This window comes from Salvelinus namaycush, chromosome 8 (assembly GCF_016432855.1).
Source record: "Salvelinus namaycush isolate Seneca chromosome 8, SaNama_1.0, whole genome shotgun sequence".
NCBI classification, from domain to species: Eukaryota; Metazoa; Chordata; class Actinopteri; order Salmoniformes; family Salmonidae; genus Salvelinus; species Salvelinus namaycush.
In genome coordinates, this window is record NC_052314.1 from 46,604,649 (window position 1) to 46,727,041 (window position 122,393).

General features: G+C 42.0%; 3 protein-coding genes and 1 long non-coding RNA gene across 4 annotated transcripts; all 4 read left to right on the forward strand.

Annotated features, from left to right (window-relative positions):
• Positions 1 to 726: 726 nt before the first annotated feature.
• On the forward strand, positions 727 to 1,668 carry LOC120051941 (cyclin-dependent kinase 5 activator 1-like). The gene has a single exon (XM_038998822.1). It carries the CDS (start codon positions 727 to 729, stop codon positions 1,666 to 1,668), a length of 942 nt encoding a protein of 313 aa, XP_038854750.1.
• A 4,344-nt stretch (positions 1,669 to 6,012) lies between these two features.
• LOC120052157 (vesicle-fusing ATPase-like) lies at positions 6,013 to 43,641 on the forward strand. The gene is made up of 21 exons (XM_038998990.1): positions 6,013 to 6,024; positions 24,741 to 24,826; positions 25,363 to 25,462; positions 25,667 to 25,706; positions 25,950 to 26,116; positions 26,349 to 26,456; positions 26,772 to 26,847; positions 32,807 to 32,962; positions 33,217 to 33,416; positions 33,805 to 33,970; positions 35,307 to 35,381; positions 35,749 to 35,936; positions 39,438 to 39,533; positions 39,698 to 39,854; positions 40,143 to 40,276; positions 40,677 to 40,743; positions 40,988 to 41,067; positions 41,235 to 41,369; positions 41,525 to 41,638; positions 41,884 to 41,939; positions 43,599 to 43,641. Exons 1-21 carry the CDS (start codon positions 6,013 to 6,015, stop codon positions 43,639 to 43,641), a joined length of 2,256 nt encoding a protein of 751 aa, XP_038854918.1.
• Positions 43,642 to 46,124: 2,483 nt separating this feature from the next.
• LOC120051942 lies at positions 46,125 to 87,202 on the forward strand. The gene is made up of 4 exons (XR_005477340.1): positions 46,125 to 46,400; positions 62,752 to 63,189; positions 85,526 to 85,655; positions 85,754 to 87,202. It is a non-coding gene; the product is annotated as an uncharacterized LOC120051942 (long non-coding RNA).
• A 5,928-nt stretch (positions 87,203 to 93,130) lies between these two features.
• LOC120052750 (thyroid hormone receptor alpha-like) lies at positions 93,131 to 117,579 on the forward strand. The gene is made up of 8 exons (XM_038999843.1): positions 93,131 to 93,756; positions 108,066 to 108,127; positions 109,033 to 109,154; positions 109,649 to 109,796; positions 109,949 to 110,154; positions 112,473 to 112,619; positions 113,392 to 113,650; positions 114,009 to 117,579. Exons 1-8 carry the CDS (start codon positions 93,701 to 93,703, stop codon positions 114,257 to 114,259), a joined length of 1,251 nt encoding a protein of 416 aa, XP_038855771.1. The 5' UTR covers positions 93,131 to 93,700; the 3' UTR covers positions 114,260 to 117,579.
• The last annotated feature ends 4,814 nt before the right edge of the window (positions 117,580 to 122,393 follow it).

The following is a 122,393-nucleotide window of genomic DNA, read 5'->3' on the forward strand; positions in this document are numbered from 1 at the left end:
GATGGATGCTTGCGCACATTTCTTTATCGTGCTTCTGTGGCCTTATCTCGCTCCTTATATAAAATTCATATTATCGATCTAATGTTTGGCCTGGTAAGATTAATTAGAATTTGCATTCGAAATTACAGATATTGGGCATAATCCATTTTATAAATGATATTAACATCACGATTGAAATGAATATTAAACAAATCCTTATATCAAAATTGTATAGTGAATGCTGCGAGATTTGGCCGTTATGAATTAACTGTCTAAGAGGTGTTATATAGCCTAAGGTCTATTCATTTATCTGTGACTAACCAAAAAAAACATGCAACATAGGCTATTTAATAAACGTGATAATTATTCATAGCCTAATTAACACACATATAAGGAACTGATTGATTCATTCAAACCAAGCTGTAAAGGAATTTGATCATAAAATACTTTACCCCAGCATTTTCCAAGATCCACATTTGTTGTTTTAATAACGATTGGAAATGCATTCAGAAATCAATGTACAGCTTATTTTCAATACAATTTTCACGCAAATACCAAATGTTTATCATGCACAAAAAGCTGTAGCATACTACTTTGTAATGCACTTTCTCTTCTGTTTATTGACAGGTGCCATTTCTCCTCTCAGAGAACAAGAATCTTTGGTTCTTCCCATTAAAAACACTTTTGTCAGATCCCCCAGAGAAGAGAACCAACTCTCCCTCCATAACTCTCTCCCCCAGAGGAACCATGGGTACCGTACTGTCCCTCTCCCCCAGCTACCGGAAAGCGGCCCTGTTCGAAGATGGCCCGGCCACTGTGGGCCACTACACGGCCGTCCAGAACAGCAAAAACTCCAAGGACACCAAGAGCCTCAAGCGCCAGTCCCTCATCAGTGTGTTGCCATGGAAACGCATTGTGGCGGTATCGGCCAAACGGAAAGGTTCCAAAAAGCTCCCACCAGACGACGGGCAGAAGGTCAGCACTGAGCACACCATCACCAACAGCCAGAAGCTGAAGAAGTCCCAGTCCTGCGCCAACTTGTCCTCTTTCACCACGCAGGAACCCACCATAGCTGCCACCATCCCCACCTCCAAGACCGTCTCCAACGTTGCTGCCACCGCTAAGAAGAACCTGTTGACTGGTTCCACGGGGGGCCAGGCAACGAACGCGGGAACGCCCAAGCGGGTGATCGTCCAGGCCTCCACCAGCGAGCTAATGCGTAGCCTGGGTGAGTTCCTGTGCCGGCGCTGCTACCGGCTGAAGCGTCTGTCGCCTACCGACCCGGTGCTGTGGCTGCGAAGCGTGGACCGCTCCCTCCTTCTCCAGGGCTGGCAGGACCAGGGCTTCATCACCCCAGCCAATGTGGTCTTCCTCTACATGCTGTGCCGCGATGTGGTCTCCTCCGAGGTCGCCAGCGAGCGGGAGCTGCAAGCCTCTCTGCTCACCTGCCTCTACCTGTCCTACTCCTACATGGGCAACGAGATCTCCTACCCGCTCAAGCCCTTCCTGGTTGAGGCTGAGAAGGAGGCCTTCTGGGACCGCTGCCTGGAAATCATCAACCGCATGAGTGGCAAGATGCTGCAGATCAACTCCGACCCACACTACTTCACCCAGGTGTTTGCCGACCTCAAAAACGAGAGCAAGAAGGAGGAAGAGAAGACAAGGTTGTTGATAGGCCTCGGCCGATAAGAGGAACCATGGGAGAACGGTAAAGGGAGGAACAGGGGAGAAGTGGGATGTGGATAGGGTCAGGGTGGCACGCACGACTACAGAAAAAACAGGACCGTTGTCTGGTATTCCCATCTTGAATTAGGAGGAAATTGGTTTAACTGGAGGCCCATAATGACCAATCAGGAGGCTCTGGTGTCATATATCATGTTAACAATAATTGGGCATTATAGTACTTACAGACAATCACACAGATACAATTACTGATAACCTTTATGTTGAGTGAACAGTAAAACACTGCCTTCAGGACATTTGATAACAGAGATGCAGCGTGGTCTAGGGCTGGACACATATTACATATTACTTCAATAGCAGCCAAACCTGACAAGATTACAATGATAGAAAATGATGACCCCTCATAAACCCAAAACAGGTAATCAAATGTCAATGACTTGAGTAAAAAGAAGAATGGCTGAGTAAAAGCCAGATACATTTTGTGTCCAGATTCAGAGTCAAGAGAATCACTTTAGGAACTTCAGAAGTTGTGAGGCCTCTGCATCCCTTTTCCCCCTCTCTAAGCTGCATTGGCATCCTCAATGACCCTAAATATTAACACAGACAGTGGAAACACCAGATAACTTCACTGTAGTAGTCTGCTCATGTACTGTACATACTTAGGGGGAGAAAATGAATAAACTATAAGAGAGTCATCAAAGCAACCAAAAGCAAAGCTAAAGAGAGGATCCGTGTGGATTCAACAAGGCAATGTGGGGGAACAAGAAACATGAGGATTCCACTACGCATGAGACGACGTCCCATGTCATCACGTGTCCACTCAGGACATCACGTCTTCACACGTCTTGATTTCCTAATCTACCCCCACAACATTGCACTTCTTCCCACAACAAGCATGTCTGGTTTTATTTCACCATTTACAGATAAGAGGGTAACGTTGCCAAACCTCATCACCCACCAAAGTCCTGATTTGTGTTTTGATATGGAGAGGAGGCTAGTCCTCGTCAAAGAAAGTGATATGGAATGCCAGTGGAACATACTGCTGAGTTGATTGACTTCCATTGCACTGAAACAACACTAGTCGAGAACTACAGGAGACTATTATTGTGGCACTTCATATGATGTGTCCACCTCCTTGGTTTCCATTGAGGACAGAACAAAATGGATTCTCCATTCAGTCATCTCCCTTAAAGAGACTCTTTCCTCCCCACTGATGGTTATTTATGTAACGACTTGTGTTGACATGCATGTGTGCTTCTATGGGTTCCTAGCATGCTGCTTTGTGTTCGGACACCACGACAAAGTCCTAAATGGCGCCTTATATCCTATGTAGTGCACTACATAGGGAATAGGATGCCATTTTAGACATACCCCACATGATTTTAGACAGAGCCAATGCTGCCCTTACCTTAAATAATTATGAAATCATGATTACTGATTAAGTCTTCGTTTTGATGAAACCCACCTCCTGCAAGGTTGTGCCATATCGTGCTGAAAATTATGATTTATAAAAACAACAAGGCAAGTCTTGGATCATCATGCAGAACAAGAAAGACTTCTTCATGCAATCGTCCTATACATTTCATTAGTTATTATTATATTATTGTGTATGTATGTTGGAGATGACAGAGCCAGTGACTTGTGTTCTACCAATGACTTGTGTTCTACCAATGGCAACATGTAACAAGAGAAATATGAATTATCTGTCCATTTCAGAATCTCCACTGACTTGGCTACGTAGCGCTCAATTGAAACTGCCATTGATATTATCAACAGTCTCAAACCTCATGAAAAATATGCACATGAAAATTAGATTGCAGAGCCTGCATACACGTTCTTCCTATATGATGTGTTTGGGATGGATTGAACAGTAGATAGCTGATGTATAACTTTCAGATAAAATTGGAATTAGAATTATCAAGACATTTTCTTTGCTGTTGAACCGAGTTGTGTGGTATGGGTTCAGTGCTTATTCTCATACAATACAGTCATTTACACTTCCATGTGCTTGAAATAGTTACTGAAAAGAAAAGAAAAAAATTCACTGAGGGTTTGCTGCTTCTAAATTGATGCTAGTAAATGAACATTTGAATATTGCTCTCTTTTCATTGCTATTAATGTTTATAGCTCCAACCACATTTGAATGTGTGTAATTATTATCTTTACAATTTCAGATAGTTACAGTAAATGGTAAAATATTGACATCTGGATATTTTGCGAACTCTATCTATAGGCCTTCCATGAAAATGCACATGTGTAAACTGGCCAATAATACTGATGAGTAGAAATGTAGTGGAAATGACAAGCAGTGAAACTTCTATACTTGGACTTATATATTGTGTAAAGCAACAGAGATAGTGACTGCCAGGTGGAGTTTCCACCATTTTGTTTTCACCTATTCAGTCCATTCAACTCAGCAAGGGCAAGTCGCAAAGAACAGAGGGAAGGAAACAAATGTTTGGAATGGATCCCCCAGACAGTTTGGAATGGAACACCCAGCCAGTTTGGAATGGAAAACTCAGCCTGTTTGGAATGGAACACAGCCTGGGACTCTATGAAACTTTATGGAGAGGGGTGAAATTCACCTTGCATCCTCTTCTCTTTGACTAAGTCATAACTATGTGCCATGTTTTCACTTGCAACACAAACAAGACAACACGTTTGTAAAATACAAAGTTAATGGGGTTATTAAATGTTTTCCCCTTTTCATTTGTGAATCATATGGTGTGCAACTTTGTTGAACAAATCATGTCAAAATAGTGTTATTAGAGTGAAGATGGGGCAATCTGTGACTAATGTATGTGGATGTGTGACTATGTAAGTGAGTGAGAAGAATTTGATCAACTGTTACATTTACTTTATATAAAAAATACATTTGCAAGTCTTTATTAAATGTTCTGTTTCATTGTGTCTGATCGTGTGAATGAATGTTGAACATTGAGGAAGTAAGAACTCCATCTTAGACAGATAGGCTTGGTGGAATTTTCACTGTATTGGAAACACCAATCCTGTCCCAGGGACCACACACTATAAAACTATATTGCAGACAGGCCAAATACTTTCCACCTCCTAGCCATATAAAGCATTGTATAAACAATATGAGGGGGGAAATCTTCCCTTCATCTGTAGGCCATGGAAGCCATCCCTGTAAAAATATAAAAATAACATAACTTCCCATGAGCCTGCACTACCCAGTCTAGCCACAACGAGGCAGTAGAGAGTTGTGGCCCATCATCAGGAATGCTGAGCAACCTGCAGCTTGGAGATCTGAGAGGATAGATACTGTATCTAAGTACCTTCATGGAAATAGCTTCACCTTTCCCTCTGATTGGCTGGGTGGAATGTTGGATAAGAGAGGATTAGGTTGCTTAACATGTCTGCCAAACTATAGCCATGTCTGCTGTGAGGCTGCTGTGGTAGCCTCTACTATCCATGGCAGGCTGACTTGAGCTGCGGAGAATCACAGATCTACAAATCACCTTGCCTTCGACTTACTATGTGATTAAGATTAGCAATTTTGCGCCTTGTCTCGCTCAAAGGGAACCCCCCTTAAAAATAGCGGGTGCGCATTGCCTTGCTCAAACGCTAATCTGCAGCGGGGTGGGCAACTGCAGTGCGGAATGGCCTTCTCTGAAGTGGTGGAGGGGTTAGGATGAGCTGTCCACGGTTGGTGGTGCTGACCGAGCAGCTAGCTGTTTGTAAGTGTGAGGGCCGCTGTCCCTGGTCCTGACTAATGTAGAGGCGGTGTCTGCAGTGCTGAAAGGAGCGCCTTCGCAAGATACCACACGCGCAGATACCAGCACAGTTTAGAATCTAGATTCTAGCTGCTTATTCACAATTGCCGATCACAATGTCAATCTATAAACTCCAATACCTACATTGTGTGCTTAATTGGTTAGCCCATATAATTTACTGGTAAATTAAGCTACATACAATGTGGCGTTTAGGTCATAGCTTGGTTTAACAAAATAATTGTATTGAGAATACTCAACATTTAACAGAGAATAGGCTACATGGATAAGAGTGTGTGAGAGTGGGAGGGGGGACACACATGGGATCAGGAGGGAGGCCATTCCATAAGATTGCCAGCCTATCCATCAATCGTGCAAGGTGAGGGACGTTCATTGCACGAGATCATTGACGAGGAAGAAGAAGAACGTTCATCGAGAGCTTCCTCTGAATTCGGCCAATCAAAATCGAATGCGTTGTACTCGTCAGTCGTGCAGTGTGTGTAGCGTTGGTTCCTCCTGCGTAGCTAGATAGGTAGGATACAGTCCTACTGTCAGTGCTTCCGACTGCCGTATGAATTACCATTCAGAGCTACACCTCTGAACATTACCAAACGCGAATATGGCGGCCCGGGTAAGATATTTTCTCGTTTGTTCAATATCTCCTTGTCAAAATATACATTTTATTTCATTGTAAATAGGGTACAATGCCGAGTGCGACGTATGGTTTACAGGCAAGAATTTAGCTGCAGCAACATCGTACCTGAATGTCAAATTCGACTTCGGCCTCATCTATTTCGATGCAGAATGTTTTTTACGCCCTGGCATTCAGTTTGACAGGCTCCCGCAAAATCTGTTTTTTACGGGTCGCAGAAACAATTTATCTGTCTTGTATAATCAGCCTACAGTCAGAGCTAGGAAGCTGTCGGCCTCTACAGCTAGCCACTGCATTAGCCGAGTGAATCGGTTAAACCTAATCCTGGATTTTACATGCCCTTTAGCCGACAGAATGCTTAAAAGGGCAATTGAAACCTTTATAGGATATCTGTGCAAAAAGTGCTTGTAATAATTTTGTGAAAAGCATATCCCAGCAGCGCACACATGCGTCCTTGTCCATAGCACGACCTCGACCTCGCGGGTGTCTTTTTATTAGGCTATATAGCCTATGGCAGTTTTGGGAGTCCAGAATATAATCTGTGCTTTCTTGTATTGGAAAGCTATTTTTGCGCTATCTAGATCATGGTTGGGCAACCCCCTTTTGTATGCCCATGGATCAATTTCCAAAAACAAATCTTTTTTGGGGAACTCAGTCAGGGTCAATTTACTGTTGAGAGTTAGAATGGTTGAACAAACAATTGCAGGAAATTAACTCTAAAACTAAAAAGGCCCCCAAAAAATCACTTATGGCCATTTCTTTGATGCCTAAATTTCATCAATGTTGTCCAGCCACAACCTATAGCAGGGGTAAGCAACCCTGTTCCTGGAGTGCCGCAGGTATATATGCTACGCTCAACTTGAACAGACAACACCTTTCTGCTGCATTATGTAGGTTAGCTATGCCCTGCCTGGCCTGCTGATAGAGACCGGTGCCACTGTGCTGCAAAATTGGTATTGGAAATACCGTATATCTCTGGATTATAATCACAGGATGGAGTACTATTTAGAGCTGGTCGACTGTCAAGTTATGCAACGCACCTTGGCATGTAGACCCATCACTAATGCTGATTGAAGCTCTTCTCCTGTCTCTCCCAGTTTTAAACCATTAAATATGGTGGAGATCTAAACTTGCCCATTGAATTTACATAGCTCCAGGCAAAATTGGAATATAGGTGGGGCATAATAGCATGAGATTTTCAAATCAAAGCCTATTCCATTGGTTGATGTTGTTGCACGCCTGCATTATTCAAACTTGTATCAGAAGACACTATTGGCAATACCCCTCTGTGGTTTGAGAATAAGGACTGAAAACTGAAACTGAAAACTGAAACAAGGATCACCTTTCCATTCTCAGTGGATTCTTTGTTGAAAGATAGGCCTATCTACAACAAGACAGCTTTGATTTGTCGGCAGGGTTTGCATCCAGCCAGGGTACCGTGGGCACACAGACACAACCAGAGGTGCAATTTGTGAAAGTCTGACTAGAGCTGTTGAGTTCTTTTTAAACATCTCCACCAGAGGTGTCTATCACAAATTCCAGGGCCCTATGCACTGCTGAGTTACATGACAAGGCATTTTTGCGTGAACCAAATATTTTCCCCTATAGTGCTCTAGTATAATGGCCCCAATGGAATTACAAGACAGTATTGAATATGCAATCTTTACACTATGAAAATAACCGAAATGTCATTCTTTAAGTATTCTACTCCTTCTTGCCATTAAGTGTCAAGGCAATGATTAGCTTTTGTACATAAGTGTACTGGATTCAGCAGTTCGTTTCAGGCGATAGACTTGTTTATTTGTTATATGTTATAATTTCAGTCAACAGACTTGTTTATTTGTTATCATTTCAGTCGACGTACTTGCATTACAGGCATTGAGATGCTTTGAAATCTATGCCTGAGCGAGAGGGAGAATGTGCATCTCTGTACCGAGCCAAGGTATCTGATGATACATTTTTAGTCATTCACAAGGTATGTGTCCACTGGCATTGGTCTCCCTCCTTCCCTCGCCCTTGCAGAGTGCACTGCATATTGTTGTTGGGCCTAGAGTGTCAGAGCTGCTGAGAGGGACATAGATGGTATCACAGACTGACAGCACACAGTGGACATTTTACAACAGAGGGAAATAGCCTACATGAATACCCCTTACTAAATTCCCTTACTAAGAGGAAAACATAGGAAAGGATGTGGATTCACTATGAACAGTAGACCTAGAGAACTCTCATGAGGACCGCCACAAGAATGGAAGACCCAGAGTTACCTCTGCTGCAGAGGATAAGTTCAATAGAGTTACCAGCCTCAGAAATTGCAGCCCAAATAAATGCTTCACAGAGTTAGAGTAACATACACACCTCAACATCAACTGTTCAGAGGAGATTACGTGAATCAGGACTTCATGGTCGAATTGCTGCAAAGAAACCACTAATAAAGGACACCAATAATAAGAAGAGACTTGCTTGGGCCAAGAAACACTAGCAATGGACATTAGACCGGTGGAAATCTGTCATCAGACCGTCTGATGAGTCCAAATTTGAGATTTTTGGTTACAACCGCCGTGTCTTTGTGAGACGCAGAGTAAGTGAATGGATGATCTCCGCATGTGTGGTTCCCACCGTGAAGCACGGAGGAGGAGGTATGATGGTGTGGGGGTGCTTTGCTGGTGACACTGTCAGTGATTTATTTAGAATTCAAGGCACACTTAATCGGCATGGCTAACCCAGCATTCTGCAGCGATATGCCATCCCATCTGGTTTGCGCTTAGTGGGATTATCACATGTTTTTCAACAGGACAATGACCCAACATACCTCCAGGCTGCGTAAGGGCTATTTGACCAAGAAGGAGAGTGATGGAGTGCTGCATCAGATGACCTGGCCTCCACAATCCCCCGACCTCAACCCAATTGAGATGGTTTGGGATGAGTTGGACCTCAGAGTGAAGGAAAAGCAGCCAACAAGTGCTCAGTATATGTGGGAACTCCTTCAAGACTGTTTGAAAAGTGTTCCTCATGAAGCAGGTTGAGAGAATGCCAAGAGTGTGCAAAGCTGTCATCAAGGCAAAGGGTGGCTACTTTGAAGAATCTAAAATCTATTTTGATTTGTTTAACACATTTTTGCTTACTACATCCTTCCATATGTATTATTATGTCGTTTTGATGTCTTCACTATTATTCTACAATGTAGAACATAGTAAAATAAAAGAATAACCCCTGAATGAGTAGGTGTGTCCAAACTTTTGACTGGTACTGTATGTGTGGTCATCTATGGCCTTGTAGTAATGTCTAAATGGGCATCTCTTATTGGGCCGTTGGTGTAGGAGAATCTACATCCTATGTTGACATCCGATCCTCTTTATTTGTGGGCCCTCTCCCATCTTAGTATTTTAATTGGAGAGTTAACATATTATGTTACGTTTATGTAACGTACAACTTGTAAATAAACAAACACAACAGCGCAGCGGAAAGATTACTCAGCAAAATCTGTGTTCTGTGCAAGATGGGATGGAATGGGGAGGTTTTCAACATGACAAGAATCAAGATTTAAGATTGTTGCAGGAGTGTGACAGGATATGAGAAAATTACAGATTGAATTAGATAGCATTCTCCCTCCTGTGAATCTCTACACATCCTCTACAACCGATAACCACCCCAAACTATGACTCCCACAAACTGCAACTAAACTACTAGCAGTGAACTAAACGACCTTACACAACCACTTTCTGTCCAAAACTGTCCCTGCCTCCAACAGTGCATACAGGTCTTCATAAGGATGTCATAATAATGTCATAACTGCACTGGTAGTATGGACTGGCACTATTAGAACATGACAGAGGAGACTGGTGGGCAGAGATATAGGAGGACGAGCTCATTGTAATGGTTGAAATGGAATTAATTGAAAGGTATCAAACACAGGGTTTCCATTCATACTGTTCCATTTATTCCATTCCAACCACCACTGGACCAGAACACATAGCCAGACCCAGACTGAAGTGTATTGAGACTGTGATGAAGCGCTGAGCGATTAACCAAGACTTAATTTATTTGGGATATTAAACAACTAATTGACCGACGTCGGTCCAATTACTTGAATTCCATTTAGTTCGGCCCAGCACACCATTTCTCTAGAGAGAAGTCAAATAGATCACGAGAGAAAGGACTGAAGGGAGTTTTCATTAACCTTTTACTGCAGTGGGCTAAATCAGGGTAACACAGAACACTTTCTTGGTAGTCTTAAATAAATCTACTCTGAAACAAAAGTATACACCTCACACACATGGTTATGGGCTTAAAAAAAGAAGGCACCTGTACCATGTCAGATATAGAGTTGAAATGTATTAAATTTTGTGTTTGTATCCCAATATTACACTTTATATACAGTACATCACAGAATACTGACTTATAGCAAAACTGTTTGACATAGAAACACTGGATTTTCAGCAGGTTAAAAAAAATTATGTTTATTAATTATGAAAAATAGGTAATTTCACTGCAGGAAAGGGATATGCAAATATTCAACCTAGTTCAGAGCAGAAACCTGGTAATTAACAACAATGACCATAATCAATTGTGCCTGTTTTTTCCGGCTTGGACAGAGATGGTCCGTGTTGGAGAGAATCAAAACCGTACTGTATCATGGGTAAATTGTGACTGACTGGTCTACAAATAATAAGTAGTTATTTTTGATGCAAGGTCTTTTGTAGATCAGTCAATCAGCAGTCACCTGCAATGTCGGCTGCAATGTTGTACAAGCCAATGGAAACACTTTTACGCCTGCTCTGTTACACCAGTGATCCACTATACGGATAGCCACACTAGTTTCACCCTCATGTCGGTGCTAGCAAGCTAGCAAGCAGGCAAGTTAGGTTTCAACAGCCAATCGGGGCTGGAAACTATAGTGAGCCTCGATTGGTCAACAGCAACGAGTACGCAAAAAAATTCAGCTTTTCCCAACTTTGGTCCCGCCCTGTTTATGCTCCCTCGCCATGCTTGTATCGCCCAACGGTTCCTGCCCACTTGGCTTCCCTATATTGAAAATTAATGGGGTTTCGTTGTTTCAACGCCCACAACGTGCTAGGTGGATTTCTGCCATTAGGTTTGAGGAAGATCGAGAGCTACCAGTACCTAGCTCGCCAATCAATTCTGAAAGTACACTACATGCATTTTTTCATGTGTTCCATCGCAGACTGTCATAAACATAAAACTCCCGGCTACTATCCAATAAAAGCCATATTGACATTATCCCACCCCTGGTAAGCCACTATTGGCTTAAAAAGCCAAACGTAACACAATATCTGCTAATTCATTTCCAGCAATATTGCCGATCTTTCTGTTTGGTGTGCACGTTTGTCTATCACTCGTTATGTAGCCAGTTAGCGATGCTAATGATAACCATCTTGTGAGTAGACAGACTTTCCCCAAAAACCTCCTCAATTAAATGTTAACTGCAAAGTAGTCCTACCTGACAGAACTACTGGATATCAGGATTATTTGTATCATTGGGTGGTGATTGTTTTGCAAACGCTGTGCTGCAGCAGTAGGTCTAACATCAGAAACATTGCTAGAGCTTCACATTCCTCTCTTGCTAGAAGGGAAGGGAAATTACACTAAAATTGAAGAAAAACATTCTGACCTAAAATATGTTCTTCTGATGTGATTTAACCATTGATATGGACATAAACATTTTTATTCTCTATGAGTAATTGTAATATTCAGAGTAAAAAATTTAAGAAAAATATCCAAAACCAGGACAAATAAGACAGAGAAAACAGAATTCAGGAAAATACCAAATATAACTTTTTGACCCCCCACTTAGAGTTGTTTATTAACCATTATTGTACCAGGTAAATCGACAGAAAACACATATCTTGTACACCAAGGAGTTGCAGGGTAGAGGAGAAGAATGTGCCTATTTGAAAGGTATAACAAAATTAGTAGCTCATGACATAAACTCAATTTTCAGGACCCTGTCTTTCAAAGACAATTCGTAAAAATCCAAATAACTTCACAGATCTTCAATGTAAAGGGTTTAAACACTGTTTTCCATGCTTGTTCAATGAACCATAAACAATTAATGAACATGCACCTGTGGAACGGTCGTTAAGACACTAACAGCTTACAGACAGGATCGGTACATCCGAACATCACACCTGCGAGACAGGCACAGGATGGCAACAACAACTGCCCGAGTTACACCAGGAACGCACAATCCCTCCATCAGTGCTCAGACTGTCCGCAATAGGCTGAGAGAGGCTGGACTGAGGGTCTGTAAGCCTGTTGTAAGGCAGGTCCTCACCAGACATCACCGGCAACAACGTCGCCAATGGGCACAAACCCACTGTCGCTGGACCAGACAGGACTGGCAAAAAGTGCTCTTCACTGACGACTCGCGGTTTTGTCTCACCAGGGCTGATGGTCGGATTCGCATTTATCATCGAATGAATGAGCGTTACACCGAGGCCTGTACTCTGGAGCGGGATCGATTTGGAAGTGGAGGGTCCGTCATGGTCTGGGGCGGTGTGTCACAGCATCATCGGACTGAGCTTGTTGTCATTGCAGGCAATCTTAAAGCTGTGCGTTACGGGGAAGACATCCTCCTTCCTTATGTGGTACCCTTCCTGCAGGCTCATCCTGACATGACCCTCCAGCATGACAATGCCACCAGCCATACTGCTCGTTCTGTGCGTGATTTCCTGCAAGACAGGAATGTCAGTGTTCTGCCATGGCCAGCGAAGAGACCGGATCTCAATCCCATTGAGCACGTCTGGGACCTGTTGAATCGGAGGGTGAGGGCTAGGGCCATTCCCCCCAGAAATGTCCGGGAACTTGCAGGTTCCTTGTTGGAAGAGTAGGGTAACATCTCACAGCAAGAACTGTCAAATATAATGCAGTCCATGAGGAGGAGATGCACTGCAGTACTTAATGCAGCTGGTGGCCACACCAGATACTGGCTGTTACTTTTGATTTTGACACCCCCCCTTTGTTCAGGACACATTATTCAATTTCTGTTAGTCACATGTCTGTGGAACTTTTTCTGTTTATGTCTCAGTTGTTGAATCTTGTTATGTTCATACAAATATTTACATGTTAAGTTTGCTGAAAATAAACGCAGTTGACAGTGAGAGGACGTTTCTTTTTTTGCTGAGTTTATTTCATTTTTGAAAAGTAGCTCTAACCCTGGATTAGATACACATGGACCACATGAGAGAGAAATGTAAACAACACAACGACGAGAGAGAGGGATAGAGACAGTTTATTAATTTATGCCTAATCTACTTTGAAGAACTAGTCTAATGATTTCGTCAGACAACTCTGCAGCACACTTAGGCAGGCTAGCCTAGCTAAATAGGATGAGTAAAGACAGTACAGTATGGGAAGCACAGAGATAACATTGTCTGGCTGGCTGGCAGGCAGGCTGCTACTGCCTAAGCAGAGATGAGATGATGACTTTAAGGAATACAAATAAGAATGTCATCAAATAAAATTAAGTAATATACACTACCGGTCAAAAGTTTTAGAACACCTACTCATTCAAGGGTTTTTCTTTATTTTATTTTTTACTATTTTCTACATTGTAGAATAATAGTGAAGACATCAACACTTAAAAATAACACACATGAAATCTTGTAGTAACCAAAAAAGTGTTAAACAAATCAAAATATATTTAATATTTGAGATTCTTCAAATAGCCACCCTTTGCATTGATGACAGCTTTGCACACAGTTGGCATTCTCTCAACCAGCTTTACCTGGAATGCTTTTCCAACAGTCTTGAAGGAGTTAGTTCCCACATATACTGAGCACTTGTTGGCTGCTTTTCCTTCACTCTGCGGTCCGAATCATCCCAAACTATCTCAATTGGGATGAGGTCGGGGGATTGTGGAGGCCAGGGCCCAATTCACAAAACCTCCTTAAGAAGGAATTTCTTCTTAACTGCCATTTTTTCCTTAACTGTAGACTTAAGAAGAAAGTTAAGCAAAGTTGCTATTCCTCAATTAAGTTATTGGAAATGTTCTTAAGGTTTTCCCTAAGTTTCTTCCTAAGATAAAAGTTAAGAAGAAATGGGATTCTTGAAAATAATGCTTTAGGATTTCTTCTTGGAAATATACTTAACTTTAGGACAGCTAAATCCTTGTTTTGAGACAAATGAATACTTTTATAATCATGAACGTTTTCTTGCGCCACAAACCCAGTTGGCTACCGGATATTTAAATACAGCAAGAATACAAATTAAACACGCATTATCTAGCTAGCTAGTAATTAACAATATATTACAATATTCTAGAAGTGTTAAATAGCTAGCGCTATCTCGGCAATTTGCAAAGAAGAACTTGGCTGATGTTGGCTATAATGTCTTTACACCTTAGCTAGCTAACGTAGCTAACTAAGTTAATGGTTGCGCAGTCCCTCTACCACCATCTCTATGATGGACAACACCTTCTCCTCCAGCTGGTCCACATGAATGGTCTCTCAGCTTCCTTCTTCTTAGAGGCCGACTTGATGTCGGACCACTTATTTTTTACGACGTCACTGTCCCTTGCCATACCCCCAACGGCAGAGACAGACTCAGCCACTCTCATCCATCCTTTCTTTTTGGTCTCTGCAGTGACCCCGCAGTTATCAAGTCTCCCCATCAGCAACCTTTTCCTGGTTGCTATTTCCTCAAGTTTTATATTAAGTCCGCAAGCTAGATCCCTGCAATGTCTCATTGAAGATCTAGATAACTTATCTGGACTCTCTGGAATAAAATCTAATTATGATAAGTGTACAATATTATGTATTGGATCTTTAAAAAATACAACTTTTACATTACCCTGCAGTTTAGCTTCATTAAATAGTGCCCACAAAACACCAGTCTCAATGTCAACAGTGAAGAGGCAACTCCGGGATGCTGGCCTTTGTAAGAGGTGCGTATCCTTTACCGTGGTGGGAGTCTGCCAATTACGCAAGGCTGAAATGCGGTCACTCTCCATCTCCACCCGCTCGAGGTGGAAATGCAGCACCTAGGAAGGAGACGGACTGTTGAAAGAACAGGCATTTCTCAGCCTTGGCGTACAGGTCATGCTCCAACAGTCGACCAAGCACCCTGCGCACCAGGGACACATGCTCGGCGCATGTAGCGGAGTATATCAGAATGTCATCAATATAGACCACTACACCCTGCCCGTGCAGGTCCCAGAAAATCTCGTCTACAAATGCTTGGAAGACTGATGGAGCATTCATAAACCCGTATGGCATGGTGAGGTACTCATGCCCTGAGGTCGTACTGAACGCGGTCTTCCACTCATCTCCCTCCTGGATACGCACCAGGTTGTAAGCACTCCTGAGATCAAGTTTGGTGAAGAAGCGGGGCGTGCATTGACTCAATCGCCGTGGCGATTAGAGGTAGCAGGTAACTGTACCACACAGTTATCTAATTAAGGCCTCGATAGTCAATACACGGGCACAAACCTCCCTCCTTTTTCTTCACAAAAATTGTACCCCTGACGCAGAGATTCGGAGACATATATTTCCACAGCCACCGTCTCCGCCTGTGACAGGGGATACACGTGACTCCTGGGAAGTGCGGCGTCTACCAGGAGATCTATCGCACAATCCCCCCGTCGATGGGGTGGTAATTGAGTCGCCTTCTTTTTGGAGAAGGCGAGAGCCAAATCGGCATACTCGGGGGGAATGCGCACGGTGGAGACCTGGTCTGGACTTTCCACCGTAGTAGCACCTATGGAAACCCCTAAGCACCTCCCCGAGCACTCTCGCGACCACCCCATGAGAGCCCTCCGTTGCCATGAAATAGTGGGGTTATGACAAGCTAACCAGGGTAGACCTAGCACCACTGGAAACGCAGGAGAGTCAATGAGAAAGAGACTGATTTTCTCCGTGTGACCCCCCTGCGTCACCATGCCTAGAGGAGCGGTGGTCTCCCTAATCAATCCTGACGCTAATGGTCGACAATCTAAGGCGTGAACTGGGAAGGGGATTCCTACAGGAACGATGGGGATCCCTAAACTAAAGGCTAATGATCTGTCTATAAAATTCCCAGCCGCGCCTGAATCGAAGAGCGCCTTATGCTGGGAATGCGGGGGAAATTCAGGAAACTTAACGAACAAAAACATTTGTGCAACAGAGGGCTCTGGGTGAGAATGGTGCCTTCTCACCTGAGGTGACGCCAGAGTGCCTGCTGCCTGCTGCCTCGACTCCCAGAGGAACCAACCCGGCACCGACCGGCAGTGTGACCTCTGCGGCCACAGATGGTGCACGAGACGGAACCTCTTCCGGTCTCCCTGAGCTCAGCACCTCCCAGCTCCATGGGCATTGGAGTGGTGGTGCTAGGGGATGGAACCGACAGACCCCGATCTGGACGTCCGCGGGTAGCCTAGCCAGCAGGTTATCCAGCCGAATGGACAGGTCCACCAGCTGGTCGAAAGTAAGGGTGGTGTCCTTGCAGGCCAACTCTCGAGGGACGTCCTTGCGCAAACTGCAGCGATAATGGTCGATCAGGGCCCTGTCGTTCCATCCCACTCCGGCGGCCAGGGTCTGAAAGTCCAAAGCGAACTCCTGTGCGCTTCTCGTCCCCTGCCGCAGGTGGAATAGACGTTCACCTGCAGCTCTACCCTCGGGCGGGTGGTCGAAGACTGCCCGGAAGCGGCGGGTGAACTCCTCGAAGTCATCCAACGCCGTATCTCCTTCTTCCCATACGGCGTTAGCCCACTCCAGAGCTCTCCCCAAGAGGCACGAAAAGAGGATGGACACCCTCTCCCTTCCCGAGGGAGCCGGGTAAACGGTGCTCAGGTATAAGCCCAGCTGTAACAGGAAACCCTGGCACCGTGCCGCCATCCCATCATACTCCCTGGGAAGGTCGAGACGCATCCCACTGGGACCGGATGCAGGAGGGACGAGTAGTGGTAACCCCGGTTGTGCTGGTGGGGGCGCTGGAGGAACTCTCTGTCTCTCCCAGCGGTCCATGGTAGGCACGACGCGGTCCATTGAGACGCCAAGATGTTGGATCATCGTCGCTTGCTCCTGGACGCGCTCCTCTATCCCCATATCAGGGGCACCTGCTCCTGCTGACTCCATTTAGTGGGTGTGGTATTCTGTAAGGGGTGCGTATCTGGTGTCAGGAAAGTCAGACGCAGGAGAGCAGAACTTGATAATAGCCGGAGCAGTTTAATAGTAAAACCAACAGCATAAGAAATACAAAGTATGGGCACAATAACCCGACGCGCACCAGTCAAACAAAATGTGCACAAGCACTTACAAAAAACAATACCACACAAAGACATGGGGGGGAACAGAGGGTTAAATACACAACACATAATGAGGGAAATGAGAACCAGGTGTGTGGGAAAACGAGACAAAACAAATGGAAAATGAAAAATGGATCTGCGATGGCTAGAAGACCGGCGACGTCGACCGCCGAACGCCGCCCGAACAAGGAGAGGCATCAACTTCTGCAGAAGTCGTGACAGCCTTCTAGGCAGAGTTGCAAAGAAAAAGCTGTATCTCAGACTGGCCAATAAAAGGAAAAGATTAAGATGGGCAAAAGAACACAGACACTGGAACGAGGAACTCTGCCTAGAAGGCCAGCATCCCGGAGTTGCCACTTCATTGTTGACATTGAGATTGGTGTTTTGCGGGTACTATTTAATGAAGCTGCCAGTTGAGGACTTGTGAGGTGTCTAGTTTGAGAAACAGACACTCTAGACACTCGAATTGACTTGTCCTCTTGCTCAGTTGTGCACCGGGACCTCCCACTCCTCTTTCTATTCTGATTAGAGCCAGTTTGCGCTGTTCTGTGAAGGGAGTAGTGCACAGCGTTGTACGAGATCTTCAGCGTCTTGGTAATTTCTCGCATGGAATAGCCTTCATTTCTCAAAACAGGAATTGACTGACGAGTTTCAGAAGAAAGTCCTTTGTTCCTGGCCATTTTGAGCCTGTAATCGAACCCACAAATGCTGATGCTCCAGATACTCAACTAGTCTAAGGAAGGCCAGTTTTATTGCTTCTTTAATCAGGACAACCGTTTTCAGCTGTGCAACATAATTGCAAAATAGTTTTCTAATGATCAATTAGCCTTATAAAGTGAGAAACTTGGATTAGCTAACACAACGTGCCATTGGAACACCGGAGTGATGGTTGCTGATAATGGGCTTCTGTACCCCTATGTAGATATTCCATAAAAAATATGCAGTTTCCAGCTACAATAGTAATTTACAACATTAACAATGTCTACACTGTATTTCTGATCAATTTTATGTTATTTTAATGGACAAAAAAATGTGCTTTTCTTTCAAAAACAAGGACATTTCGAAGTGATCCCAAACTTTTGAACGGTAGTGTACACAACTGAAATATTTTATTATTTCATAGTAATTTCCTATTTTGTTTACCCAATGTCTACCCAATGTGGACCTGACAGAGACAATGGAATATTTTAAATGTTTTGGCAATTTCCATTAAAAAGCTCTAAAATAATTTTTATGTCATTATTTCATAATGCATTTAATGTAAAACAAAAAAAGAAAACCGAAATTGTAAAACCTTGATAATTTTTTCCATAATCGAACCGAAACCAAACCTATCATGACTCAGGATATGACCCAGATGCAGACACTGGAGGCAGATAGTACAGTTATCAGATCGTTAATTAGAAACACGGGGCAGGCAAAGGGCAGGTCGAGGGCAGGCAGAGGTTCGTGATCAGGTCAGAGTCAGGCAGGCACAGGACGGCAGGCAGGCTCGGGGTAAGGGCAGGCAGAATGGTCTGAACCGGGGGATGATGGGAAGATGGGCGACACCTGGAGGGGGGTGGAGACAAGCACAAAGACAGGTGAAACAGATCAGGGTGTGACAAAACCGACCTCAAAAATCACTAATTGCTCAGCACTACCGTGATGAGACCAAGACCCGTTTAAATATGAAAAACATGAACCTGAGGAGAGTTTAATGACGAAAGCATTCTAGCTCTCCACAGGCCCTTATAAATAAATGGGTTGTCACGATCGTCGTAATAACACTCGGACCAAAGTGCAGCGTGAAATCGGTTTGACATATTTTATTTGAAGTGAACCGCACAAAAAACAATGAAGAATTAACAACACGTGAAGCTATGGAGTGCTCACAGGCAACTACACATAAACAAGATCCCACAAAACACAGTGGGGAAATGGCTGCCTAAATATGATCCCCAATCAGAGACAACGATAAACAGCTGCCTCTGATTGGGAACCATACCAGGCCAACATAGAAAAAAACAACCTAGATTACCCACCCTAGTCACACCCCGACCTAACCAACATAGAGAATAAAAAGGCTCTCTATGGTCAGGGCGTGACATGGGTAATTCATTTAGCTAGTTTAAGTAAACTAATTATCTCAGAATAGCAGTGTCAAACATCTCCCTCGCTGTTAGTCACATGTTCAGTAATACACAGCACTGTTGTATCTGACATATAAATTGGTCTCATTTAAATATTCAGTCTGCAGCCATGTTTTTTTAACCTCTGATATGTCACACAACAAAAACATTAGTCTCACTAATATTTCTATAGGCCTATGTTTTTATGATCTTATGCACCAGATATCTCTCTGCATATATTGAAAATGTTATAACAACATGGGTTGTGTGTCTTTATAGCTATATCTCCGCGATGCATCGTGCCTAAGAACAGCCCTTAGCCGTGGTATATTGGCCATATACCACAACCCCTCATGCCTTATTGCTTAATTATAGTCACATCTCTATATGTATATGCTATGTGCCTATATACATATATAAATGTGAATGAGTGTACAGTGTGTGTGGGTATCTGTGTAATCTGTAATCCCTGTTTTGGTGTAGCGCCTTCATCTGTGTGAGTGTTGAGCTGCAGCTATATTTAGAGAGAGTGCTACTCTATGTGCTGTGGGGGCATTGCAGTGGACAGGCTTGAACAGTTCAAACACTCTTTCCATCAGACACACAATTCACCTGATAGTTGAATGTGGTTATGCTTAGACTGCACAAAACAAGAAGATCTCAAAGTTGAGTTTAGGAATTCTCTCTGATTCTGAATAGGGTGATGATCAGGGTGTTTTCTCTAGGACAAGAGTGACCTTCAAATGTGTCCTCTTGCCCTGCTGTGATGCGTTCACTCACTAAGCAGTGATGTGTTCCTCTATCTCTGCTGGAGGTATCAAACAAAGAGCATGTGGCAGAATCAGCCAATGAGGACAAAGCAAAATATAACTCATGTGAATTTAATTGTATTGGAATGGAACCAGAAGGCATTGACATCCTTGATAGCGACATTAGCCAGATATGTGGAGAAATTGCCGGCTGGACAATTGCAAAAAATAATATAAAAAATAATAATCAAGTTACAATTATCTCTCATCTTTCACATTTAGCAGCTATATTGTGTCACTCAAATATAGGATGGGAAATTCCCTACTGCACAACGTAGCCAAATTGCACAGAAGAAATACAAGCACATGACCTTTTTGAATCTTCCTCTACAAAACATAACATACCCTGCAGGGCTATAACAGTGCAGTCACAGTATAGTCGCATTGTAGTCAAAGTGTTGTGTCTGCATGGTCTTTCCCTGCCATTAATCTCTCCAACTTTGATGTAATTACTTTCCAGTAGGGGAAGACAGCCAAGAACTAACTTAAAGTGATTTATCTGAAATAGAAAAAGGAATTGGCTTTCAAACCTGCCATATTAGCTCAATAATGTCTTTAGCTGCTTCTGAATTCATAACACATATCCCTGCGCTGACTCTAAATTCCCTTCAAAATCTGACCTATGGCCTTCTTGTTGACTCGGTTACAATGGTTTCATGTAAAGATTGGTGTTGGGAGAACTGATCCCAAATCAGTTTGTGAAATAGATTGTGTATGCACTTTTTCTGGTGCCATTATGAAAATAACTGAGTAGCACCCGCCATTTGTCTTCAGAACAGCCTCAATTCGTCGAAGGATGGACTCTACAAGGTGTCGAAAGTGTTCCACAGGGATGCTGGCCCATATTGACGCCAATGCTTCCCACAGTTGTGTCAAGTTGTCTTGATGTCCTTCGGGTGTTAGACCATTCTTGATACATACGGAAAACTGTTGAGCGTGACAAACCCAGCAGCGTCACAGTTCTTGACACAAACCGGAGTGCCTGGCACCTACTACCATACCCCGTTCAAGGGCACTTAAATATTTTGTCTTGCCCATTCACCCTTTGAATGGCACACATATACGCAATCCATGTCTCAATTGTCTCAATGTTTTAAAATAATTATTTAACCTTTCTCCTCCCCTTCATCTACACTGATTGGAGTGGATTTAACAGGTGACATCAATAAGTGATCCTAAGTTTCACCTGGATTCACCTGGTCAGTCTATGGCATGGAAAGAGCAGGTGTCCTTAATGTTTTCTATACTCAGTTTAATTATGTTTCTACTGTATACATCGTTAAGCCTACCCATAGGCAAACCTGATACACTAGAGGGCTAGAGGCAGAGGTGAATGGCTCCTCCTACTGGCTGCATCCATACATATTTATCTCCAGCACAGACATCTGAATGGATACCTCCCCCAGGACTCCAGCTGATGGAATATTGAAAAGGGATTCCTGAAATAAGGCAGGAGAAAAAGCCTGGAGTGTTCTGTCCTACGAGACCGCAGGGCTGGGTGGGGCATCAAGATTTAGGATTGTGTGTGTGTGTGTGTGTGTGCGTGTGCGTGTGTGTGTGTGTGTGTGTGTATTTATACAGCAATCAGAAGACAGATCACTGAACACCCTCTATTCTTAGTCCTGAATTGCGCATAGCACCACCAATGAGCCATTTGTAATATATGTTTTGAATACAATCTAGAGGGTTTGTGGGGCGTGACTACTTTGAATTCAAATGGTGTCTCATTAAATGCATTGAGTTCTGTTATGAATGAAGGTATTTATGTGAGGGGTTTTATTCTTTGTACATTTTCAAAACCATGCAATGTCTTGCTTGTTTGTGCATGCTACAGCTCCTATTACCATTTGAATCAGCCATACATGACAGTAACCCTGGGGTTCCATCCATTCACTACATAAGATCACCAAAAATACAAAAGATTTCTGCCTCATGAAAATTCATATTAGTTCTCACATTAAGACAATAAAGCATATATGGCTGACAAATGACAATACTACCAGATTTGGGGTATACTTTATAGTAGGCGCTTAACTTGCTAAAAATTCACATTTCAAAAACAAGACTCTAGCCACAGAACAATTTATTTGGGCAGTGTATATTCACTGATGTCAAAATGTGCCCATGTTTTGGTGTAGTTCACTAAAGTGAGTGAAATGATAATGACCCCAACTCTGCCCCGCTCTGCATGCGCTTGCCACTTGCCACTGTCAAAGTGGTATTCCTTCGATTGTGAATCAATGCACCCGATGCTGCTTCAGCTCTCTGACAGACAGTGGTCCTGGCTGTCTCAATTCTCTGTCTTATGTCCTCCTCTTCCCCTCCCTCTTTGCTTGCGTACGTTGGCCCCCAGGTCGTAATATTTTTCAAGGTATGTATGTAAGTCATTTCCTCATGTATGAACTCCCACGCCACCCGCTAAACGTCTAATAGCTTAATTGGACAGTCAGTCGGCTTTACTGAAAGTAGCTTTATCCGCCTCGTCAACTCCCAAGGTCTTACGGAGGCTTCCCCCCTGCTGCCACTGCCACTGCTCTCACCCCTGGTAGTAACTGTCTCAGGAGAAACTATATACATATAATACATATTTCATCTGCCATTGCAAATCCATTGACTGAGTTGCAATGCAGAGAGGGAATATATTTGATTGAGTGCACAAACAATTAATTATCATCCATTACTCCTCCACTGCAGTTTCACTAAGAATGCTTAGACCTACTCTTGGACCGGGGTCAAACAGAAAAGCTTTAGCCTATTTACTTTTCTTCTGGCTGAGCGAGCGCTGGCGGTATGGTAGATGAAGGGGTAGACTAGACTGCATGTGATGATTTTAGAAATGGGGCAGGGCAGTGTGCCAGCACTGCAGTGCAATACGCACCTCTCTATTACTTGCCACAACCCAAGCATTCCCCTTGCTCCCAAACATTACGACTCCCAACACCCGCTGCCCTTGCTCTTCACTCTCCGCTCCGCAGCCGCCACCGCTCAAATGTCAGACAAGCAAGCATACACGGCAAGCCTGTGTCTATGAGTGAGCAAAATCAGAGATGGCTATGGCATGCCATAGGGTACATTTACAACAACGTATATGATTGTATAAAATCTAACTGAAATGAATGGCGATTCGTCTCCTCCTTATGGCCCTCAAGACCCAAACTAAGACCACACCTTATGACACCCAGAGGAAAATACAACCTATATAGATCCAAACCAAACCAGTTGTTATTTTAGTCCCACTTGGCTCTGACATTAGAGAAGTAAGGCAGCGAGTGTTGGACTTGCGTGTTATTTCACTCATACATGGCCATATAACTGACAAGATGGTATTCAAAGATGCATCTTGAGAACATGAGTTGAAAATCTACAAAGACCATGGTGTCATCATAGACCATCAGCCCAGACCCAGACCTCTGGCACTGGCCCAGACCAAGACTGTTTTTAAATGGTCTAGACTAGTCTTGAGATGAGGAACCCAAGATCAACTCTCTATCTCCCCTGATTTGTCTTAAAAGCTGGAATGTATATTGCATCATCATCCAGATCTTTCTGTCTTGATCTGAAAAGTGTATTTGTCGTCATGACAAACATGCTCTTGCTTTTTCTCATCTTTTCTCTTTAACTAACAGTGTTTAGAAGTTTGTCCTGTGTACCAAAGGGAAGGCTAAGTACTGCATAGTTTCCTTGGTACATTATGACAGTTCACAGGCAGTCTGAAAGCCATGCTCTTGGCAGCAAACAAGCTGATGAGATTCAGTGCCCTGAGAATCTCTTCATCTTTTCACTCTGTAACCTTTTCACTCAGGGAATTGTGCAAACAGAGCTATGTAAGAGAATGCCAATGTGGTAAATCCGTGCAATAATCTGACATAAGAATGTAGAAACTTCTCAACAAGAATTGTGTTTAGATAAGTTACCACAACTGAGAAAGAAGTGTTCTTTTGTTCTTTTGCTTTTATATTTTGTGTTTTGAATTTGTCTTTGGGTTTCATTGTATTTTGTATGTCATTCATTCATTCATTCATAGTCTTGTAACGACTGGAATAGATCCAAACAAATAAACTAACTAGCTAGCTAGCTGTATCTGCTGTCTTTTGCTGCTCTCTTGCATTGTCTGTTTCAGGGCTGGTTTATATCTATATTTGACTATCTTGTGATGTTGGACAAACATTGATGTTGCCTATGAGTTGAATTATGTTGAATTATGTGACATATCTACAGTATACTGTTGCATTGCTACAAAGTTGAATGGTTCGTTATATACCCTCACACCATTGTGTGAACTACCAGAATTTAACTGGATGTTTCTTAATGATTTTTGATAACTTCCAAGAGGCCATCATGGGTGTGTAACCTAAGTTCCATGATGATGCTACTAAATGTAAAATGAGTTTTCTTGGAAAATGGAAAGGAAATGCTGCGTCACCGCTCAACTACTAGAGTAATATCTCCCCTTCAACTTATCTCCCTTCCTCTCTCTCTCTCTCTCTCTCTCTCTCTCTCTTTCTCTCACTCTCTCTCTCTCTCTCTCTCCTGCAGACGATGCAAGCAGCACGATGCCCGACAGATGACCTATCGTTGACAAACTGTGCTGTGGTGAGCGAGAAAGATCTGCAGTCTGGACAGTGAGTAATCATCCTATACAGTATAGCCCTCTGTAGTCTGGAAAATCACACTACATCAGGGTTCCCCAACTTGCAGTTTTCTGAGCTTTTTTAAATATATTTTTTCACTGTTGGACATAAAATACTGTAAAAACACCTGGAAATTAGGAAATCTGCTCCTAAGTATTCCAACACATAATAGAGAGACGTGAATGCATACAAAAATGTAAGCCACGTTTGAAATTATATTTTAGTCAAACATACAAATTGTTATGTTCCGGCCCCCCAACGATCCACTCAAGAAAAAAATCAGACCACGGCTGAATCTAGTTGATGATCCCTGTCATATAATTAGTGCACAGTTTTTGCTGTGAAGTAATGCCGTTTTCTGATTTCATACTACAAACTATACTCTAATAATCATTCTAAAAAATCATTAGCAGATTAGCTGTTATGTGAAAAAAAGCAGTTGTAAATATGATATTCTATTGAGGTCATTTTGTTGCCTGTATATATGGAACAGATGTCCATGAGTCTCTCTAACCCTCTCTCTACAGACATGTGACTGTGAAGACTACGCCAACTCACAAGTTTGTGTTCACCACAAAAACCCACCATGCCATAGTCCCTGGCACTATCGCTTTCAGTCTCCCACAGGTAAAAAAACAAACATTGTATATTATACTGAATTGTCAATGTATTGTACAGTAGACCCATATATCTATTTCTAATCTTAATGAATTTTTCCAAATGTTCTCACTAAAATTCTAATATTTTAAGCTTACATGCCCCTCTTCTCTCTGTGCTGTGGCTCCCTGCAATTATTGGCTTACTTATCTCTCTTCTTTCTTTCTGTCTCAGAGGAAATGGGCCGGTCTGTCCATTGGACAGGAGGTGGAAGGTAATTCACTCCATTTCATTAATGAGTCTGAGGAAAAGAAAACTATGACCATAGCGCAAAGATATTGCCTCATTTGCACTGCACCCTGCACAGTCCCTAATATACTGTACTTTCACATCTTGACCACAGCCCATAGCTCACCTTAACATACAGTACCTATTTAAGTTTTGGCAGTACAGTATTTCTGAGAGTAGCAATTATACGGTACTAGAAACATATCTGACATGAGTCCTCTCCCCTCAGTGGCCAACTACAACTTTGACAAGTCCCAGCAGTGCATCGGTGCCATGACTATAGAGATTGACTTCCTCCAGAAGAAGAGCACGGACACCAGCCCCTACGACTCAGACAAGATGGCCAGCGAGTTCATCCAGCAGTTCAACAACCAGGGCTTCTCTGTCACCCAGCAGGTCAGTCAGAACAACAAACACTACAGCCGGTCACAACTCTTCACACATTTCCTGCACACTTCCCTTCCCTGGAGTTACAAGGAAAAAGACTGATGGCTTACATCAATCAAATGATTTTAGATGTGGGTAGGAGTGTACACTTGGGAGAATTGGAATGCAACCTAACACAGCCTTCCTCTCTCCTCTCATCCTCTCTCTTCTCATCCTCCTACTCGTCCCTTCCTCCCTACAGATGGTGTTTAGTTTCTGCGACAAGCTCTTTGGGCTGGTGATCAAAGAGCTTGAGGCCATGGACGCCAGCATCCTCAAGGGGGAGCCAGCATCAGGCAAGAAGCAGAAGGTACCCAGAGTTAACATTGACCTACTGCTGTAACAACTCAACCCTTCATGATATGGGCCCCTGTCGGAATTACCTCCCTTCCTTTAAGTAATTAATGATTAGAAATGACTGGACAGGTGAACACCAAGTGGGGGCGCCCATGCTTTCATCTGCCTCTTCATTTCGAATGTGGTCTCTATTTGACAAGAGAACATGCTGCTAGAGTGCTGGTCGAAGTCCAAAGGGAACTCTGCAGATTTGTACGAGTTTATTTGGAACAGTTATTTGTAATAACCAGTAGTTGGTAATAATTCCAATAATTCCTGTTTCCCTTAGATTGACATTGGCCTGCTGGTGGGGAACAGCCAGGTGGTTTTCGAGAAAGCAGAGAGCTCCTCCCTCACATTAGTTGGTAAGTTGCAGAGGAATCCATAGATTATGTAGGAGCTACAGTACAAGTCAAATGTTTGGATACACCTACTCATTCAAGGCTTTTTCATAATTTTTTAACTATTTCTACATTAGTAGAATAATAGTGAAGACATCAAAACTATGAAATAATACATATGGAATCATGTCGTAACCAAAAAAGTGCTAAACAAATCAAAATGTATTTTATATTTGAGATTCTTCAATGTAGCCACCCAAATTTGAGTCCAAATTTGAGATTTTTGGTTCCCACCGTTGTGTCTTTGTGAGATGCAGAGTAGGTGAACGGATGATCTCCGCATGTGTGGTTCCCACCGTGAAGCACGGAGGAGGAGGTGTGGTGTGGGGGTACTTTGCTGGTGACACTGTCAGTGATTTATTTAGAATTCAAGGCACACTTAACCAGCATGGCTAACACAGCATTCTGCAGCGATACGCAATCCCATCTGGTTTGTGTTTAGAGGGACAATAATTTGTTTTTCAACAGGACAATGACCCAACACACCTCCAGGCTGTGTAAGGGCTATTTGACCAAGAAGGAGAGTGATGGAGTGCTGCATCAGATGACCTGGCCTCCACAATCACCTGACCTCAACCCAATTGAGATGGTATGGGATGAGTTGGACAGCAGAGTGAAGTAAAAATCCAACAAGTGCTCAGCATATGTGGGAACTCCTTCAAGACTGTTGGAAAAGCATTCCAGGTGAAGCTGGTTGAGAGAATGTCAAGAGTGTGCAAAGCTGTCTTCAAGGCAAAAGGTGGCTACTTTGAAGAATCTAAAATATTAAATATATTCTTTAACACTTTTTTGCTTACTACATGATTCCATGTGTTATTAGATTTGATGTCTTCACTATTATTCTACAATGTAGAACATAGTAAAACTAAAGAAAAACTCTTGAATGAGTAGGTGTGTCTAAACTTTTGACTGGTACTGTATATCTAACTATTACACAAGATGGCACCACAACAGGCACATCTTTTTGCACCGTTCAAATTCAAACAAACAGTGCACTCGGAAAGTATTCAGACCCCTTCCCCTTTTCCACATTTTGTTACTTTACAGCCTTATTCTAAAATTGATTAAATAATGTTTTCCCTCGGCAATCCACAAAAAAATACCCCATAATGACACAACAAAAACAGTTTTTTAGAAAATGTTCACATTTATTAGAAATAAAAAACAGAAATACCTTATTTACATGAGTATTCAGACCCTTTGCTATGAGACTTGAAATTGAACTCAGGTGCATCCTGTTTCCATTGATTATCCTTGAGATGTTTCTACAACTCGATTGGAGTCCACCTGTGGTAAATTCAATTGATTGGACATGATTTGGAAAGGCACAAACATGTCTATATAAGGTCTGACAGTTGACAGTGCATGTCAGAGCAAAAACCAAGCCATGAGGTCGAAGGAATTGTCCGTAAAGCTCAGAGACTGGATTGTGTCGAGGCACAGATCTGGAGAAGGGTACAAAAACATTTCTGCAGCATTGAAGGTCCCCAAGAGCAAAGTGGCCTCTGTCATTCTTAAATGGAAGAAGTTTGAAACCACCAAGACTCTTCCTAGAGCTGGCCTCCCAGCCAAACTGAGCTATCGGGGGAGAAAGACCTTGGTCAGGAAGGTGACCAAGAACCTGATGGTCACTCTGACAGAGCTCCAGAGTTGCTCTGTGGAGATGGGAGTACATTCCAGAAGGACAACTATCTCTGCAGCACTCCACCAATAAGGCCTTTATGGTAGAGTGGCCAGACGGTAGAGTGGCCACTCCTCAGTAAAAGGAACATGACAGCCGGCTTGGAGTTTGCCAAAAGGCACCCAAAGGACTCTCAGGCCATGAGAAACAAGATTCTCTGGTCTGATGAAGCCAAGATTGAACTCTTTGACTTGAATGCCAAGCATCACATCTGGAGGAAACCTGGCACCATCCCTACAGTGAACTGTGGTGTTGGCAGTATCATGCTGTGGGGATGTTTTTCAGCGGCAGGGACTGGGAGACTAATAAGGATCGAGGGAAAGGTTAACGGAGCAAAATACAGAAATCCTTGATGAAAACCTGCTTGATGAAAGAGTGCTCAGGGCCTCAGACTGGGGAGAAGGTTCACCTTCCAACAGGACAACGACCCAAATCACACAGCCAAGAAAATGCAGGAGTGGCTTCGGGTCAAGTCTTTGTGTAGCCCAGCCAGAGCCCGGACTTGAACCCATCAAACATCTCTGGAGAGACCTGAAAATAGCTGTGCAGCGACGCTCCCCATCAAACCTGACAGAGCTTGAGAGAATCTGCAGAGAAGATTGGGAGAAACTCCCCAAATACAGATGTGCCAAGCTTGCAGCGTCATACCCAAGAACACTCGAGGCTGTAATCGCTGCCAAAGGTGCTTCAACAAAGTACTGAGTAAATGGTCTGAAAATGTTATATTTCAGTTTCTTTGTCATTATGGGGTATTGTGTGTAGATTGATGAGGGAAAAAGCGATTTAATCAATTTTAGAATAAGGCTGTAATAAAAGGTGGGGTCTGAATACTTACTGAATGCACTGATAACACTCTGTGTCCATGGGATAGCCATGTCCATGGGAGAGCCATCTTCTGCATCATTAACTACCTTGAACTACATTGGACTATGTGCAAACTGGAAAAAGCTTATCCATTTATTGTAGTTGGGGACTTTAATAAAGGAAATCTGAGGAAACGCTACTGAAATTCGAGCAACACATTTGTGCTACACGCACAACACGGACCCTGGATCATTGCTACTCTCCCTTTCGGGATGGCTCAAGGCCCTCCCCCGCCCTCCCTTCGGCAAATCAGATCACGCCTCCATTCTGCTCCTCCCCACCTATAGGCAGGAACTTGAACAGGAAGCTCCCGTGGAAAGGACTGTTCAACGTTGGTCTGACGAATCGGAATCTATGCTTCAAGATTGTTTTGATCACGCAGACTGTGAAATGTTCTGGGTTGCCTCTGAGAATACTGTAGTATCAACGTATACACTGACGGGGTTCAACAGGAAGTGCATGGATGATGGTCTTCCCACTGTGACAATTAGAACTTATCCCAAAACTGTGGATAGATGGAAGTATTTGTGCAAAATTGAAAGCGCGAATCACCGCATTTAACCATGGCAAGATGACTTGGAACATGGACGTGTACAAACAGACCAACTACTACCTCCGTAAAGCAATCAAAGAGGCAAAACGATAGTACAGGTACAAAGTGGCGTCGCAATTCAACGGCTCAGACACGAGACAAATGTGTCAGGGACTCCAGACAATCACAGATTATGAAGGGAAAGCCATCCAGCTCGCGGACACTGAAACCTGACTCCCGGATGAGATAAACATCTTCGCCCATTTAGAGGAAAACAACATTGAGCTGCCGACGCGGGCTCCTCTGTACCCAAGAAAGTGAATGTAACTGAACTAAATTACTTTGAGAGGCTAGTTAAGGACCATATCACCGCCATCTTACCCAACACTCTAGAATCACTATAATTCTCATATCGCCGCAACAGATCCACGGACAACACAATCGCCATTGCACTGCACACTGCCCTATCCCACCTGGACAAGAGAAATACATATGTAAGAATGTTGTTCATCAACTACAACTCAGCCTTCAACACCATAGTGCCCTCCAAGCTCATCACTAAGCTCAGGGCCCTGGTTCTCCCTGTGCAACTGCGTCCTGGACGTCCTGAAGGGGTTGACCCCAAGTGGTGAAGGTAGGCAACAACACCTCTGCCACGCTGATCCTCAACTCGGGGTCCCCACAGGCGTGCATGCTCAGCCCCTCCTGTACTCATTGTTCATCCATTACTGCCTGGCCACGCACGTTTTCAACTCATCAAGTTTAATGATGACACAACATTGGTAGGCCTGATTACCAACAACGATGAGACAGCCTACAGGGAGAAGGTGAGCGCCCTCAACATCAAGAAAACGAAGGAGCTGATTGTGGATTACAGAAGACAGCAGAGAGAGCATGGCCCCATCCACACCAACAGGGTCGCAGTGGATAGGGTAAAAAGCTTTAAGTTTCTCACCGTGCTCATCACTGAAACCTGAATAGGTACATTCACACAGACATCGTGGTGATGAAGGTGCAACAGTGTCTCTTCAACCTCAGGATGCTGAAGAAATTAAGCTTTGCCCTTACAATTTTCTGTAGATGCACCATTGAGAGCATTCCTGTCAGGCAATATCACCGTCTAGAAGGGCAATTGCACTGTCCAGAGGGTGGTGGAATCTCCAGAGGGTGGTGTGGTCCGCCCAACGCATCGCCCCGGGGCACACTGCCTGCACACTGCCTCCAGGACATCTACAGCACCCGGTGTCACAGGAAGGCCAGCCACCCTAGCCACGGCCTGTTCACCCCGCTACCATCTAGAAGGCGGAGACAGTACAGGTGCATCAAATCTTGGACCGAGAGACTGAGAAACAGCTCCTATCTCTAGGCCATCAGACTGTTTAACAGTCACCAATAGCCTTAGTCACTGTTCTAGTCAACTACCACCCGGTATTCTACTCTGCACCTTAGAGACTGCTGCCCTATATACATACAGTAGATAGTCATTGGACACTGGTCACTTTAATAATGTTTACATACTGTTTTACCCACTTTATATGTATATACTGTGTTGTAGTCATGTCTCATCCTATATAACTACTGCTGTACACACTCTTTCTATTCAGATATATACACTACCTTTCAAAAGTTTGGGGTCACTTCGAAATGTCCTTGTTTTTTAAATAAAAGCACATTTTTTGTCCATTGAAATAACATCAAATTGATCAGAAATACAGTGTAGACATTGTTAATGTTGTAAATTACTATTGTAGCTGGAAACGGGTGATTTCTACATAAACGTAGAGGCCCATTATCAGCAACCATCACTCCTGTGTTCCAATGGCACATTGTGTTAGCTAATCCAAGTTTATCATTTTAAAAGGCTAATTGATCATTAGAAAACCCTTTTGCAATTATGTTAGCAAGGCTGAAAACTGTTGTTCTGATTAAAGAAGCAATAAAAATTGGCCTTCTATAGACTAATTGAGTATCTGGAGCATCAGCATTTGTGGGTTCGATTACAGGCTCAAAATGGCCAGTCTGAGATATTACTTTTTCTTTGCAACTCTGCCTCGAAGGCCAGCATCCCGGAGTTGCCTCTTCACTGTTGCTGTTGAGACTGGTGTTTTGCGGGTACTATTTCATGAAGCTGCCAGTTGAGGACTTGTGAGGCGTCTGTTTCTCTGCTCCAGATACTCAACTAGTCTAAAGAATGCCAGTTTTATTGCTTCTTTAATCAGGACAACAGTTTTCAGCTGTGCTAACAATTGCAAAAGGGTTTTCTAATGATCAATTAGCCTTTTAAAATTATAAACATGGATTAGCTAATGTAGATATTCCATAAAAAATCAGCCGTTTCCAGCTACAATAGCCATTTACAACATTAACAATGTCTACACTGTATTTGTGATCAATTTCATGTTATTTTACTGGACAAAAAAAAAAAAAACTTTCAAAAACAAGGACATTTCTAAGTGACCCCAAATATATTCCGGTCTCTGACATTGCTCGTTCTGATATTTCTTAATTTCTTTATTTTTCTGGATAATGTGTGTTGTTGATTTATTTTTTAAATTGTCATTGCTAGGTATTACTGCACTGTTGGAGCTATAAGCCACAAGAATTTACCTGCACCTGTTATAACGTCTGCAAATCTGTCTACGCAAGCAATGAACTTTGATTAGATTTTTTATTTGATTTGTCAAAATATACTTTGAGACCAAATTGACCAAGATTGATCAAATCCTGCAACCATTGGAAATTAACCATTCTTTATCCATTGTTACAGTTTTCATTGTAATATCTATTTGGGTAAGTTTTTAATGCATTTTAAATAACGTTGTATTTGATTCCTCTCTGCCCACTAGGCAAGGCCAAGACCAAAGAGCAGCGTCAGTCCATCATCAACCCGGACTGGAACTTTGAGCGCATGGGCATTGGTGGTCTGGACAAGGAGTTCTCTGACATCTTCCGCCGAGCCTTCGCCTCTCGTGTCTTCCCTCCTGACATCGTGGAACAGATGGGTAAGGCTCCCCACTCCGTAGTCTTAGTTAGATCATGCAGTACTACCTACAGTGCGGGCACAAAAAAGTTAAGGTTGAGCCGCGGTATTGGCAGAACAAATGCATGTGCAACATGGCGTCTCTCAGTGCCTCCTAGTGATAATTTGTCACAAACTAAATTGTCTGTGTACACAACTGGAGCATGCTGTGCTTTCAAAGATTCAGAGATTGTCTATCGACCAACGTTTCTCAGTCATTGTTCCATTGCGCCCAAGGTTGTAAGCACGTGAAGGGAATCCTTCTCTTCGGGCCTCCTGGTTGTGGTAAGACTCTGATGGCCAGGCAGATTGGCAAGATGCTCAACTCCCGCGAACCCAAGATCGTCAACGGCCCTGAGATCCTCAACAAGTTTGTGGGAGAGTCTGAGGCCAACATCCGCAAGCTCTTCGCAGACGCAGAAGAGGAGCAGAAGAGGGTGAGTGGCCAGCCGCCATCTTTTTTTTGATGACCACAAGTTATTAATCTAACTAAAATATCCATCCACGGCCTCCTGAGTGGCGCAGCTTTCTAAGGCACAGCATTGCAGTGTTTGAGGCGTCACTACAGACCGGGGTTCGATAGCCGGCTATGGCCCGGAAGACCCATGAGGGCGACACACAATTGACCCAGTGTCGTCTGGGTTAGGGGAGGGTTTGGCCGGTCAGGAAGGCCTTGTCCCATCGCGCTCTAGCGACTCCTTGTCCATCCACAATGAGAAAATCACAAACAAATGTTATACGTCCATGCATGACTGCATGACATGTCTCTCTCTCTTTTTCTCTTCATCCACTCTGCCTACTCTCCCCTCTCTTCTCTCGTCCTAGCTGGGTGCTAACAGTGGTCTGCACATAATCATCTTTGATGAGCTGGATGCCATCTGTAAGCAGAGAGGTACTGGGCAGGGCAGTACAGGAGTCCACGACACGGTGGTCAACCAGCTGCTGTCCAAGATAGACGGAGTAGAGCAGCTCAACAACATCCTGGTCATAGGTAGATAGTAGTACACTCTTCTATAACATACTGGTCATAGATAGTTAGTGGTACGCTGTCCTATAAATCAAATCAAAATCAAATTTTATTAGTCACATGTGCCAAATAAAACAGGTGTTGACCTTACAGTGAAATGCTTACTTACGAGCCCCTAAACAACAATGCAGTTTATAAAAAATATGAATAAGAAATAAAAGTAACAAGTAATTAAAGAGCAGCAGTAAAATAACAATAGCGAGACTATATACAGGGGGTGTACCGGTACAGAGTCAATGTGCGGGGGCACCGGTTAGTTGAGGTAAAATGTACATGTAGGTAGAGTTATTAAAGTGACTATTCATAGATGATAACAACAGAGAGTAGCAGCAGTATAAAAGGGGGGGGGGGGGCAATGCAAATAGTCTGGGTGGCCATTTGATTAGATGTTCAGGAGTCTTATGGCTTGGGGGTAGAAGCTGTTTAGAAGCCTCATGGATTAAAAATAATTGGTGCTTCGGTACCGCTTGCCATGTGGTAGCAGAGAGAACAGTCTATGACTAGGGTGGCTGGAGTCTTTGACCATTTTTAGGGCCTTCCTCTGACATCGCCTGGTATAGAGGTCCTGGATGGCAGGAAGCTTGGCCCCAGTGATGTACTGGGCCGTACGCACTACCCTCTGTAGTGCCTTGCGGTCACAGGCCGAGCAGTTGCCATACCAGGTAGTGATGCAACCAGTCAGCATGCTCTCGATGGTGCAGCTGTAGAACCTTTTGTGGATCTGAGGACCCATGCCAAATCTTTTCAGTCTCCTGAGGGGAAATAGATTTTGTCCGTGCCCTCTTCACGACTGTCTTGGTGTGTTTGGTGATGTGGACACCAAGGAACATGAAGTTCTCAACCTGCTCCACTACAGCCATGCAGTCATGAGTGAACAGGGAGTACAGGAGGGGACTGAGCACGCACCCCCGAGGGGCCCCTGTGTTGAGGATCAGCATGGCAGATGTGTTGTTACCTACCCTTACCACCTGGGTGGCTGCCCGCCAGGAAGTCCAGGATCCAGTTGCAGAGGGAGTAGTTTTTTCCCAGGGTCCTTAGCTTATTGATGAGCTTTGAGGGCACTATGGTGTATAACATACTGGTCATCGTAACACACATACTGGTCATAGTACGCTGTCCTATAATAGAATACTTGTTATAGTTGTTGAACTTTGCTGAACATCTAGATGTAATTTGAGGTATAGATACGAATCTCACCTTAAGCCTCACATAGCACCAGAAATGAATACATGACTCTGGTTTAACTAGTAACTCGATCTTTATATTTATATCCACCTTACTCTATTTCTTTTCCCCACAGGGATGACCAACAGGCCTGACCTGATAGATGATGCTCTGATGAGGCCTGGCAGGTTTGAGGTCAAGATGGAGATCGGTAATTATTTTTAATTGAACTTTTATTCAACTAGGCAAGTCAGTTTAGAACAAATTCTTATTTACAATGATGGCATACCCCGGCCAATCCCAGACGACGCTGGGCCAATTGTGCGCCACCCTATGGGACTCCCAATCACGGCCGGATGTGATGCAGCCAGGAATCGAACCAGGTACTGCCGTGATGCCTCTTGCACTGAGATGCAGTGTCTTCGACCACTGCGCCACTCGGGTGTGCCTTCTCCTTTATCCTGGGTTGTTCCTTTTCGTATGTTCCACCACCCTTTTTTGTATTATTGTTGTGACCTCTCTCCCTCCCTGAATGCATTTTTACCACTTTCATTCTTCCTTCCCTCCCTCCCTCTCAGGTCTTCCGGATGAGAAGGGGCGTGTTCAGATTCTCAACATTCACACTAATAAGATGCGTGACTTCGGCCTGCTGGCTCCTGATGTGGACGTGAAGGAGCTGGCTGCCGGGACCAAGAACTACAGTGGTGCTGAACTGGAGGGACTTGTCAGAGCTGCTCAATCAACAGCCATGAACCGCCACATTAAGGTTAGAGTCCAACCAATCAACAAACATGAACATCCATGATACGCTTAGACCAGTGGTTCCCAAACTTTTTATAGTCCTGTACCCCTTCAAACATTCAACCTCCAGCTGTGTATCCCCTCTAGCACCAGGGCCAGCGCACTATCAAATGTTGTTTTTTGCCTTCATTCTAAGCCTGCTACACACACACTATACATTTATTAAACATAAGAATGAGTGAGTTTTTGTCACAACCCGGCTCGTGGGAAGTGACAAAGAGCTCTTATAGGACCAGGGCACAAATAATAATATAATAATAATCAATAATTTTGCTCTTTTATTTAACCATCTTACATCTTATTTGTTCATCGAAAATTAGGAATAAGTCACCACAGGTTAATGAGAAGGGTGTGCTTGAAAGAATGCACATAACTGCAATGTTGGGTTGTATTGGAAACACTCAGTCTTAAATAATTTTCCACACTGTCACGCCCTGACCTTAGAGATCCTTTTAATTCTCTATTTGGTTAGGTCAGGGTGTGACTAGGGTGGGCAATCTATGTTTTCTATTTCTTTATTGGCCGGGTATGGTTCCCAATCAGAGGCAGCTGTCTATCGTTGTCTCTGATTGGGGATCATACTTAGGCAGCTTTTTCCACCTGTAGTTTGTGGGATCTTGTTTTTGGTTCTGTGCTGTTTAGCCCTACTAGACGTGATGTTTCGTTTTGTATTTGTTGTTTTTTTGGTGTTCATTTAATAAATTTAAATGTACGCCTACCATGCTGCACCTTGGTCTGATCCTTCCATCAACGAACGTAACACACACGCTGTCACGATCGTCTTCAAGGAAATGACCGGACCAAGGTGCAACGTGGTAAGGGTACATTCTTTTATTTTAAATGTCGCCAACAATAAACAACAAAAAGAACGTGAAGCTCTGTAAGGCTATACATGCCACTAACAAAGACAACAACCCACAAATGAGAAAAGGAAAAAAGGCTGCCTAAGTCTGATTCCCAATCAGAGACAACGATAGACAGCTGTCCCTGATTGAGAATCATACCCGGCCAAAAACAAAGAACCAGAAAGCATAGACTTTCCCACCCGAGTCACACACTGACCAAACAAACATAGAGAATAAAAGGATCTCTACAGTCAGGGCGTGACACACACAGTCTGAGCCTGTATTTAGTTTTCATGCTAGTGAGGGCCGAGAATCTACTCTCACATAGGTACGTGATTGCAAAGGGCATCAGTGTCTTAACAGCGCGATTTTCCAAGGCATGACACTCTGAGCACAGCCCAATCCAGAAATCTGGCAGTAGCTTCTGATTAAATTAAATTTTCACAGAACCGCTTGTTGCAATTTCTATGAGGCTCTCTTGTTCGGTAAGTGGACTGGAGGCAGGGCATGAAACGGATAATGAATCCAGTTGTTTGTGTCATCCGTTTCGGGAAAGTACCTGCGTAATTGCACACCCAACTCACTCAGGTGCTTCACTATATCACATTTGACATTGTCCATAAGCTTGAGTTCATTTGCACACAAAAATCATACAATGATGGAAAGACCTGTGTGCTGTCCTTGTTAATGCAGACAGAGAAGAGCTCCAACTTCTTAATCACAGCCTCAATTTTGTCCAACACATTGAATATAGTTGCAGAGAGTCCCTGTAATCCTAGATTCAGATCATTCAGGAGAGAAAAAACATCACTCAGATAGGCCAGTCGTATGAGAATCTCGTCATCATGCAAGCAGTCAGATAAGTGAAAATTATGGTCAGTAAAGAAAACTTTAAGCTTGTCTTTCAATTAAAAAAAACATGTCAACTTTTTCCCTTGATAACCAGCGCACTTCTGTATGTTGTAAAAGCGTTACATGGTTGCTGCCCATATCATTGCTTTGTCCAGAAAATACACAAGAGTTCAGGGGCCTTGCTTTAATAAAGTTAACCATTTTCACTGTAGTGTCCAAAACGTTTTTCAAGCTGTCAGGCATTCCCTTGGCAGCAAGAGACTCTCGGTGGATGCTGCAGTGTACCCAAATGGTATCGGGAGCAACTGCTTGCACACTCGTTACCACTCCACTATGTCTCCCATATACCAGGAGCTGTGCCAGACCCGCCAAGTCTGTTGACTCATCCAGCTGTAACGCATAGAATTCACTGGCTTGTATGCGAAGCAGTAATTGTTTCAAAACATCTCCTGCCATGTCACTGATGCATCGTGAAACAGTGTTGTTTGATGAAGGCATTGTCTGTATAGCTTTTGGCCTTTTCCCCCAGCATTGGACCAGCCATATCCGCGGCAGCAGGAAAAATTTGGTCCTCCACAATAGCATATGGCTTGCCTGTCCTAGCCACTCAGTAGCTCACCATATAAGACGCTTCTTGCCCCTTCTTATTAATGGTATCTGTTGCTTTTATACATGTCTTACTTCTAGAAATTCATCTGAATTCTCGCTCAAAAAACTCCTGTGGCTTATTTTTCAAATTGGCATGTTTTGTTTCTAAATGTCTGCACAAGAGTGAAGGTTTCATCGAGTTGTGAGATAGTACTTTTGCACATATAACACACTGTGGCTGAGGAAAGGCACTACTCCCAATATAAGTCAACCCCAAATCAATGTAGTTCATATTTGCGCCTCTTAGATGGTCCAACGTCCCTGTCTGTTGTTCGGTGCTTTCCCGGGTAAGGGGGCAGTAACTCTTCGGCTGTATCAGATTCACAACTGTCAGTGTCCATGCTAGCTGGGCTAACAACAAATGTAGAATTACTGATGCTAGCATTGGATGTGCTCGTGGAAGCAGAACAACTTGTGTCGTCGACAGGTGCAGGTATAGTACTGCTGGTAGTAGCAGAAATACCAGTAGCGCTGGTATGTGTCTCTATGGACGCGGGCCTTACGTTTTTTAACCATTTATCAATTTTCAAGCAAACGGAATGAGCAGCAGTTGCGTTTGGCTACATACGGACTGTTAGGGGAATTTCCCACGAGAGAGTAACGGTTAATGTGATTGGATGTTAATTATTTGACTAGGCTACCTGTATTTGACATTGTGTTGTTATTTCGCTGGACACTAGATGGTTTAATTTTATTTTTGGCAGTGAAACGAGGCTACTCAGTCAAGGGAAAAACCTCACCCAAATGTATAGCCCTGTTGGAAAATATAAATGGACTGTTTGAAAATGTATATATATATAAATATATATTTAATTTTTTTAATTATTTTTTAATTAAAAAAAAAAGTGAGTTACATTTTTATTTGGCGCGTACCACGCAATGCCATCGGGGTTTGCCAAATAAAAATGTAATTCACATTCTGGGAATCTGGGAATACCTGTCTGGGAATACCTGGCTTAGACTATCCAATTGACAGCTTTGAACACACATGACATGGTTAGACTCCACCCCTTAGCAATGTGCTTTTAGGGGCTTTTATTCATCTCTGCCATAACTGTCCTTTGTTAAGTCTACTGTATATCACAGTCAGATCAGACTGATATTTATTTATGTGGTTCCAGGCCACAGCCACAGTGGAGGTTGACACAGAGAGAGCCGAGAAGCTGCAGGTCACCAGAAGCGACTTCATGGGCTCCCTGAACAATGACATTAAACCAGTAAGTATCTCTCTACTATATGTATATTTACGAAGGACAGTAGACGAAGTGAATAGGGTGTTATTTGAGATTGACCCTTAGACTATCATTCCAATCCTAAAAAGTTCTGCCCACTCCCACTCCCCCTCCTCTTTATCCTCATCCTCCCCCTCTTCCTCCCCCAGGCATTTGGTTCCAACCAGGAGGACTACGCCAGCTACATCATGAATGGCATCATCAAGTGGGGCGACCCTGTGACCCGTGTGCTGGATGACGGGGAGCTGCTAGTGCAGCAAACCAAGAACAGCGACCGCACACCACTGGTGGCTGTGCTACTGGAGGGTAGGCCTGACCACACACACACACACACACACACACACACACACACACACACACACACACACACACACACACACACACACACACACACACACACACACACACACACACACACACACACACACACACACACACACACACACACACACACGTGTGAGCGAACACACATATACACATGCAAGTGAGCGTAGGCACATGCAGGTGGAGCTCACACACTTAAGCACACACACAGTTGAAAAACAGCCCCCCCTCTCTCTCTAACAGTCTTTATTTGTCCATCTGTCCTCTTAGGACCCCCTCACAGTGGAAAGACGGCCCTGGCTGCCCAAATCTCGGAGAGCTCAGAGTTCCCCTTCATCAAGATCTGTTCCCCGGACAAGATGATCGGTTTCTCCGAAAACTCCAAGTGCCTGGCTATCAAGAAGGTGGATGTGCACCATGAAAGAAAGATAGATACCTGCATACTGTTGAATGCTCCTGCAGTTTTATTAAGTGTTTTGACCTCAATGTCTTTGTAAGGCTGGCACCATGCCTATAGAAAGAGATGGCCACTGTGCCAGAATCTGGTCGAATGGTAGACTAGTTGTGGCACTGCTGACTCTGGACCACGCATTGCCCCATAGAGTTGGTTGTTCGATCCCTGGGTCCCTCTCTCTCTTTACTAGCTACTTCTCTCCAGTTTATCGGTCTCCCGCTTTTCCTATCTGATGTATTGATAACAACTAAGAGCAGAAGAAAGAGATTATTACCAATACTTACTGAATGGTATTATTATACAGTCTTTTTGTGTTATTTACTCTGTATCCCCTGCCTTCCTTCCCTCAGATCTTCGAGGATGCCTACAAGTCTCAGCTGAGCTGTGTGGTGGTGGATGACATTGAGCGTCTCCTAGGTGATTCTCTACCTCCTCATTCTTCTGAAACCTCATTCTCCTTTTAGTCTAGTGGACCTCCTAATTCCATCTCTAGTGGAGCAACAAACTCGTATCTCTTTTTAACGTTCTAATGACGCTGCAGATAAACAAAACACTGTATCTAAAGCCAAGACCCAGTCTTCAAACCTAAAGGAATCAGCAGCAACACTAGTGAGTCCTGTCTGAAGTACTGTTCTGATTTCTTTGTGCTCCACTCCTTTAGACTACGTCCCCATTGGACCTCGCTTCTCCAACATGGTTCTCCAGGCCCTGCTGGTGCTGCTGAAGAAGACTCCTCCTAAAGTGAGTGTTCACTGTTCAGTTCAACACTGGTATGGTTGCATTACTTAATGCAGGTGTTGAGTTATATTAATGTGTTTATTTACACCAGTCTGTGTGTCTATGCGTATAAGTGTGTGCATGTGCATGTACGTGTGTGTAACTCTGTCTGTGCTTTACTCTGCCTACAGGGCCGTAAGCTGTTGATCATTGGAACCACCAGTCGTAAGGAGGTGCTGCAGGAGATGGAGATGCTGGACGCCTTCAGTACCACCATCCACGTCCCCAACATCTCTACTGGAGAACACCTGGTGGAAGCCCTAGAGGTACGCACACACACACACACGCACACACACCCACACACACAAACAAACAAGTGAACACACACACAATATAAATATTGATGAAGAATTTTAGTAGCTAATGCTACTGTCTTGCTTGTGTGCCATTTGTTTACGCATTGACATTGTATCCTTTGTAGCTACTGGGAAGCTTCACGGACGCAGAGCGGGTCACCATCGGCCAGCACGTCAAGGGAAAGAGGGTCTGGATTGGCATCAAGAAGCTCCTGATGCTAATCGAAATGTCTCTGCAGGTCAGTGGCAATCAGCACTCCTCCTCCTCCTCATCTTCGTTCAGCTGCAGAACAGTCGACCGCAAGCGTCATCCAGTAGCTATGGTCGCTAGAAAGGTCTCATGCCTCAAGAAGTGGTGCAAACGGTTTTATACGGTAGAGCCTGCATAATGCCACATATTTGCACTGTCAAGGTGTGTCTTCTTCTTTTTCTTCTTCTGTAATGCACTGGTGTTAATCTTTGGTTTCCTGCTTCCTTCTTCCAGATGGATGTGGAGTACAGAGTCACTAAGTTCCTGCAGCTTCTTAGAGACGAGGGGGCGTGAGTACTCCCCAACCCCTCCCCCTTACCCACCCATGCAATCACCTTCACCCTGCCTGCATGCGACTCAATCACAGCCACCCAATCACTTCCTTTCTTTGACTTTATAACCCTGCCTTCCTCTCCTGCATATCCATTACTCCATTTCTATCTCTGTGAATTTTACAACAAGGATACACAATAACAGGCACATATCTAAGGCTAAAGTAAAAAAACACAATTTACTATATTACTTGTAGTATAATTAGTACAGTAGTAATACTAGTACATCAGTATTACTTATTTGACTGACACACTGACACAAATGGGATCCTATGAACATGAAACACTGTATCACGCTTGTTCACGTTCTTGAAGAGGGCTATGAATAAAGTTGTCATACCATCACTTTACTTGCCCACTGGCTGCCAATGCAGTCAGGGTATCAGTCGTTGACCGGTGTGATCTCATTTTGTCATCACCAGGTTGGATGACGCCAAGCACATCCGAATTTAAGCTGTCGCTGAGGGTAAGGCCATCAGTAGAAGCTACGAGGCTAGCTACGAGGCTAGCTACCCAGACATTTAACTAGCTTCCCTAGCTACCTCCTCTAGCTTTAGGGAATAGCTTCCCTCATTCGGCTTCATTACAAGGATACCAACGTTTTAGAGCTCTAGAAGGCCCTGCTGGCACTTCTGAGATCGTTCCTGTATCTATTTACATACCTATTTACGAGGAATACCCTCTGACCAGCTTGTGCTATGAGCAACCAAATTCTACATTTCAATGATCACATTATCAAACAATGACATATCAAGCATATACAGTTGCGGTCAAATATATCAGCTTATGGAAACTGATTTAACACTTGTCATTAAAGAAGCTGTTGTTTAGGTAAACTGACATCAGCTGTGAAGACATTTTATAACATATTTTATGTCATTATAATGACCGCGTTATGAGGTTGTTACTGAAGATTTATATGCATGACGTACCTGCCACTCCTGTGCCTCAATCATGTCGATGTAATAAAAACATTACATAAGACAACCTTATGATCATTCCCTCCCTATGTCATGACCTACCATGACATATTGTCCAGATTTAGTGGCTGATATGACCCTGCTATGATAGTCTCTGACAATGGACACCACTTATTCCATATCAGGGGTGCATAGCCTCAGTCCTCAAGCCCTTTGAACTACAGACTGACTTCTACCTGGGAATCTGTGAGATCAAGTACCAGGGAGAAACAAAAGCAGCAAGACTACTGAACCCTAGGGCCTGAGTTGTGGACCCCTGTCCTAGATTGCTGTTTTTCTAACAAATTGTTCTGAAGCATTTTTGCAAGATTTGACGAAAGCTAGCCGACAAGATGAAGAAGTCTTTGCTTTCCTTTGAATAGACATTCTACGCAATTACCGTATATTAGAAAGGTCATTAAAGTGCTAAAATTACTATAAAGATATAGTTCACCATTATGGTTCCCTTCTTCTTTTATAGCATATCCTGTTCAACATTTCTTTCTGCCTTTTTTGTTGTTGCGTACATGCTGTAGTACAGTAGGATGTGGTTTATGATACGTCAGGTGTTTAAGGCTGGGGACACTGGTAAATCATTGTCACCTAAAGGAGTCTGAATCAGTTTTATTCTCATCTCTCCACACGTCTGTCTCTCCAGAGAACGCACCGACCGCAATGACCGCAGCTACAAGTTCGATTAGAGCTGAAGGAGCGTCTGACCAAGAGACAAAAGGTGGAGAGGAGGACGTCCTCTGTTCGTCATCCATTCTCATCCAACCAATCCGAGAGGGAGAAGAAGTTGTCCCCTCTCACCCACGCATGTTTCAGCGGCAACTGTCGTCATCATCCATCCACCTGACACTATCGACATATCACATTACAGAAACCTATTGAAAATTGCACTGTTCCAATATGTTATCTGTATGAAACGCAATATGGATTGCAAAGTGCTGTCTTGTGCATTGTGCGTATATTTAGTCATGTATGTTTTAGCTTTCTGTATTTACAGTACTGTGTATCTGTCTTGCTATCTATATTTATTCAGACCAGTAGATATATCAGTCTTGAAAACATGATATATGTATTATATATACACATAGATTCATATGAAGCGCAAGTCATCAAAATATTTTGAATATTCCGATGATAACATACAGTATACAGTGTAGTGGAAGTGAGAAGTGTCGTTTTGGGTGTAACTTTATTTCCCTCCACCTTTATATTATTTATTTTCTGTACATAGTATATATTAAATACAGTATATCATTAATTATTTCAAATCATTCTATTGACTTTTATTGAGTAATATATATCAGTATCGTTGTTCATCTCAATACAAACTTGAAGATTGTGGATGAATAAGATGAATAAGCATTGCTTCTGTGTGTGCCTGTAAGAGTGAGTGTGTTTGTGTCTGTGTGTAAGTACAGAATGTGTGTGTAATTTAATCCAAATTTGACCAGTCTTTTGTTGTGATGCATTTGTTAATTTATTACTTTATTTATTACATGTGAACAGTACTTGTTGTCAAAGGCTCTTTTTATGTTCTGTCAATTGACCATGTGTGTCAACATACAGATGTATTATTGCAATAAATTATGTTTTTGGAAATTATTACAAATTAATAAAAAAATGTAAGCTTGAGTCAATAAGTATTCAACACTTTTATTATGGCAAACCTAAATAAGTTCAGTAGTATTTTTTTCTTCTTCTTACCAAGTTACATAATACGTTGGATAGAATCATCAGCATTTGTGGGTTTGAATACAGGCTCAAAATGGCCAGAAACAAATAACTTTCTTCTGAAACTCGTCAGTCTATTCTTGTTCTGAGAAATGAAGGCTATTCCATGTGAGAAATTGCCAAGAAACTGAAGATCTGGTACAACGCTGTGTACTACTCCCTTCATAGAACAGCGAAAATTGTCTCTAACCAGAATAGAAAGAGGAGTGGGAGGCCCCGGTGCACAAATGAGCAAGAGGACAAGTAAATTAGAGTGTCTAGTTTGAGAAACAGATGCCTCACAAGTCCTCAACTGGCAGCTTCATTGAATAGTACCTGCAAAACACCAGTCTTAACGTTAACAGTGAAGAGGCGACTACGGGATCCGTAACTGAGATTAAACAAATATTTGGATATTGTCAAAATTAAACAAACTACTGACACAAATAAACAAATAGTGGACCACAACACAAACTTTCACTGCATGGTTTAGCTTACACATGACCTTTAGGGACAAAGCGCTCATCTGGACAGGTGTACACTGTAAGGGCATGATTATATACCATTTTAAATCTTCCCCACTAATAAAGGTCCCTTTGGAAACACTGACCAACTTTTTTGTTTCCTACCCTGTCATACTATTGTTTATTTAAATGCAATGAAAAAACGTGATTTCCTGTGTTTTATATATATTTCCACAATTGTGAAAATTATGACAATACCCTTTTAGTGTAAGAGCTGTTTGAAAAGACCACCTGAAATTGCAGCCTGTTTTGGTGGGATGGCGTTTTGGCTCACCCTGGTGACATCGCCAGGCAATGAACTAGCTAATACACCAATAAGAAAGAGAGATCCAAATCTCTCTGCCAATAACAGCTAACTTTCAGTTTTCCCCTCCCACTCGGACCACTCGCAAGACAGTCCTAACAAAAGTCTTAATTGAAAAACTGCTCTTTGCTAAGAAGTTATTTTTGTTTCTTGTTGACCAGTTTAATATTTTTTTTTTACAGTAATGTACTTAATTGTTACCCAGAAATTATTTGATATTGAGATAAAAACGGCTGCATTGGACCTTTAAAAATTAAACATTTAGTGTCACTGTACATAATTCAACAAGCAGTTGTGCTCTATAGCAGGATTTCCCAAACTCTGTCCTGGTGCACATTTCATTTTTTGCCCAAGCGCTACACAGCTAATTAAAATAACCAACTCATCACCAAACGTTGATTATTTTAATCAGCTGTGTAGTGCTAGGGCAAAAAAACAAAACCTAGTTTGGGAAACTCTGATCTATAGGGTTGTGCGAGAGCTATAGTGTTGAACTGCAGCTTTGACATTGCCCTGTAGAGAGCAGTATACATTTTGATAAAACTCTCTTGGCTGCACACTGCACGCACCCATACTGTAAAGGGGAGGGGCCTATGTAGTATTGCTGTCTGTTACGTTTCCCGGCCGTAGCAGCGGAACGTGAACGGTGCTAAAATGTTCATAGTGGAAAACCAGAGAATTAAGAGCTCATTTACTCAGTTTCTGAAATAGTCTGCTCAACGCAGCGTGCTTACAGATGGTTGGTTAACGTTTGCCGTCTGATAAATTCTAAACTGCGTTGTGCGTTAAATTCCTGACCAGGAGATACGTACGACTACCACCGGTAGCCAGGGAAACTGGTTGGATTTGACACTTGTATCGGCCCGGGACTGCCACGGAGAAGGCACCTACTTTATTCGTCTGCGGCAAGGTGAGTTCTGCTGTCCTCTTGTCAACTCGAGCAGTAAAGCCCATACGAATGGTGTCCATTCATTACTATTTTCACATTTAGCAGCAAGGTCAGTCTATACAGTCAGACATAATCTGGGAATGCGAGGCAACACTTTGCTACAACAGTTTGGCCTCGTTTTGTAGCCATGTGAAAAGAGGCTTAATCACTTGGCAAGGCAATTTGCGTGGCTACTGTAACATTGTTTTGTCCGAGTAAATGATGATCTTGCCGTAATGAGAACATTAGTAGCCTACTTATTTTTGATACAGTTATTTTCAAATGAATGTGTTCCCAGTGAAATGTGTTTCTGCTTTGCGCGGTCAAAGTAAATTCCTTTGGAATGACATCCATAGCTTTGGTATTGGTATGTTGGTGTTTTATTATGATTCCCAATAGCTGGTGCAAAAGCAGCAGCTACTCTTCCTGGGGTCCACATGAAACATGACATAATACAGAACATTAATAGACAAGAACAGCTCAAGGACAGAACTACATAAATTTTTTTGCACGTTCACAACAGCCATTGGGGTTGTTGTGAACGTGAAAAGCCCTAGGTACTTATAGAAGGACAATGTTAGCCTACATGAACTTGCGTGCGTCCGTTCCCAAAAAAATTCAACATAGTCAATGTTAGTGTAGCAAAATGGAACACTCAAAGTGTGGATTTGATCAAGTTAATCTGTCACTATTTAGCTGCATCCTCCCACGTGTCATGAAGGCGAATATGGCTGCTGTAAAACATTTCAGTTATTAATTTGTGTCCATTATTAGCCCAACTAGAAGCCTACAATAGCCTACAAATAGGGCAAAGTGCAATTATAGCATACAGCCTAGGTTAGCCTAAAACTCTCTCTAGCCTACATTTATAAGTTAATTTAGCCTCATGTTGATTGGCCTATGGTTCCTTTCAGTGGAGGCTCCTCAGAGGATGAAGGGGAGGACCATCCTCCTCAGAGAATTTCATAAAAATATTGGAACATTTAAAAAGTTATTTTGAGATTAAACGACACCAAATATATTCACGTCACCAAATAATTGATTAAAACACACTGTTTTGAAATGAAGGTCTATAGTAGCCTCAGCAGCACGGAGGATGCTCATCGTCAACACTGCACCACCAATACATAGATTTAGCCCGATATGTCGCGCACAGCCGGACATGGCAGTTCATCATGCAGAGCAATGAAAGGAGAAAGAGAAAAAATTGTTTATACAATAGTGTGGGATTGTGGCACACAATTCGGAACGCCCCCCCCCCCCCCCCCCCCCCCCCCCAGCATCCCATTGGTTCCTGCATGAACGCCCCACCCCTCGAGCATGCCATCTTCATGCTTGTGTGACACTTTTGATATTCTGGATTTCCCCTGATTGTCTGTGTGTCAAAATGAAAATAAAAGTATTATCAGAGTTTTTCGGGAAGGAGGACACGGTCCTAGATAGCTACCTATCCTGCCTGCTGTGTAACGGAGTTCTAGATAGCTAGCTAACATAGTGTCTTTTGCTCCCGCCTGCCGAACATCTGTTCTCGCCGTCGTTAATAGAATTGTGGGTAAGCAGTGCCCAACAGGTGGAAAGACACTGTCTTCCGGTATCCTAGCCGGCTAGCTACCGTTGTCGCCTCCGCCTCTTCATCTTCTTCTGTGGGGTCTATCGGCAGTTGGCATCCAATGTTATGGTGTATTTCCGCCACCTACTGTACTAGAGTGCCCCCATCTCCCACCTGTGTACCGGAGGCCCTAGCTTAAAAATTGACCAATATAAGTATAAATTGCCCACATGCAGGAATGCAGGCCACAATTACACCCTTCTCATTTTATATGCATGGTATAGCCGCTGTAGACAGGGAACAAGGTGTAATAAACGGTAATGGCTTCATATATACTGTTGTGCCTATGTTATAAATAGTATTGGTTTCAAATCTATTTTTAAATTACAATTATTTTTGTTTCTCATAGTCATCCATTTGGGAGAGATTGACAGTTAAATCATCATATACAGTTGTGGCCAAAAGTTTTGAGAATGTCACATATAAATGTTCACAAAGTCTGCTGCCTCAGTTTGTATGATGGCAATTTGCATAACCTCCAGAATGTTATGAAGAGTGATCAGATGAATTGCAATTAATTGCAAAGTCCCTCTTTGCCATGCAAATGAACTGAATCCCCCAAAAACATTTCCACTGCATTTCAGCCCTGCCACAAAAGGACCAGCTGACATCATGTCAGTGATTCTCTCGTTAACACAGGTGTGAGTGTTGACGAGAACAAGGTTGGAGATCACTCTGTCATGCTGATTGAGTTTGAATAACAGACTGGAAGCTTCAAAAGGAGGGTGTTGCTTGAAATGATTGTTCTTCCTCTGTCAACTATGGTTACCTGCAAGGAAACACATGCCGTCATCATTGCTTTGCACAAAAAGGGCTTCACAGGCAAGGATATTGCTGCCAGTAAGATTGCACCTAAATCAACCATTTATCGGATCATCAAGTACTTCAAGGAGAGCTGTTCAATTGTTGTGAAGAAGGCTTCAGGGCGCCCAAGAAAGTCCAGCAAGCGCCAGGACCGTCTCCTAAAGTTGATTCAGCTGCGGGATCGGGGCACCACCAGTACAGAGCTTGCTCAGGAATGGTGGCAGTGAGGTGTGAGTGCATCTGCACGCACAGTGAGGCAAAGACTTTTGGAGGATGGCCTGGTGTCAAGAAGGGCAGCAAAGAAGCCACTTCTCTCCAGGAAAAACATCAGGGACAGACTGATATTCTGCAAAAGGTACAGGGATTGGACTGCTGAGGACTGGGGTAAAGTCATTTTCTCTGATGAATCCCCTTTCCGATATCTGGAAAAAGCTTGTCCGGAGAAGACAAGGTGAGCGCTACCATGAGTCCTGTGTCATGCCAACAGTAAAGCATACCGAGACCATTCATGTGTGGGGTTGCTTCTCAGCCAAGGGAGTGGGCTCACTCACAATTTTGCCTAAGAACACAGCCATGAATAAAGAATGGTACCAACACATCCTCCGAGAGCAACTTCTCCCAACCATCCAGGAACAGTTTGGTGACGAGCAATGCCTTTTCCAGCATGATGGAGCACCTTGCCATAAGGCAAAAGTGATAACTAAGTGGCTCGAGGAAAAAAACATCGATATTTTGGGTCCATGGCCAGGAAACTCCCCAGACCTTAATCCCACTGAGAACTTGTGGTCAATCCTCGAGGCGGGTGGACAAACAAAACCCACAAATTATGACAAACTCCAAGCATTGATAATGCAAGAATGGGCTGCCATCAGTCAGGATGTGGCCCAGAAGTTAATTGACAGCATGCCAGGGCGGATTGCAGAGGTCTTGGAAAAAGAAGGGTGAACACTGCAAATATTGACTCTTTGCATCAACTTCATGTAATTGTCAATAAAAGCCTTTGACACGTATGAAATGCTTGTAATTATACTTCAGTATTCCATAGTAACATCTAACAAAAATATCTAAAGACACTGAAGCAGCAAACTTTGTAATTTTATATTTGTGTCGTTCTCAAAACTTTTGGCCACGACTGTACACCAAACAGGGACATCGATCTATTTCAAATGTGTTACCATTGTGGATAGGATCTTATAAGTGCCCACATTTTTAGACCTTGACTTCCAGCCATGATTGCAAACACAAGCCTCTGCCAAAGTGCTAGTATGCTAGCTGTTCCTATAAACTTCCAATCATTGCGTTAATGCTAATTAGCATTTCCTTGTGAAACTACCTCTTATCCACAAGTTTATCTGACTCTGGGGAAATATATACAAGGCTTCATTGCCAAAATCCAGAACTATCCCTTTAAGGCTGGATTAGTAATAACTCCCAGAGGACTGGCATTGTTTTGAGGGAAAGCCAAGGCATGCAGGCAGACAGGAAAACCCCACATCCATGTTGTGATGGGACGGAGGACTTAACAAGCTCCACTCTGCTGGGCCTATCAGGGAGGGCCATCAGTCATGAGAAGGTGGCCACATGAGAAAGTGGCCTGTCTGCCCGGGGAAGACATTAAAAGACGCGTTCAGCCGCTCCACCACTAGCAGCCCTATGGAAGCTGAGGGCCAATTCTTTACCTCTCTTTCTCCCCTGAAGGATACACTTGATCACTCCTCCTCATGGAGTTAAAATAGAAGGGCTGGTGAAAGAAGCATGGTGAAAATAAACTCCAATTAGCTCATGCTTACACAGATCCAATGCTTTCCAGCTTCTCATGTACAGGGTGAAGACAGAGACAATTGATCCCAAATCTGTTTTGCATGGAGAAAAATTGGAGTGGAAGAAATCTCATGATTGGGTAAACCCTGTTTTCCCCTCTCTGCTCGGCTTGCCCTGCTTATATAGATTCAAGCCAGGTCATCAGAGTTAAAGGAGTAGTTCACTGTTGATGGGTTTGGATTTCTGAACTTGAAATGTTATTAATCATTAGTTATAATAGAGACCTGATGGGTGCCATAGCCGAGGGGCTACACCAGAGGTTAATGGTTATCTGTAAGGGGAAGGTATATGGTGGGTGCAATTAAGCTTGGAATGTACTGAGTGTAGGGAAAGCGATCACATATGGCAGGCATTGATAAGGGGAGAGAGCCATGGATTAGTGATGAAGGGGGTCAAGGTTAGGTCACGTTAAGGGAGAAAGAAAAGTTTATTGCCCGTATCACTTAGTTTCCTGCCTAGCAATAAAGATACAATGTTTAGCGAGAAGGAGGAGACTCCACCCAAAGGGGGGTACAAATACCAGCTCCCTTGTAAACATGTTTTTGTCTGTTCAGCTGTTTGATCTTTTGGGAAGAATAAACTTGGTTTAAGCTTTCATAGTGTCCGTCGAGTTCTTACTCTGATAATTAGAACCTAACATGCTGACCACACCGCTCGCGTCACATGTGTGAGCGTTGCAAAATCACTTTAAAAATACACGTTATTCAATTATTGCACCCACACTGCTCGTGCGCCAACGAGCGTATGCATTGCCAAGCACTAAAATAGAAGTCAGTTCTATTTCGGACGCTGAACGCGGTGCAAGTCCTGCCTCTCCCATCTCCTTATTGGTTTATAGAAGCAGATACCCACGTGCCATCTCCTCATTGGTTATACCCACGTGGGTGATTGAAAGATGAACTGAGTTTGGTCGGTCGTCATGGTAACTATGTAAGTTAGATGCCAATCGCTATATAAAGTCCAAATAAGAAAAAGCCTGGGAGGAGAGATGACTAGAAACGATTTGGTTTTATGTGTGGATTAATTGTCGGAGTAGAGGATCTTCAGGTATAATAACAACTCAACGTTTATATCCCAGGACAAATTAGCTAGCAACAGCAAGCTAGCTAAATAGGACAAATTAGCTAGCAACTGCAAGCTAGCTAGCTAAATTTCCATAAATGTTTAATGCTTTTTGACCTTTTCGACCAAATTAATATAATTGGTTCAGAGTTTGTTTTAATATTTCAACCTGCGTGTCGTGATCGCGTTTGGGGGGGACAAAATCAATTTGCGCACGATGGTGCACGTGCGCGGCCGGTTTGGATACGGTGTAACACTATTTTACGACTTGATGTTAGATGGTTCCTCACCCTGAAAGTAGTCTATGGGCCAGGGGAAATTGTAATCCATAGTTCGGTTCTCTTTAAACAGCCATTACAAACTTCAAATAAGTTTTGCCACCTCTAGCTAAAAATCAATGGAAGTGATGGAGGCATGTAAGCATGTCCAAATTACCTGAAATCAACTCTATATTTGGTTTGATGTTACTTAAAGCTGCAATATGTAACTTTTTGTGCGACTCGACCAAATTCACATTGAAATGCGAGTTATAGATCTGTCATTCTTATTGAAAGCTAGTCCTAAGAAGCTGTAGGTCTGTTCTGTGAGCACTATTTCTGTTTTTGTGTCTTTTACTTTTGGTTTTGTACAACAGCTTCAAACAGCTGAAAATACAGTATTTGTGGTTTTTGAAAAGACATTTCACATCGGTTTAGATGGTACAATGATTATCTACACTATACATTGCTTGTTTTGTCACAAATTGAAATTAGGAAAACTATTCAAATTTGAGCAAAACCAGGAAATGGCAGAGCGATTTCTGCATATTGCACCTTTAAAAGTGTCCATAAAAAATGTAAAATCATGCTCACATGCCCCCATTCCATAGATCTTTAGCTAGTGTGGCTAAATATAAGCTGAAGTTTGTAAAGGCTGTGTAAAGAGTACTGAACCATGGATTAGTTTCTCCTGGCCCATGGACTACTTTCAGGGTGAGGAACCATCTAACAACAAGTTTGTAAAATGTTGTTTATTTATTTTAAATAGCTGTTCAATCACCTGATTTCAATTTAGTATTTTTTTTTTGTGAGCTCAATGCACCGTTTCTCTAGAGAGAAATCCTATTAAGCACGAGAGACACAATCAAGAACACAAATCACAAATCAAGAACGAACTGTGGGATGTTGTAGTTTTCAATAGGCAAATAGTCAACCTAGTTCAGCGTAGAACATTTGGTAATTAACTACAATGACCAGAATCCTATGCTCCTATTTTTCCCGGCACTGCACACAGGCCGCATGAGAGAGGAATGTACACAACACAGCGATGAGAGGGATAGAGACAGTTCGGGAAGTATAGCTCTAATACCCAATTGATAGTTGTAGCAGACTTGAAAGTATGCCTTAGAACTACTAAAATAGTGATTTCGGCAGACAGCTCTGCAGCATGGGCAGATGTGGCAACCTAGGGCTGGGCGGTATACTGTATTTTACGATATACCGGTATTGATTCACGGACCGGTTTGGGTTTTTAGTTTACCTTCTATAACGGTATTTGAATGTTTGGTTTGTTAAAGGTGATACGCTGTGTGTAACACCCATTTCTATAGCTTACTTCGCTACTTGAGTCATCTCTCTCCGCGCTCTCTCTCTCCATGCCGCTTTCCACACAGACCTAAATCAAAGCTGAATACGAGAAGCAAGAATATGTTAGCTTCATGATATAACATTCAATGTAGCCAAAGATTATAGGGTCCACTAGGAAACATTTGTCAACACTTTCGTTCCTACCTTGTCACAATAAGGGCTCCTGAGTGGTGCAGTGGTCTGAGGCTCTGCATCTCAGTGCAAAAGGAGTCACTACAGTCCCTGGTTCGAATCCAGGCTGTACCACATCCGGCTGTGATTGGGAGTCCCATAGGGTGGCGCACAATTGGCCCAGCATTGTCCGGGTTTGGCCGGGGTAGGCCGTCATTGTAAATAAGAATTTGTTCTTAACTGACTTGCCTAGTTAAATAAAGATTAAATAATAACTCCTCCCTGGCATTTGTCATGTCAAACACTGTATTCAAAGTGCCCACTATTATATTCTAAGTATGGAATTAGAATAATAGTTTTATTTCCATGATTCCAACAGTTCACCCAGGTGTTTTGCTCGAAATCAGAAGTAAAATCGTAATTGCAACGTTTGGTAAAAAATAAGGCCTAGGTTGTTTGCCCAATTTGTGCAGCCCTATGTGGCAGTGTGGAAATGATCTCAAATGAGTGCAGGAAATGCAGAAATGGATGAAAATGCAAAAACATTTTTTGGGTTGAATTGAACAGTATAAAACAATCAGAATGGAGAAAGACCATTCTTAGACCAAGACTTAGAATGTGTTTCCTCCCTAGGGTCCGCACTACTCATAAAGCAAATGTTATTTTGAACGTTTATTATTTAAAAACATAAATACTGTCATACCGTCCAATTGTTTTGAAATACCATTATGATATTTTGACCATATCGCACCCAGCCATATGGCAACTTACTCACTCCCATGTTATCTCCATAGGGCCAAGTCTGTGTACATATGCCGTAGCTTAATTTGACCCAGTTTTTCACAGCAGGAAAATACTCCTGCAGCAGGAGGACATTTTAAATATTTTGTGGATTATAATTCATGTGCATTTTTTGTATGGGTTGTATGCGTCAGTCTCACCATGTGAGTTTTCTTATGTGCGTGATGTCAGAATTCGCTATTAATGTATTGTTACGCAACAGGAGAGTTAACCCGTGCTGCCCTCAATCCATGACACAATGCCTGCTAATTATCTACAGGTTATGTTTCAACTTGTCATTTTTATATGATTTTTGAAAAACCGTTTGAAATTAGGTGCATTCCACCTCAGTAATTCACATAGAAGTAGCACATTTCACTGTGGCAGACAATTTACGTTTGCGGCATGCTATGCAAATTTAACATGAGGAATATCTAGATAAGCCGGACAAACTTCTCTCTTCGATGCGAACTCAAGCACTCCCCCAGTGTTTCCTCCAGTCAGAACAGCACCTGGCCAAACTTTTTCCCCCGGATGCATTTTCCGGCTGGCGCCTGCGTTGTCTTTTACATTTTTTATTTATTTATAATTATTTATTACAAAAAACACAAATTAAGAGGTAACATTAAAGTATTAGAACATGAAGGACAAACAATACAGCATCAAGACACTATCAAACATATATCAGTCTTTCCGCAACAGAACCATCCTTATGTGTGAGAGTGCGTGTGCATGATAGTGATATACAATATATGTCATAGTTTCCTTTTTCATGATCACAATCTTGTGAAACCCGAACCCTCCAAGATCCCCCCACAGTTCCCCAATAGCTGTCCATCAACCATTCGAGACCCCTCCCACAGTCCCCCCCCCCCCCGGAAAAAAACAACAACAATTATTTCCATTCCCCACCCCCAAGAACTCCCCAATGCACCAACAACCAAGAGAAGGAACTAAAGAGAAAAAAGGAAGATGGAAGAAAACAGCAAACAACAATGCAAAGAAATACATTTGAAACAAAGGACATCAAGGACAACTGAACTCATAACAGCAATGCCTACTTTATATGTTTGTGTGCATGTCTGGCACTATTACATGTATGTGTGTGTTCTTGTATGTGTTTATTTGAATGAGAGTGTGTGTATATGCATGTGTACAAACACCTGCACGGCATCAGCCTCAGGCAAACCGGCATTAGTTGTAAAAACACTGCCACTGTGTCATTCAAATGTACTTTTTATTATGTTTTATTTGTACTTTTTTAAATCTTTTGACCATCCTTCTCTCTCTCACACAGCAACTCCACTCCCACTTGTCTCCAATTCCACATTCCAACCCTCAGCTTCCCTCAGCCCATCCCATCTATCTCTGCTGGCCACCCACTTCGTGTTTCTGCGCAACACATATCTTTCAACTATGCTATGATGTTTAACGTACAATTTCAATCTATCTAATCGAATAGAATCTACAGATTGCGTGTTGAAGATAAATACTTTTACTAAGAGTATTAGTATATTAGCAATTGATTGACCCGGTCTCTCCAGATCTCCTAACAGAACTATTTCTAGGGTCAATTTTAGATCAATGCTATGCATTTTCAGCCATTCCTGAACCTGAGACCAGAAACAGGCTACCTGAGGGCAATACCAAAATAAATGGTCTATTGATTCCTCACAACAAAATCTGCAGAACTTCGAGGATTTTATGCCCCAAATATTCAACATTTTGTTGGTGGCAAGAATTCTATATAATAATTTTATCTGAAAAGCGTGAAGTCTTGAATCTTGCGTTGTTTTATATATCAACTCATACACCCTGTACCATGGAATCGGTACATCAAAAATGTCTTCCTAACTATTTTGCAATCTGTATGGCACAGTTGTCAACATCCTGGTCCTCAAAGGAAACTGGTATACTTTCCTATTTATGCTATTTTTTATTCCTCCGCCAGTTTTATATTGGGCAGACAGACCAGTACCCTACCTCCTCCCGCTGCCACCCGCCTCCTCCATTTTTGGGGTAATGCTGTAATCAATTGGTTGTACTCTTGGATTGAGCAGACCTTCCCATACAATTCTGATATCTCCATGAAGGACATCACTCTACCATTCCAATTTACAATATCATTTAAGAACAAAATACCCTTTTCAAACATCTTTCCCATAAATACAGGTATTTTATCAACCAGCACATTTGAGTTCAGCCATAATATTTGTTGTACTATTTGTTCTATCTTTTCAGGGGGATGAAATTGAAATTGTAGCCAGCTCTGCAATGCTTGTTTGAGAAAGACAGATACTTTGAAAAAAGTATCATTTTCAATTAATTGAAAATGAGACATGTCAATCTGCACAAAAGCAAAAAGGCAATTTTTAAACAATGGATGAGCTTTTCTTATTAATCTACTTGAGAACCATTTAGGGTTCAAATAAAACTTTTGAATGAGTGAAGCTTTTAGAGAGAGGTTTAGTGCTTTTATATTTAATAATCTCAACCTACCCAATTCATATTCATTATATAGATAGGCTCATTTTATTTTGTCTGGTTTAGCGTCCCAGATAAAGCGAAATATTTTTTGCTCATATGATTTGAAAAACAAATCATCAGGAGTAGGCAACCCCATAAGTAAGTGAGTAAATTGAGATATGACTAAGGAGTTAATCAGGGCAATTTTTCCATAAATAGACAGGTATTTACCTCTCCATGGTTGCAGGATCTTGTCTATTTTTACAATTTTTCTATTGAAATTCATTGTGGAGAGCTTATTTATATCTTTTGTGATATGAATACCGAGTATGTCTACTTCACCATCAGCCCATTTTATAGGTAAGCTGCAAGGTAATGTAAAAGTTGTATTTTTTAAGGATCCAATACGTAATATTGTACACTTATCATAATTAGGTTTTAGTCCAGAGAGTACAGAAAAGTTATCTAGATCTTTAATGAGACATTGCAGGGATCTAGCTTGCGGACTTAACATAAAACTTACATGGGTACATGGACACCTTTGTTTTTAAGCCTTGGATTTCTAATCCTCTAATGTTGTTATTGGATCTCATTTTAATAGCTAGCATTTCGATGGCCATAACGAATAGATATGGTGACAGCGGACACCCTTGTTTAACTCCTCTTGACAATTCAAAACTCTCTGAGAAGTAGCCGTTATTTACTATTTTACACCTGGGGTTGCTATACATTATTTTTACCCATTTTATAAGAGAATTACTGAAATTGAAAAAATCCAGGCATTTATAAATAAAATCCAGTCTTACTTTATCAAATGCTTTTTCAAAATCCGCTATAAATACCATTCCTGGCTTCTTATATGTTTCATGATTTTCTATTATTTCTAGTAGTTGTCGTATATTATCTCCAATGTATCGTCCATGTAAAAAACCTGTCTGATCAGGATGAACAATACCTGGTAGAACCCTTTAAATTCTGAGTGCTATGCATTTTGCTAGTATTTTTGCATCACAACATTGAAGTGTAAGGGGCCTCCTTTTTTTAGATAGACCGGGTCTTTTATATTTGCCATCTGGGTCTTGTTTTAATAATAGAGAAATCAGACCTTCCTTCTGAGTACCTGACAGACTACCATTTCTATAGGAGTAGTTCAAATCTAACAATGGAGCTTTTAGTATATAAAAAAATACTTGATATACCTCTACCGGTATGCCATCAAGCCCTGGGGTTTTTCCAGACTGAAAGGATTTAATAGCCTCAAAAAGTTCTTCCTCTGTAATTTGGCCTTCGCACGGATCTTTCTGTACCTTTTGTTAATTTTAAATTTGTTATATTATTTGGAAATTTGTCTTCATTGTTGTTTTCCTTACAAATAATTACTGTGTGCATTCTTATTAAAGTGCCTTATTAGCTGATCATAATACAGTTTGTATATCATGTTATGTAATTTTCTATTGTAGCCCACCATATTTATGTATGGAGCATAATGTCTTCCCTTATAACCGTCGACACGCGAGGTACTGATTTCATAATGGTTTATACTCAATTGTGCTTATGTAGTTAAATGTTTCTATTAGTTCTGTAGAACAATGCCATATGGTGTAAAATAAGTATTAGCTTGTGTTGTATCCTTTTGAAGCTGCCCTGGCCTTATCATGACTATTGGATTGGCCTGTGTATCAATTTAGTATGTTTAGCGTAGCTCTGCTCTGCGCCCTTGTGGAGCCTTTGTGGAGCCCTTGCGGAGCTCTTCAGTTATTATGTTACTTCATTGTATTATTGCTATATCCTGATTTTATTATAATGACTAATAAATCCTCTTTATTCTTTACTTTCAAAAACCACACAAACACAGTATTGAATAAAACTTGCCAACAATTGGAACTCGACATCTTTCATCCCAGATATTTAATGACAGTTTTGCATGCTAGCAACATACTGTTTTGAGCGGGATGAGGGAGACGAGAGGCTAAATATGATGGCTTGTGTTGGCTCACTCTTTACTCAGTTAGCGCTAGGACTAATGTAGCCTACATTTTCCGATTTGAATGAGAATTGTGTTATGCTGTTGCTACTTCTGTGAATGTCTGAACATTGCATCCAAAAATAAGCTGACTCTCATTGAGGACATAACGTTGTAAAGACTGTTTGTGCAAAATGTTTCTGTGGAAAAAGGTGGCCAGCTCAAATGCTGGCTGTTGTGTCAATCGTAACTAGACTTTCTAATGACTGCAGGGACCACTGTAGAATGATCACACCTGTGTGTTCGTATGCATCTTTTTTAACCTTCAGTACACTACATGTTTGCATTTTCTGTTTGGCAGGAAAATTCCCAAAACTACAGGATGATCAAATTTAAGATACGGCATCTGTAGCTATGCCTCTGTTCTCCACAGGGCTTGGTACAGCTGAGCCTGGCTGTCACTGCGCTAGAGGGCTCAGTGGTGTAGCTTCATGGCTCTTCTCTCCTCTTGTGGAGGATTAGTGGGCCCATCTGTCCCAAATGGCTGACTTAGTATAGGCCTCCTCCTGAAGCTGTTCCCACACAGGCCCTCGGCTCTCTCTGCCTTGCTGCTGTCACAGTGATGTAACTCTGAGATGCACATATGCATCAGGCAGCACACACACACAAATTATTTTTGATGTCATGTTTGGGTCATTTTAATGTTGATTTTTATTTTCTGGTTACGTTTTCTGAAGCCGAGCTTAACAAACAAGACATAATCATCAATCATCACAAATGATTTCTGTGTAGCCTAGTACAGGTATCCCCCCCCCCCCCCCCCCTCAAAAAATATTCAAATTTTCAAACAGTCCATTTATATTTTCCATCTGGGCTATACATTTGGGTGAGGTATTTTTCTCGTCTGAGTAGCCTCTTCACTGCCAAAAATAAAATTAAACCATCTCGTGTTCAGCGAAATAACAACACAATGTCAAATACAGGTAGCCTAGTCAAATAATTACCATCCAATCACATTAACCGTTACTCTCTCGCGGGATTTCCATAAACGGTCTGTATGTAGCCAAATGTAGCTGCTGCTCATTCCGTTTGCTCGAAAATTTATAAATGATTTTAAAAAGTAAGGCCCGCGTCCATAGACACATACCAGCTCTACTGGTAGTACTGCTACTACCAGCAGTACTATACCTGCACCTGTCAACGACACAAGTTGTTCTGCTTCCACGAGCACATCCAATGCTAGCATCAGTAATTCTACATTTTTTGTTAGCCCAGCCTGCATGGACACTGACAGTTGTGAATCTGATACAGCCGAATAGCTACTGCCCCCTTACCCAGGAAAGCACCGAACAGCAGACAGGGACGTTGGACCATCGAAGAGGCGCAAATATGAACACATTGATTTGGGGTTCACTTATATTGGGAGTAGTGCCTTTCCTCAGCCACAGTGTGTTATATGTGCAAAAGTACTATCTCACAACTCGATGAAACCTTCACTCTTGCGCAGACATTTAGAAACAAAACATGGCAATTTGAGAAATAAGCTACGGGAGTTTTTTGAGCGAGAATTAAGATGACTTTCTAGTAGTAAGACATGTATAAAAGCAACAGATACCATTAAGAAGGGGAAAGAAGCATCTTATATGGTGAGCTACCAAGTGGCTAGGACAGGCAAGGCACATGCTATTGTGGAGGACTTAATTCTTCCTGCTGCCACGGATATGGCGGGGACAATGCTGGGGGAAAATGACAAAAAAACTATACAGATGATGCCTTCATCAAACAACACTGTTTCACGACGCATCAGTGACATGGCAGGAGATGTTGAAACAATTACTGCTTCGCATACAAGCCAGTGAATTCTATGGGTTACAGCTGGATGGCACAGCTCCTGGTATATGTCCGTTACGTTTATGGGGGGTCAATTAAGGAAGACATCCTCTTCTGCAAACCACTGGAAACCAGGACAACAGGAGATGATATACTGGACAGCTTTGTGACATCAAATGGACTTTGGTGGTCAAGATTAGAGGTTGACCGATTAATCGGAATGGACGATTTAATAAGGGCTGATTTCAAGTTTTCATAACAATCGGTAATCTGCATTTTTGGACACCGATTATGGCCGATTACATTGCACTCCACGAGGAGACTGCGTGGCAGGCTGACTACCTGTTATGCGAGTGCAGCAAGGAGCCAAGGTAAGGTGCTAGCTAGCATTAAACTTATCTCATAAAAAACAATTAATCTTAACATAATCACTAGTTAACTACACATGGTTGATGATATTACTAGTTTATCTAGCTTGTCCTGCGTTGCATATAATCGATGCGGTGCCTGTTAATTTATCATTGAATCACAGGCTACTTCGCCTTAACGGGGGATTTAACAAGCGCATTCGCCAAAAAAGCACTGTCATTGCACCAATGTGTACCTAACCATAAACATCAACGCCTTTCTTAAAATCAATACACAAGTATATATTTTTAAACCTGCATATTTAGTTAATATTGCCTGCTAACATGAATTTATTTTAACTAGGGAAATTGTGTCACTTCTCTTGTGTTCTGTGCAACAGAGTGAGGTTATATGCAGCAGTTTGGGCCGCCTGGCTCGTTGCGAACTGCGTGGAGACCATTTGTTCCTTTCAAAGACAGCCAACTTTGCCAAACGGGGGATGATTTAACAAAAGCGCATTTGCGAAAAAAGCACAATCGTTGCACGAATGTACCTAACCATAAACATCAATGCCTTTCTTAAAATCAATACACAGAAGTATATATTTTTAAACCTGCATATTTAGTTAAAAGAAATTCATGTTAGCAGGCAATATTATCTAGGGAAATTGTGTCACTTCTCTTGCGCTCATTGCACGCAGAGTCAGGTTATATGCAACAGTTTGGGCCGCCTGGCTCGTTGCAAACTAATTTGCCAGAATTCTACATAATTATGACATAACATTGAAGGTTGTGCAATGTAACAGCAATATTTACTCAGACTGCATCCAATTTGCTATCACAGTGCCATCTGTTTTGTCACCAAAGCCCCATATACTACCCACCACTGCGACCTGTATGCTCTTGTTGGCTGGCCCTTGCTTCATATTCGTCACCAGACCCAAGCATAACGATGGTCATTATGGCCAAACAGTTCTATTTTTTTTTCATCAGACCAGAGGACATTTCTCTAAAAAGTACAATCTTTGTTCCCATGTGCAGTTCCAAACGCAGTCTGGCTTTTTAATGGTGGTATTGGAGCAGTGGCTTCTTCCTTGCTGAGCGGCCTTTCAGGTTATGTCAATATAGGACTCGTTTTACTGTGGATATAGATACTTTTGTACTTTGGTTTCCTTCAGCATCTTCACAAGGTCCTTTGCTGTTGTTCTGGGATTGATTTGCACTTTTCGCACCAAAGTACTTTCATCTCTAGGAGACCGAACGCATCTCCTTCCTGAGCGGTATGATGGCTGCGTGGTCCCATGGTGTTTATACTTGCGTACTGTTGTTTGTACAGATGAACGTGGTACCTTCAGGTACACCTCCAATTGACTCAAATTATGTCAATTAGCCTATCAGAAGATTCTAAAGCAATGCCGTCATTTTCTGGAATTTTCAAATCTGTTTAAAGGCACTTGACTGTGTATGTAAACTTCTGACCCACTGGAATTGTGATACAGTAAATTACAAGTGAAATAATCTGTCTGTAAACAATTGTTGGTAAAAGTACTTGTGTCATGCACAAAGTAGATGTCCTAACCGACTTGCCAAAACTATAGTTTGTTAACAAGAAATTTGTGGAGTGGTTGAAAAACGAATTTCAATGACTCCAACCTAAGTGTATGTAAACTTCCGACTTCAACTGTGTGTCGTGTGGGTGAATATGTGTGTTCTTTTGAGCAACAACTATTCATTTATCGGATTTCAAACCAGCGGCTGCTAGAGCAGACAGGGATTGGATGATAAATGCTAGGCTTAATCTGTCTTCCGGAAACCAGTCCTCTGATAGTCTACCCTGTGAGTTTGAAGGTGTTTCGTACTCAATCGGCTTCTCTGTGTTTATGTCAAACCCTTCTGATCTGTGTGTGTCTAACAGGTGAGGCAGACTGATCCACTGGAGAGCACCTTTTCGGGAGGTAGACAAGGACAGAGAGGTGGTGCACGTCTCAGAGGCTTTGAGACCCAGGGCTAGCCGAGCTAGTGGGTTGCTGCCAAAAACCAACATGGAGAGAGCCTGAAAACAGTTTGCCTGTGTGGCAGCATCACATCTTCAGACCCAGGAAAATGGCACGTCTGGGAGGCAGTCAAAACCAGAAAGCTGCATGCTTGGGGGTCAGTCACTTACATTAAACAGCACAGTGGCAGGCCTGAATGGTTTGGGGAACTTAAGAGTAGCGCGCTGCATTAGGGGCTGAGATGGACTAATAAGGGAGCCTGGGTTGCATCATCGGTCAATAATAGCTCGCCACGAGGAAAGGGCTGTAAGAAGAACAGTAAGACCCAGCAGAGCGAGGGTGATCAGAACAATCCACAGGTGAGTTCTCTGGTTCCTTCCCACTTGGCCCTTTCTCTCTGCCTTATGATGCAGTGGGTGAAACAACAGGACTAGTAAGAATGGGGCCTGGTTGGATAGCTCAGAGCTTCAGTTCTTTTATATTCGTATCTGCACATGGAATTTGAGGAGTAAGGGCAAGGTTATCTCAAGGCTTATGGTATAGAGTTAGGGTGCTCTTGAGTCAAGGAGTTTCTCAAAACGCGGTCGACTAACTTATTTCCCAACATGAGTAACCTGTGTAAATCAGTCCACTGCCTCTTGTGTGTTGTCTGGCTGTGCCGCTAATCCACTGGAAGCTCCGTGTACCTCTGACCCTTTGATTGGCTAATCCTCCTTGACCGGCCAGGTGGCGTGAGGGTTTCTGGGAGAGTGAATCAAAGTGGAGGAGGGAGCTAGACTGTCCGAGATCGAAGTGACTGATCCAACTGAACAGGGCCCGTGTTCAAAAAGCATCTCTTAGTAGGAGTGCTGATGGCGGATCAGATCCTCCTTTTCCATATAATCCTATTCATTATGGTCTCTAAAAGGTTCAACTGATCCTAGATCAGCACTCTATGAATACTCGACCTGGTCCTTTGTTCGAGCCCTTTTCTGTATGCCTTTTAACATGACTGTGCTAGTGCACTCCGGATTGTTTGTCTGTGGGGCTATGGCTATATCCCACTGCTGACACCAATCTGGCACATTTGGTGTGGACACACCTCGGAGTTGATGTTTGACTGTTGTGCGTCATAGTCTAAGACTAGGATCAGAAACCAGAACCCCAGGCCGACCAATCAGAGAGGCTCCTGCCATGGAGAGTTCACCTTACGGAACTTGTGGAAAGCTATGTGTTTGTGTGCGTGCTAGCATGCGTGCGTCTGTGTGTGCTCGCATCTGTGTGCGCGTTTGTGTCCGTCTGTCTGTGTGCATGTGTTAGGGCCGGGACTATACCAGTATTATGATACTTGTTAGTATCATGGCAAGGAAACATAACACAAAGCGGATGTAACTTTTTTTGGAAAACATCCCTAATGTTGGAAACAAACATGTTGTCATCCAGAGTCACATGTATTTATTTTACAGGCAGCAGGTTTTTGAAGGACCAAAGAGTTTGGTCTGCTTCGTGTTTACATTTTCTGGCATGGATTTTTTTTTGTTACACTGGTATCGTCAAAGTGTCTGTGTCTGTCTCTGTGTCTGTGTGTGTGTGTCTGTGCCTGCTGAAGCTCAGCGTGTGTCCAGACTACAGAGTGCAAACTGAGTTAAAGGTAGATGCTTTCATCATACAGATCAATATGTTACCAGTCAGAGACGACAAGCAGGTCGGCTGGAGAATCAATGACGCTTGCCTATAGCCCTACAACTAGTGTTGTCACGATACCACAATTTTGACTTGGATACCGACACCAGGTTTAGTATCGCACTATTCAATACCAAAATGATACCACACAAAAAAAAAGAAGGTTCATTAGCCAAAGTCACAGAATGGCACTTGATCCAGACAAACTCAGCTACTGCTCTTTCATTCCATTTGAAAATGTTTCTGTCAATTATTGAGACAGCCATGTATGCATTAATTGAATCAATTATACAATAAATGTTACTTTTAGTTTTACCAATCTAACTACAAAACAGCATAATGCTAATCATTTATTTGAATGGTAAGATTCTGTTGATAAACGGAGTAAATCAAAAGGTAGCCTAGGTCTATTCACAATACTTTACAGTACAGGTCAGTGCTGTCGTGTCTTTATAGTTCATATTATTCAATAGCAGCAGCATGCATTCTTTTTTTTATTGAGCTTGTTTTAGCTGATTTCAAGGGGCTACAGATGACAAACAATCCCTTCCATTTAGGACTTATTTTATTGGAAACTTTAAAGAGAAGGAAAGTTGGCCTACAATTAACTACCGGAATCTTCATGCATTGTAATGTGTTCTAGCCTGTATGGACATTGTTTTGTGAAAACAGTAATGAAACGTTTCTACATTTCTACATGCCGTGTTGCATTATTCAAGTGTGTCAACTTCTGTGCAGCATGCATGGGGACTGGGGAGAAAATGCAGCCCATACAGCTCTGGCAATGAATGAGTAAGTGGATCAAGCTTTGCTCTTCGCGCTCTAAATGGGCTGTGCTGATAGACTTGATCCTCTCAATCGCTTGAGACATATTTGACAAGTACCGAATATAACAGCCCAGTCTCTATTGGGTAGAGTTGGGTCGGGTGTTCTGGGGAAGGAATGTGACAGCCTGCCTGGGCCAGATGGAGATTGTTGTGGGGGGCCTTGTGGCTCGTGAAAAGAGGGCATGGTCTTCAACCCCTTAACATCCCGTCTCCTACCCTACCCAGGCTCCCTCCCTGTACATTAGATACACTGAGTGTTTTTTTGGGTGGATGGAGGGAGTGATGGAGGGCGAGGCATCATGGAGGCACCAGCGAGGTGTAGACTGCTCCCAGATGGCCAGGCCTGCATCGGGGTTTGAGAGCTTAACATTCTCAACACTTCATAAATCCCACCTAGGGCCTACTGCTCTACTGCTCTACTGCTGCTGCTGGGGAGTTCCAGGCCAAACACACTCCGGAACCCTGCGGAACATTCCGCCCACCACACCACTGCTCTGGAATAATACTGACTGGTCTAGCCCTGGTCGTGGCCGCGGTCACGAGCACTGGATTGTTCCACAGATAGACCTACAGTATAGTTAATGTAAACCTTCATGCTCCATTACAACATTTGGCCTGTAGTCAGTCAGATTCCTGATTTAAAGGAACAGTTCACGCCAAAATGAATGTTTATTGTTGACGTTGTTGCTGAGGCCCTGAAAGGGGTGAAATGTTCGAGATGAGTTCATGGCATGACCCATGTCATCTGTTGTGTAGATGAGGCTGTATATCTTATGTCATAATTCCCACCACTGCGACCTGTATGCTCTCGTTGGCTGGCCCTCGCTACGTATTCGTCGCCAAACCCACTGGCTCCAGGTCATCTGTAAGTCTTTGCTAGGTAAAGCCCCGCCTTATCTCAGCTCACTGGTCACCATAAGCAGCACCCACCCATAGTACGTCCTGCAGCAGGTATATTTCACTGGTCATCCCCAAAGCCAACACCTCATTTGGCCGCCTTTCCTTCCTGTTCTCTGCTGCCAATGACTGGAACAAATTGCAATAATCACTGAAGCTGGAGACTTATCTCCCTCACTAATTTTAAGCATCAGCTGTCAGAGCAGCGTACCGATCACTATACCTGTACACAGCCCATCTGTAAATCGCACACCCAACTACCTCATCCCCATATTGTTATTTTTTTGTTGTTGCTGTTTTGCACCCCAGTATTTCTACTTGCACATCAGCATCTGCACATCTATCACTCCAGTGTTAATACTAAATTGTAATTATTTCGCTACTATGGCCTATTTATTGCCTTACCTCCCTAATCTTACTACATTTGCACACACTGTACATAGATTTTTCTATTGTGTTATTGACTGTACATTTGCTTATCCCATGTGTAACTCTGTTGTTGTTGTTTTTGTCACACTGCTATGCTTTAACTTGGCCAGGTCACTGTTGTAAATGAGAACTTGTTCTCAACTGGACTACCTGGTTAACCTTTCTGGCGCAGGCGTTCCGCTAGCGACCCATCTCGACAACATCTAGTGAAATTGCAGAGCGCCAAATTCAAAATAGATAAATAGTCATAATAAACATTCACAAAAAATACAAGTGTTATACATCGGCTTAAAGATGAACTTCTTGTTAATCCAGCCGCTTTGTCAGATTTCAAAAAGGCTTTACGGCGAAAGCATACCATGTGATTATCTGAGGACAGCGCCCCGCTTACAAAAGCATACAAACATTTTACAACCAAGTACAGGAATTACAGAAGTCAGAAATAGCGATTTAAAATTAATCACTTACCTTTGAAGATCTTCATATGGTTGCAGTCACAAGAGTCCCAGCTACACAATAAATGTTGGTTTTGTTCGATAAAGTCCCTCCTTATATCCCAAAAGCTCAGTTTTGTTGGCGCGTTTTGTTCAGTAATCCACTGGCTCAAAGGCGGTCAAAACATGCAGACGAATACATCCTAATAGTACCGGTAAAGTTCGTAGAAACATGTCAAACGATGTTTATAATTAATTCTCAGGTTGTCAATTGTCTAAATAATCGATAATATTTGAACCGGACAATAGCGTATTCAATAGAAAGGAAAAACAACGAAGGGCGTGCACTCGGTCATGCGCGCAAACCAGCACTGCATGATTCTACAGTCCACTAAGAGAAAGTTCTCCTTCTTCATTTTTCAGAAAACAAACCTGAAACAATGTCTAAAGACTGTTGACATCTAGTGGAAGCCATAGGAACTGCAATCTGGGTCCTAACCCATTAGATACTCTATAGGCATTCAATTGAAAATACCCACATCAAAAAAATCCCACTTCTTGGATGGATTTTCCTCAGGTTTTCGCCTGCCATATCAGTTCTGTTATACACACAGACATTATTTTAACAGTTTTGGAAACTTTAGAGTGTTTTCTATCCAAATCTACCAATTATATGCATATACATTACTTTGGGCACGCTTCTCATCCAGACGTCGAAATACTGCCCCCAAGCCGTTAAATAAAGGGGGAAAAAATATAAGAAATTAAATGGTGCCTATCTTTCCCATTTATTTGGGATTGAGGATTATAGCTGGATATACACAACAGATGGTGTGGAACTCATCTCGACGTTTGAGATCTTAAAAAGTCTGAAAGATCTTTGATTCTGTAGTGAACTATCCCTTTACGGAGCCATAAAGTCCAGCAAATGTTAGCCTCACGTGTCAGGCTTCAAGGCTCTGTCGACTTGTCAGACAGACTGATGGATGCATGGCGAACAAGAATTTACACCCACACACTATATAAAGTCAGAAACCAGCATGTACAGTATATCAAGTCTGAGAACAGCCCATATTTTAATAGCAGGCCTGGTCTGCCTAGCACCAGCCAACCGGTCTAGCTTCTATTCCCTGAAAGCCTCAGTTTCATACCCATCACACATGATAAACTTCAGCTTCAAGTTAGGAAATCTGCCATTGATGTCCATTTGTTGACGTGTATTTCACAATTTTAATGACATGCAGAACCCCCCAACACATACAAAATTGGCAATGCCTTTCCTGAAGTCGGAATCGGTTGGGGTGAAACTGCCACTTCGGTTTGCGACATTACTACAACAAAGATATTACTTTAAGCTAAACAACCAACACTGTTGTACATCATTGCACGTACAATAGAACAGCTCCCGAGTGGCGCAGCATTCTAAGGCACTGCATCTCAGTGCTAGAAGCGTCACTACAGGCTCTGTTTCGATTCCAGGCTGTATCACAACCGGCCGTGATTGGGAGTCCCATAGGGCGGCGCACAATTGGCCAAGCGTTGTCAGGGTTAGGATTTGGCCGGGGTAGGCCGTCATTATAAATAAGAATTTGTTCTTAACTGACTTGCCTAGTTAAATTTAAGGTAAAAAAAACAAACAATAGAACAGCAGCATATTTACTACAATCTTTTTTTATTATGTCGCTGGATGCTCGTCTCCTTTTCATAAAAATTACAAAAACAATAACCAATGCGACCAGTGACGCTTTTTTACCTTTCGTAAATGCCCCTAGTAATGTCTCAGCTTTATAATAAAGTTGGATTGATTGATAAAGATCAGTGCTGTAAACTACTCAAGTAAAAATACTTTAAAGTACTACTTAAGTAGTTTTTTGGGGTATCTGTACTTTACTTCACAATTTATATTTTTGACTACTTTTACTTTTACTTCACTCCATTCCGAAAGAAAATTATGTACTTTTTACTCCGTACATTTTCCCTGACACCCAAAAAATACTCGTTACATTTTGAAGGCTTAGCAGGACAGGAATGGTCCAATTCACGCACTTATCAGGAGAACATCCCTGGTCATCCTACTGCTTCTGATCTGGTGGACTCACGAGTTGTGTTGAGTGTGTTGAGTGTTGGAGTGTCTCCCTGGCTATCAGTAAATTAAGAAAATCGGCCATATGGTTTGCTTAATATAAGGAATTTGAAATGATGTATGCTTTTACTTTTGATACTTAAGTATGAAAAGTAAATGTAATTGCTAAAATATACTTAAGTACATGTAAAACCAAATACTTTTAGTCAAGTAGTATTTTACAGGGTGACTTTCATTTTCTATTAAGGTATCGTTACTTTTACTCAAGTATGATAATTGGGTACTTTTTCCACCACTGATAAAGATACAGAGGCCTATCTACTAACCTGTCCTTATTTTCTACCAGTATTTATTAGTGAGAATTAATATATTGTCTGTTCTCTGTAAGGATGACCCACTGATTGCAGCTTGTTACCGTTCCGACACAGTGACAGCGGGAGGCGTGATGCCGGCCTGTATTCTGGGGCTTCAACTTTAACCCATTTGGAATGCCTCAACCTTAATAAACAAACACAACAAGTTGTTGAGTACTCCCCTACAAACACAAACACACACACACACACATTACACCTCTGCCTATCTGTGCGGATGAGATGTGGAAGACCGAGAAAGTGAAGTAGAGAATCTTAGACATGGTTAGGCTCACATGTTAACACTTTAGAACTGGACTGTGGGGGTTGGTTGTTAGAGGTGTGTATGGGTCAAGTTTGACTGAGTGTTGTGTTTTTTCCGAGACCTGAGAGAGAGAGAGCAAGATTTTTTTTTTTTTTTCACCGTTAGTGTTTCCGCACATCTTGCATGTTAGCTCCGAGGTTTGGTGTGCTTTCTGCTTCCCCCCACAAACCTATCCCCATATTCCTGCCATTATTGCCTTTGCAATCACCGTGTACACTCAGGGTCTTTCATGTCCATTGATTGTGTAGGGGGGCTCGGTTTTACAGGGGCCCTATAACAGACCAGTGCTGCCTCGCATTTTGAAGTACAATGTTTGCGGTCATGCAAGATTATGTCTATAAGGAAACCAGAGACCCTCCACCACACCACAACCCCTGCCCTTCCTCTCCCAGTCACCTCCCCCTGGAGAACAATACATGTATCTACTGTAGACACTGCCTGCATCCCAAATGGCACCCAATTTCCTATATAGTGCACTACTATAGTGCTCTATGGGCCTTGATCAAAAGTAGTGCACTATAAAGGGAATAGGGTGCCATTTGGGACGCAACTTCATCTGTATGCTCTGTAGCATTCATTATAGTAAAAACAGTATATTAGCATTCATTACAGTAACAACCGTATCTGTTGTGATTCACAGCACGTTCAACAGTCAAGCTTCCTTTTTCACGAGAGGGGGGGAGTGAGAGGTTTTATTTCCCTTCTCAGCAGCACCATTGATCTCTATCTCTTGTTGGTGTATATGGAATGTTCTAATGTTTTATGGTGTACTATGAACACTGGAATGGAAATTCAGTCAGCCTCACTGCAAAGGGAACTGTGTGTGTGTGTGTGTGTGTGTGTGTGTGTGTGTGCGTGTCTGAGTATAGCACTCTCGCATTGTGCTCCTACTCTTACCTGAGTGCTTTGTCACACTCTCTCCCTCTCACTCACACACACACAGACAGACACTCCGGTTGCAGCTTTCAATTTTTTTCATGTAACCTTTATTTAACTAGGCAAGTCAGTTAAAAACAAATTCTTATTTACAATGACAACCCACTGTTCCCAGGTAGGCCAACTGGGGCAGAACGACATTTTTACCTTGTCAGCTCGGGGATTCGATCCAGCAACCTTTCGATTACTGGCCCAACGTTCTAACCACTAGGCTACTTGCCGCCCCAGCTAGGGGAAGAGGATTCCCTGTGCTGTGTGTTTGGGTGGTGACGCAGCCAGGTAGGGGTTTTGGGCATGCCCTATTCATAAAAGCTGCCAGGCATGCAGGCTGAGTGGACTGACTAGCCGCCGAACCAACCCATTGGTTGCTCTGTGATGAGTATGCTCATCAGCATTAACACTAGACTTCCCACTTGTGGCTCAACAAACGCACACATGCAAGTGCATGCGGGTATGCACACACAACACACACACAATCACACACATGCACACTTCTTAACTGGAAGCAAGTGTGTACCTGTGAGGGCAGCAGAAGCACCTGGTAGTAGTAGCTAGGGTTGCAAAGGGTCAGAAACTTTCTGGTAAATTTCCGTAATTTTTCCAGAAATTTTCCATGGGAAGTTAAGCCCTGGAATTTGGGGAATTTTGCTTAAATTCATCAAAAAAGTTAGCTTATAACAGTGAACCTTTTTTGTGGGATACACATAAGGCAGGCAATTCTAGGTATTGTGGCAAACCTCTGCATGCACAGTGCATTCTTCCATCACATGTATAGCTGATTCTCAAGATCTTGCACACTAATGAGATCCTATTGAGCCCACACTACTATACTGTCTGAGCCAAGGACTACATGCTTTCTGGTAAGTTTTGATTACAATACTGGGTGAAGTGAATATATTTTACATGACATGATTTTTTGTTAACTAGTAAATAGTAGCCTACAACAGTGTGTTTAAATCATTTCTAACTTGTTAACAATTTCTGCTAGTTAGTTTTTGCTACCATGTGGGTTTTCGCTTGCTTGAGCCTGCTAACTGAGGAGTGTTAATTCACCTGTTTCCGTACATGTTTCATTTTAAAACATTTATCTTACAAAGGAGTTGTTTAATCTAACTGCTTAACTATTTATTTGTACATGGAATTGTATTAGTTTTTTTTTTTTTTTTTTTTTTTACAAATGTTTTTCTAATTGTGCCACAGGCACTATCTGATGTGTGGGGACATTTCACTGCAGCTAATGTAGAAGGAAAAGCTGTGTACATTTGCAAATACTGTGCCAAATCATATGTGAAGAATGCAACAAAGATGCAGAATCATCTGGCCAAGTGCATAAAGTTCCCTCAGCGCTCACAACAAGCAACCTCTGACAAAAGTCCATCTACTTCTATTCGAGGAGAAAATGATGAATCAGACACCTTATCGATAGCAACAGCTCATGGTCCTCCTGTCATCATGTTTGACAGTCTCCTGGAGTGATAGGAGTCTCCAAGAAATGGCCATATCACAGTCTGCCGATATGGACAGCCCCATCAAGAGGATCCTCCTGGATGATGTATTTTGGGAGAGAGTGGTAAGCAGCCTGAAACTCCTGAAACCTATAGCAGTAGCCATTGCACGGATTGAGGGAGACAGTGTCATCCTGTCTGGTGTTCAGACTCTGCTTGCAGATGTAAGAGAAGAAATCTGTACTGCCCTGCCCACTTCACTGTTGCTCCAATCAGAGGAAACTGCAGTTCTGAAATACATCAAAAAGTGTGAAGACTTCTGCCTGAAGCCCATACATGCCGCAGTATACATGTTGGACACCAAGTATGTTGGAAAGAGCATCCTGTCTGGTGCAGAGATCAACAAGGCCTATAGTGTTATCACTACCAGGTCTCGCCACCTTGGCCTGGATGAGGGCAAGGTTCTTGGCAGTCTGGCGAAGTACACTTCCAAGCAAGGGCTTTGGGATGGAGATGCAATATGGCAGTCGTGCCAACATATCTCATCAGCCACCTGGTGGAAGGGACTTTGTGGATCTGAGGCTCTTTCCCCTGTTGCCTCCATCATCCTCCAAATATAGCTGGTGCTTAACCTGTCTGGCTCTGGCGTTCCGCTAGCGGAACTCCTCCCACATTCCACTGAAAAGGCAGAGCGCGAAATTCAAAAGATATTTTTTAGAAATATTTAACTTTCACACATTAACAAGTCCAATACAGCAAATGAAAGATACACATCTTGTGAATCCAGTCAACATGTCCGATTTTTAAAATGTTTTACAGCGAAAACACCACATATTTATGTTAGCTCACCACCAAATACAAAAAAGGACAGACATTTTTCACAGCACAGGTAGCATGCACAAAGCCAACCTAACTAACCAAGAACCAACCAAACTAACCAAGAAACAACTTCATCAGATGACAGTCTTATAACATGTTATACAATAAATCTATGTTTTGTTCGAAAAATGTGCATATTTGAGGTATAAATCAGTTTTACATTGCAGCTACCATCACAGCTACCGTCAGAAATAGAACCGAAGCAGCCAGAGTAATTACAGACACCAACGTCAAATACCTAAATACTCATCATAAAACATTTCTGAAAAATCGATGGTGTACAGCAAATTAAAGACAAACATCTTGTGAATCCAGCCAATATTTCCGATTTTAAGTGTTTTACAGCGAAAACACAATATAGCATTATATTAGCTTACTACAATAGCCTACCACACTACCGCATTCATTCATCAAGGCACGTTAGCGATAGCAATAGGCACGTTAGCGATAGGGAATAAACCAGCAAAAGATATTAATTTTCACTAACCTTCATAAACCTTCATCAGATGACAGTCCTATAACATCAGGTTATACATACACTTATGTTTTGTTCGAAAATGTGCATATTTAGAGCTGAAATCAGTGGTTATACATTGTGCTAACGTAGCATATTTTTCCCAGAATGTGCAGATATTTTTATGACACCAACTATTCTGACCAAATAACTATTCATAAACGTTACTAGAAAATACATGTTGTATAGGAAATGATAGATACACTACTTCTTAATGCAATCGCCGTGTTAGAATTCTAAAAATAACTTCATTACGACATCCAGCTTAGGTATAGCGAGAGAGTGCCCAAACTCTGGGCGCAAACGACTATTTCACATGTTCGACAGATATATGAAATAGCATCATAAAATGGGTCCTACTTTTGATGATCTTTCATCAGAATGTTGTACAAGGGGTCCTTTGTCGGGAACAATCGTTGTTTGGATTTAGAATGTCCTCTTCTCCAGTCAATTAGCACGGAAAGCTAGCAAAGTGGCGCTAAGCTCTCCTTCCTGAACAAAGGCACACAACGCAACACGCCTAACGTCCCGAATAAATTTCAATAATCTAATAAAACTATATTGAAAAAACATACTTTACGATGATATTGTCAAATAAAATCAAAGCCGGAGATATTAGTCGTCCATAACGACAGCTTATCAGAAGGCAAATCCAGGTCCCTTCACGCGCTCTCCAGAAAACAGGAAACTGGTATGACGCACACGTCATGCCGAGAGCTATTATTCGACACCAGATCAAGTTACACACTCCATTTCTTCTCTCACTGCTTGTCGACATCTAGTGGAAGACGTATGAAGTGCATGTATTCTAATAAATATCAAGGACATTAACCTCTAATTCCTCCCAAACCCGGATCCGGGAGCACCCCCATCAGTAAAAAAGCTGACTAGCATAGCCTAGCATAGCGTCACAAGTAAATACTAGCATCTAAATATCATTAAATCACAAGTCCAAGACACCAGATGAAAGATACACATCTTGTGAATCCAGCCATCATTTCTGATTTTTAAAATGTTTTACAGGGAAGACACAATATGTAAATCTATTAGCTAACCACGTTAGCAAAAGACACCACTTTTCTTACTCCACCATTTTTTTACTGCATCAGTAGCTATCACAAATTCGACCAAATAAAGATATAAATAGCCACTAACCAAGAAACAACTTCATCAGATGACAGTCTGATAACATATTTATTGTATAGCATATGTTTGTTAGAAAATTTTTCATATTTCAGGTATAAATCATAGTTTACCATTGCAGCCACCATCACAACTCTCACCAAAGCGACTAGAATAACTACAGAGACCATCGTGTATTACCTATTTACTCATCATAAAACATTTCTTAAAAATACACAGCGTACAGCAAATGAAAGACACAGATCTTGTGAATCCAGCCAATATTTCAGATTTTCGAAGTGTTTTACAGCGAAAACACAATATAGCGTTATATTAGCTTACCACAATAGCAAACATCACAACAGCATTGATTCAAGCCAAAAATAGCGATAACGTATAAACCACCAAAATATATTAATTTTTTCACTAACCTTCTCAGAATTCTTCAGATGACAGTCCTATAACATCATATTACACAATGCATATAGAGTTTGTTCGAAAATGTGCATATTTAGCGGCACAAATCGTGGTTATACAATGTGATTAGTGGCCAAAACTTCAAGTAATCTGTCCGGCGCCATCTTGGAGAGGCACCTATTCTAATCGAAAACTATTCATAAACTTGACTAAAAAATACAAGTTGGACAGCAAATGAAAGACAAATTAGTTCTTAATGCAATCGCTGTTACATTTTTAAAATTAACGTTACTTCAGCATACAGCGTGCGCTAAAGCGAGACCGCACCGAAATTCATGGCGGAATTATTATTTGACATTTGTCAACATAAATACGAATTAACAACATAAAGATTGCTTACTATTTGCCGAGCTTCCATCAGAATCTTGGGCAAGGTGTCCTTTCTCCAGAACAATCGTCTTTTGGTTGAAAGATGTCCTCTTCTCATGTGGAAATAGCAGCTAACGATAGCCACCCACTGGAGAGGTGTCCAACTCGTGAAAGCGCATCACAAAGAAATCCAGGAAAATCGCAATAAACTGATATAAACTGCTATAAGTCGGTTTAAATTAACTACTTTATGATGTCTTTAACAACTATAACGAATAAAAACATGACCGGAGATACAGAACTGCTAAAACGAAAGCTTTGCAGGAGGCCATTGTGATGTCCCTGCTGCGCCAGGCGCCCCGTTGAAAAGAACGGTACTTCCGTTCCACGGTCTTATATAGGGCCCCAGATTGCGCAATCCACTCCATTCAAATTCTCCCCGCTTACTGACATCTAGAGGAAGGCGTATGCAGTGCATGTAGCCCGATGGCTTACATGGGGACTTATAAACTGACCTCAGAACAGGGACCTCGATTTCTGAAATCTCACTCCCTGACAGGAAATGTGCTGCAGAATGAGTTCTGTTTCACTCAGAGAAATAATTCAAACGGTTTTAGAAACTAGAGAGTGTTTTCTATCCAATAGTAATAATAATATGCATATTGTACGAGCAAGAATTGAGTACGAGGCCGTTTAAATTGGGCACGATTTTCCCCCAAAGTGAAAACAGCGCCCTCTGTCCTCAACGGGTTAAGCAACAGACTTCCCACCATGAGCAGAGTGTGGCTGCACCACATAAAGCTTTACATTACCACCCCCCCCCCCCCCCCCCCCCCCTCTAATATTGCTCAACATATGGAACATGACTGCCTTCTAGCTATAGAGAAGAAAGAGATGCATGAAAAAAAAATACGATGAAAGTAGAACTTCATCTTTTGTAGAGTGTTGATGAGATATGACAGTGGTTCCATGCCCTCTACCCTCCCTTGATCCTCGCTTAGGAGGCCATGGATCTGGCGCTTTTACAATAAAGATCCCTTCCTTTCCTTCTGCTTCTCGTCCACCCCGCCGCCTCATTCTCCTCCTCATCTCATTTAACATTTACATTTTAGTCATAAGACAGACGCTCTTATCCAGAGCGACTTATCTCCCTTTCTTTTCCTTTCCCCACCGGGGACCAAAGCCTCCGCATTTGTTTTAGATGGTTTTGTACAAAGAGATCTTATCCGAGCTGAGCAACCAGTAACCGTTAATAGGATAACGTATATAATTTAGTCAGCTCACATCCATGACTTCACTTGTACATATCCATTTGACTTGTTTGGAGATGAAATATTGCAATTATTGATTGCCACCTGCAGAAATCAGTGATTCAGACAGCTTTTTGGGCACATTCTTACAAATCTGTGACTAATCTTTATATCTGCACAGCTGGCTCATTTGGTTGTGTATTCTACATCACTATGAAGATTTTAAGATATTATTGGGTATACAAAAATTATATTTCATACAGGTATGGTAATGTGAAATTTATCTAAGACCCTAAGAGTAAAAAAAAATATGATTTTTTTACTTTTATTTAACTAGGCAAGTCATTTAAGAACAAATTCTCATTTACAATGACAGCCTACGCCGGCGCAACCCTAACCAGGACGACGCTGGGCCAATTGTACGCCGCACCTACGGGACGCACCTATGATACAGCCCGGGATCGAACCAGGTTCTGTAGTGATGCCACTAGCACTGGGATGGAGTGCCTTAGACCGCTGCGCCACTCAGGAGACCAAAAGTTGTTTGGTGGCCATATTGAAAAAAGGCTTATGTGAGGCTTAATACAGTTGAAGTCGGGAGTTGACATACATACACCTTAGCCAAATACATTTAAACTCCGTTTTTCACAATTCCTAACATTTAATCCTAGTAAAAATCCATTGTCTTAGGTCAGTAAAGGATCACCATTTTATTTTAAGAATGTTAAATGTCAGAATAATAGTAGAGAGAATGATTTATTTCAGCTTTCATCACTTTCTCAGTGGGTCAGAAGTTTACATAGTATTTGGTAGCATTGACTTTAAATTGTTTAACTTGGGTCAAACGTTTCGGGTAGCCTTCCACAAGCTTCCTACAATAAGTTGGGTGAATTTTGGCCCATTCCTCCTGACAGAGCTGGTGTAACTGAGTCAGGTTTGTAGGCCTCGTTGCTCGCAAAGGCTTTTTCAGTTCTGCCCACAAATGTTCTATGGGATTGAGGTCAGGGCTTTGTGATGGCCACTCCAATATCTTAACTTTGTTGTCCTTAAGCCATTTTGCCACAACTTTGGAAGAATGCTTGGGGTCATTGTCCAATTGGAAGACTCGTTTGCGTCCAAGCTTTAACTTCCTGACTGATGTCTTGAGATATTGCTTCAATATATCCACATAATTCTTCTCCCTCATGAAGCCATCTAGTTTGTGAAGTGCACTAGTCCTTCCTGCAGCAATGCACCCCCACAACATGATGCTGCCACCCCCGTGCTTCACGGTTGGGATGGTGTTCTTCAGCTTGCAAGGCTCCCCCTTTTTCCTCCAAACATAACGATGGTCATTATGGCCGAACAGTTCTATTTTTGTTTCATCAGACCAGAGGACATTTCTCCAAAAAGTACGATCTTTGTCCCCATGTGCAGTTGCAAACCGTAGTCTGGCTTTTTTATGGTGGTTTTGGAGCAGTGGCTTCTTCCTTGCTGAGCGGACTTTCAGGTTATGTCAATATAGGACTCGTTTTACTGTGGATATAGATACTTTTGTACCTGTTTCCTCCAGCATCTTCACAAGGTCCTTTGCTGTTGTTCTGGGATTGATTTGCACTTTTCGCACCAAAGTACTTTCATCTCTAGGAGACCGAACGTGTGTCCTTCCTGATTGGTATGATGGCTGCGTGGTCACATGGTGTTTATGCTTGCGTACTATTGTTTGTACAGATGAACGTGGTACCTTCAGGCATTTGGAAATTGCTTCCAAGGATGAACCAGACTTGTGGAGGTCTACAATTTTTTCTCTGAGGTCATGGCTGAGTTCTTTTGATTTTCCCATGATGCCAAGCAAAGAGGCACTGAGTTTGAAGGTAGGCCTTGAAATACATCCACAGGTACACCTCCAATTGACTCAAATTATGTCAATTAGCCTATCAGAAGCTTCTAAAGCAATGCCATAATTTTCTGGAATTTGTGTCTGTAAACTTCTGACCCACTGGAATTGTGATACAGTGAATTTTAAGTGAAATAATCTGTCTGTAAATAATTGTTTGTAAAATTACTTGTGTCATGCACAAAGTAGATGTCCTAACCGACTTGCCAAACTATAGTTTGTTAACAAGAAATTTGTGGAGTGGTTGAAAACAAGTTTTAATGACTCCAACCTAAGTGTATGTAAACTTCTGACTTCAACTGTACGTGAATCTTGTGATGGCCCTGTATCTATAAATCTTTTTAAAACCCTGTTCTAGCTGTGTGTGTGAAATGTGGTACAATCCAAAAACATATCTGCCCCACTACATAGAATTCTGTGGCTAAGCTTCAAGCATTCTAATGTTAATAGTACCATATGGCCTATTTTTAAACACTAGTTGTAGCTGGTGCTTGCAAAGTTGGTTATATTATATATAATTTGAAAGTTAATTTCATGACCTTTCAGAACCACTTGTCAAACAAAGATTAACGTATCGGGGTTTCCTTTTTTTAAGCGATTTATACAGGCAATTCTTTATGTTAGCTAGAGGTCAAAGGTCAAGGTTCTGTTGACTTGAACATTCCAGCAATGTTGAATTGCTAGCTGTGAATGTAAGCTTGCCATTGATATATTAGAGGGTATACAGTGCATTTGGAAAGTATTCAAACAGATTTCTCAAAATGTTTGCACATGTATAAAAAAAATGATCACAAATACCTTATTTAGACCTTTTACTATGAGACTTGAAATTGAGCTCAGGTGCATCCTATTTCCATTGATCATCCTTGAGATGTACCTACAACTTTATTGGTGTGGTAAACTCAATTGATTTGGAAAGGCACAAACCTGTCTAAATAAGGTCCCACAGTTGACAGTGCATGTCAGAGCAAAAACCAAGCCATGAGGTTGAAGGAATTGACCGTAGAGCTCCGAGACAGGATTGTGGCGAGGCACAGATCTGGAGAAGGGTACCAAAAAATGTCTGCAGCATTGAAGGTCCCCAAGAATAGTGGCCTCCATCATTCTTAAATGGAAGAAGTTTGGAACCGCCAAGACTCTTCCTATAGAGCTGTCCCCCTGGCCAAACGGAGCAATTGGGAGAGAAGGGCCTTGGTCAGGGAAGTGACCAAGAACCCAATGGTCATTCTGACTGAGCTCCAAGTTCCTCTGTGGAGATGGGAGAACCTTCCAGAAGGACAACTATCTCTGCAGCACTCCACCAATCAGACCCTTATGATAAAGTGGCCAGACAGAAGCCACTGCTCAGTAAAAGGCACATGACAGCCTACTTGGAGTTTGCCAAAAGGCACCTGAAGGACTCTCAGGTCATGAGAAACAAGATTCTCTGGTCTGTTGAAACTAATATTGAACTCTTTGGCCTGAATAGCATGTAAAAATATATATTACAAACTGATTTGTTTATTATTTTTTAGGACATGGAAAACTTGGAAAATTACCCTTTTTTGTGTGTATTTGTGGTACAATGCATAATGTCTAATCAAATAATAATTATGAAATAGATAAGTACATATCCTAATCTCAGTGATCCAAGAGGAAATTTCTTGAAAAATGACACTTGAGAATGTTTGGGTCAAATGTCAGTTTCGCTAGAATGATCCATGCGTATTAGAGCGAGGTTTAGGTGCCCTGTTCAAAGACCATTCCATTAAGCAATAACCAAAGAGAGGGAGCGCTACACGGTAAGACAGAGTACAATATTGGAGTGAGAGGAATATAGAGCTACTCAATCAAGAGACAGACCAATGCTATATATAGAGGGAGAGAGCTGTAGAGTAAGACACACAGAGAGAATGCAATTAAGCAGGAGAGAAAACAAAAAAATTATTAATCAAGTCAGATCAGCAGCCAGAAAATGTATGAAAATTGTGCCTCAGTAATACTTAGTAGGCTGATTCCCTGCCTAATTCTCTGCAATAAATCCCAGCATAGTAATTGAGAGGAGCAAGAAATGTGCACAGAAGAGAGACATGTAAAGGCTAGGGATTATTGAAATAAAAAAATTGAGATAAACAAACAATAGCCAGAAAGGCTATTGTAGGAAAATAAGTGGTAGTGAAAGGAGAGTGCAAAAAGAGAGAATAACGGAGATATTGACGAGAAAGGGGAAAGAAGGAGTGAAGGTATAAGACGACATGGGGCAGTTATCCAGTATAGCTGAAGTCCTCCATAGTCCATTGGCTTTGTGCAGCTAGCCTAGACGACAGCTATCTGTTATGCTAATGCTAGTAGACCTACACACAGCCAACGCAGGCTAGCAAGCTAGCTGAAAAAGAAATTTCTGGGTCATTCTACAGAAGTGGTTCAAATTACAAATTTGTATCCTATTTTTCCTAAACATTCAGCGACCATGTGTTACAACGTACAGTATGTCAGATAGACATCAAATACTCACACACTTTGTATTGCATATTTTAATTGAATTCCTTACTAGGCAGTAAATTTGACACTACTCAAACATAGTGAAAAAGTTGCAATAAAGGGAGAACCACTAACCCTAACCACACTATTGATTATTTTGATAGTTATAAAGTCAGTCTCGTCTGTAACTGAACATTTCAAGATGATAGGAAAAAATGGTATGTCACAGAATGAAGAGTACTGCAATAGTTTTCTGTGGGTTGAGTTTATTTGATTCCTGCCCACAGCTGGCAGCACCCAAGTAATCATCAATTCGGAGCGCAGCTGCATGCAACCAGATATTAATACCCATGGTCAATTTGGTTAGACACTTGATATCCCTATGGGGCTAGTTAGGGACAATCAGTATTACACCATGTACATAGGACAAGGTCAATAGCTCAATTTCTATAACTTAACTCAAACCAACTCTTAAGTTTAGAAATTCATATAAAATATATAGAAAGAATTTAATGAGGCAACTAAAAGATGTGCAACATGAAAATATCGTCCCATTTACAGGCTAGCTAACATTACCTAGTGTGGCAGGCTAGATAACGTTTTAGCTAGTGCTAGCTACCTCATTACAACTTAGTTAGGTCGTAACTCATACAAGTGTATTGTCCAGATACTGCTGGTTATGTAACATTATCATTTGATAATACTAGTGGGGTAGGCTAGCTAGCAACAGGATAGCTAATGTTGGCTAGATTTATTTTTTACATTACCTAGTGTGGCAGGCTAGCTAACGTTTTAGCTAATGTTAGCGTAGCTAATGCTAGCTACCTCATTACAACTTAGTTAGGTCGTAACTCAACCAGCAGTATCTGGGCAATACACTTGTATATATAACATTATCATTTGATAATACTAGTGAGGTAGGCTAGCTAGCTACAGGATAGCTAATGTTGGCTAGATTTATTTTTAAAACTTTTATTTAACTAGGCAAGTCAGTTAAGAACAAATTATTATTTTCAATAACGGCCTATGAACAGTGGGTTAACTGCCTTGTTCAGGGGCAGAATTACCGATTTTTTTTTTACGGGGATTTGATCTTGCAACCTTCCGGTTACTAGTCCAACACTCTAACCACTAAGCTATCTGCCGCCCCTACCTGTCGCCGTTAGATAGCTAATGTTAGTGCGTTGACTTTTCAACTGTGCCTTATTTTGAAATCTGAGCATATGCACCTGCAATTCTACATCACAAGCATTGTAACTGCAGTAGCTTCATCTGGGTGATACATAAGTTTCCTGCCACCGCACTGTGAATCACGGCAGATTGAAGCTTGTGATTGGTTTAGTAAGGGTTCAGGACCAAGGCGATTGGAAGCACGTTTGCAAAGAAATGCCCCTCGCGATGAGAGTGTAGTCGGCAGCCATGGCAGACTAGTGTCGTGTCTGTGACTATCAGTAAATGTGAAGACTCTTATTTTATCAAATCAATTCTCTCTTTATTATTACGTGATTAAACTAATCATGTTAACTTTAACTAGGAAGTCGGGCACCACAGGAAAATGTTTAGAGTCTCTCTTTCCCGAATCGACTCTTCAGGTATTTTCATATCTTATCGAGTACAGTCTTGTATTAAGGTATTATTATTATTATTACCTCATCAGTTCTCATTACTGAGCAAACCCTTGGATATCTACACGAACCCTAGCCTAACTCATGAATCAACGATATACAAATTGGCGTAATTATTTATTTCCTAACCAGCTAATCAAATCACAGAAATAAATAAATAAACAATATAGTTATTGGCTACTAACACAATGCATTGATAAGTCCCTAGTGGGCTAAACCGGTATAAGGGATTGGTAGACAATGGCAAGGGGTGGGGACAGATAAAAAGCGGGAAAGACCAAATGGATTTACTACACACAGTTGATAATTATATTAATTGAAATGCTAATCCTTTGCATATGAACGGCCACTCATTCAAAAATAATAGCAACGTATATATTTACGCTCATATGTCTTTGTTGTCTTCTCTGTTGGAATCGCCGGTCCGTCTGCTTGTCAGTTCATCAGAGAGTCAGTTCATCAGAGAGTCTCTGGTTAACTTCCCCAGAAGTCACAATGTCTTCCGTAGTTTCCGCTTTCTCAGCGGCTCTGTATAGTGCCTGTTGTAATGGTTACGCCCGGCGTACAGATGGTAATTGCATAGGACAGATGCTTCCGCGGTTGTCGGTATTCTCATACAAGACTTATGTAATTTCCAGCTGCAAACTAGTAATTCTACGTCTAGGATTTGCTCTTATTCTGTAGTGATCGATAGTCTAGTCTCAGAGTTGAGCCGTGTAGCCAACACTACACGCTGTCTGGTCTCCTGGCCTATAGAGTTGTAGTTCTTAACCATTTCACATGTAGCATCAGCTGCATGTTTTCTAGTCTTCTTAACCATTCGTGACGTCCGGCTTACCGTGTGTCTCTTTGGCATGAATTGTAAATTTCATCACGGGTGGTTTTATACTCTGGAGTAGAAAAGGGCAGTTCCATGATGCCTGATGTACTGTCTGGCTCACGGGGGTGTGCCCATTGACTAGTTAAACTTTATATGAAAATCCATACCCTCGTTTAGAAGGTTAACATCACATTACATATTTTCACAAATAGTTTCATATTTACTCATTCATTTTATCCAACGTCTAGATGTAAATCTGATAATTGAAAAGTGTACACAAACAGAGATACAGTAATGTGGGTCTCCTGTCTTTCATGAGGTCACCAAATGAAACAACTTCGTCATGACTGTCCCTTAGGTGTCCACGGACCACTCCCACATTGTCAAAAATATGAATTATTCAAACTTTTGATGTCCAAGGGTCTCTCTGTGTTCCACAGTTTACATTCCAACCTCGAGCACTACAGAGCATAAGAGGCAGCGTATTGTATGACCGTCATAAAACAGCAGACTACCCAAGCGGACCCACTGTAACATGATCCTTGAGATCATCACAGGATGGTTATGACACTTGGCAGGCATGTTTGTTCTATGTTGAACTAAGTTTATGAACAACATTTTCAAAAGAGCAGCATGGCAACTTGTAGCGCTGTTTTGTACAAAACAATTTGCTGTCACTCTTGTCGCAGAATGATTCCTTTTGTCAGCATGTGATACTAGTGATTTAATCCACCACTTGCATGAGCTCTGATCCATAAGCTACATTATTCACCTAAGTTGGTCATAAGCAATTTAGCACTAGGTTTATTAGGCTGTAACATTGATAAGGCAGCATTCATCAGGAATTTCTGTAGGAGGATCTTATTTGTCTAACTATGAACAGGATTTTGCCCAAACAGATTTTTTACCCAAATGTATAACTGATTTTAGTGGGGGACAATACATTAAAATATAATTTGGGTTGGATGTAAGTACAGATTTATGTCATGTCTTCAAGAGATTGTATTATCTGTTTTAATTTAATTGGGATTTCACAATAGCTGATGTACAATACCAGTCAAAAGTTTGGACACACCTACTCATTCAAGGGTTTTTCTTTAGCTTTACAATTTTTGTATTTATTGTAGAATAATAGTGAAGACATCAAAACTGTGAAATAACACATATGGAATCATGTAGTAACCATTAAAGTGTTAAACAAATCAAAATATATTTGAGCTTCTTCAAAATAGCCACCCTTTGCCTTGACAGCTTTGCACATTCTTGGCACTCTCTCAACCAGCTTCATGAGGAATGCTTTTCCAACCGTCTTGAAAGAGTTGCCACTTATGCTGAGCACTTGTTGGCTGCTTTTCCTTCACTCTGCGGTCCAACTCATCCCAAAAATCTCAAATTTGGACTCATCAGACCAAAGGACAGATTTCCACAGGTCTAATGTCCATTGCTCTTGTTTCTTGGCCCAATCAAGCCTCTTCTTCATATTGGTGTCCTTTAGTAGTGGTTTCTTTGCAGCAATTCGACCATGAAGGCCTGATTCACGCAGTCTCCTCTGAACATTTGCTGTTGAGATGTGTCTGTTACTTGAACTTTGAATCATTTATTTGGGCTGCAATCTGAGGTGCAGTTAACTCTCATTCACTTATCCTCTGCAGCAGAGGTAACTCTGGGTTTTCCTTTCCTGTGGCAGAAAATTGCAGAAAATGAGCTTCAAAACTGAAATGAAATGTTCAGTTAGCAGTCGAACATACAACACACAGTAGAGAACACAAGCATGGGGACCCTTGCATTTTTTGTCCCAATTCACTTTCATAACCTAGCAAGGTGGAAGCAGCCTGATCGCTCTGTTTACCATTCTATCATGATATCTGAAGTGAAATAGAAAGGTGAATGCATTGATTAGGTTAGTTCCACCATGCTAATCATAACCACCATTTATAATGTAATCAGTGCTCTGTGTTTGTGTGTTACCAACCAGTATCTTTGATGAAGGGCCAGGAGTTGATCTACACTGCCATGCTCATCAATGGGGCGCTGGCAAAGACCTTACCTCCAGCCTCACCTCTTGCCCGCTCACCAACGGTCGTCGACGGGGGGACCAGATTTTGGTAGGTTTAGTCTGAACTGTTCAAACTGTTTGTTTGTCAGATATCACCTATCCTAACTGCCATGGGTAATAGAAAAGTGACTGTGTATGTGTTCACAGATGCATCTATGGAGCCAGCACTTGGAGACTTGCAAGATGATGTGATAACGTCCAGACTGACAGGCGGTCTTGATACTGATGTCTCTAAATGGAGAGTCCTGGCACCCGGCATAAACATTTTACTAGACACAACTTACTTGTATTGTCTTTTTGGATTTTTGAGCTACCCAAGTTCCCAACAGCATTTGGCAATTACACTGCTACAGTTAGGCCCTAATGCTTAGGCTACACACGAATGCCAGATAAAAATAATGAAAGAAAAACCTCAATGTAGCCTATATGAATTGCACAAGACTTATACATTTATGGATTTTTAATTGTTTTATTTTTATTCAACCCGCCTGACACCCACCTGTCCTTCATCCACACAATATTTCATGACCTTAAACCCGCCCGCCCGCAGGTATTATAAATCAACAGGCGTCCAAATTGACCGTGAGAAAAAATAATCCCATTGGAAAAAAAGTTATTTTTATTCACTGATGGAAATACCAGTCGATGGAAATACATTTGACTGTCAAACTTATCGGTCTATAGGTCCATTTGCATAATTTTGTGGAATTAGATTGGCGCCTGTGTATTTTCATTAGTCTTCATGTATCTTATTTATCACACATGCATAACATACAGAGAGAGCCTATTTTGAGCAGAATATAACCTCAGACAGCGCTAGAGATGCTGCTGCAGCTCCTCAGCTCATTGCTGCTAGAGTGAAACGTGTTTTATAAGCCCAGTCATTGTGCAACAATTCTAAATAAAAACACATTTTAATTTCTCAATTGGTAATTGAAGCACACCTCCCATTTGCCATCTAATTGCATAGGCAACGGTAGGCAGGCTATCAGCGTGTCTCCCACCACTTTGCAATGTGAGCTGGAGGCAGTAGGCTATGCATTTTGAAAACATATACTTAATTGTTTGAAACCTGAACGTTTTACTTCATATTATGAGGCATGTCTTACCTTGCTTCAGTGTATCGGCAAAATCCGACCATAGAAACATGGAGGCAATTATTTTTTAAAGACTTCATATCTATACCATTGAAACCAGCATTTCTCTCCTGTTCTTTTTTCCATTGTCCAGAAGCCAAAGGCACAATCCTAGTCATATTAGCAACCCATCATAGTTGTTGCATCTTTAGATTCCCCCTCTTTCTACGTTTCTAACGGAGAAACTCATCTCTGTCACATATGGAACCGCTCGCATCAGGTGAGCTGTTTAGAATGGTGTTTTCCCGCAAATTGCATTTTGCCAAATGTTCGAAAATTGCGTTTTATTCGCTGCTTCATTACAGAAGTTACATGTTCTGTTAAGATTAATTACCATCATCTAAATGTCATTCTGAGCACCGTCGGAGGACGCCCTAATGGGTTACCCACGCAACGAATATGGGTTCGGTAAATTTCTCAAATTAATGGTCAATTAAAATCTTTCTGGTCACATAGTCCGGCGCCAGACAACCCTGGTGTGTGTGTGTGTGTGTGTGTGTGTGTGTGTGTGTGTGTGTGTGTGTGTGTGTGTGTGTGTGTGTGTGTGTGTGTGTGTGTGTGTGTGTGTGTGTGTGTGTGTGTGTGTGTGTGTGTGTGTGTGTGTGTGTGTGTGTGTGTGTGTGTCTCCCAGTATACAGTTGAAGTCGGAAGTTTACATACACCTTAGCAAATACATTTAAACTCAGTTTTTCACAATTCCTGACATTTAATCCTAGTAACAATTCCCTGTCTTAGGTCAGTTAGGATCACCACTTTATTTTAAGAATGTGAAATGTCAGAATAATAGTAGAGTGATTTATTTCAGCTTTTATTTCTTTCATCACATTCCCAGTGGGTCAGAAGTTTACATACACTCGATTAGTATTTGGTAGCATTGCCTTTAAATTGTTTAACTTGGGTCAAACGTTTCGGGTAGCCTCCACAAGCGTCCCACAATAAGTTGGGTGAATTTTGGCCCATTCCTCCTGACAGAGCTGGTGTAACTGAGTCAGGTTTGTAGGCCTCATTGCTCGCAAAGGCTTTTTCAGTTCTGCCCACAAATTTTCTATGGGATTGAGGTCAGGGCTTTGTGATGGCCACTCCAATACCTTGACTTTGTTGTCCTTAAGCCATTTTGCCACAACTTTGGAAGTATGCTTGGGGTAATTGTCCAATTGGAAGACCCATTTGCGTCCAAGCTTTAACTTCCTGACTGATGTCTTGATATGTTGCTTCAATATATCCACATAATTTTCCTGCCTCATGAAGCCATCGATTTTGAAGTGCACCAGTCTCTCCTGCAGCAATGCACCCCCACAACATGATGCTGCCACCCCCGTGCTTCCCGGTTGGGATGGTGTTCTTCGGCTTTCAAGCCTCCCCCTTTTTCCTCCAAACATAACGATGGTCATTATGGCCAAAAGGTTTTATTTTTGTTTCATCAGACCAGAGGACATTTCTCCAAAAAGTACGATCTTTGTCCCTATGTGCAGTTGCAAACCGTAGTCTGGCTTTTTTATGGGAGTTTTGGAGCAGTGGCTTCTTCCTTGTTGAGCGGCCTTTTATGTTGTCGATATAGGACTTGTTTTACTGTGTATATAGATACTTCTGTACCTGTTTCCTCCAGCATCTTCACAAGGTCCTTTGCTGTTCTGGGATTGATTTGCACTTTTCGCACCGAAGTACGTTCATCTCTAGGAGACCGAACGCGTCTCCTTCCTGAGCGGTATGATGGCTGTGTGGTCCCATGGTGTTTATACTATTGTCTGTACAGATGAACGTGGTACCTTCAGGCGTTTGGAAATTGCTCCCAAGGATGAACCAGACTTGTGGAGGTCTACAATTTTTTTTCTGAGGTCTTGGCTGATTTTCTTTTGATTTTCCCATGATGTCAAGCAAAGAGGAACTGAGTTTGAAGGTAGGCCTTGAAATACATCCACAGGTACACCTCCAATTGACTCAAATGTTGTCAATTAGCCTATCAGAAGTTCTAAAGCCATGACATCTTTTTCTGGAATTTTCCAAGCTGTTTAAAGGCACAGTCAACTTAGTGTCTGTAAACTTCTGACCCACTGGAATTGTGATACAGTAAATTATAAGTGAAACAATTGTTGGAAAAATTACTTGTCATGCACAAAGTAGATGTCCTAACCGACTTGCCAAACTATAGTTTGTTAACAAGAAATTTGTGGATTGGTTGAAAAATGAAAATGAGTTTTAATGACTGAGACTTCAACTGTATGTGTGTCCGTGTGTGTGTCCGTGTCCCAGTAGTGCTTTACATCATGTGCTATAGAGCGTGAACAAGGTCTGACCTGAAATCACACGCGCCATCTAGCAACAGAAGTCAAATCAAAATCATCAAATCAAATTTTATTTGTCACATACACATGGTTAGCAGATGTTAATGCGAGTGTTGCGAAATGCTTGTGCTTCTAGTTCCGACAAGGCAGTAATAACCAACGAGTAATCTAACCTAACAATTTCACAACAGCTACCTTATACACACAAGTGTAAAGGGATGAAGAATATGTACATAAGATATATGAATGAGTGATGGTACAGAACGGCATAGGCAAGATGCAGTAGATGGTATCGAGTACAGTATATACATATGAGATGAGTAATGTAGGGTATGTAAACATTATATTAAGTGGCATTGTTTAAAGTGGCTAGTGATAAATGTATTACATAAAGATGGCAAGATGCAGTAGATGGTATAGAGTACAGTATATACATATGAGATGCGTAATGTAGGGTATGTAAACATTATATTAAGTGGCATTGTTTAAAGTGGCTAGTGATACATTTTTTACATGTATGGCAGCAGCCACTCAATGTTAGTGGTGGCTGTTTAACAGTCGGATGGCCTTGAGATAGAAGCTGTTTTTCAGTCTCTCGGTCCCTGCTTTGATGCACCTGTACTGACCTCGCCTTCTGGATGATAGCAGGGTGAACAGGCAGTGGCTCGGGTGGTTGTTGTACTTGATGATCTTTATGCCCTTCCTGTGACATCGGGTGGTGTAGGTGTCCTGGAGTGCAGGTAGTTTGCCCCCGGTGATGCGTTGTGCAGACCTCACTACCCTCTGGAGAGCCTTACGGTTGTGGGCGGGGCAGTTGCCGTACCAGGCGGTTATACAGCCCGACAGGATGCTCTCGATTGTGCATCTGTAAAAGTTTGTGAGTGCTTTTGGTGACAAGCCGAATTTCTTCAGCCTCCTGAGGTTGAAGAGGCGCTGCTGCGCCGCCTTCACCACGCTGTCTATGTGGGTGGACCAATTCAGTTTGTGCGTGATGTGTACGCCGAGGAACTTAAAACTTTCTACCCTCTCCAGTGCAACAGAAGTGAAGTGATTACTGCGGGAAACAGTCGGTTTTCTCTCTCTATGTTTAATGGAACTGTGCAGGCTGTCCTGACTAGTACTCGCATTGCAACAATGATACAGTAGATATTTACTCTATTCTATGTATTTATATATATATATGTTTTGTCTAGTATACTGTGTACTCTATGAACCTGTCTTGCCACACCCCTTTTTCCATACAGATGCTTCATCTATTTCAAAGCATTGATTAAATTAGGTATAGGTCACTAAACATTAGCTTCAGTGTTTGACTAATGCATTGATCAGCAATGGATCCATTGTATGTTGAGTCGACGTGGGATGTTGCACTATTCCTTCATTCTACCCCTTGATCCTAGATGACACAAGTCTGATTGTGACTGTGTATGCAGTTTACACACACAACAAAAGCAGGACACGCACTTAACATAGATTAAAGGGGCAATCTGGAATATTTACTGCTGCTCAATGGTCATTTCAGTTAAAGATACAAACCCATTGATTCTTGAAGAATATAACTTATAACAGCTTCATGAGCTTAGTTCAACTGTTTTACCTTATCATAACCCAAAATATAAGCAAATTGTACTCTTTTTTTTTTGTCATTTCAATTTGTGGTGAAACAATGTATAGTTTTGAAATATTTGTATTATCATATTGATCTCATGGGCTATCAGTCCATCTATGAATGTAAACCAAGTGGAGGGACTGCTGTTGGGCTGCAACACAAACTCGGAATTGTGGCCTTTTGCAGACAAGTATTATAAATCCAGAATTAGCCATGGGCTAGCCACTCACAAAAGCTCAAAGGATAGGTTTCCTAGACAAATGGTCTGTTTCTAGAACATTCTCATACACACACAATCTGCACTGTGTCACCAGCTTTTAGTCACACCTCCTGGTAGCTGAGTTATACTGAACAAAAATATCAATACAAACTGGGTGGTTCAAGCCCTGAATGCTGAATAGCTGAAAGCCGTGGTATATTTTTATTTTTTGAATTTTTTTATTTCTCCTTTTTATTTAACCAGGTAGGCCAGTTGAGAACAAGTTCTCATTTACAACTGCGACCTGGCCAAGATAAAGCAAAGCAGTGCGACACAAACAACACGGAGTTACACATGGAATAAACAAGCGTACAGTCAATAACACAATAGAAAGAAAAAATCTATATACAGTGTGTGCAAATGGCGTGAGGAGGTAAGGCAATAAATAGGCCATAGTAGCGAAGTAGTTACAATATAGCAAATTAACACTGGAGTGATAGATGAGCAGATGATGATGTGCAAGTAGAAATAATGGTGTGCAGAAAAGTAAATAAAAACAATATGGGGATGAGGTAGGTAGATTTGGTGGGCTTTTTACAGATGGGCTATGTACAGCTGCAGCGATCGGTTAGCTGCTCAGATAGCTGATGTTTAAAGTTAATGAGGGAAATATATAAGTCTCCAGCTTCAGCAATTTTTGCAATTCGTTCCAGTCATTGGCAGCAGAGAACTGGAAGGAAAGGCGGCCAAAGGACATGTTGGCTTTGGGGATGGCCAGTGACATTTACCTGCTGGAGCGCGTGCTATGGGTGGATGTTGTTATCGTGACCAGTGAGCTGAGATAAGGCGGAGCTTTACCTAGCATCGACTTATAGATGACCTGGAGCCAGTGGGTCTGGTGACGAATATGTAGCGTGGGCCAGCCAACGAGAGCATACAGGTCGCAGTGGTGGGTGTTTATAAGGGGCTTTCGTAACAAAACGGATGCCACTGTGATAGACTGCATCCAGTTTGCTGAGTAGACTATTGGAAGCTATTTTGCAAATGACATCGCCGAAGTCGAGGATCGGTAGGATAGTCAGTTTTACGAGGGTATGTTTGGTGGCATGAGTGAAGGAGGCTTTGTTGCAAAATAGGAAGCCGATTCTAGATGTAATTTTGGATTGGAGATGTTTAATATGAGTCTGGAAGGAGAGTTTACAGTCTAGCCAGACAACTAGGTATTTGTAGTTGTCCACCGCTAATCGGGCGGGCGGGTGTGGGCAGCGAACGGTTGAAAAGCATGCATTTGGTTTTACTAGAGTTTAAGAGCAGTTGGAGACCACTGATGGAGTGTTGTATATCAGACCTTATACCATAGGTATGACAAAACATTTATTTTTATTGGTCTAATTACATTTGGTAATCAGTTTATAATAGCAATGAGGCACCTCGGGCGTTTGTGATATACAGCTAAGGGCGGTGTCCTAGTACTCCGCGTTGCATCGTGCTTAAGAACAGCCCTTAGCCGTGGTATATTGGCCATATACCACACCCCCTCGGGCCTTATTGCTTAAACACAAAATGCAACAATTTCAACGATTTTACTGAGTTACAGTTCAAAAAAGGAAATCAGTCAATTGAAATAAATTCATTAGGCCCTAATCTATGGATGTCATGACTGTGCAGGGGTGCAGCCATGGGTGGCCTGAGAGGGCATAGGCCCACCCACTGGGGAGCCAGGCCCAGCCAGTCGGAATGAGTTTTTCCCCACAAAAGGGCTTTATTAGAGACAGAAATACTCCCCAGTTTCATCAGCTGTCTGGGTGGCTGGTCTCAGAGGATCACACAGGTAAAGAAGCCGGATGTGGAGGTCCTGGGCTGGAGTGGATACACATGGTATGTGGTTGTGAGGCCGGATGGACGTACAGCCAAATTCTCTAAAACAACCTTGGGAGGCAGCTTATGGTAGAGAAATTAACATTAAATTCTCTGTCAACAGCTCTGGGGGACATTCCTACAGTCAGCATTCCAATTGCACGTTCCCTCAACTTGAGACCTCTGGCATTGTGTTGTGTGACAAAACTGCACATTTTAGTCGCCTTTTTTTATCCCCAGCCAGCACAAGGTGCACCTGTGTAAGAAGGATCATGCTGTTTAATCAGCTTAATATACCGCACCTGTCAGGTGGATGGATTATCATGGCAAATGAGAAATGTTCACTAACAGGGATGTAAACAAAACATTTTTTACAAAAATGTGAGAGAAATAAGCTTTTTGTGAGTTTGGAAAAATTCTGGGATCTTTTATTTCAGCTCATGAAACATGGCCCCAACTCTTTACATGTTGTGTTTATATTTTTGTTCAGTATATTTAACTACAGTGGACAACAACAACAAAACTGTCATGAATTATTTATTGCTCTCCAAAACATTTAAATGCCATAATACTTTCAGTTGAATGATTTCAGTAAAATTGATCAACAGCTATTAATATACCTTTTAGATATAACAGCTATTATAAATTCATAAAGGTTACCAGTGGTCTCATAATGCATTTATGTCTTACTATATGTTGTATATTTTATGTATCTGTTCATCTCTGCTAATCTTCAACATGGTTCAAACATTTTCTAATTTCTCTGTTTGTCCCCTCACAGGTTCCAGAGGGGTCTCCTTTTCTCAGCACATCACGTGCAGCAAGCCTCTAGAACTGGGGGTGGGCCTGCCCCACTGATGTTCCACACAACCATCTCCAGGGAACGGGTCACCGCTGCCATCCTTCGATGGCCGTCGTTTGACGGAGAAAACTGCGAATGCTGAGCAGGCTAGTGAGGTTGGGGCCCGCCCTCAGTCTCCGCTCATTGGCCGCTGGATGGAATTGAGGTGAATGGAGCCCATTTCCAACGTCGAGGACCCCAACTCATCAGAGGGAGATGAGAAACGGTCAGTCCATGTTCCTCCCAGTTCCCTGGTGTGTACGAAGGGGATTTCTGTGTGTGGGTTTGTAACAACAACGTCGTAACATTTCAGATACACAATACAGCACTTAGTTCATCCCAAAATATTTTTTAACGCTGCCTCTGAGGATTGCATAACAGTGTGTCATATGTAGAGAGGAAGAGAGAGAAGTTATATAAAGTAATTTAATATATAAATCTGGAGATTCAGATTTATATATCCAGTTACACACACACACACACACACACACACACACACACACACACTGGCTTGGACGCTCACACACACTCCATAGATCTACAGTAAACACAATGTAAAAATGAGGGGAGGAATGTAGAGGGAGTTATAGAGAAGCACTGCCTTCTGCCCAACACGTGCCCTCACATGCGTAGCGCCTTCCTTCTCATTAAATGTGCAGATGCTGAATTTATCCAGTAAATTGGAGTCACATTTTTAAATGAGCACAGACCGCGGTAGAGAAATACACACATTATATTTAAAATCTGTTTGTGTCGAATGTACTGTATTTTATATGTTAATGAAGGGATGTATGGATTATATGCCTATACTACAGAGGATGTGGTGGAGGTGTATGGTGTGTGAGTATGTTTGTTTGTTTATGTGTGCATGCGTTCATGTGTGTGTGTCCACTGTGCAGGGATTAACATAACAGAGTGTAGGATTAGGGGGGGTCAGATGGAACGGCAGGAAAGCAGAGGACAACTCAGGACACATCAATATGTGACGCCAGCAGGGGATTGTCTCTGGTGTGTCGCTATTTATGTTTCGATGTGTGGGTGTGTGCATCTGTGTGCATGTCGCTGTGTGTGTGTGTGTGCGGAGGATGTCTGTGCACATGCATGTGTCCTTGTGTGAGCTGCCTCATGCATGCAAGTCACTCAGCTCTTTGGTCTCACACACACACACGGAGCCCTGGGGCAATCACAGTGATGCCGCTACTGTGTGTGCCCATGTGTGTGTGCGCATTAGGATTAACTCTAGAGAGCAGCGTCTGAACATTCTCAGGGAAGTTTGGCGCCCACCACATCATTTCACTTACCAGCTTTAATTTAAAAAGGAGTGTGAAAAAGGAAGCATTTATGAATACAAATATATTCAGGGGCCTTGCTTATCCACTCTGAAGATCAACAGCGGAACCAAAGAGTCCTCAAGCTGTTTCAAATTCAAACCTTTATTATTCATTAACTTCAGGTACAAGTGGATATTGATATTAACTTAATGCATTGATCAATATTCTCTTTCAGTATCACTTTAGATCAGGGCTCTCCAACTCTGTTCCTGAAGAGCTACTCTCCTGTATGTTTTCGCTCCAACCTCAATTGTAAATAACCTGATTAAGTTTATCAACCCGCTAATTATTATAATCATATGCACTAGATTAGGGTTGGAGCGAAAATCTGCAGGACGGTAGCTCTCCAGGAACAGGGTTGAAGAGCCCTGCTTTAGATAATTGTTAAGAATATTCAATAATACATTATCTAGTGAAGTGAAGTGAAGTAAAAATAATTTAATTTCTCAGTACTCGCCTTCCTTGACTGATCTTACGTGTCCTGTAAAATGGGGTCAGTGTTTAACTTGATGCACACGACGTGTGTACACATACAGCATGTCCCCAGAGATGACTGTAGATAAGATTTAACAACATTTCTCTCTATTTCTGTTGTTCCCCAACCTGATCTCAGAGCATTTCATATTATTCTGTACTTAAATCCGACATACTCCATTTAGTATAATGTGGTATGTATTAATTTGTGGAAGTCCATCACCCATTTCGTATGATATGTTACGAATTACAATTCGTATTGTACTGTACATTATGTTACGAATTTGCAAAACGTACAATATGTTACAAATTTGAAAAACATGTTATATGTTACGAATTCTAGCTAGGTGGCTAACTTTAGCTAGGCTAGGGCTTAGGGTTGTGTTTAGGCTAACCCTTATGTTAAAGGGTTAAGGTTAGCGGAAGGGTTAGCTAATGTGCTACTTAGCTTCAAAGTAGCTAAGACAGCATCTTAAATTGTCTGATAAGATTCAAACTTGCAACCTTTGGGTTGCTAGACGTTCGCGTTATACGCCCGACCAACCACCCTACTTTAGTTTTGGCCTTCAGTAACCATCTGTCTTATGTAACAATGCCAAGTGTAACATATCATACCAAATGGGGTACACGGATTTACTTACAGAATAATATGAAATGCTCTGAGACCAGGTTGTGTTCCCATCAGACTCAAACACTATGTTCTGTCCTGCAACAACAAGCCTGTTTATTATTCACAAGCTTTTTCCTGCATGTGACATCCTAGCACCGTGTGTGTGCGCTTACATGCGTACACGTGTGTGCGTAGTTATTGACGATTGTTTGGCCTGATGGGCTGGTCAGTGACTGAGAGAATATTGTAATGTTTACGCATGTTAGTTTATTAGGTGGTTAACATAGTTTACTTTGTTATCACAAAGCACAGTACTTCTAATCACGGCCAGATAGTGACAATAGCTACTAGTCATATCAGTGATGCCAGTGTGTGACATCACAGCCTTGATTACTGAAAGCTATGCAGTCCAAGAGCCCAGCCAAGTTAATAGGCAGACACACACACCTGACTTCTGAGTGAATAGGCAGCTCAGGAACAGGACCAGATACATAAGACCTCCTGAGGCAAAGAGGATCTGTGAAATGAAACCAGCTAGCAGACCATAAATCCAATCTCAATGTAATGAAAGGTTCAGTAAAGAAAATTCTGTTTTGCCAGTCAGTCGGTGGTCAAGACTTGTCAAACATCAACTTCTTCAGACTAGGATCCTTTTTTCTGAATTTCCGCCTGACTGACGTGCCCAAAGTAAACTGCCTGTTACTCAGGCCCAGAAGCCAGGATATGCATATCATTGGTACCATTGGATAGAAAACACTTTGAAGTTTGTAGAAATGTTAAAATAATTTATGAGACTATAACACAATTGATATGGTAGGAGAAAATCCAAAGAAAAACCAACCTGAATCTTTGTTTTTGAGATCCCATGCTCTTACAATGGAAAGCGATGGGGCATATGCAATTCCAGCTCCCAGATTGCAATTCCTATGGCTTCCACTAGATATCAACAGTCTTTGTTCAAGGTTTCAGGCTTGTTTCCTCCCAAACTAGGAAGAATTTAGAGTTTTAGTACTGGGAGTCAGTTGGAAATCAGTCTGTGCGCACGTGACGAAGAGGACGCGCACCTGCTAATTTTGCTTTCCTATTGAACATACTTCTTTCCATATTAAATATTATAGTTTAATTACATTTTAGGGTACCTGAGGATTAAATGGAAACGTATTTTGACTTGTTTTAACAAAGTTTAGCGGTAGCTCTTTGGATTCCTTTCTCTGCATGTTGAACAAGTGGATTACTCAAATCGATGGCGCCAACTAAACTGACTTTTTGGGATATAAAGAAGGATTTTATTTAACAAAATGACCATGCATGTTGTAACCTTCGGATTGCAGGTTTGCAACCTGGTAACCTTTTGGATTGCAAATCAGAGGAAGATTTTCAAAAAGTAAGAGAATATTTAATCACTATTTGTGATTTTATGAAGCCTATGCTGGTTGAAAAATATTTTGATGTGGGGTGCCGTCCTCAAACATCGCATGGCATGCTTTCGCTGTAATGCCTATTGTAAATCGGACAATGCAGTTAGATTAACAAGAATTTAAGCTTTTATCCGATATAAGATACTTGTAGGTACCTAAATGTTTAATATCCATAATTGTTGTGATTATTTATTTGAATTGCGCGCCCTCCAATTTCACCGGAAGTTGTCAAAAGGCCTTATTTAGCCTTGACTAGATACACTGCATACAAAGGTATCTAAGCAACTGTAATGCCTTTAACATGATATCCTGTTCCCTGGTGTGGTTTATACAGTGGGGAGAACAAGTATTTGATACACTGCCGATTTTGCAGGTTTTTCTACTTACAAAGCATGTAGAGGTCTGTAATTGTTATCATAGGTACACTTCAACTGTGAGAGACGAAATCTAAAACAAAAATCCAGAAAATCACATTGTATGATTTTTAAGTAATTAATTTGCATTTTATTGCATGACCTAAGTATTTGATCATCTACCAACCAGTAAGAATTCCGGCTCTCACAGACCTGTTAGTTTTTCTTTAAGAAGCCCTCCTGTTCTCCACTCATTACCTGTATTAACTGCACCTGTTTGAACTCGTTACCTGTATAAAAGACACCTGTCCACACACTCAATCAAACAGACTCCAACCTCTCCACAATGGCCAAGACCAGAGAGCTGTGTAAGGACATCAGGGGTAAAATTGTAGACCTGCACAAGGCTGGGATGGGCTACAGGACAATAGGCAAGCAGCTTGGTGAGAAGGCAACAACTGTTGGCGCAATTATTAGAAAATGGAAGAAGTTCAAGATGACGGTCAATCACCCTCGGTCTGGGGCTCCATGCAAGATCTCACCTCGTGGGACATCAATGATCATGAGGAAGGTGAGGGATCAGCCCAGAACTACACGGCAGGACCTGGTCAATGACCTGAAGAGAGCTGGGACCACAGTCTCAAAGAAAACCATTAGTAACACACTACGCCGTCATGGATTAAAATCCTGCAGTGCACGCAAGGTCCCCCTGCTCAAGCCAGCGCATGTCCAGGCCTGTCTGAAGTTTGCCAATGACCATCTGGATGATCCAGAGGAGGAATGGGAGAAGGTCATGTGGTCTGATGAGACAAAAATAGAGCTTTTTGGTCTAAACTCCACTCGCCGTGTTTGGAGGAAGAAGAAGGATGAGTACAACCCCAAGAACACCATCCCAACCGTGAAGCATGGAGGTGGAAACATCATTCTTTGGGGATGCTTTTCTGCAAAGGGGACAGGACGACTGCACCATATTGAGGGGAGGATGGATGGGGCCAACAACCTCCTTCCCTCAGTAAGAGCATTGAAGATGGGTCGTGGCTGGGTCTTCCAGCATGACAACGACCCGAAACACACAGCCAGGGCAACTAAGGAGTGGCTCCGTAAGAAGCATCTGAAGGTCCTGGAGTGGCCTAGTCAGTCTCCAGACCTGAACCCAATAGAAAATCTTTGGAGGGAGCTGAAAGTCCGTATTGCCCAGCGACAACCCCGAAACCTGAAGGATCTGGAGAAGGTCTGTATGGAGGAGTGGGCCAAAATCCCTGCTGCAGTGTGTGCAAACCTGGTCAAGAACTACAGGAAACGTATGATCTCTGTAATTGCAAACAAAGGTTTCTGTACCAAATATTAAGTTCTGCTTTTCTGATGTATCAAATACTTATGTCATGCAATAAAATGCAAATTAATTACTTAAAAATCATACAATGTGATTTTCTGGATTTTTGTTTTAGATTTCGTCTCTCACAGTTGAAGTGTACCTATGATAAAAATTACAGACCTCTACATGCTTTGTAAGTAGGAAAACCTGCAAAATCGGCAGTGTATCAAATACTTGTTCTCCCCACTGTATATACTTTTGGTCATGTTGTGTATGTGGACACCTGCTCTCTGAACATCTTATTCCAAAATCATGGGCATTAATATGGAATTGGTCCCCCATTTGCTGCTATAACAGCCTCCACTCTTCTGGGAAGGCTTTCCACTAGATGTTGGAACATTGCTGCAGAGAGTTGCTTCCATTCAGCCACAAGAGCATTAGTGAGGTCGGGCACTGATGTTGGGCGATTAGGCCTGGTTCGCAGTCGGCGTTCCATTTCATCCCAAAGGTATTCCATGGGGTTGAGGTCAGGGCTCTGTGCAGGCCAATCAAGATTTTCCACACCGATCTCGACAAACCATTTCTGTATGGACCTCGCTTTGTGCACGGGGGCATTGTCATGCTGAAACAGGAAATGGCCTTCCCCAAACTGTTGCCACAAAGTTGGAAGCACAGAATCGTCTAGAATGTCATTGTATGCTGTAGTGTGAAGATTTCCCTTCACTGGAACTAAGGAACCTAGCCCGAACCATGGAAAACCGCCCCAGACCATTATTCCTCCTCCACCAAACTTTACAGTTGGCACTATGCATTTTGGCAAGTAGCGTTCTCCTGGCCAAACCCAGATTCGTCCAGATGGTGAAGCGTGATTCATCACTCCAGAGAACGTGTTTCCAATCGTGGCGAGCTTTACACCACTCCAACGGAAGCTTGTCATTGCGCATGGTGATCTTAGGCTTGTGAGCGGCTGCTCGGCAACACATTTCATGAAGCTCCTGACAAACAGTTATTGTGCTGACGTTGCTTCCAGAGGCAGTTTGGGCCTCTGTAGTGATTTTTATAACCAAGGACAGACGATTTTTATGTGCTTCAGCACTCTGTAAGCTTGTGTGGCCAACCACTTCGCGGTTGAGCCGTTGTTGCTCCTAGACGTTTCCACTTCACAATAACGGCACTAACAGGGCAGACATTTGATGAACTGACTTGTTGGAAAGCAGGCATCCTATGACTATGCCAAGTTGAAATTCACTGAGCTCTTCAGTAAAGCCATTCTACTACCAATGTTTGTCTATGGAGCAACGGGTGTGGCTGAAATAGCCAAATCCACTAATTTGAAGGGGTGTCCACATACTTTTGTATGTACAGTCCATTCGGAAAGTATTCAGAGTATTCAGATTCACCCAACGGTGAAGCATGGTGGTGGCAGCATCATGCTATGGGGATGTTTTTCAACAGCAGGGACTGGGAGACTAGTCAGGATCAAGGAAAAGATGAACGGCGCAAAGTACAGAGATATCCTTGATGAAAACCTGCTCCAGAGTGCTCAGGACCTCAGACCGGGGCGAAGGTTCACCTTCCAAAAGGACAACTACCCTAAGCACACAGCCAAAACAACACAGGAGTGGCTTCGGGACAAGTCAATGTCCTTGAGTTGCCAAGCCAGAGCCCAGACCCAATCTCTCATCTCTGGAGAGATTTGAAAATAGCTATGCAGCAACACTCCATATCCAACCGGAAAGAGCTTGAGAGGATCTGCAGACAAGAATGGGAGAAACTCCCTAAATACAGGTGTGACAAGCTTGTAGCGTCATACCCAAGAATACACAAAGTTTTTAATCTCTGCCAAAGGTGCTTCAACAAAGTACGGCGTAAAGGGTCTGAATACTTATGTAAATATGATATTTCAGTTTTTATTCTTAATAAATCTGCATAATTTCAACAAAAAAAAAAGTGTTTGCTCTGTCATTGTGGGTATTGTGTGTAGATTGATGGAATAAAAACAATTTAAGGCTGTAATATAACAAAATGTTGAAAAAGTCAAGGTGTCTGAATACTTTACGAATACACTGTATAGTGTGTACTGTATATACAGTGCCTAAAAGTATTCACACCCCTGTACTTTTTCCACATTTTGTTATAATAATAATTTGTTATAATAAGCCTGAATAAAAAAAATACCCCATGATGGAAAAGTGGACTTACGTTTTTCAAAATGTTTACAAATTAATAAAATATCAAAAGCTGAAATGTCAAGTGTTCAAACCCCTTTGTTATGGCAAGCCTAAATAAGTACAGGAGTAAAGGTGTTAATGTGCTTAACAAATCACATAATAAGTTGCATAAACTCACTCTGTGTGCAGTAATAGTGTTTAACATGATTTTTGCATGACTACTTCATCTCTGTAACCCACACATAAAATATCTGTAAGGTCTCTGTCGAGCAGTGAATTTCAAGCAGATTCAACCACAAATACCTATTGGTAGATACAAAAAAAAAGTAAAAGCAGAAGTTGAATATTCCCTTGAGCATGGTAATATTAATTACACTTTGCATGGTGTATCACTACAACCAGTCACAACAAAGATACAGGAATCCTTTCTAACTCAGTTGCTGGTGAGGAAGGAAACCACTCAGGGATTTCACCGTGAGGCCAATGGTGAATTTAAAACAGTTACATAGTTTAATGTCTGTGATAGGAGAAAACTGAAGATGGATCAACAACATTGTAGTTACTCAACAATACTAACCTAATTGACAGTGAAAACAAGGAAACCTGTACAAAATTAAAATATTCCAAAACATGCATCCTGTTTGCAACAAGGCACTAAAGTAATGCTGCAAAAAATGTGGCAAAGGAAATAACTTTTCCAAGCGTAGTGTTAGCTGCATCTTGTTATGGGTATGCTTGTAATCTACTTGGTCACAATCCCGGATCCGGGAGCACCCTCATCAGTAAAAAAGCTGACTAGCATAGCCTAGCATAGCGCCACAAGTAAATACTAGCATCTAAATATCATGAAATCACAAGTCCAAGACACCAGATGAAAGATACACATCTTGTGAATCCAGCCATCATTTCCGATTTTTAAAATGTTTTACAGGGAAAACACTATGTATTTCTATTAGCTAACCACGATAGCAAAAGACCCAACCGCATATTTTCACAATTTTTTTACTGCATAGGTAGCTATCACAAATTCGACCAAATAAAGATATAAATAGTCACTAACCAAGAAACAACTTCATCAGATGACAGTCTGATAACATATTTATTGTATAGCATATGTTTCGTTTGAAAAATGTGCATATTTCAGGTATAAATCATAGTTTTACATTGCAGTAGTCTCACCAAAGCAGCTAGAATAACTACAGAAACCAACGTGAAATACCTAAATACTCATCATAAAACATTTATGAAAAATACACGGTGTACAGCAAATGAAAGAGAAACATCTTGTGAATCCAGCCAATATTTCAGATATTTTAAGTGTTTTACAGCGAAAACACAATATAGCATTATATTAGCTTACTACAATAGCCTACCACACAGCCGCATTCATTCAAGACACGTTAGCGATAGCGAATAAACCAGCAAAAGATATTAATTTTTTCACTAACCTTCTCAAACTTCATCAGATGACAGTCCTATAACATCATATTACACAATACATATATGGTTTGTTCGAAAATGTGCATATTTAGCGGCACAATTCGTGGTTGAACAATGTGAATACGTAGTGAAAATGCAGAAATATTGTCCGGAGAAATCTTGGAGAGGCACCTATTCTAATCAAATAACTAATCATAAGCTTTACTAAAAAATACATGTTGGACAGCAAATTAAAGATACACTAGTTCTTAATGCAACCGCTGTGTTAGATTTTTTAAATTAACTTTAGTACGACTTACAGCTTACGTTATAGCGATACAGCGCCCAAAATCAGTGCCCAAATTACGTCTAAACATTTGACAGAAATACGAAAAAACATCATAAATCGTTCCTACTATTTGATGAGCTTCCATCAGAATCTTGTACAAGTTGTCCTTTGTCCAGAATAATCGTTGTTCGGTTGTAGAATGTCGTCTTCATCTGTAGAACGCTAGCCAACGCTAGCCATGCGGCACAGAAGTGTCCAAATCCCCAGAACGCATCACAAAGAAAATACCGAAAATCGGAATAAACTTATATAAACTGATATAAGTCGGTTTAATATAACTAGTTGATGATGTTTTTAACACATATATCGAATAAAATCAGAGCCGGATATATCTAACGCCTATAACGACAGCTTTTCAGAACGCAATCCTGAGGTCTGTCTCGCGCCAAGACGAATGGTGAAAAGACTACACCCACGGTTCCAAGAGCTCTTGTTCGGCATCAGATCTAGCTAGACACCCCATTCCAATTCTCACTGCCTACTGACATCTAGGGGAAGGTGTATGCAGTGCATGTAGACCCATAGATTCCATGCAAATTAATAAACTGACCCTGGAACAGAGCCCTCGATTTCAGATTTCTCACTTCCTGACAAGAAGTTTGCTGCAAAATGAGTTCTGTTTTACTCACAGATATAATTTAAACGGTTTTAGAAACTAGAGAGTGTTTTCTATCCAATAGTAATAATAATATGCATATTGTACGAGCAAGAATATGCATATTGTACGTGCCCCCCCCTATTGAGAAAAGGTAAAAGGACCTGAGATGTTTTCAGGATAAAAAAAGAAAGTGAATGAAGCTAAGGCAAAATCCTACAGGCAAAATCCTAGAGAAAAAGCTGGTTGTCTGCTTTCCACCAGACACTAGGAGATGAATTGACTTTTCAGCAGGACACCAACCTAAAACACAAGGCCAAATCTACACTGGAGTTGATTGCCAAGAAGACAGTGAATGTTCCTGAGTGACCGAGTTACAGTTTTGACTTAAATCTACTTGAAAATCTATGGCAAGACCTGAAAATGGTTGTCTAGCAATGATCAACAACCAATTTGACAGAGCTTGAAGACTTTTGAAAATAATAATCGGCAAATGTTGCACAATCCAGGCGTAGAAAACTCTTAGACTTACCCAGAAAAACTCACAGCTGTAATCGCTGCCAAATGTGCTTTTACAAAGTATTGACTCTGGTGTGAATACTTACGTAAATTAGATATTTATGTATTTCGTTTTCATTACATTTGCAAACATTTCTAAAAACATGTTTTCACTTTGCAAAGCTGTCAAGGCAAAGGGTGTCTACTTTGAGGAATCTAAAATATAACATATTTTTATTTGTTTAACACTTTTTATGGTTACTACATGATTCCATATGTGTTATTTCATAGTTTTGAAGTCTTCACTATTATTCTACAATGTAGAAAATGTATGTAGAAAAAAAACTTGAATTAGTAGGTGTGTCCAAACTTTTGACTGGTACTGTATATACACACTGAACAAAAATATAAATGCAACATTTAAAGTGTTGGTCCCAGGTTTCATGAGCTGAATTAAAGATTCCCAAAATCTACGCAACAAAAAGCTTATTTCTCTCAAATGTTGTCCCCAAATTTGTTTAGATCCCTGTTGGTGAGAATTTTTCTTTTGACAAAAGAATCCATCCACCTGACAGGTGTGGCATATCAAGAAGCTGATTAAACAGCATGATCATTACAGAGGTGCACCTTGTGCTGGGGACAAAAAAAGGCCAATAAAATGTGCAGTTTTGTCATACAACACAATGCCACAAGTTTTGAGGGATCATGCAATTAGCATGCTAACTGTATGAATGTCTACCAGAGCTGCTGCCAGATAATTTTATGTTAATTTCTCTACCATAAGCCGCCTCCAACGTCAACTAGTCAACTAGCTCTATGCAAAGGAGACGTGTCGTGCTGCATGAGGCAAATGATGGTCACACCAGATACTGACTGGTTTATTTCAATTGACTGATTTCCTTATATGAACTGTAATTCAGTAAAATCTTAAATTGTCACACATTACGTTTATATTTCTGTTCAGTGTATATATAAAAAACTGCTTGTGTTTCAGTTTGTGCTTTCTCTAAATGCAACACCGGCAGTGAATTTCAAAACACTGAGCACTAAGAGCAATTGATAAAACACATATTTATATTATTGATCAATCAAACACATTTACCTATTTTATTTTCCTTTGTAACACCATTCAAAGACAATCATTGGAATGCTTACCAGGTGTTACATAAAAATGTCACAACATGGTAGCTGTGGGTCCTATTGTATTCTACAATCTCCATGATTACATAAGCAAAGCCTCTGTGATTTGGGATTAAAGATCAAGTAATTCTGAGGGGGAGGACGGAGGGATTTTGAGAAGGGAAGGATGGAACAGAGAGAGGCAGAGGTTTCTTCTTTTTACGCCACGTAAAATATAGCGCTACACGCGCAACAAAGCATTCCTAACCTAGCCCACAATGTCTGCTGTGTGGATCAAGCAGTTAACAAGTCGAGCAGTCATTTGAAAGAATAAGAAAATTTCAGCGAGACAACTCAAAGGCGAAATCCATTAACACCAAGATAATGGAATTCATTGCCCTTGACAATCAACTGTTCTCTGTCGTTTGTGATGTTGGCTTTCGCTGACTGGTAGAGCACCGGTACACACTACCAAGTGCGCTATTTTTCAGATGTTGCCCTACCGGAGTTACACAGTATTGTTGAAACTCACATCCATGAGCTACTTGCTATGGGCGTCACTGCTATTAGCTTCACGACTGATATTTGGACCAGCGATGTCAGCCCCATGAGCATTGAGTCTGACAGCACAGTGGGTCGATGAGAATTTCCTACTCAGGAAAGCCGTATTGCATGCTCAAGAATGTGCTGGTTATCATACCGCTGCTGACATTTCAATGGCATTTGAGAACATGTTTGAAACTTGAAAACATGAACAATCCTAGCTCTATTCAAAAAACTGACTCGAGAAATAAGCTCAACTGCGTCTGCAGCAGACGTGATACCCTGTCATGGCATTGAAACGACTGCTCAACAAAAATGCCAACACAGACTGTCGAGTTTACTTATAAAAGTACTCTACTAGAGGTTGTGAACTAGCGATTCGGTGGCATCTCTCTGAGCCTCTACTGTGTCGCCCCCATTGCTCGATGCTAGGTACAAGGACCGCTACTTTGATGCAGACAAACAGGGTTTACGTGAAATGTTAGACAGCTGGACAAGATGGAAACGGACACAGTGACAGTGCGCACAGAGCTGAAACTTCACTGCTTGACATGTATGATGAAATCCTGGTTGAGACTGAACAATGAAACAGCACAGCAAGTAAGTGAAAGAAATAGGTTTTGATTATGTTTTACTGGTAATGGGGACATACGTAAATGCCAGCAAAAGAACTTTTTTTTGTTTGTGTTTTAAACTATTTCATTGTACTAGAATGCTTAAAAGGCCGCTAAAATTTTCAATATCGGTTATGGGTATCGGCCAAACGTTTCATATAGGTGCATCCCTAGTTATAACTAATTGGCTGTCATCAGGGGGAAGGGGTCAACAGATGAAAGCATGAGCGAGAGAGGGATGGATAGAGAGAGAGATGGAAAGAGGGAGAGAGGTTGGGAGAGTGAAAGCAAAGCAACTACTCCCTTCCAGAAAAGGAAAGGGAAAGCAAGTGGGAGGGAGTGTGAGAGAGAGAGTAGTGAGAGCTGAAGTACCCAGCCAACATCACAGCATCCCAGATACTGTACCGAGAGGATCGCTCTGGAAGGATATACTATTCAGATCTCTCAGGGGGATATACAGACTGCAGCCATGCATATTCTGCAACCCTACTGCATCAACAGGTGTGTGTGCGTGTGAGCATATGACAGCCAATGCTAAGTTTCACATTTGAAGAGGAGGATAAACCATTTTGGGAATAACATATCTCTGATGGAGAAGGGGAGAGAGGGAACCGGGAGAGATTGAATGGAGAAATGGGTAGAGAAGGGACAGGTAGAGAGGACGGAGAGGGGTATAGAGGAGGAGAGACGATGGAGAATCACTGAACTCACATTGAAGGCAATGTGCTAAGCCAATCATAACTCTCACTTAAACTGTAACTTGATGTTATATAAAGATAGACCAGTCATTTAGATGAAGCACAATTTAGGGATACTTGACGGAGGTTGATCTGTAAAACTGTCATACATGGATGAATGATGGTGTCAAGGGAATTAGTCTCCTTGTGACGCCTGTACATGTGTGTGTGCACGAGCATGGTTAAGTGAATGTCCTGGCACGTCTCTCTCCACATAACCACAGAACCCTTGAGGCTGAGTGAATGAAAGAGCCAAAAACTAATGGTGTTGTTAAGGAGTGACTGTGTATTATATTGACCATGTCAGAGAGGATATGGATAGAGAAAGACACAGGGATCTGTCCAGGACAGAGAAAGAGCTCTGTCCTTATGAAACTAGCCTGATCTGACAAGTGAAGTGAAAGGAAGCGTGAGTGCACTGGTCAGCCTGCTTGACCAGGCGAAAGAAAACAGTTCCTCCTAAAGGGAGCAGCAGCACACGTCAATGACTTTGATGTTAAAATAAAACAGAAATACCCAAATAGATGTGTTGTAACATTGGGTATCAACTGATGGTAATGTGTGTGGTGTGTGCTAGGAAACCTCAATTTTCTAAGCAGAAACTACCTTTGTCTGATGAATTTTGTGATTCAATTGCACATATTTCTCTTTCTAGCTCCCCCCTCTGTTTCTAATGTCTCCCTCTCTCTCTCTCTCTTACTGTGAACCTAGTAACTGAATGACATTGGGGGATTTTCAGAAGAATATGTTGTTTGGGGGATGGGAGGTAGTTTGTCCTGTCAATGAAATGGTAATCAGCTTGTGAAGAGATTTGTATGGCTGCCATGCTTTGTAGTTGTCTTGTTTTGATCGTGTTTTGATCGTGTTTTGGGGATTTTTGGTTACAGGGCGGTTGGTGATTGGTTGGTGGGTGGTGGCTTGTATTTTGGAATGTTATTTTTTAAGGTGCTGGTTGTATGTTTGAATTAAAAAGTTAACCCCCCACCCAGGTGGCCCAATGGACCAAAAAGGAAGAGAAAGAACAGCACATGTTCGTTGAAGAGCATGTCTGGTAAGTTCATGTACAAGCCATTGGCCACTATTCCTCAGTTAATGACAAGTCGATGCTCATTTACACATTTTTGTATCATTTAGCTATGCTAAGCACTTACTCTCTAGCCACTCAGCCACATGCTTTGGATACCCTTCTATAAAGTATTTTTATGAGGGGTGAGTTTTAAACACACGACAGAATTCCTAGCTGGTCAGTGAAATAATTTTAAAAATATTTATTTTCTCTACTTAAACCATATGGTGTATTACAGTATGTGTAGAATCTGCCAAAGAATTGCTTTCAGTATTTTAGACTCAGATGCGGGCACGCGTTTCAGGAGATGAGTTGGAGAGAGAAACCATTTATTTTAAGTAGATTGTTTGAAAAGAAGGGATTCCAAGTTAGAATTGTCAGGAATAAATATGTTTCAGCTGTGTAGTCTTGGCACCGCCACACGGTAAATGTGTTTCTCTACTCTGAATACTTTAGGTGGTGAGTGACTTTAGGATTTCCCCTGGAGTGCTATTAGGTCAGGGTGTGTGTGTGTGTGTGTGTGTGTGTGTGTGTGTGTGTGGGTGGGTGTATATGCGTGTGCCCACACAAGACACAGACAGACCTAATCAAATACACACTTCTCCTGTACATGTGCTTTTGTTGCTCCCGTGCTAACACTTCTCTCTTCTCCTCTTCTTCCTCTCCTCCTCCTCCGCTCCCTCCCTCTCCTCTTCCTCATGTACTCCCTCTTCTTCCTTTTTCCTCCACTTTGTTTTTCCTCCTCCTTTGCTGCCTCTCTTCTCCTCCTCTTCCTCCTCCTGTACTCCCTCTTCTTCCTCCTTTCCCCTCTTTCCTCCTCTTCTCCCTCTTTCCTCCTCTTTCTTTCTCCTCCACTTCATCTCTCCTCCTCCTCTCCATCTCTCCCTCAGCACTGAGCCTCTCTGTCCCAGGATACATCCCCAGCTACTTGGAGAAGGATGAGCCGTGTGTGGTATGTGGAGACAAGGCCACTGGCTACCATTACCGCTGCATCACCTGCGAGGGCTGCAAGGTGAGAGACATGGCCCATGACTTGCCTGTAGGACTTCAAGGACTGGTTTGGTTACATTTTATATGACCTAAGCATTCCACGGTGACTACTAGGGAATAACCTGATTTTACTTTGTATATGCATTAAAGGAGGAAGTGTTAATTCACAAACTGTGTATATTAATATTTTAATTTAACTTATCGACAATTATTTAAAAATTATTGACATATTATATTAGTGACATTTAAAAAATATATACAGTTGCATCCAAATACCGTATATTGTTACCCTTGCACTTTTCTTAAAGAATTCCCTATTTCTTCGATAAATAAGTTGAAATTGAAAAATAAACTTTGGTATCCACACCTTGTTATAGGATTTTCAACATTGCAGAACCAATTGTATTTTTCTAAACTTAGCCCCTAAGATAACAAACTACCAAAGTGGTTGATATAACGTCATTATGTTGATAACGTACTTTGAAATAACTAAGTTGATGCAAGCAATGTCCACAGGGTTTCTTCAGGCGCACAATCCAGAAGAACCTTCACCCGGCTTACTCCTGTAAGTACGATGGCTGCTGCATCATCGACAAGATCACAAGGAACCAGTGCCAACTGTGTCGCTTCAGGAAGTGCATCGCAGTTGGCATGGCCATGGACCGTGAGTGTCACACTCGATGAGTGTGGGACCATAAGTGTCAACCATATATTTCACAATATATCACACCTACCTTCTCACTGCTTTACATTTCCATTACTTCTACATTTAGCACTGAAATACAGTAGGTTCACAAAACAACTCTGTGTCCTTAGTGGTGCTGGATGACTCGAAGCGGGTAGCCAAGCGTCGTCTGATTGAGGAGAACCGGGAGAAGAGGAAGAAGGACGAGATCGTGAAGACTCTACAGACACGTCCGGAGCCCGACAGCTCGGAGTGGGAGCTGATCCGCCATGTGACAGAGGCCCACCACCACACCAACGCGCAGGGCTCCCACTGGAAACAGAAACGCAAGTTCCTGGTGAGATGCTAGGCTAATGCTATGCTAATCTAAAGTTGGCATGGCTATAGGCTAAAATAGGATAGGCTAGGGCTAAGCGAGACTAAGTTAAGCTAATCAACAACAGGTAGATTTGTGGGTGTCTCGGTTTCTCAGTAAATTAAAAATCTTCATAAAATAATGGTCCATTCACCAATTCGTGAATGGAGGTTTGACTCACTGGCTGAATTGCACAAGTCACATCTCCTTACTTATTGTTTTATGTCAGATAGTTGTTTTATGTCATCTGCAATGATTGGTTGAGGACTGCTTGTGACATACATAGGAATGCCACCTCCTGTGGGGAGACATTGCTTCGTACTAACAGTAGGAATGCCATTCAGAAAAGAACTTACTGAATCTGCCCTGTTGCCTAAGCAACCAATTCTACGTAGCCCCCTCTGAGAGGAAAGTACTTCCCCCATACACACGTGTCTCCTTAACGATGGTTGCCTTGGCGCTTAGGTCCAAACAGTTGTTGCCTGGCAACCAGGCGAAGAAGACATAGCACGCAGAGGCTATGTTAAAATGTTTTTATTGTTCAAAGTAAAGTTGACGTGGATCTGCTCAGAATGGATTGATCCAGTGCATATCTGAGGTGTTGATAACAACAGCCTCGAAACCAAGCATAACAGAAGGAGCGCTGGTACAATCTCACGCACTCAATTACTCAGTACATCACCTCACTCACTCAGTACATCACCTCACTCACTCAGTACATCACCTCACTCACTCAGTACATCACCTCACTCACTCAGTACATCACCTCACTCACTCAGTACATCGTTTCACTCACTCACTCAGTACATCGTTTCACTCACTCACTCAGTACATCGTTTCACTCACTCACTCAGTACATCGTTTCACTCACTCACTCAGTACATCGTTTCACTCACTCACTCAGTACATTGTTTCACTCACTCACTCAGTACATCAACTCACACACACGCACATGCGCACACACACAAACAGGCTGCACTGTGAAACCACACGTGCGGAGATCATCCGTTCACCTACTCTGCGTCTCACAAAGACACGGCGGTTAGAACCAAAAATCTCACATTTGGGCTCATCAAACCAAAGGACAGATTTCCATTGGTCTAATGTCCATTGCTCGTGTTTCTTGGCCCTAGCAAGTCTCTTCTTATTATGTGTGTCCTTTAGTAGTGTTTTCTTTGCAGAAATTCGACCATGAAGGCCTGATTCACGCAGTCTCCTCTGAACAGTTGATGTTGAGATGTGTCTATTACTTGAACTCTGTAAAGCATTTATTTGGGCTGCAATTTCTGAGGCTGCTAACTCTAATTAACTTATCCTCTGCAGCAGAGGTAACTCTGGGTCTTCCTTTCCTGTGGCGATCCTCATGAGAGCCAGTTTCATCATAACGCTGGATGGTTTTATCGACAAAGTTCTTGAAATTTTCCGCATTTACTGACCTTCATGTCTTAAAGTAATGATGGACTGTCTTTTCTCTTTGTATATTTGAGTTGTCCTTGCTATAATATGGACTTGGTCTTTTACCAAATAGGGCTATTTTCTGTATACCTTGTCACAACACAACTGATTGTCTCAAACCCATTGAGGAAAGAAATTCCACAAATTAACTTTTAACAAGGAACACCTGTTAATTAGAATGCATTCCAGGTGACTACTTCATGAATCTGGTTGAGAGAATGCCAAGAGTGTTCAAAGCTGTAAAATATTTTTTAATTTGTTTAAAAAATATTGGGTTACTACATGATTCCATATGTGTTGTTTTCATAGTTTTGATGTATTCACTATTATTCTACAATGTAGAAAATATTAAAAATAAAGAAAAACCCTTGAATGAGTAGGTGTGTCCAAACTTTTGACTGGTACTGTATATTTGAAAATAAAGGTAGTGGAATATTGGAATGTATTTGGAAATACTCTTGGAAAGTACTCAAATACACACACATTTATTTTCAAGTACACATTTTTAAATACTCCATGCATTTGAACCCAGGTCTGTTAGGTCCTAGTTTTTTTTTAAATAATGTATTTGGAAACAACTATTTACAAATTGTTTCAATTAGTAGGCTATTTATAGGAAATAATTTAAAAATAGTTTCAAATACTTCAAATAGAAGTAGTTTATTTCTGCCACATTATTTGAAAATACTTAAATGCAATGAAAATAAGTATATAAATACAAAATACTTAAATGAGCATAAATTTGAACCCAGATCTGGTGACAACCAAAATATCAAACCAGAAGGTTGATTGATCTGCGTTTGCCCAGTGGGACAATTCATTAGACGCCATCTTTGTGTCCCCAGCCTGAGGACATAGGTCAGTCCCCCGGGGCTCCCACCCCAGACGGAGACAAGGTAGACCTGGAGGCCTTCAGCGAGTTCACCAAGATCATCACCCCCGCCATCACACGCGTCGTCGACTTTGCCAAAAAACTTACCATGTTCTCAGAGGTGGGTTTAAAGCGCTTTGTGTAGTGTGTGCCTGTGTGTTTTTGTGTAAGTTCCTGTGTGTATCGGTCTCTGTCCTGTGTCCTCATTTGGCCCTGTGAGTCTCTAATGGGGCTCATCAACACACACTTGACTGTGATTACCTCCTCCTCCTTCAGCAGAACTGTTTGTTATGGTGTGTCTGTCTGTTCATTCCTACGTGCGTGCGTTATTACACTTGTTATATTGTATATTCACCACTGCCGCCTCTATATGACTCATACTGCTCTATAATGAGGACATAATGCTGCTGTTTCTCATACACACACACACACACACACACACACACACACACACACACACACACACACACACACACACACACACAGTACTCACCTTCATCCACAGTCCCTGACAGACAGTCCCGAAAGGTTGTGATTCACCAGTTATGTAGTCTGTAGCTGGACTATCATTTATAAATAACTGTCTCACTGGCAAGCAGAGGAATAATGTCGCTAACTGTTGTGGTAATGGTAGCTGCTAGAATTACTGGATATTTAGTAACATGATCTCTCTGTTTGTTCCCAGGCTGTGTGTATAATGTACATATGCCCTATAGTTAACTTGTGAGACCTGCAGTGTGTGTGTGTGTGTGTGTGTGTGTGTCTTGACCTTAAGTGCTTTCTACTTCAGCTGACTATAGGTTTCCTCTCAGGCCCCTCACTGCCATGGGATGACCTGATTGTGTTTATGACGTGTACACTCTAACAGTCTCCCTCTCCTCTCCTCCCTCCAGCTGCCTTGTGAGGACCAGATCATCCTATTGAAAGGCTGCTGTATGGAGATCATGTCGCTTCGTGCCGCTGTGCGCTACGACCCAGAGAGCGAGACGCTTACCCTGAGCGGCGAGATGGCGGTGAAGAGGGAGCAGCTGAAGAATGGCGGGCTGGGCGTGGTGTCGGACGCCATCTTTGATTTGGGCAAGAGTCTGGCGCAGTTTAACCTGGACGACTCGGAGGTGGCCCTGCTGCAGGCGGTGCTCCTCATGAGCTCAGGTGAGGAGCCAGGAGGCTGTGAAAGTATATAACAACTCTATGAACATACATAATAGCTATGAAAAGACATTAGTGATTTGAACAGACATATCAGCTCTATGAACAAACGCAACTGCTTTATTAACAGATAAAACAGTCAATCAATGGAAGGACATCAGAGGATCATAACCACTTCATGAACAGACATAACCACTTTAAGAACAGACATAACCACTTTATGAACAAAGAACAGCTGTATGAACACACTGAAGGTCTCCCTATGTTTGTAACATTTTATGAACAAGCTTCAATATCTCTACCATTTCTCTATTATTATTATTATTGGTCTTTAAAGGTATGTATTTTGCGATCCTCTCAGATCGTTCGGGCCTGACGTCGGTAGAAAAGATCGAGAAGTGCCAGGAGACGTACCTGCTTGCCTTCGAGCACTACATCAACCACCGCAAGCACAACATTCCCCACTTCTGGCCCAAGCTGCTGATGAAGGTGACAGACCTGAGGATGATCGGGGCGTGCCACGCCAGCCGCTTCCTCCACATGAAGGTGGAGTGTCCCAACGAACTCTTCCCTCCGCTCTTCCTGGAGGTCTTCGAGGACCAGGAAGTATGAACTGACCCCTGACTTTTGACCTGGAAGAGATAGAAGAGAGAGGGGGGAATTATGAGGGGGAAAGAAAAGGAGTAAAAATTGGCCTCTTTCCTCATTTTGTGAAACACAGTATCACCACCAGCAACACGGATAGTCACCAAGAAAAAAGTCACAGAGAAAAACAAAAAGGCTTTCTTTTGCATAGCCGTTTTGATGATTTGTTTCTGTCCCCTCCTGGCCGCACTTGGGGCCCTTATGGCTACTGGGCCCCACTTTGAGTTGGGTTGTGGGGCCCCCCTCTGAAGTGAGGTTCTCTGGCTGCAGGGCCTCTCTCTGAGTTGGGGTTCTCTGGCTGCACCCCCCTTCTGAGTTAATGGTCTATGGCCGCGCTGTGCGTCTCTATCTAACAGGGAAGCTAACAGCCCTGAGCGGAGTTCTGCTCCTGTGTTGTTATACACCTGGTGCACATGTATGCAAACCCAAACCCCCGAAATCTGGTTGGAGTACTGGTACTGGTGGAGCTCTGTGTTAGTGGAAGGCAATCACTCTGAGAGGCAGATGGTTGACACAAACATACACACTTACAATCACACAATTTTACAAAATCAAACCTCACACATACAGCTACTGATGTACATCTACATTCACCTAACACACACACACTACTATAGAAAAACATATTCATACAGTACATGGACTGACATAGCTTTTCAGAGCTGCCCATCACTCGAGGAGGGCAGATAGCTTACTTTATTTTGTCCCACAATCGAGCTTCCATCAGGGGGCTCCACCCTCCAACCAGCTCCCCTCTTCACCGGCCTCCTCACCAGCCTCCACTGGGACAGTTACCAAGTGTACCCCCACACTTCTCTCTTTTGGACTCTTCCCTTCCACCACTGATGTACAGCCCAAACTCCTCCTAGCCAAGACGTGTACTCGTGAACCTACCTCATTTACACAGAGTTACACATATTACCTCCCTTTATGACAATGCAAACACACATACCTATTTATGAATGCAAACAATATCCAATTTGTTGTGCAATAGTGCAAGTGTACCCGCATGTATATACGCAACCCTTTACCCTCACACATACAAGTACTGTATACCTATCTTACTGCATGTATACAGTACACCGGTCTACCTGCATGCACATACATACCTCTCTCAACCCGTATGCATGTATAAATAGACATACCTGTCAAGCTGAATACACATATATACAGTAAACATAACTGTCTACCTGTGTATATGTGTACCTCTCCTATACATACCTCTCTCTGTGTGTACACACACAATACAATAGTTTGCTGTTCTTTTACCTCGTATGACAGTTGATCCTCACCTAGGTTGTGTCATTCCACCCATCCCAAACCTCCACTACATCTCCCTTTTGGGCTGCACTGCACTTCCTGGTTGCAGACTGTGTGTGTCTCCTCTATGTTGCCCTGCCCATCACACAGGACTCCCGCCCCCTCTGATGTGGGATTGGTTGAGGGACCGGGGGGGTGTCACTGACAGATTCTACCTCGCCTCTCATGTCAGAGCAGCTGCCCCTCTGAGTGCAAAACAAATACACTTCCACAGTTGCCAATATAGACCTGTTTGGTCCCCTACTACACCGTTCAGTATGGTTCTATGACCCCTGAAATGTGAGAGGCCGCAGATCTTTTACACTTTTTTCTTTTTGAAGTATTTTATCACACAGGACCAAGTCTCATACTGGATTCCTCTATGTATGTTCAAGACAGGACAAACAACAAACCCACTGGTGGTATAAATATTCTCTGTCTGATGACAAAACTCAAAGGAAACTTTATTTCGAAGGAAAAGACAGACAGTACACCTTGGAAGCCAAATGAGCTCAATGGACGGGCCAGGCCAAAGCGTTGTTATTGTGGTAAGAAAACACGAAAAAGACTCCAATCATTAACTCAGTTCAGCTGTATTCACCTGTGGATGGATACCCTGGTTCTCAATGTGGCAGGTCCAGAGACAAGACAAGACCGAGAGTCCTAGCCGATGCAACCTGTCACATAATGTACTTTATACAGCATCATTCACAGTAGCAACCCCCTTTCTCCTAAAGTGTGAAAAGTGGTTGCCCCAGAGAGCCACAAAGCCTTTGAGATGACTCTCTGATTGTCCTCCCCACACATCCAATCCTACACCCAGCCAGCTATGAGCTTTCGCTACATGTCCCCCTCCCCTCTCCTTCAAAGCCATTGATGGGTATTTGTTTTGCACTAAAGTGATGTCTCCCCCTGTATTTTCCCTGTATATGCCTTCTGTTGCTATACCTCCCTTCTCCTGCAGTCTTACCCTAATCCCTAGCTTCAGCACGGTGCCTAACATTCTGTCACTAAACACACAGACACACACACACACACACACTCTCTCAGTATTACCACAAGGGGATTTAAAGGAACCTAGAAAATAGGATGTCATTCAAACACATACGCAGAGATGTGATATGGCTCACTTGAAAAAGAGATGCCGATCTCAATGTGACTTTAATGCTTAAATAAAGGATACATAAAAGATATGCAGCATAATGATAATCAACTCTTTATCACTGTGAATGAGCCAGGCTTTGACCAGACGGTTGGTTTGGATAAGGTGTAGAATAGGGTTGGCTTTAGCTGGGAACGACATGGAAATGTTCCCCAGAGGGGTCGTGATTGACAACATGTAGAAGAAAGGGGAGCTTTTCCACACAGCCAGTGGTCCCCAGACTACTGACAATCTCACACAGAATCAGACTCACCAGCACCGCAGATCACACTGCCTTCAGACACCATCAATCACACCAGCACAGCTGATGGATCCTCAGGCTCTCGCTGGCCATCCTCGTGCCAGGACAGTGTGGATACAATCAACCGACAAATGTTATCTTAGGTATGTCCTTCCACGCTACCCCCACATTCTCCCATTCTCCACACTGTTTCTATTGCACCACCTTAACTAACCACACTACTAAACCAGGAATATCACCTACATTCTAGAACTTAACACATTTCTTCCCGGACACAAATTAACTTCTTTAAATGGAGAATCTCCATCGAACACGCTTCTTAGTCCAGAACTAGGCTTAATCTGGGTCCAGGAAACTAGCCCCAATCTCCCCCCTCCCCTTTAAGACAATCTCATGCTTTGCACTCACTCGCTTTAACCTCCCCATAACTCCTTCCTCCCCACAACATGGCTGTCTTGCTCCCCTCTGAACATCCAATCGAACCCCAAGCAAAAGCAGCACTTAGAGAGGAAAGGAAATCCCAGGTATATGAATGATATGTCGTCATGAGGAATGTAAAAAAAATATTATAATAATATTTCACCTTTATTTAACCAGGTAGACCAGTTGAGAACAAGTTCTCATTTACAACTGCGACCTGGCCAAGATAAAGCAAAGCAGTGCGACACAAACAACACAGAGTTACACATGGGATAAACAAACGTACAGTCAATGACACAATAGAAAAATATATATACAGTGTGTGCAAATGTAGTAAGATTAGGGAGGTAAGGCAATAAATAGGCCAACGTGGCGAAATAATTACAATTTTGCAATTAAACACTGGAGTGATGGATGTGCAGAAGATGAATGTGCAAGTAGAGATACTGGGGTGCAAAGGAGCAAAAAAATTAATAACAATATGGGGATGAGGTAGTTGGGTGGGCTATTCACAGATGGGCAGGTGCAATGATCAGTAGGCTGCTCTGACAGCTGATGCTTCAAGTTAGTGATGGAGATATAAGACTCAAGCTTCAGTAATGTTCGCAATTGCTTCCAGTCATTGGCAGCAGAGAACTGGAAGGAAAGGCGGCCAAATGAGGAGTTGTCTTTGGGGATGACCAGTGAAATATACCTGCTGGAGCGTGTGCTACGGGTGGGTGCTGCTATGGTGACCAGTGAGCTGAGATAAGGCGGGACTTTACCTAGCAAAGACTTATAGATGACCTGGAGCCAGTGGGTTTGGTGACGAATATGAAGCGAGGGCCAGCCAACGAGAGCATACAGGTCGCAGTGGTGGGTAGTATATGGGGCTTTGGTGACAAAACGGATGGCACTGTGATAGACTGCATCCAATTTGCTGAGTAAATTGTTGGAGGCTATTTTGCAAATGACATCGCCGAAGTCAAGGATTGGTAGGATAGTCAGTTTTACCATGGTATGTTTGGCAGCATGAGTGAAGGATGCTTTGTTGCGAAATAGGAAGCCGATTCTAGATTTAATTTGGGATTGGAGATACTTAATGCGAGTGTGGAAGGAGAGTTTACAGTCTAACCAGACACCTAGGTATTTGTAGTTGTCCACATATTCTAAGTCAGAACCGTCCAGAGTAGTGATGCTAGACGGGCGGGCGGGTGCAGGCAGCGATCGGTTGAACTAGAGAAATGAAATAGAGAAGTCCCAGACTGAAAATGTTGTACACTAATAAGTGTCGTTCTGCATATTTGTGAACTGGATGGATGGATATTGGATGATGTCACACTTCCGGGTTGAAATACTTTTTGGCTGACAGATTGATCTCAAAAAAGTATTTTACATTTTTTGAAAAAGAGACTCCGTTAGGACTGAAAGCTCAGAAACGGAGGGAAAGAAAAGACGACTTGGAACTTAGTTCACGACTTGGATAATTATGTTGAGTTTGATTATGATTATTGTTGTTTGTTGTTTAGCATTTTATTGAATTGCTCAGTTAATGTCTGTGTTGTCAGAGCTTGTCTGATATGATGCTTTACTGTGTAAAACAAACAGCTGTAGACACTTTCTGAACATCTGTGCAGTGTAGGGGTGTGTCTTAAATGGCCCCCTATTTCTGGCGCAGACTAGCTCTTCATGAAACTTCACTTTGATCTCAGCTGGTTTGTATTGTTCGCTCAAGGTGGAAGACCCCCTTAACTCACTGACCTGGGTTCTGCTCTAACCAATCTTAACCTTGATCTATAGATGGGTTAAAGTAAAACTGACTTTACATGACAACTTGGTGGAAACGTCACCCCATGAATTTGCCGTCTGTCTGTCTAAATGTAAACGTTTTTTAAGAAAAAGTATTACTGTAAAAAAAGAAACGAGCTATAAAAATTACAAAACAGAAACCAAAAAAGAGAGATTTAAACAACTATTCATACCTCAGACAATGAAGTGGAAACAGAATGAAAAGGAGTTGTGGTTCGCATGCATGGATAGCCAGCCGCTGTATCGTACGCTCACATTGTTTGTGTGAAGCTTCTTGACAGGAACTGTAAATAAAATGACACCATCTTAAATTCAAGCGGTATTTGAGGCTTTTGACATTCGCTCTGAAGTGTAGTTTCTCACAACCACTTCCTCTAATAGGCTCAGGATAGACTCACAGGATCAGGAGATGTTTAGGTGAGGTTCCCTCCACATAGTGTGTATTAGGATGTGCTGTCCTGGCTCAGTATTGAATGTAGCTCAACAAGATCTATGTCACAACTCTTGTTTATGTCCCTCATCACTGTCTAACCAAGCCTGGTCCCAGATTAGGCTGTCTTGTAACTCCTATGGTCATTATCACGGCAAATTGGAAAGACTGCACAAACCGGTCTGGAGGCATGCTATGTCGGTACCCATAACGCTAGACAAATCATACAGACTGCTGCTCTGCAGAATGCGATAGTGTTTCTTGTGCTCAGACACTCACTGATCGATTATTTTTGTTAGATGTTTCATAGGTTATGACAAAAAAAACATACATCGAGAGATGGTTTCATCCCAGAGCTCTTTTTATTTGTATTGTTAAAAAGTTAGACTTACTTACGTCAAACGTTGTTAACGTTCAGTTTCTTACTTGGGTACGTTTCCCTTCCTCAACCTGCTCTTGAGACAATTATTTTTATGAAATCAGCCATTGAACTATGTCCAAACAATCTTAAGCGGTGTGCTTTCTCTTGTCTCAACTTACCGTCATGAACACTGGTCTGAAAGGACCAGATAAATGAAAGCAGTATGGTGGAAACTCATCCATTTCCTGTCAATTTCCAGTGGTAATCATTAGTCAAGTACAGTATATAGAATGGGAGATTGTGGGTTAGCTGGGAGCGAACACAGTATAGGCAGAGGGAAAAGTCCAATAACTACTCCTGTGTTTCTCAATCCTGGTCTTTGGGTTGGCAAGGCAAGAGTATTGCCCAAATATTGCTGACAAGCAAATGACCCTCTTGAGGTTTCAGTTGAACACTTAATCTGCTCTTCCCACCAGTTGAATGGTGTAGAGCATGTCTGATTGGAGATGGGTGGGATAGTAACGTTTCTATACTCAACTCAAGGACCGGGATTGCGGAAACACTTTTATACACCATATTGGTTCTGGTAAAAAAGAAAAACATCTGAAATTTCCAATGAGACAAACTGTGTAGAGGTGTTAACAAATTTGCTCAGGTCTGACTCAATGTTATGTAGAGTGGTGAACGGAGGCTATAGAATTCTGTGTTTGTGGGAGGTGGTTGAAGATACAATTCCTAATGTGATGAGTAGGCCTAAAGTCGGTAACAGTAGTCACTGCAGTGCAGCCTAATAAATTAATTTAATTCACAACTGTTTGAGCCTACGGAAAGAGGGGAGATGCAGATTGTACAATATTATGTCTATCTGGCCTGGTGGTTATATAGTATAACATTTTTTTATAATGTTATACTAATGTTATACTACAGCACAGAGTCTGTGAGTGAAGGGGGCTGGGATTCTGGGAATATGTTTGCTCACCGTGGATGGCAGATGCGCTCCGCTGGTCACTCAATTTTGGGAGATTTGGTAGCCTAACTACAGACAGATTAGGGTCTTTTTCTTTTCAGCCATAGTCATTTGACTTCAAAACTGTGTTTTTCCAGCAATTGTATTTTGAAATATAAGGCCAATTTTAGCTGCTGTTTACTGACAGCCGCAACTCCACAATCAGCTGTTTGAAATTAAGCCAGCTGCCCAAATTGCAGGCTGTGTGGGCCACGCTTGTGATTGATTAAAACAATTCACAGCTATTTTGTAAAAGATTGTATTAATCCTCAGTGGCTACATTATCCTCTCTGGTGTAGTATTTTGAATTATTTTATTTATTTAGGCATATGTACAAACAGGACTAATTATTTAATTTTGGCACGTTTAATAATTATTTAATCTTGGCAATTTACCAGTTGGTGCTGCACCTACTTCCTGGGGCTATGGTCATGTTCCTAATGAAGGCACAAAATGGGAGAAACTTTTTCGAAGTCGAAGTAGCCTACTAGAATGATCTTTCGAATAAGAGTTCTCATTTTGGTTTTCCCTTAGAAAAAGGTATTGATAGTGAATGCGACCGCAGGTTGTCAGGTTATAGATTCAGCACCCCTCAGTTTGTTTAACTTAGCTTATTTTTAAGATTTATTTCAAGAGTTTAGAAATGACAAGGTGATACAGAGGTGGAGAAGGGAGGAAGTTGGAAGGGACAACTCGGGGTTGAACCCAGGTCTCCAGCGTGTGTTGAGAGTGGGGGGTGTTACCACTACACCATATCTGCCACTTAACTGGGCTTTTGATACATGCAAGATGGCCAACAAATCATAAAGTTTGGACAGATAATCTCTTCATATGGTATTATTGCTTGAGAAAAAGCATATATTATAACTATGCAAGTTGATGCACAGTAGAGGTTCTTCTTGTCTTTTTTTCCCCATTTTGATGGCCGCTTGTTGACACTTCTTCTCTTATAAAACCGCAATTTTAGCTCAAGTGAAAGCACCGGATGCAAGCCTCAATGTGTCTCCCCCAGAAAAACACAACCTCATGCAGTCATCATCAGGTTTTCTCAGCCTAGGTCCTACAAGTATAAAAGTTATATAAACGTTACTGTTGTTAACCCATGTGGCTATGTTGTGCCAAGGTTCTTAATCAAATAATAACTTTCAGGGGTTTTGTCAGAATAAAATGTAAAAAAGTATATATAATTGAATTGTACAAACAGTGTACTACTACGACACAAACACACACGAGACAATTCCGGAAATGCACTGTGATTCCTGTCACCTGCTGCTTAAGCCAGTGTTCTGTTCACGTTGCATATATTATATTGACGGATGGTGTTATGTCCGATATGTGTTGGGCTGACTGGTCCAAACAATCAACCAGCGCAATTGTAAAATGTGGTTTTGAGA

Excerpts from the sequence above, each read along its gene's own strand:
- LOC120052157 (XM_038998990.1), top strand. Across the intron at positions 35,937-39,437 it reads CCATGAACCGCCACATTAAG|GCCACAGCCACAGTGGAGGT; the intron begins GTTAGAGTCCAA and ends ATGTGGTTCCAG. Across the intron at positions 41,068-41,234 it reads TGAAGAAGACTCCTCCTAAA|GGCCGTAAGCTGTTGATCAT; the intron begins GTGAGTGTTCAC and ends CTCTGCCTACAG.
- LOC120051941 (XM_038998822.1), top strand. The coding sequence starts at position 727 with ATGGGTACCGTACTGTCCCTCTCCCCCAGCTACCGGAAAGCGGCCCTG.
- LOC120052750 (XM_038999843.1), top strand. The coding sequence starts at position 93,701 with ATGGAGCCCATTTCCAACGTCGAGGACCCCAACTCATCAGAGGGAGAT. Across the intron at positions 112,620-113,391 it reads AACTTACCATGTTCTCAGAG|CTGCCTTGTGAGGACCAGAT; the intron begins GTGGGTTTAAAG and ends TCCTCCCTCCAG. Across the intron at positions 113,651-114,008 it reads GGTGCTCCTCATGAGCTCAG|ATCGTTCGGGCCTGACGTCG; the intron begins GTGAGGAGCCAG and ends CGATCCTCTCAG.